Source organism: Callorhinchus milii, unplaced genomic scaffold (assembly GCF_018977255.1).
Source record: "Callorhinchus milii isolate IMCB2004 unplaced genomic scaffold, IMCB_Cmil_1.0 Scaffold15, whole genome shotgun sequence".
Classification (NCBI taxonomy): domain Eukaryota; kingdom Metazoa; phylum Chordata; class Chondrichthyes; order Chimaeriformes; family Callorhinchidae; genus Callorhinchus; species Callorhinchus milii.
This window is the reverse complement of record NW_024704756.1, coordinates 10,330,466-10,435,521: the sequence shown is the minus strand read 5'-3', so window position 1 is coordinate 10,435,521 and position 105,056 is coordinate 10,330,466. Positions and strand designations below refer to the sequence as shown.

At 37.2% G+C, this 105,056-nt stretch overlaps 1 protein-coding gene across 1 annotated transcript; it reads left to right on the top strand.

Moving 5' to 3' along the window:
* The first annotated feature begins 3,720 nt into the window (after window positions 1-3,720).
* Window positions 3,721-91,999, top strand: LOC103178026 (glypican-3). Its single transcript, XM_007892506.2, has 8 exons — window positions 3,721-3,944; window positions 15,050-15,211; window positions 46,734-47,425; window positions 54,297-54,430; window positions 57,643-57,768; window positions 65,642-65,762; window positions 79,165-79,336; window positions 91,738-91,999. The coding sequence occupies exons 1-8, from the start codon at window positions 3,785-3,787 to the stop codon at window positions 91,917-91,919; spliced, it is 1,749 nt and encodes a 582-aa protein (XP_007890697.1). The 5' UTR covers window positions 3,721-3,784; the 3' UTR covers window positions 91,920-91,999.
* The last annotated feature ends 13,057 nt before the right edge of the window (window positions 92,000-105,056 follow it).

Below are 105,056 nucleotides of genomic sequence, written 5' to 3'. Positions count from 1 at the left end.
TCCCTTTGCTTATGTTAGATTTTGCTAGATTGTGTACTGAAAAACAGTAAATAATAATAATACTTGCATTTGATATAGCGCCTTAAAGACGTCTCGAAGCCCTTGACATAATAGAGTAAATAAAGTAAAGGTGGTGTGAGTCATACAACACGCTGAAAACCAAGTGACCAATATTTATACACTGAGATCTGGAAAACAACAACTTAACAGCTCATAAGATTTTCAGATGGCAGTAGATCAATAATAGAAAGGATGTTTTAAAACATTCATGAAATCAAAACTGCATTCATAATAGGCTAATAAGCATTTTCGTCATTAAGGGTAGGGCCCAGGTCATGGGTTAACAGTACAAAACTGATCATGTTTCTGCACAAATTAGTATTCTCCATTGGAGGTGGGGAGGGGGGAGGTACCACAAGGTCAGTATATTGCCCTTTTTAACCTCCTGGACCTGAATCGAATCCAACTTCGACTAATGAGGTGAATGTTTTCCCCACTGTATTTGGCTGGTCTCAATTAATACTCCTGTTTCCTCTATGTGGGGTCTGGATAGTCCCTATCAGCTTGTGGAATAGGAAGAGAGTAGTCAGTCCTTGCACCTGAAAGATGAAACTTGGATCAGTAATAATGTTTTGCATAGAGGTGTCGCTTCCTATAAACAAATGAGGTGATACGAGGTTCGTTTGAGCGTTATGTGTTTGACTGGGGAAAGGGTGGGTTTACTGCTGCACAATCGGATTTTTAAAAAAAAATCAAGTCGCCTGCAGCTATCAGGACAAACTCAAAAGAAACTTAACCCAAGTCGAAAAGAAACCCACAGAGAGCGCTGTGTTGCTGTTCGGAGGTGTGGTAAATTTGTGCATGTGATCTGGAATCTGTTGCGTACGAGTTCGAGATGCACGAAGTTGCAGTAAAAACTGCTTCGCCTTTGAAATGTTTCGCATCAGTGTATTAACCCACATTCTCCTTTACACAAGATGGCGCAACCTCCTCCCTCTTAGCAGCAGAGATCTGTCCCTTGCACCCACAGCCTGAATTTATTACCTTGACATGCTTCCAATTGCCCTAAATTATAGCAAATCCTGACATTTTACGTTCACAATGCAGGTCGTCAAACGTTGTTCATTGCATTTGAAGCACTTGACCTGTTTTAATTTTGTTCAGGGTTTCCTAAGTTTTGGGATATTATTTATTTAGTTAAACAAAAATCCAATCTCTCTCTCTCTCTATATATATATATTTTAACACAATTTACAATACATTAGACCGAACAATGCCATAATTTCCATAAAATTGCTTTTCTGGAATAAAGTTTATTGTCATTACTTTGAGAAGTATTTCGAATGTAACAAGGTGACTATTTACTGCGGGTAAATAGCTTTGCTGCTTAGTTGGAGTCTAGTGCTCAAAGAGTGACTTTAAATATTCACGAAGGGGAGTAATTTCGCTTCAGGTGCCAAGTGTTCAGCAGTCACTGGTGGTGACAATATTAAATTATTTCACTATTGGAAACACAAGGGAAGTAGTTATCAAGGGACATACAGTGTTTCTATAAAACTTCTTTTTAAAAAAAATCTAACCCTGACAATGTTGGCCATTTAACACACACACACAAAAAAAAGAAAAATGCTAAATACAAATGACTCCTGCCATCTCCCGAGGAACATACAAGTTGTGGTGTGCACCTGATGGCATGATATTCCTGAAATGATTTGTAAAATCATGGCTTGGGTAGTGAGTGCCACACTCGGTGACAATTTACCGCTGGGTTTGAACGTGATGTGGTATTAATAAGGAATGCACTGACATCTGCCATCCAAGCTGAGAGCTGCTATCAGCACAGAACCTCAATGAAACCAGTCCTATGGGATTTCAATGTTGTAATCTCATCTCACGGTTCAGATATCGTGGAGAAGTCTCCGGAGCATCGCCAGTCTTCTTTAAGAAATCATCTGAACCCTGTGAGCATTCCCAGGTATTTACTGTTCTCAAATGTAATCATACGAGCACTGCTTTTGTCAGGCACAGGTAGAGGCTCAATAGACTTAGCATAGCCATGGATCAGAGACAGATGGATGACTGGACGTGCCTTCCCCCCCCCCCCCCCCAATGAATACTCTCATTCGAGGCAAAACGACAAATGTGTTGTTGCTCGGAGTGTACACATTAAACAATCTGTGCGTAGTTGTGCAACTTAACATTATTTTCACAGTGTATTATCCCCCAACCGGGTGGGTTTAACTGCAGGGGAATATATTAACCAAACTGGGAGGGGGAGCTTGGTTCAGATCAAAGCCCCACTACCAGTTTATTCTGTACTCAGACACCCCAGAAAATGATGGCACTTCACAGCGGGACAGAACATCTAACAGACAAAGCAATGTTTCACAAGAGCCACATCTGAGAGGCAGTATTAACCTACTTTGTTTTCTTCAGATGCTGGTGGGGTCGATGCGCATTCCCAGCGTTTTCTGTTTCTTTTCCATTTGCGATTTTCCTTTTTACATTTAGAAAAAAAACCTCAGTTTATTCTGTTAGAATTGTCACTAACTGGTATGAAACTCACCACTCACTCACTCACTCACTCACTCACGTGCGTTTAATTTATTGGCCGCATGAAGTTTTGCACTCAATTTGCAATGTTTACACTGGAAGAGGTTGCTTTTCACGATAAATATGATTCTTTCCCAAACCCCGTTTCCCCCCTCCCCCCAAAAAAAATTGCAACCATACAAAAGCTTAGAAGCATCATCAACTGAACCCCTGTTTCTGGGCAAGAAACAGCAATACAGTGAACTGAACTCTCACTTTGGGAAATAGGTCAGGTTACAGGTATTGCGGATTGCAGAGACAGAGTGACAGATAAGCAGATGACAGATCGCGCGTTTTTTCTCCCCAAACCCTTCGTGGGTGCAATTACCCCCCAAAAAAAAAATCTTAAAATGTACAAACAATCACAATAACCTTTTTTTTCCCCTTCCCACGCATGACCTGCAAATCAGAGCAAATGACTTTTTGGGGGATAGCCAGCCAGAAAAAAACACACAAGAAAAAAAAAAGCTGTTAAGAAGTTAACGTTCTGTCTTAAACTCGAGAAACAGATGTATTCTTTTTGAAAGAGTGCAGTGCGGAAGACATTAATTTAAAGTGTTGTCCACAGATTGCTGGAATGAATGAATGAATGAATGAATCCCCTCGTGGGTATATATGTATATATATGCAGAGCGAATTGGATTACCCGCGGTCGGGGGTCGTAAGGAATGTTAATCGCCCCCCAAAAGTGGGGCTAAGACAATCTCCCAGGCACAGCCCTGCAAACACACAGAGTGACACGAGAGTGACAGCAGCGCTTAATCTCCAATCTTAACTCCAGCGCTTAACATTGCAAAGGTTCGCAGAGGGGAGAGAAAGCAGTGGATTCACCCCCAGTCTCCCCCACCGCCCCCTCTCTCCCCCCCTCTCCCCCCCCCCCATCCGCGGAGACGAGAGCGATCACACTGAACACAAAGTCCCCCCCCCCCTCCCCTCCCCAATTACACGTAGCGTCGAATCAGAGAGAGAGAGAGAGAAGATGCACATCGCTTCCCACTGTCACTGAAGGACAGTTCGGGGTAACTGCGCGCAGTCTCCGGCAACAACAGCAGCAGCAGCAATAACAAGGGTTGGTGGGGGTGAGGGGGTGGTGGTGGTGGTGGGCGGGGGGTTGGGTTGGGGGGGGGGGGGGGGCGTTGAGGGGAAAATCAGCAGAGAGTGGAGAAGACAGTCCAGTCGACAGGTACCAGTCATGGCCTTGACCAGGGCAGGTGGCAGAGTTTGCTGTGTGCTCCTGGCGCTGCTGCTGGCGGCCGAGTGGAGTTGCCAAGTGCCCGGTTGTCACAAAGTGCGATCTGCTTTCCAGTTACTGCACTCCAGCGCAAAGTGGACGCCAGAGGAGCCGGTGTCGGGTGCGTTACATGAGATGGGCAGTCAGTCCCTGTGCGTCTCTCTGTGTGTGTGTGTGTGTGTTAGAGTATGGCCAGAGGAGCACCTGTGTGTGTGTGTGTGTGAGAGAGAGAGGGGATATAGGGTCCATATACCCGTGTGTGTGTCTGTGTATATATATGAAAGAGGGGTTGATATCGAGTGTGTGTGTGTGTGCATTTGTCTGTTAGAGAGTACCTGTGTGTGTGTGTGTGTGTGTGTGAAAGGGGGTGATACAGAGTCAATACCTGTGTTGTGTGTTGGGCGGATTTATGTGAAGGCGGGTTGTCTGTCTGTCTGTCTGTGATCATGGCAGATGGATCTAGTATCAAGAGGGGTGTCCGAAAAGGGCAGAGGGAGGTCATTCCAGGTGGGGTAGAGATGTGATGGAGCAGGGATGGAGGGGGGGGGGGGGGGGGGGAGACCTGATAAGGGTCAGTCGTTAGGAATGCGTTAAAATGTCAATCATTCTTTTACTAATGCGATGGTGAGCTCCTCTCAAGTGGAGGAATGAGCCGTCGTAAGATTGACATTCGTCAAAAATAGTTCACCAATTTAAACCCAAACCAGTCAGTCAGTCAGTGCAGTGCAGTGCAGTGTTGCTTGTGGTCGATGATCCCAAATGCGTGATATTGGGCAGTTTTCCACAGTGCCTCTGCTTTATGGCTGTTGCTGCTGATTTTAGAAGATGTTTGTTAGCTCTTAAAGTTATTAAAGAACAAGGGAGTGAGTCCAGGTCTTTGAAAGCAATAACAAACATCTTGTTTTTTTTTTAAAAAAGTTTAAAATCCAAATATGGAGTCGGATTGAGATTGTCCTGGTGACTTAACCTGCGTATTGATTTCTCTTTAATTTTCTTACATGATGGTTCAATTTTACCTCGTTCCCCCTTCTTCTCTTTCCTTCTGAACTTCCTCCTCCCATTTTGACGTTACCATCTTTTTTTTCTCTTCTTTTTGTGTTTGTGTTCCAGTCTCTCTCTCTCTCTCTCTCTCGATGGTATATTTCTGCCCATCTTCTTTGACCTACTGTGAAGGTGAAATGTTAATAAAGTAACTAATTCAGGCAGCAGTACATAATTGATCTATCTATTCAACCCATTCCATTTCCATAAGATGGTTCCATTTTAAATCTATGATCACAGAATCTTTATTTGTTCACAAAAACTTGTAGCCTATTGTTCCACTTCATGAGCTGGTAATATTCCTCACTTGCTAAAATATCCCCCAAACTCCTGCATTTCCTATTCTCTTTTGTTACCCTATTTTAAAGAATGTCATCCTTTGTTCTTGAATTTTGAACGTGGCGCAAATGTGTACCTGAATTTATCGGTTTCAAATAAAACGATTGAGCCTTTTGTTGGGAGGATATAACCCTCTCATTTTGTAATAATTTATACCCTCTCCCCTAGGACATACATGAACTGTAGTTGAGTGGACAGATGACCTCGTATTGGGTTTCTGCTGAATAAAAATGGCTTGTTAAGGACTCTCCCTCCAGTTACTTTTCCCTCTTTTTGTGTGTAAAAATGTGTGCTCATTTGTTCTCCACAATGACAGCTGGAAACTCAGTGAGGAGAGTACTGCAGACAAGAGCATTGTCCAAACCATGTAGATTAACATACAATTGAAGTAGTAGATTAAATTGAGGATTACACACACACACACACACAGCAGCAAAAACACAATTGTTGCACTTAATTTGAAAATAGCTTAAGAAACTTTAAAGTATTACAATGGATTCACATTCCTTTGTTGCTAATAGTCAAATAAGCACCTTCTTCTGCTCTATTAATATATCATGCAACTTGAGATTCTAATGTTTATTAAATGCTTTTTTCACCACACACAGGAGAATCAACATTCAGACAATGTAAGGACATTAACATTACTGCCGAGTTACGCTCCACAGTTTCTGTATCACAAATCTAAAAGTGTCTTACAGCGCTCATTTAAGTGGCAATGCTTCAGTGTTTGACTGTTCCCAAAACCATGTCCTGAAGGAATCAATTTGACGTAGAAGGCTGCAGTATATCTCTGCTCCTCCTGCATCCAATGCAGAAGGAATTTTTGAATGATTTATTTTTGAGAAAGGACCACTGTTAAGGGTACTACTATTTTTAGAAAGCCAATCTCAATCAAAGCTCTGTAATTTCTTTTTAAAAAATGGTCCACATTTGTCACCTTGTAGCTCTATGTCTGCACGTAGTTGCACATTCACAATACTCTGTTTTTCTTGAGTTCAGCCTTGGAGGGATAGTAACTGGTTTGTTGCTCAGAATTGCTGTACCCTGGAAGAGTTGTCATATCTAGGGCCCAAGGTACAATTCGAATTTTATTGTACATTGTTAGCAAGACTGTTGGGAAAAGTATTTTTATTGTAAAGCAGAAAAAACTACAGATCTGACTCCCATGTCACACTTAATGTATTGAACAAATTATGAAAAAGAGAAAAGTTTCTAAACTTCTTACATTTTCTAGAAATATAGCCTGTGAGTATTTAGTTTTTGTCCAGGAAAACTTACGGTTGACAATGGGCATTCATCATTACCAGTAGGTGGACACCCTGAAGAAATGTCAATTTTAATTCAACTAATGATTAAATGTGTCAAGGTTTTGTTATAGAGATTCCATGCAATACTTCAGGGTGATATTGACTAACTATGCTTCTGACTCATGTTTTAAAATTTGTTTTATCCCTTTCACTGCATTACCATCAGTATTGATTTCAGCACTGAAGTCATTGCTTTGCATTTTATTATCTAGGGATGTTAGTGGTCTATAAAAATAAAATCTTCAGCAGTGAATGTCAGGCTAATTAGCATTTGTTCTTTGGGTTTCTGTTGTACTTTAGCCTTGCTTAAAGGTATTCATATTGAAGAAGCAAAGGAGATCAGAAGAATAAATGAAAACTGCTCAGTACTAGGACATTTTTTTCTATCAAAGCTGTATATTTGCTTTGATTTTTAAATGTTAATTGTGATAGTGATGGTTTCTATCCAGAGTCTATGGAACTGTAATTTGATAACTTGCATATACTTAGATGTTCATTTTATAGAGCTGCTTCATCTGGGATTGTGTGATCAAATGTATATATAAAGAGAGAAAAGTAAATTAACTGGAAGGGTTCAAGGTTTGTGCATAAAATGTTGAAAGGAATACAATTTTCTTTTCACCTTTTATTTTGAAATGTTAGTGGAAAATGTTTGAGCAGTACATCAATTAAATCTAAGATGCATTCACGAACAGTGAACTGAAAAATAAACAAGGAGCCCAAACAGCGATTAAATGTTGTCCTCTTCACATAGTAGCTTGGCTTTGGTCAACTATCAAGCCCAACTCGTTCGTACCTTTTATTTTGGATGTAACACTTTATAAATTGTTTTACTTACCAAAAGTAGACTAACTCTTTTGAATTATCCTCTGGGGCTCGAAAGAAAACAAATGCTCCTCCTTACATATCATTTCCTGGCCCTTGCTTCCAGAAAGTAAAAAGAATCATCCTGGGAGCAAGAACAAAAATAGCACAAGTCTGATTATTTCTTTTTCCTATATGTCTTTCTCCTTCAAAATTGGGCAGTTACTATCTAGACGGAGAAATAAGTGGGGTATCAGTTCCAGACTCATCTCATAATCCAGTCAGCGGTTTGCACCATTTGGTGAGTAAATCCTGCATAGAGTTTGTCAGGATTTATCTTCTCGGTGACTGAAACATTTTTGGGGCTTGGCTGTGTTCTGTACATGAAGCACGTTGTGGGAATCCAAGTAAAAAATAAATTAATAGGCTAGTTGCCCTGAATATCTTTAGGATCCCCATAATCCTCACCCACTTCTATGAATAATTTTTTTTCTAGATTAATAATGTTGCAGAACAGTTATTTATCAAATGGGCCCTATTTATCCTCCTAGGTCTTGGCTACTGCAATACAATTTGCATTGTTTGTTATCAAGTGTTTTGCCTGCAGATTTCCTAAGGAGAATTCATCACTCAATTTGTATAAAGTTTTCATGAATCTTATTGCTTTATCATTTGGCGAATCCCCTTCAGAATGTGTTTAATCAGTGCTGAAAGTTTTTTTTAAAAACAATTTCCCTTTGGAGCCACAATTATGCTTTCTTTAATTTTATTCCTTGTTTTCAGGGCTAGAGCAATCATCAGTGTCCCATTCATGAAATTTTAATATTCTTTTGCCATTCAGCACATTACTTTCAGTAGAACAAACTGGAGATTAAATTTATATGGTCAAATTGAACAAAGTGAAGAAGGGACTCAAAAAATATGAAAGGCAGGAGATTTGTGTAGCACTGAAAGACATTATCGGCCATCACTGATGAGCTTTCTCCTGGAAGGAAGCACATATGATTGTGTCAGCCTAGATAATGACTTCAAGTTCTGATTGGGGTGGACGGTTGGTGGTGGGGAAGAGATTCAAACCTTCCACATTCTGACCCAAGGCAAGGATGCTACCAACTGAGCTAAACTGACACAAATGAATGTCTCTTATTCAATGATCAAGGTTTAGGGATTCAGGGTCATTACTGTGAATTTTGATCTTAAAAGTTTCTCCTGGAGTTATTACTGGAGTTAATTGAGATGCATTGGCACTCCAATTTCTTTGAAGAGAATAAAATTAGGGCTAAACTAGATAGAAAGTATGTACGAGGCCTCACTATAATGTATTCCCTTGTGTAACAAACCCTGCTTATTCTTTCCCATAGTAGAGCATACCATGGAAGGTCAGGTATAAATGTTTCAGTAAATAGAGCTACAGTGTTTGGATAATACCAAAAGTAGTCCATGCGTTCAAGTCACACGGGTGAGGTTTTTTTTTATCTGCGAGGCAGTTTTGTGATTTCATAATTAATTACATTTTATAAGAAACATTCCAACCCTGCTGTGATAACTGTATGGCTATTCGGGGTGAGCGATTTGACCTCTGTTCAGTTCGACTGCCCCTCGAGTCCACCTATAAATCACAGTCAAGCCCGCATTGGTAAGATCATTAAAGAAACAAATGCTTTTGGAAACATGGTCAAGCTACACAATTCTTGTTAGATCATCTGAGGCTTGTGTCCTTCTCGATCAACAGGTAGCAATTTGGTTTTCAAAGAGCCTGAACCTTGCCCTCTGCATATTATAGTTTGGGGTTTGAAGATGATTACTGGCAGGCCCCTATTGCTCAAGGGGTAAGAAAAATCCAATTAATCTTCCACTCAATTCTTCCATAAAGCACAGAAAACTTATACCGAGATTTTCACCCCATGCACCAACTTTACGGAAATCTTTTCTCTATAAAATGTGATTGCTACTGTGTGCCTCTTCTCAGAAATTAGCGCCTTATGCCCCCTCCAAGCCATCATCAGTGGCCAAGCCTTCAGCAACTATCCACCTATCCTGTGGAACTCTCTCGCTCTATCTCTTTATCTTATTACCTCTCTATCTGTCTTTAAACAGTGGTTAGAGCACTCGCTTTGCAAGCGAGAGACCTGAATTCAATTCCAGGCAGGGCGAAACCTTGGGCAAGTTTCCTTACTCCACACAGAGCCTAATAATAATCCCTCCAAAACCAAAAAGAATAATAAATTGGTCATTTTCAATCTACGACTGTAGATTGGCTGCCGCGTTCGCCCACAAATATACAGTCAATTCACTTTACAGTGTGTTCTGTGAAGCGCTTTGGGACGTCCTCCCGACGTGAAAAGCGCTATATCAAATGCAAGGATTATTATTATTATTATCCCACCTAAAATCTAGTTTTTGACTGTGCCTAAGATCACCTTCCTCCTTTACCCTCTTCTCCCTCCTCCCTTGCTCCAAGATGTTATCCTTCGTGAAGGGTTCTATATAAATCCAAATTGTTGTCTAAATGTTTTTGGATTAATTGTTTCTGTTTTTTTAAAAACTGAAATAGTGTTAGATTTCAGATGTATTCTTAACAAAACTCTGGATTTATATCCAAATCTGGTTTGTTACCGGCTCGAGAATTTACATAGACTAATGTGATTTACGAACCTTCCAATCTCTTTGATATCACTTGCACTCAATTATATTAATTTGCAGTTTCTCAGGATTGTTTCTTTGCTAGCTATATGAAAATGTTTGCTCATGGCAAATAAGCACGGTCTAATAACTTGCTTCTGTCTGAAGCAACTACATGTATTAATTATAATAATATGGTTATTTTTTCACACTCCATTATATGCTGCAAAATGACAATTTTACAAATGGTGAAACATATCAAGTACTTGCAATGTTTAAACTAATGCTTCTTTTATAGTTATATGGATCTCTTAACTGTCTGTGATAGCATGGGCCAAAGCAAATCTGGAAGTATGCTTTGGACTGCATGGTTGCAGTTAGCATGGTGTAGATATGCTCCTTCTATTAATTGTAAAAAATACTGACAATTTCTTCCAAATGTAACTGCATGTATTATTTGGTAGACATTCTGTTATTCTCCCTGGAGAAAACTGTTCACAAAGGCTGTTTTTCTTGGTTTTGACTGTAACCTGCAACCTACTTCATAATTAATTTGATTATTTATTTCATTATTTCATTGTGCTATTAATACAAATCTTTTGCTTCAGCTTCAAATGGATCTAATTTATGTTCTTACTAAGCCCTAACCAGTGATTTGTTTTCCCGGTGCTTTTATTTCTCTAAACTTCTTGATGCAGCAGCAAGATTAAATATGCCAGCTCCTGGTTGATTGCGCAATGCTGGCACAGGAAAACTTCATGCAATAAACAAGACAATTTGCAACTCAGTGCCAAACAAAATACAATAAATACATTAAAATACAAATGCTAGAACAGCACATGAGCGGGATCATCATTTGAAAAGAATAAACTGGTTAATGATTGATTCAGATGTTTTTACCATCGCTTTTAGGTGCTGATCAGTGTGCTGTGCATCTTCAAAACCTTTTTAAAAAATGCCAAAATGCTAGATAAAATGTTTACCTTTACGTAGGTGGTGGATTACGTGCCTAGAATCTTATTTATATACACACACATACACACACACACATGTATATAATGTATTAATCCACATTCATGAGAAACATACAGATAAATGACCACATAAATTCATTTATATAGCTTGTAGCAAATGACCGAATGTTTTGATTCAGTTGAGTTGGTTATGCAAACATGTGTGGAGCATTGTCCTTAATATTAAGGCTCCCTGTATATATTGTCGGTTTGGCTCAGTTGGCAGTATTGATGAGTATTTGTTAGTCAGAATGTTGAAACTCACGTCTAGGTAGATTTTGCAGTGCTGTACAGGGCTGTACTGTGGGAGTGCTGCATCTTTTGGATGAGATGTTAAACTGAAGTCCCTTGTGCTTGTTCAAGTGAACATTAAAGATCCATGGGATTACTCGAAAATGGAATGTAGTTTCTCTTGGTCCACTACCCATCAATCCTCGAGATTAATTGGTTATCCTGTTTATGGAATGCTGGTAGCTGATGTGGTTACTGTGTTTGCTTACACAAATAGTCGCCACACTTAATGACCATTGCTGCACAGAATGATGAGACATATCAACATGATAAAGTTTCTATAGAAAATTATCTACTTTCTTTTTATTATTATCATTTCTATTTTCATTTATTTATTTATTTATTTTAGTATTGGAACTCTGATTTCAAACAGTGCAAATTCTTGAGCTGTAATGGAAAGGTGGGGAATATAAATTCAGATTAATCGGTTTCTAAAGGATCAAAAACTGAATTAGATAGATATTTTAGAGGAAACACTGGCCTGAGACTCAAACTGTCAAAATTGCCACTCATAATTTTAGAATTTAGTGAAAAAAATACCCACAGGCCTTGACCTCAGCAGTAGATATGTTCTAAATGTTCTTTGATGACATTTGAAAGCTTTTTATAATTTATGCATCTGTGATGCACTCAGTCTTTACACTTTCTGTTCTGTGAAAATCTATTTCTAATTCTGGTAGTGGTGACATGAAAGCGTGCTTCCAAATAAGTCAGATAAAAGCATTAATATTAATTTGGAATCCCACTGGTAAATACAATTATTTTACATCTCTGCACTGCTTCAAATACTGTTTCGTGTCACTGCTCTTATGGCAACAAACTGCAAAAATAAACTTTACTCTTGTGTCAACGAAATGAATTGGGTCACGTGCATATAAGCAGTCTTGCAAAATGTGAGACTGATGATTTGCCTGACTTCCTGTATCTGTTTGCTACAGAATAGTCTTTAGAAACATGAATTTCACAATTGAAATGTTTTTTTAAAACAAGTTTTGAATTTATTTGATTGCTCAGTATCTTTTGAGAAAGATGGAGCCAATCGCCAGCTCAGTCTGTATGCAAACATAGCGTGGAGTCCTGTGGCTCAGTGGTTAGAGCACTCGCTTTGCAAGCGAGAGACCTGGGTTCAATTCCAGGCAGAGGGCGAAATCTTGGGCAAGTTTCCTTACTCCACAAACCTAATAATAATCCCTCCAAAAAACAAAAACAATAATAAATTGGTCATTTTCAATCCAAATTAATGTGGGACACAGCTGCGTTTTGCCCACAAATATACGGTCAATTCACTTTACAGCATATTCTGTGAAGCGCTTTGAGACGTCTAGAAGACGTAAAAAGCGCTATATCAAATGCAAGGATTATTATTATATCCACAGTAAATATTAATAAAGAGTTCACAATGGTGATGGGGAAATATATTCCAATAACTGTATTTTCAGGCGATTTTCATATAGCTGACTCATACATATATTCTCCCCACGAGCATCCTGTATTTTATAAATGTTATTTGTTATTTATCAGTCACTTTGCTGTACCCTGCAGGGCATGTGTCCTGGGTTTTCTTCTACACTCTTGCAAACTCGCAGTCGGGAACCACTGTACTAAGATCTTATTTTAGCACAGAATTCCCTTTTTTTGACCGTGACTAATATAATGCAAGTTTTATGCTTTAGCGTTAGCATTTGTGTTCTTAACTTTGTGCTAGTCCGGCGATGTTGGTGATAATAATGCTGCAATCTGTACTACCATATCAGCCTTGGTTAGAAATAGTGAGGAAAATTCACTGGGGAAATGCAAGGGCCAATCCACAAAAGTTGTGGATTTATTTCTGGACTTTGTTCCCATGAGGAGTGCCGGGGAGAGATGCTAGGAACATTATAGAAAGGGAGGGAAAGAAGGCAGGACAAAGACAGCATTTGGAAATGAAAACACATTGGAAAAGAATAGCTGATCCTTCAGACCAGACTGTAATATCATTCTTTGCATTCTTCTTTCCCTTATTGAGCACTGGCTCATGTCCTGATTGGCATTCCTATTGTGTGTGAACTGCAGTTCATGAGCTGTCAGGACCTGTATCATTCTAAAACTTCATGTCCTGCAATGTTGCATCAACTGTACTGATGCTTGATGTCACATTTGCTGCTGAATTTTCTTTAAGTGACTGTCAAAGTATGATCCTGAGCTGAGTGTTTTAAACGGTATTGCTTTCACTGTTTCTCACTGGATCTCTCTAATTGACGACTCATAACCTATCTTGTGTTCCTGGACCCCTAACTGATAGCTTACACTTCTTCATGTGCTGTGTCATACTAACTGACAACTTGTGTCACTACAGTCTTTTATTTTCAGGTTTTGCTCACTAATTTCGTATGTTAGTACTGAATGGTCGCACTCTCACCTCTGAGTCAGAAGGTTGTGGGTTCAAGCCGTATATTGGGACATGGAGTCACATAGTCTAAGATTTGTTTTCGAAAAGAGAAGGGAGTTTCTCCTGGTGTCCTGGCCAACAAATTGCCCAAATAAAATTAGTCACTCACTCCACGGCTGTTTGTGCAACATTGCTGTGCACAAACTGGCTGCCGTGTTTCACCCACAAAACACAAAATCAATCCACTTTACAGTATAATATGTGAAGCACTTTGGGACGTCTTGATGATGTGATAAGGCACTGTATCAAATGCTAGAATTATCATGATAATTTCTCAGTGACCTCTAATGTGTTCAGGTGTGCATTCAAATAAAAGTGGTCATTCACTTCATGATTGTTTGGGGAATATTGTTATTCGCAAATTGTCCATGTTTGCCAAGAAATACTGTCACCACATTTTACAGTAAAAATCCTGTGAAGTGCTTGTAGACATTTTGACAATGTGGTAAACACAATATCAAATGCAAGGATTATTATTTATACCAAAAATTCTCCCTTCACTGTTCACTATTTTTATTATCCATACCCAGCTACACTTCTTAGCCAAGCTGCTTTGTCGAGACGTAGTTTCAGATATATCAACAACAAAATGACATTTGCATAGTGCCTTTCACATTGGGATGAGTCCCAAGACACCAGTCAGTGTTTCAGACCCGAATTGGGGGTCTGGATTGGGGAGGGTGGAAGGTAGGGGTGGGAAGGAGGTTGATCGAAAGCAAGGTTGAAGAGGAGGATCTTGAGATGGTTCTTGAAGGAGAGGCAAGGGAGGGGGTGAGGTGGAGGGACTGCGGGATGGAGTTCCAGAGGGTGGGAGTAGAGTGGCTGAAGGCCTGCCCGACAATGATGGGGCAGGCGAGGCTGGGGACGTGAAGCAGGCCGGAAGGGAGTTTCTTCCGCTGAGCGGAAGGAGCGAGCAGATTGGTAGAGGGTTAGGAGGTCGCAGAGGTAGGGAGGAATAAACCAGTATAGCTGCTGATCTTTTGATTCATGCACCGTATAATGAGGAAACATAATCATTATGTATATTCAAATGTAGAATTTTATAATATATCTTTGTTCAGGTATTTTCTAGTTTCACTTTCTTGAACTTGAGTCCTCATTACACATGTTCAACACAAATGCAAAGGTGTTGGAAGATAAGCCAACTGAGTAAGATTTATCTTAGAGGATTGATGACGGGGTCTTAAGACCAATGAAAATGTCTTTGAGTAAGAAATAATCCATCATTTCTCAGTGCGAGTGGAATAAACATGCACTTTGAAGGCTTAAAATTGGAGCAATAAATTGGAGTCAATGTTTACAAAGAATTTTTTTTTAGTATTCAAATTCTTTCCAGTTCTGCATTGCATCTAAAGGATTTGCATTTCTGTATTTTCAGGTTCCGACTTGCAGGTCTGTGTCCCTAATGGTCCAACATGTTGCACAAGAAAAATGGAGGAGAGATACCAACTTGCTGCTCGTCAAAACATGGGGCACGTTCTCCGGGCTTCCAGCACTGATTTAAAGTTTCTGATCTTTCAAAATGCCGCGCTTTTCCAAGGTAAGTGCAACATTTTGCTTTGATGTATCCGCTATTACAATGCTTTTGATGGAACGCTTCATTGCAGTTAGGTTTCAAAAAGGCGTGATAATGGGAATCACCATTTTCATGCTTGACAGATTCACTTTTCACGTAGAAAGGGAAAATAATGCTCGAAAAGAATGCAATACGCTTTTGATACAGGACAGATCAGTGTGCTTAGGAGGGCAGTTATTTTAACTCTAAAATGGTATTTTATCTTAAAGTTGCAGACTATGATAACACAATCCCCCTTTCAATTTGGACCCACTCCCAAATATGTTTTTAAGTATCATATATAGAAAATAATGAAGCACGTCTCTTTTAAAGTCATTTCGTAGATTTTTTCTCAGACAGAAGGTCACTCTTCCATTACGCATAGAAAATACAATGCTTCATATTCCTTTGTGTAAAGAAATTACCCAACCTGGTCATTATTTCAATGAAAATCATTTTAATTAAGATTTCCTGACAAATTCCAAAGAATATCCTTTGACATTGCTGTTTCCTCAAGAAAGAAGAAAGTCACATCCGAATATAATAGTTCCAGGTTTTTATGATTGCTGATGAAACTACTTTTTTGCTTATAAAGTTCAAAACAAAGAGAAGAACAAAACATTCATTTGAAAGTTTAGTATCTTCGATGACACTTTGCATCTTTTATAAATCTAAGATTTACATGAGTTACTGATGTGTGTGTGATCACAGCTGAGGTGGATGGATTGTAATTGGGAGTGAGACTTTTGATTTTATTGCCTCCCCACTGTCTTTAGCCCAAGGTGTTGATATGCCTGAAGAGCTGCTTCTAGGTTTGATTAGTTATCTTGCTGCAGATCAGGGATTGAACCTGAGGCCTTAAGGGGTTTGTATGGCTTTCTTTTACTTGAGCAATGGCTTAACTAATGGAGCCACCAGGAAGCTGTGATGAAACCTGTGATTCAAATGCCTGTGAGTCTAAAACATCTGACTTCAAAATTAAAAGCTATTTTTCCTCAAATGATTAATTTTTCTTTGTGATCATTTGTTCCTGCTTCCAATTTGCACTCTGAGGTTAGGTTTAGTGTCAGACATGAGTGACAACTTCTGCCACTGAACAAATGAAATTCTAGATATCTCCTTCTCGAGTATGTGTGTGCTTGGGGCTAAGAATTGCCAATCTGGATTATAGCTCAGCCATCCTTGTAGACTCCACGGATCCGCTGTACACTTGACAGATGATCTGGAGTAGAAGTATTTGTTGACGCTATGTTCTTCTTTAGCAAATTAAAAGGTAAGCAATTCATGTCCATGATCCTGATTTTGCAACTTAAAATAATCACTAAGGTTGAGATAACCATTAAAGTTGAAATGATTTTTTTTCTTTCAAGTTATTATCTTTAAAAACATTTTGTGCCTTTGAAGGTCCACTTTAAAGTGAGATTAGTTTTCTTTAGTTCATTTTGTTCATTTTCTAGTAATTCTGTTCCAATCTTGTGATGCCCAGAATATTGATTCAGAGACAACTTTTCCGAAGATTTTGACTAAAAAGAGAGTAAAGGGTATGTGTCGTAACATAAATATTGAAGGTTTAGAAAATCTAGTTTTCCATATGATTCAATAGGTAATTAAACAATATTGGCTAAGAAATAACTAATTTCAAATTTCTGAATCTCAACGTGCTCAACAAGATTCACTGTAAAGTGTAGTAACTGTATTTTTGTAGGTAAATTGAATGATGTCATTCTGTTGAAGTGGAGTGGTTCACTCTAGTTTCATTATTTTGCATGTTCACGCCCCCCACCCCCACATTCACATTCAAACGTCAAGTTGTGTGTTGTGAGTGTCACTGCCGTGACAAAATTATTCCAACTGAGACAATTTATCTTGAGTGATAGGTAATCTTGACACTTTACTTGAGGTACAACTGGTGAATTAATCCACTGCTTCTAGTCCTGAGCTAAATTTTCTTGTTCCTATGGTTGTTTTTATATTCATCAGAACTACAAAATACTACAGGACATTTCTTGCATGTTCTGGAGACGTGTTTAAATGTATTGGTATTGGAACCCATTACATTATCATAAAGTGGAGTGTTACTTGATTGGAATTAAACATTTAGGGATTAATTTTGTTGTTGCTGGTGGTAATGTGAAATGATTTTACAAAGTAGGTTCCCTGTTTCCTAGAATATGCAATGAGTTCACAGCATATTCTGGGAAATGGAAATCAGGTTTGCAAAATTGCTCAGTGTTAGCAAGCAAATTAAATTACAAAATATTTTCTTGAAGCACAGAATGATTGCTAAGTGCACATATAGACAAGGCTCTTATTGCCATATAAGCGTATCCTCATTTTAAAACATTTCTTGAGTACATTCTTAAAATAAAATGTGTTATTCTATATTTTTCTTTGCTTGGAAGGGAGAAGTATCATGCATCATTTTGTCACAATGTTGTAAAGCGATGATATTACATTTCAATGCAATTTGCAAAAGTATTTTTTGAAAAAGTTTGCACCTCCAGTGACTTATGGACCCCCAGTTTATATTATACTGTAATTTCTGCCATACTGCCTGCGCCTTAGGACGTCCCCCCAACCTAAAAGGCGCTATATAAATGTAATTTTGTATTGTACTGTATTTCTATTTTTTCCCATGCACAAACACATGGTATGTTACTGCGATTCCCATGTGACGTGAAATGTAAAACAAAGCATGCAAGGTGTTAATTTCAAGATGGAAATATTTGGAGCATTTCCAAAGCGACATTTCATAAATTACCGAGAATCAATTGACTGCAAACTGTCTACGATGACATGTCTTAACCATACAGAAATCTTAATATCAGTTGAAAACTTCTAAAGGTAGTCAGCTGAAAAACAGCACGTGCTTGTTCATAAAACAATGGCAAAGTCAAGAGTGACCCTCATTTATAGGCCAGTTGAATTTCTGCCTGCATTCAAAGTTTGATTGGAAGTTTATTAAGCCCACACAGGCTGTTCACCTGTACATTCTGTTTAAAGGTATGTAAGATTGCTATGGAAATTATTTCAACATTTTTATACAAATTAACAAGTTTCATCCGTAATAATAAAATTCCATCTTCACTGTTCATTTTTGCTTCAATGCATATATTACATGACCAGAAATTCCAACCGTACTATAATTTCCAGGTAGGGTGCTTTCTGAACTCTCCATTTTATTCTGTAACAACTATAACAATCAGGCGCAAAGAGCTCTGCCTTTAAACCCATAGCCAATTACTGCATAATTAATCAACATCAATCTCCTGAAATTGCATTAATTACAGGAACTGTTTTCAGTTCAATAAATCGCCTCACTGCCCTTGAACTAAGTTCCCTTGCCTTGCTTCCTATTCACCTCATGGCTGTTTTTAGATCTTGATGGTGCAAATACTGCAGTTGCGATATGTAATTGCAATAACAGTCACCAACCTTGGCAGCAATTGCTTGTGAAACATTTTGACATAATAAAACACAATAAAAATTATTTTATTTATAAATTGTTTGCTCAGTGTTTGCGAAATTGTTTGCTACCATGCTTGCTAACTTTTAAAAACGGAATTGAAATGAACTCCACTGGAGTTTGAAGGCTTATTTATATTTCACTGAAGCTTTGATGTCCTCTCAGAATTGATTCACTCCCTAATTGTGAATTTCATAAAAGACTCGTTGTTCTTGAGTATTTCATTTAAGTACATTTTCTTAGCTTGGGTTTCGGTTTTGCTGAAACTTGTATTACATTCATTTGAACCAGCAGCAATATATTACATAATGTTTCTCACATGGAAAGCAGCTTTCAGCCAATAAGTCAGACTGGCCTGAAGTGAGCTCCAAGCTTTTAATGATTTTATATTGAGCCAAATCATGAAGGATAAAGTTTCTATTCCTCTCAATCTTAATTTCCAATCATTCTTTAAACCCCATGCAGACCTCATCTTATTCTCATTGCATTAGCTTTCTATAGATGCACAAATGCATTTTTTTTACTGAATATACAGAATTTTCAGAGTCTCCTGTTTGTAACTTAGAAATAACATAAGTTAAGTTGCTCCATCCTCAAACAACCATTTGCTTACGTAATGGATTTCTTTACCTATTCCTTAGCTGGTAAATCCTGTCTGCCAGGCACTAAAGTCGAAATCTACCAGAGGAATAGCTTTCTCATATGTAACAGCTGCAGCATTTCCCTCAAAGGAAATCTGCAGGGCCGTTATATGATCCTCCCTACATTTTAAGCACTGCTGCCTTAATCTCGTAGGTCAGGTCACATTGTGGAAAATGGTCCTGGAATTGAGCACTGCTGCCTGTAAATAATTCCCTGGTGCAGCTTTTCTTCATTCACTCTTCCAAGCTTGTATTTCCCCATGTTATTTTCAGCAGTTTTTTTCTTTTTTTAAGTAGTTTTATCAACCAAGGATTTCTAGATACCTACAGTGCCCAGAAAACATCTGCTCAGTGTCTGGGCATGGAAACACATCCTGAAGGAGATTGACCCACCAGTTACAGTAGTTACTCCTATTTTATTTGGAATATGGTTCGTTCATCTGACCATCAATCTCATCTTTTCTTCTTTTGGCTCTTTTAACTACTTGGTTATCAATTTTCTACTTCAGCAATTCTTTTCAATGCTCCTATGAACGGAGTGTATATGAGAAGGTTTTGCCACGCATGAAGAAGTTCTCATGAATTTTGTATTTTTTGTTCAAAAGTCCTATAAATTAGTGGGAAACGCAAATCAAAACTGTACGCACATGAACAGACAATGTAAATACACAGTGGGTTGACTAGTATCTCAAAATGAGTTACTACCCTTTTTAGGAGTTTCCAGCATGTTTGTTTTCATTTCAAATTTCCAGCGTTCACAATTTATTTTCTAATTTTTTGTGGTATGACTTCTTCCAGCGAAATGGGAATTATAGCTAGTTACCAGAGGCATCTTTGGGCCAATCTGTCATGCTCACACTTCGCTATAGTATATTGGAGTACAACTACATACAGTATGCTGAGAACTATAGCTCTCCGAATTATGCTGTGAAAACAATGTACGATTGCTTGATTGATATTATTTAGCAGAAGAATGGCTTGAAGGTTTAGGAAAACATCTTGGTTTCTGCAGTACTGAGGCATTTCACTGAGACCAGAACTTGAATTAAAGGCTTCACTAACATTTACACTTGATCTTTGCCTGAGGATTTTCTTCCTGCAGGTTTCCTGGGAGAGGAAGAAACTGCTTGCTGGGAAGGGATCCTCTGGAGAGCTGCATTAGGGTGTTTCTGGCAGTTATTCAAAGAGCAATGTATGAATTGTTATTGTAGGTGTCTGAAGCCTGGATAGTTTTTCAGTTTGACCAAGGACCATTTTGATCCAGAGCTCCAAATGGCCCAAACACACACACACACATCGAGGATCCGGATCAGCCTGTACAGCCTGTTCCTGAGAAGGGAAAGAAATGAAAAAGTAGCAGAGAAATTGCCTTCAATCCCATCCCATAGTAAAGGGAGAATATTTTATTTATAATACCCTTATATCTGCCCTGAAGAAAACCTTCTGATCTCTTCTAGTATAAAATTCACTTACTTTGTGATTGACAGTTTCTCATTCCTTCAGATGAGCTGATAAAATGAGATCCTTCTGTTTGTTCCAGTGCTTCATGTGCAGTTTAAAGATTCCTGATTCTGTACATTTTGAAGAAGATTATTAATAATACTTCAACTGTGCTTCCCTAGCAAATGCCAACATTTGGAGCACAACACCAAATTTGTATTTATATAGTGCCTTTCAGATTGAGAGGACTTCCCAAGGCGCTGAACTGTTTTGTGCTATAACTCTACAATTATAAAGAATTGGATTGAGACGAATTTCACATAGAATTGAAAAGATAGTTTACTCACCCCCTCCATCACCAAGTCACCTAGTGATAATTCCTTTTAGTTATTTAATTTTAAAAGAGGGACTGATGGGGAGAGTTTTTAGCAGAGATTATTTCTAATTTTAAAAAAAGTCATTATTGGTAATGGATTTATTGCCAGGTATTCAGGAACATTTATGCTACAAAGGAGTCTCTTTCACTCTCTTGTTCTACAATCAAAACAGCAATGGTTTGTGAACTGTTTTAAAATGAAGATCGATGCAGGCTAAGAATTCCTACCAAATACAATACCTTCTTATCCCAATTCCACATCAGCAGAAACCCCCAAGTGGCCTGTGGGACAACAGAGCCTGTTGTAAAGTTAAGTAGACTTCTTTCAAAGGAGATGTATCAAGTAGATTCCGGGAGCTCTAATTATATCAGACGGTTGGCATATTGCAGAAAATCATCAATTCTAAAATGTATACTTTATGCAGCTGTTGTCCTAAAAGACATCAGTAGTTGTGGAGGAAATTGTTTCAGATGTTAGGTTACAGACTGACTGTTTCAGTTGGATGATTTATTTGGAGCACAGTCTTGTGTTTTTGATGTTTCTTGTAATTCTTGATGAAGAACTGTAGTGATGACAGTTGTCTCTGATAATTACCGGAAGCAAGCCAACTTTGCCTTTATATGTTCATGAACATTATGTGTTCATTCTTCAAATCCTTTGACCTTTTACTCAAGATATTGCCTGTCTCAAAATGCAAAATCACAACTGAATTGACTGAGTGTCCCCTCATTACCTCATCAGTCCTTACTTATTTATCTTTCACTATTGCTCCTGGAAAGCAATATTCAGTACAGCCTTATTTACGTTATCTGTGAAAATGCATTAATGAGCATCTTCATCACAGAGAGATACAGTAGAGTTAGGTATCTCCCTGTTGATAGATTTTCTGTTGTTGCAACCAGCTCTTGTTCCTCCAGCAGCTCTTCAAGTATTTACTTTCTCTCACCTGCATCTTCTAGGTGCACGTTAACTGCTGACATCTGGGGTGTATTAACTTGGAGACATCTCTAATTTATCCTCCTCTCTTCTGCACACATTTGCATTCCTTGTGCTGTAGTTTCTTGTTCTCAAAATTCTTATTTTCTCCACATCTTCCCTATTCTAACAGAGTGGGGTTGCGCGGAGAATGATAAGCACAAACCTGTTTTCTCACCACTTGCGATGAAGCATTATTGAAACTGTAGCACGCTGCTCTTTCAAAACACCGTCAACTGCAATCTCTATGTTTCAATTGAGGATATCAACGATAACCACTGAAATAGTTGCTGAACACAAACGCTATAGTGTGTGTGCACATTTAACTTTTAAACATCATGCTATCAAAGTAAGAAATGTCACTTTTTAAAACTATCTTGGTAGTTCTACAATGTTATTCCAATAATGGGGCCCTACTGGCAGTAGAATTTCTATTGCCCTGCGGAAACTTGGCTTTGAAGTCCCGTTTGTGCAACTTGAATACCTTATCCAGAAATCTCATTAAGAAATACTATACTTTAGGCTCTATTGTGAATGTTCCTCAATGTTCCATCACAACGCAGCACTGTGTTTTATCATTTCACACTCTGCTGTGTTCAACTACTAATGGTACTTGTTAATTCCTGTATATCTGCTATTACTTGGCAATTGTGCAGAAAGAACTTTTAAATCAATGCAATTTCAATTACCTTCTTTTCTCTGTGAGATGCTACCTTTAAAAACGGACTCTTCCAGAGATCATGCAGTATTAATAAGTTTGTAGCACATTGATTTCATTTCCACTTATACAGTCTGACAGTTTTGACATTTCTTGAAGTGTAAGATTTCAATTTGCTTTTTTGCTGAAAAATTAATTAGCCTAGCACTTTTCCCTTGGTGTTACCTTTTGTGAAAGGATAATGTTAAATAAAATTAAATGTGAGGTTTCTATATATTTAAAAAAAATGTCAATACTATGGAGACCAATATGGGTGGAATTTTTTTTCTCTCTCTCTCTGCTTTGCACAGTTATATCATCAAGCACTCTAGGTTAGTTATTGGACAAGCTCACCTAAGTTGAAAAGCTGCTCCTTTCACACAGTATGTTTTATATTGTAATGCCTTCAACCATGAGAGACGCTTGTTTTGGTGCATAAATGTACGCAACTGTAATATAAGTTGAGTGAGTGACACATCATTTTAAAGCTGAAAGAGAAGACAATGGACCTGTTCCAAGTTTCAACCAGTGTTTTTCATGAATCTGTTAGTGGTGTGGAGTGTCTCGCTCTCTCACTCTCCACTTGCATCTTCTGTGATGATACAGGTGAGATCAGGAAATTGCTACACAGCAAACTGTAAGTGTGATTTAATAGAATCTAAACCAATGGTTGTGTCAAGTCTTTACACAGGGGCAGGAGTGTTGGGCAGGAGTGTGTGTCAATCAATTAGCCCAAAGGATGTTTTAGTGGCTTGGGACATCCTCCCAATGTCAAAAAAAACTTTACAAATGTAATTTTGTTGTTGTTTCAGAGAGAATTATTTCATTTAATTTGTCCTGCTGTATGTATAATTGTGTGTGTGTCCAAAGCATCTGCAAGAGAAGATGCAAATTTAATTCTGTGCTTCATGACCCTTGGAAAAGTGTATTTATTTTCAATTAAAAAATAATTGTTTTCATAGGGCAAGAATTACATGTATAATTCAGCATCTTTAATCAACTTTGTGTTTGTATTGATATGTTTTAAGGCTCACGCTCCTGGCAGGCCTGCGGAGACTCAATTCTTTCTGAGTGGCTATTGCTGCATATTTTCAGCTCATTTAACCTTTTTCTTCTGCTTTTTTCCTTTCTTTAAAATTGATTGCATGCCTTTCTGCTTCTTTCTTCCTTTACAACCTATAAGACTAGCAATACGTTTTGCCCCTTATCCACGTGTAGTTTATTTAAAAACAGAGCACAGTTTTGTTTCCATTTAATCAAACAACAGATTTGATTTGATTTGATTAAACAAAAATGAAACTGTAGTTGATTTTGCAGCTAGTTGACTTGAGCTTTAATGTCAGTTAAGATTTTGGATGTGCTGTACAAATGTCTGTGAACTGTATGTGCCCTACATCTGAGAACTTGTGTAAACAGGGAATGCGGCAGCTGTACAGCTCACAGAGGTGCCAAAAAGTCATAAAACATTAATGGGAGACAGACATTATCCAGGCACTTAACAATTATGGGTTCACTTTCACTGAGGCCACATGATAAAGTACTAATAAAGAAAATTCACTCTTATTTTGGAATTTGTCAAACTCATTGCAGGAGACCGTTTTAATAATCTTTTTTAAAAAAAAGACAAATGTCAATATCGGGTGATTTTGTTCAGGTTTTGATTGATCAAAGAACGACTGTCTTTGGAAAATTGGCAATTTGCGGGTATGGGTTGATAATTTAGTTATGGCACGATCCTGCTCGTAAGATAGTTTGGACTAAAATAGTTTAAGTAGACTTGCATTTATATAGCATTCTTCTCATATGACAATGTCTTGGAGTGATGTAAAGTGATCGTTGAATCCTGAGCAGAGGAGAAGGTGGAGGTGACCTTTGGGTGATTGAAGAGGTGGGATTTAAAGTAGATGGAAAGTGGATAAGATGGAGGGTTTGAGGCAGAATGTTCTAGAGATCAGAGGTTTAATGGCTGAAGCCTCAGACAATGATGTTGGGTCGGGGACACACAACAGGTTTGTGTTAGCTGAACAAAGGGTTGGTCAGAGGAGAGGGTTACAAGCAGGTCAGAGAGATTTGTACGTGAGGGTGAGGATCTTGATGTTGATCAATTTGGAGATAGAGAGCCGGTGGAGTCTGGTGAGGATGGGTGTGCAGAATTTGATGCAGATCAGAGGTGAGGATATGGGTGGCAGAGTAATCAGTGTAATATGGGTTTGGCCAGTGTCCCACAAGCACTTTATTTCTCCAAAAAATAAAATGGGGACAGAAAATATCGCGTTCCAGGATTTTCAATATGTCGATTTGCTCTGAACACAGGTGGAAAGGTCATGGTACAACAGAGGAAGCTTTGGGCACTGGTTAAGAATTAAGTTAAGCGTTTGTGGAGTTCTTTGCTCCAGAGATATTTTACGTCACCTTGGCTATAAAATAATGGTCACGATTCATGGGGTATCATATTTTCCCCTGTACATCATGTGCATCTTCCTGGGCTAAGGACAGTCAAGCATTACCATTTTATCTTTCTATTCCAAGCTTTTTAGCAAGTTAGGATTCTCCAGAACGTAATTTTCTGCATTCATGTATGAAATATTTACGAAAACAAAAATTGCTCTGTTTACATTTTTTTTGAAGAACTGTTATTAAGTCCCACAGAAAATATGAGAATCAATGTTAACTGTTTAATTATGAAATATAACCTTGTCTTGACCCAGTCATTTTGAAGTCAGCTTGTTAAAGCTTATATAAGTACTTTATGGAGGAATAAATAATTTAAAACATAATAAATTATTTAGGAACAAATTGTGTAGAAGCAGGATAATTCTTTAAATGTCTCTGAATGTGGGTTTTAGTCTTCAGCAGTTCACAAATGTAAGGGACTGATGGAAGTACTTTCTTGAGAAAGGTGATATTTGAGCTGCTTTATTTGGGAAAGAAGCTAAGAAACCATTTTGAGGATAAAGTGGTGGAAGTATAGATTCGCCTTGGGTATTTTGTGGTTGTACTACAGAACAAGCTGTTTAGTTTTAATGCTAGCAACTAAGTGTATGTGTCAAAAGTGTATGTAGCTAACTGTGGTGTGGTGTGAATCCATGGGGGTTGGTGGGGGGGAGGTGGAGGGAGAGAGAGAATTTCCTAGCAAGTGACAATGAATTGATGCAGCAACGTCTGCGATTTGCAGTAAGAAATGTTGCCGCTTATTCCTTCAATATTTATAATCCTTGCATTTGCATTTTGATAGTGACAATATTTCCACAAAGCACATTTCTGAATCTTGGGATTTCAGGTTTTGAAGGAACACGACATGGACCTCCAATAGATCAGAGATCTCTGCAATGCATCTGAATGTACTGGATGTACAGTAAACTCCTGATAACTCATCACTCCAAGGGAAAAGGACTCAGTGACGAGTTATCCAGAATGGCGAGTTAGGCATATGTATAAATATATGAATAAGTGTGGCCGGGATATTGACAGCATGATGACTTCAGTGGTAGTGACAAGTTAAACCGGGGTCGAGTTATCAGGAGTTTACTGTAATTGTTTTAATGGAGAAACTCTTTTTAGCTAGTTATTTGACTATTTTGGTGTTATAGCTGCTATCTTAAACACCCAGGTATGGCACTGTCCAAATCTATCACACCATATTTTTTACATAAACACTGCAGAACATTGCTGGGAGTTTGTATGCTATTTTATCCTTCCAGTAACTGGCAGTGGTACAAATAAAACCTACACTAAGTAGGTGGTAATCTGTTACAACATTTGCTATGAGAAAACACAGGCCCTAATCTTTTGCTAAGTGTAATTGTGAGTATGATTTATTAGAACAAATGCTGTTTGTCTTGATTGTGTACTGAAGCACAAAGTAAAACTGATTGGAAAATAAACCAGAAATCTTTTTCCATGTGTTAGTTGAACGTGGAATGTAGAGAGAGAAAGAGCTTTCAATTCTGGTTGAAAGCTTGAACTTAAGGGTGCTATATAAATGTAAGTTTTTGTAGAGATATACACCACCTGAATAGGATGTTAACATTCTTCCAACAAATTAATGAAAGTTTTTATCACTGTGTGATCTCAATGTTAATACTATCCCCAAAGCATTGCCAAGAGCTCACAGTACTTAAAACGTATTTTTTATTAAGCGATAAAAAATGGAGTTTAGAGGCAGAAAATGAATAGTTAGTTAATGAAAATTAATTACTCTTGTACCTTGGCACTGGCAGTCAGAATAGTACCAAAGCTCTAGAAGACATTTTACAAGAATCTTGAAGACTTTTGCATAATTTCCCTCTCTTTCCCTTCCTCTCTGTTACCAGACTGTTGACGAAAATGAGTTCACCATTGTGAACAGCTCGGAACCCCGCTCTGCTTATACGAGTGGCATCTAAGTACTCTGAAATACTCTCAATGTAATCTGACATTGTACCACTAATCCCACAGGAAAAACTGTTGCAGTGGAAATGCAAGGTCAAGGCTAATATGTCCTGCACAAAATAATTTTTTCTTGTGCCAATTTCCCTCCACCACTTTTGTTTCACTTAGTTTTCCTTCCACTGGGTATATGGTTCTGCAACTATTAGTTGCCCTTCAAGAACAACAACTTGCATTTATATAGCGCCCTTTACGCAGGGTAGCTTCAGTAGCAAGTGGCTGTTATTCACATGCGAGACTATGATGTTGAGCATTGAACGAGCTGCGTTACCCCACAAAATATATACAATCAATTCACTTTACAGTATATCCTGTGAAGCGCTTTGAGATGTCTCGATGACATGATAAGGTGCTATATCAAATCCAGGGATTATTATTATTATTATTTGACAGGATTTGGTTTGAAACTTCTGTCCAGAAGTGTCCAGTGACTGGTTGCTGCTGTAATACACAATTGTTGCTCAACTTGAAAGGAGCAGCAGACTTCAGACAGAATTTGATAAAAGTTGAAACACTAATAATCCAGTTCTATTGCAAATAAGTTTCCAAGTTTAAACCCCCCATTGTTTCCTTGAAAAAATCATTAAAAATGAAAGAGTAGTCCTGAAAGGGAGGATAGATTAATAAAGAATGAGTGAGACAGATAACGAATGACCCAAGAGCGAATGATAAGGAACAAGATTGTTTTGAGGTATAAGGCTAAATATTATTGTAGCGTAGCTGATAAAGGAAGATGGCACTACAATCGAAGGTGTGGGTATAAATAAAACATGCTTTGAGATGTGACAATGGAACTCAACTTTATAATATGCTTTTCTGACCCTGACACTTCAAGGCAGCTATAGGCATTAATAAACCTTTACTTAGAAATGCTGAGGTTGCTGATGTGTTCAGTGGAGTTTTTTTTGTTCTGAGCCTGAGATGGAACCATTGAATAAAAACTTGGGTTCACAATTAACATCCTGTAAATTGCATTTCATCGAGAGGGCTAAAGACACTCTGGCAAAGTACATCCTGAGCCATTATTCATCTCACAGATGAGAAAATTCACCATGAGTGGCATTTTGTTGAATAACAGATAATGTTTTAAAGCAAATAGATTATATTACTAGTGGATGAGCAGGCACTGTTTTTCAGTGCTGGATACAAAATTATTGTTTTTTTAAGGCTGCAAAAGCAATCAGAAATATTAAAGCTTGTGAATTTTTTTTCACATACTTTACACATGATTTTGTCAAATTGCTTTCTGAAAAATCCTCCCATTTCATCTGTTCCCCGCTTGTCAAGTGTAATCCCTGATCTGCACATTTTTTCCTAATCATTGTCAAAAACATATTTTTTAATGTTGAGTTAATGTGTTTTGAGCAGCAAAAAAGATTGAAAGGATGAGCATCGTCTTACATCTGCTTTCTGGAATTTTACTCGGTACATTTGCACAACAGGAGATCGTTTGCCTGAAAAATTTTCATTGTAATATTTTCCTTTCTGATTCATTCCAATGATTCCTATTGCTTCTGTCTTTATGGTCCATGTTTATTTACGAATGCTAAAATGTGCTATTATGCTCCAGCTCTGATATGACTATTGGGATTAAAAGACAACTATTTTATCCAGATTATGGATTTTTCTAAAGTCGTGGTTTGAGAATATGGAACTGAACAAGCACTTGAAAAGAACTGCAACACACCTCAAAAATTCTAAGCGTTACCCCTTGTGGTCATAATACCAGTTAGCCCATACCACTTGTGCATAGAAGACTACTCTTCATCCCAGAATAAGCAAACCCCCTACAAATTACATTCCTCATTAGTGCATACTAGGAATGGAGCTCTGAAATTCCTATTCCCCACTGAACCAACCACTCAGTCCCAGGAAACGGAGACAGTTTGCTACATGGTCCATGAAATATTGTCCTGAACCCCAGTTCAAATCTGTACCAAATGAAAGGACGTGAATTGGCCTTTCCTTTCTAAATGTAGAAATATTTTGTTATTGGCTCCAGTTCTTGTCTTCTTCCTTGCTTGATCTTGCTAAGATTTGTGAAATAGCTTACTCCTGGACTATCCAAAATCCTTTAGCTAAATATATAGGTTGAATGTAGGCCTTAGAATGTTAAGCACTTGTGGGTTTGTGGCCAGGGTGGAAGGAGTGGCGGTGGAAAGGTAAGAGAAAAGATTGTTCCAGCAACAATGGACTCATGTGGCAAGAGGAGATGTTTGTTAAAGCATTCAATTAATATCCTGTAGCCTCAGAATTGTGATGCATACAAAATAACTATTCAAGCAGTGCATATTACTATATTACTACATCAAGAGTTAATTTACTTCTCATTATATAAACTTGCATCATTAAGGCACTTAATTCCTCTTGAGAAAATGCACTTGCAGAGGAAAGGTGACAAAGTTGCAGAAAATTGTGCTTTATTTGCTCCACGTATTAAGTGCTAAGCCATTTTCAGCATGGATTGGTACTTGAAGGTCAATAGATTTGTGCTGAGTATCTTTAATTGTAATAAACACAACGTTCACCATTCATTTAATTCAAATCGTGTTTTATTCATCACACTTCTAATGCTGCATTAGAACCCATGCAATATCTTCCCAGCACTGAGATCAATGCAAGTTTACAGACATGATTCTATCAAACAAGTTGAAATTGCTTTAGAGGATCTGATTGCACAGCCCCGAATTAGCAGATCTTGAGGTTGATAAATGATGACTGATACAGGTTTCCAGGAAGGGCGGTTGAGACAAAGGATGCTGGACTTCTTTTAAAAAGAAGCTTGATATTGTGATGGAAGAATAGTGGATGATTTTCTGGAAGGATGAGATCAAATTGGCTAAAGGAACTTATTCATACAAACCTCTCTTGTGAAAAAGTAGAGAATATAAAAAGAGAGTATAAAAGTATATAAAAGGTAAAGCAAGATCGCTTTTCTTTTGAATTCACCTTCTCAAGGTGATATTACTAGCTGTCCAGAAGCATAGATCAATTTGCAAGCGTGCACCTGCATCCACATTTATATTGCATTCCCAGCTTAGAATCAATGGCATTTCTTTTACTGTTTAGTTAAAAATTGAGACTAGTAAGTGAAACAAAATGTTGTCATATTTGTAAGTGAAAGAATGTGTTGTCATCTATAGTAATTCATTGGTTTTGCAGAAAACATAATAAAATGACCCACTGTGCTTTAGTGGCGATGGTTCTAAAACTTTCCATCACTGGCCTATGAGCTCAATGTAATGTCCTAAGAATGATAAAAGAGAATGATCAAATACATAGATTTAGGAAAACTATTTGAGAATCACATTCTGATTCCGAGAGTTAACTCTTAATTATTTGGTGCAAGAAATGTGTAATTGAATGGGATATAGGCTACATTTGACTGTCCAGCTCTGAGTTATATTGTTGTTATCAAGAGCTTTGTGTCATTAAGAAAATTAATATTGATTTTCAACTATAACATTGCATTGTGCTGCAGCTTTTTGCCTTTCTGGCGGAATATAAATCGATGGAAAGCCGTTGTTTTTGATGCTGCACAGATGCTGTGGTGGCATTTATAGATTGCAAGTCGAATGATAGTTGATCAAATGAGCGCTCTTACAGGTCTAAACTTATGTGATTAAATTGTAAATAAAATGATCCTAACATAAGGGGAGAATGACTGCCACTGAAAAGATTAAGGTATTTAATTTAGAAACTGGATATCCACATGATTAGTATAACAAATAAATAGTTTTATGTGCTTATTTTACAACATAAATAAATAAGGTCCCATTGAGATGTGTTTGAAATTTGTTGATGTGGATGAAAACATTCATTCTTAGAAGTTTGTAAAATAAACATACATTATGTCTAACAAGCTTTGAGATTAATTTTTTTTAGCAATTAAATAAATCTACTGCTAATGGAGATTTTTTTAATGGAAAACACAAATGAGCTCGGCAAAGGTTTTGTGCATTGATGTTAGAAGCTGTATTTGACCTGATGATTCCTTGTGTCAAGAATTCTTGGTGTTACTATGTTGCCCGGAAAGGTATTGGATAGAAGCTCCTTGGGAGGGAGGGAAGAGCAGAGTGTAAGGCACACATAGTCCTATTTAGGTTAGTTATACTCCAAGTTCTGTGCCAGTTCAATATGAAAATCTTAACCAATTAATGTAAAAGCATCAGTGTAAACTGCATTTACACCAATTGTCTAATTTAAGGTCACAAAGTGTCAGCTTTGCATGAGCTACGTAACTGCAGCCAAAGTAAAACAAACATTTTAAACTTTAAATGGAATTAAACAGCACTCAAATGAGTAAACTCCACCTGTAGAACATGGCCAGTTAAATAATTTCCTGACTGACTGTACAGAATGTAAAGCTGCTCTTAATATAGTGGTGCCGTAATGTTGATGGAAATACCTGTTTATCTCAGCCTGTTTCGATTTGTGAGAAAACAAAACAGGGTTTGATAATGTTACTATCTTCCATTGAGTACTTTCTGTAGACTCTCTCTCCCCCCTCATCCAGTGCTACATATATGGAGTTCTGTAGCTCAGTGTTTAGAGCGCTCGCCTCCCAACCCGGAGATCCCCGGTAGGGCGAAACTTTGTGCAAGTTTCCTTTCTCCACACGCCTCTGTTTACCTAGCACTAAGTAGGAACCCACTTGTTAGTTGATTGGTGGATTGCTTTTCCAGGGGTAATAATTCCTTCAAAAAATAAATAATAATAGATTGATCACTTAATCCACGACTGTTTGTGGGACACTGCTGTGTGCAATTGGCTGCCGCATAAAATATACACTTAAAGTATATTCTGTGAAGTGCTTTGAGATGTCTCGAAGATGTGTTAAGGGCGCTATATCAAATGAAAGGATTATTATTATTATATGGTATGGACTAGAGGCAGATTGTTTAAATAGCCAAAAACATTTACTTCCCTGATTTTTGAAGATACCCCAAATTATTTGTGATGCCATTATGATTGATTGAAATTTGCTCTCCAAAGGATAGAAAGTGAAACCTAAAGTGGTTTATCTTCTCCAGGGTGAGTGGTTGCAGATACAAGTTCTGTGGTGCTTTCATTTACATTCCTTTGATGGAGCAGAGAATTGTACTGAAAACATTGGTGGTGTGATGTGACAAAACAAATCTCGATAAATAACCCAAAGATTTGCACGTTTTGAGGTGTCCTCCCAAAGTGAAAGATGCTATATAAATGTAAATTGTATTGTATTTTTTGGACAGTGAAGTTAGAGAATGATTTAGAGCTAAATGGGAAGAGTTGTTGATGTTGCAGATATAAGAAGAATTTTTTGTGCTTAGAGTTGCATATTTCTATTTCAAATTACAGTTTAAAAATGAGAAATTCAACATTGTTTTGATAATAGAAAAATGCTTTTGGGTTGAGGGGGCGTTTCAGGGTAGCAATAATAATTTCTTGCCCTGAGAGGGACTAAATTGCATTTTGGAAAGATTTCATCTAACATTTGTTTGATGGTTTTGAAATAAATAGTTGTAGGTCAAGGCATTCAGGACTCAGTTGCATTAGGTATTTCTTAAAAGCAAATGCCATTCAAAGTCTGACCTTCTGATATGTATATATTGTTTGGGAAAGTAATTATCTTGGCTGATGCAATGGCAATTCAGTACAACTTCACTAAAATATAAAACATTATTTGGGGAGATTAACTGGTAAGATTTACCTCAGCAACCTTACACAGTATTTCTTTCTTGTCTGAGACAGATGGGAATAGTCTTTCAACCTGAGTATCTTCTTACTTAACCGTAATGATTAATCTTTGAGACAATTATTGTTTTCTTGAGATGAGCTACACGCCAGCAACAAGCCACAGATGAATATGGAGAGGGCTAAGTCAATTACCAATTACATTGTTTCTGTTTCAGTGTCAATTAATAGTGGAGTTAAATATGAAATTTGTCATGGAACCACTGAGGCTGTACATTTTCCTCGCTATCAAGATGTTAAAGTGTTTTGCTACAGTTGCCATTGTACTTCCAGACCGAGCATTCCTTTTCTACACAGCAATATGAATAATAACCCTTGCAATTGATATGAATAGAATGCTCATATCATCAAACTCCAATTTTAACATGTTTCGGCACATTTCAGTATCAGAAATACTGCACCTCAGACAAATGATTCAATCTAGCCCGGCAACCATGTGGGGGTTACACAATGGCATGAAAAGAAGCCCAAGAGTGGATTTCATGCTTATTTTCTCCATCTTGCTTTAAGGAAGTGAGAGGGAAAAGAAAATTGTGAAAGATTGTGAATGTGCATAACTGTCGAGTCTTGTATTGTCTTCACATTAGGTTATAGAATAACTACATTGCCTATTATTGATTTATGCCACACACAAGTTCACAGCTAGTGATGATTGGGATTGCTTCCTCCTCCTTCAGTGCTTTTTAATCATATATTCTCTCCTGGTTACGATTTCCTTCTGCGTTGTTTAGCAACATGTTAATTGCATAGGGCCACTGAACTCCAAACAAATGTTAGTTGAAATCAAATATCCAGGCAAGGGAGTGTACATTGTATCATAAAACAAATGTGAAATTATCATTAAATAATATTTTTATTTGAAGAGATACAAATTAATAACAAGGTGCAGTACAGATAGGGTGCACTAATTTTCATGTTATATGGTGCACTTGATACAAAAACTTCATACGAATTGAGTTGCTTGTTGGCAACTGGTTTTCTTCTTGAATTATAAGGAGAATTATAATTAGTTTGTGGGTAAGTGGAGCAAGAATTACCTGGTAGTATTAATGGCTTCTACAGAAAATAACTTCAATCCTCCTTAGTCTGCAAAATGTACATATCTACCTGAGAAATGCTTTCAATACATATCTTTCTTCTGTTCATAAAACACAATTAGGACAAAATAGGGATTTTATAGACTGAGTATCAATTTACAGTCTCTGTATTATGTTTGACGAGACTGAGATATTTCTGAGCATTCATGTTCATCTTAAGTCTGACGACTACAACTGGAATGAGTAGGAAATGAGTAGGAAATTAAAAAGCATCAAGCAAGACAAGAGATTAGAAGAATTTATAGTGCTTTTTCTTATCTTCATAAATATAGGATACTATAAGCCTATTGCTTTGAACAATTACGGTGGTAGGTGGAGGCTCACAAGTGTCCTGGAATTCTTTAATTAAGTCCCAGATCAGTAGATAATGGTTACTAATCAGTATAATTGCCTTGAATTCTCATTTTGTATTCAATAAAGTTTAACATGGGAACTTATTTTTAAAATAAAACGTTAAGCCCCGCTAGAATTGGTGACAGATCAACATTGAAAACAAAAATACTCTCCTTTTCCAGCTAACGGATACTCTATGTTTGCAGGGATTGATGTTACTGTTTTCCGCTTGTGTTGAAGACAGAAATATTAACATTTTTGAGCAGTGTGGATTTAAAGGCTGCACCTAATTGGGCAACACAAGCAAAAAAGATAATAATAATAATCCTTGAATTTGATATAGTCATTGAGATGTCTCAAAGTTGAGAATTATTGCTGTAAAAGATTGCAATTGAAGCCACTGACTGCTTGTAGTTCACATTATTAACAGCTTCGAAATTTGATCAGATTATTAAGACTCAGCTACTAATGGTAAGACTTTGTTGGATTTATTGCACCATTTATATATGACTCAATTGAGAAGAATAAATAAAATGATTAGTTTCTGGGCTTAAAAATGTTGTAATCAGATAAGGGGAACAGAGGTGAAACTATTTTACAATAATTTGTTTGGTCAGTTTGTTTGACCTCGAGGAATAAAATACTTTTGTGGAACGAAAATTCATTTAAAAATAGAATTGGATGGTTTTATGAATCTGAGTTAACTAAGTCAGGAAATAGGGAAGTGAAGTTATTTTATGAATCTTTAATTCAAGGAGATGGAAAGGGAGAAGTAAAACATGAATTTATTGTTAATTTATCATCAGGTAAATTTAGAAAGTAAAAGTGAATTTATTGATTATGAGTAAAGTGAATCATCAGTGTTTAAAGTTACCTCATTTTACATCTACTGCAAGGAGCCTATGTCTTAAACCTTGTAGAGGTATCAAGTTCCATTAGTGTTCAAGGTTGTTAAATTTTAGTATTTATAAGGTTGTTAAACTTCCTCCTCTGTTCCTGTAGATCTAATTTAAACACCATTTGTGAGAGATGGCTTTGTAAAAATCTAGTTTAGTTATTTGATTAAGTATTCTTATAAGACATTGAATATACTCCTGAGTCATAAATTGTATTCATTGTTATTAATGAAATCATTTTATTCGATTTCACTAGAGTTTAAAGTAATCTGTGTTCAAGTAATGCTAAACAAAACATTTTTTGAAAACAATATCTATCCAAAATGATGAAATGGGTCTTTTTTATTGTATGCTGAGTATGATCGCGTAGCTCCAACTATCATAATAGCAAACATTAGTCTGAAAATATGAGAAATTGGGAAACCAGTAGAAAATACTCACTTGGAACTGATATTGTTTGAACTGTTTGTTGCTGTGCGAGATGTGCCTAATATTTTCATCCAATATAAAAGAAGAGTATCATCTTCCAGCCTTTCAGTTCTAATAGAACAAACATACCAAGAACAAAGGAAATCTTGCCACAAGCAGTAAAAACACTCCATTCTGCCCAGCAGCTCTTTTCATATTAAAGCTGCCTGTTTTTTTAAAAAAAATCAAAATTGCATTATTTCTTATCTGTACGTTACTGAGGTTGTTGCTTCTTGATTTGTGCATCACTTACTTCAAAGTCACTGTGAGAGAATTGTTAAAAATCTTTTTGGAGGATTTCAAATGTTCATGATAATCACTGGGATCATCAGCGCCTTGGGACGTCCTCCCGACGTGAAAGGCGCTCTACAAATGTAATCTTGTTGTTGTTGTGGGATTAAAACATCTGCCTCAGACACAGTGAGGGGGGAAACAGCCGTTTCAGCGAATGTTTAGCACAAGATTTTTAAAAAAATATTATTTAACAAGTGTATTATTGGAAATTATTGCTTGCAGGAAAGAAAATTATAGTGATAATATATAGTAATTATCTCTGCAAACTGAATGCTGGGTCCACCTGCAAATATAGTCACTACACTTTACAGTAAATCCTGGGAAGGGCTTTGAGATGTTTGACAACATAAGGTTCTATGGCAAATGAGAGAATTATTATTATTATTATAAATATCTGTCTTTCTTTTTGCCTTTAAATCTCAAGCATGTATCCTGGCGTAATCTATTGTTTTCCCCAAAAAGTCATTGAAAAGCAATAATGACACAGTTATGTATTTGTCCGTAGAACATGACAACTTGATATGAATGGTGAACACGAATGTAAATAAGAAAGGAAAAAGTTTAAAAAATCATCAACCCATGATGAAGCAAAAATAACTCCTTCATATTGGATTTAGGTGCTATCCCTTTTAAAAAGAAAATGCATATTTCTAGGAATTAATTTTATGATTTTAGTATTATCCAAGATTTGTTTGATAAAAGCCTCAGCAATATCTGGAAATTCAGCATTTCCATTGCTCTTTGGTTAACAAGTCTCTTTCCTATCTCTAATACCAGCTAAGGGATCTGCACAGATCCTCTCGAAGACACTGGGTGTTATTTTCTGAGTTTGCAGCGAGATCTTGTGTTAATTCCATTACCTCTACAGACCATGCACAATGTGTTGTCTCATGGATTCTTCCTCCTACTAAATCTTCTGAGGAAGACAATCGGCCAGAGGTAAGATTCTGAGAAATTTCTCCTGAATGCACTTCAGTATGTATACCACAGTATCTACCCAATGGGCAATGGCTCAAATGCCAGCTTAATATCCTGAGTCGGGCAAATATAGAGATATAGCTTGGAAGCTTAAGGCTTAGGCTTCTGACCCAGAGATATTTTACACAAACCTTGACCCAAAGAATGTAATTCCTTAGAGGGCATTGAATTCCACTGGATACCGATGATGATACCAGGCATCTAATGAGTGTTGGTATAGCTTGCAGCATGCTTAATGCTGTGGTTGGATCTTTCCATCTATTCTGTTTTATTGAGCTCCCTGATGTGAATAGTTTGTTTCCTGAACACAAACTGAACCTCTCAACATGTCATTGAACTTCATCCAGCTGTGAGCAATACTTCTGAGGAATTATCCTCTACAGCTTAGCTTCCAGCATCATTTACACACTGTTTAAAACCCAGGAAATCAATACTATTTTAAGATCTTATTAAAATATAGTCGTAATAATATGCTTAGCTGATGAGTAATGTTTTGTCCCTCGAAGCATTATTTCAGAGTGCTGATAGAAGGTTAAAACTTCCATCCAAGTTGTAAAAAAACAATGTTATGTTTGCTGCAAAAATTGGTCAAAGGTGTCGATGTGATTACTTTACCAGTGCATTGCAGAAGATAAGCATTTGGTCTTCAGTTACCAGGATACAATTCTGCCAAGAGCAAAAACGTTTTATTCCAAGATGTTCTCACTTTTACAAGTCTCCGAGAAGAGAACATTGTCGTTTTGAAATATTGCATCTTCAGGGAAAATACAGGACAAGAAAAAATATGGGTGTTCATGTCCTCAAACAGCAAGAGTCATTTATCTAGTTGGCAAGCATTTTTAGCATGTAAAATTATCTTTCATCATAAAGCAGCAACAAGCCTTGTGTGCTAAACCTTAAATTTTGAATCTGGACTGCAATTCTTTTGAAGTAATTGCTTTTCTTTAGAGTGGTTTTGTCGATGACATTTTGTTGATTTTTCAGCTGAATTTAATGATCATTGCAAAACAGATTTCTTGTTTGCCTTCCACACACAACTAGAAATGGATGTAAAAAAANTTCTAAATACAGATCTGAATGGGTTCTTCTTCTGGACTTTGTTTTTTTCATTTAACATGTTTATCTCCTCCCTGTCTACACATTTATGCTGACCTCAGTTTAAAACCTGGAATGATTCACCTACCATACCTCAAGCCATTATTTTAGTTATCTGATACATGCCCAATACCATACTTAAGATTATTTAAACTTGACTGAGTTCCACATATGTATGCCACCTACCCATATAAATGTCCCTCTGTCTGGAATGGAACGTACACTCTGTCCTTGGAGTTTGAGGCTAAGGCTTAGGGACCCCAGATGGATGACGCTAGGTACGAATTCCAGAGTGTGGTAAGGCAGGGATTTACTGTAATTTTCCATTCAGAGCATTATCTGGCAAACATCCCCCTGCTTATCCAGCTAGAACATCCTACCCATTAGAGATTTGGCTTCCAAGGTAAATAGGAGCCTAATGCAAAGAATCCCAACCACCTATGGCCAGTCTGCCCCTCCAACTCCTGCCAACCAGCCAGGCTGGCTGCTCTTTCATTAGCAGTGCCTTGGAGTATTGCCATGGATTGCATCATTACAAATCCTTATTGAACCTGCTTGTTGTTAATCAACATGGAAAATTCCCAAAATCCAAAGTTAATTTTCTGCTCCAGCTTCAGTCAATCCAGTTAAGATTGAATTTTGTTGCCTTGGACACATGAGTGTGGTGCAGGCAGGTTGGGGGGAGAGAGTGAGAGAAAAAAATACTGTGAATCAGAGAGGATCCAGTGCATGTTTTGTTCTTATGTCGGTTTCTTTGCTTTCAGTTGCAGAAATCTTTGCTCAGCATGATTGCATTGTTCCTGTAAACATTAAAGGGAAGGTCTCCAGGGGGGTACCAAGTGGGATAAAAAAAATACTTTTATCGATTTTCAGTGTTTCCCTGCTATCTTTTTCCTTTGTCTTTGCTTTCATATATTTATGCTATATTACATCTGACTTCTTTATCTCCATCCTTTTCATATTGCATTTGTTTGCAGAATGTGCATCATTTTTTCCCTTTATTTCCCTTTTTTGATTTCACCCATTTCGGCTCTTCTACGTGCAATGAGTTGAACAGGTTAAAATGTAATGAGAGACAGTTTGGCATAGAGAAGCGAACGATAATTTGAAAGAGCCTATAATTAGATTTCTACTAATGCAACAAAATAATTGCTTTCTGACTATGGGAAATAATATTGATTCCAACACATTCCATAAGTCATCATAGGAACAGGAGTAGGCCATTCAGACCCTCGAGCCTGATCTGCCATTCTATTAGATCATAGCTGATCTGTACCTCGATTCCAATCACCGCCATTGCACTGTATCTCTTGATACACTTACTGTAGAGTGAATTGACTGAATATTTTGTGGGCAAATCGCGGCTGACAATTGTGCGCAGCAGTATCCCACAAACAGTTGCGGATTGAGTGACCATATTGTTTTTGAGGGATTATTACCCCCGGAAAAGCTATCCACCAATTGACTTACAACTGGATACCTTCTTACATCTAGGTAAACAGAGATGTGTGGAGAAAGGAAACCTGCCTAAGATTTTATCCTACCCGGGAATCAAACCCAGGTTTTCTCGCTTGCGAGGCGAATGCTCTAACCACTAAGCTACATGATTGTGGTTTATTTGCAAATCTAACTGATAAATATGAATGAATTAAAGAATTTATAATATTTTCTAAAACCTTAATGGAAGCATTTTGTTGAAGGAATAGTTAACTACATCCACTTAAACAACAGAAAAACATTCTGGACTTTGTACTGTAGCAAGAACAATTCATCAAATTGGAAATTGGTGAAAAGGCACAGCGAGGGGAATGCATCAAGAACTAGAATTACAGTGACCCCATGCTAGGCTAAGAAGATGTAAAGGGTAATAGAATAAATAGTCACCACTTCAGTATTGGCATTGTAATTTATTTTTCCCTGTTGTATTTCATACAATCAGCATCATCAGTACAGTTAGTCACCATGTTCCCACACAGTGTAAATTATATGAATGCCTATAAAATAAATTGAGACGGAAAAATAATTTCACCACTTCATCGTCATTGCCTGGAACTGTTAATGCATTACATGAACATTTTGAGACAAACAATTAGGTATGAGTTGAGGAAAAAAATGTGCATTAAAAAAAAACTTGAATGCTGAAAGGATAATAAAATAGAAATGGGATCTTTTAAAAACAATCTCATTAGTGTGTTGTATGTTATTGTATTTCTATTTTTATGGTATTTTCATTCATTTTATATTGCACTCATCGCTACCAATAGACTTTATAATTGGAAATCCCATTACAAAGAAGTAGTGAAAAGATTACTCTTTAAGCGTTATGGGATGCCACCTGGTGTGAGGCTGCTATATAAATACAAGTTGTTGTTGTTGAGATGTGCTGTAACCTTTTGCCTCAATTTTTGTCTTACTATTAAAATGTACTTTCCAGCTTTTACTTTGTGTCCTCTACTGCTTTTCATGTTTTTTCCTTGTTTACCATGTTTTCTTCAAGAAATGCTGTACGATGTTTATTTTTAGTTTCTTTCCTTGCTTAGTTACTTTACAAATTACTTTTGCAAGTACATGGAAGAAATTGACTTAAGCTCTCTCTCTCCTCCTTGTAAGCGGAGGAGTTGTCAGTCGTTCCTTCAACTTCTTCATTCAATCTCTTCAAAAAAAAATATTATTTTGTCACTCAATTCATGACGGTTTGTGGGAACCTGCTGTGCACAATTGGGGTATCGCCCACAAAATATGCAATCAATGCACTTTACAGTATATTCTATGAATGCTTTGAGACGTCTCAAAAACGTGATAATTCGGGTCAAATGCAAGGATTATTATTATTAACCAGGCATTGTTATTAATACAAATTTTGAACAAAGATAAATTCTGAATGACAATCTCAAGGAAGTCATTTGTTTTAACTAACTGATTTGCAAACTGTTATATCTCATGCAGGCTTTGCTGAATGCTATTTAACAGACTGTAGGAAATGCAGTTTGAATAGGTTAATCTGATGTAATTGTAGTTTTATTTATTGCAATCTTATATTTGCAATATTTCATCAAAGTGTAATTTGGCATTGAATTGTAGGTGATTTCTATGGAGTGGGTAAGTTGTAAGATTCTTATTTTTTCCCCGGTTTTCTGTTCTACAGACAGAAACTCATACTGTGGTACGGTTCCTTGAATACTGTCAGTCTTCTGTTACCTAACTCATGTAGCCATTCTTTATGTATGAGCCTATATAGTGAGTTTCAACAAGCTATTTGCCCAAAGGAGATTGTACACAGATTCCAGCAGAGATTTCTGGATAAAAATTAGAACTCTGCTTGTATTTTTCTTCCTCCCCTCTTTAGATGAGGAGGAGTGAACTAATTGTAGAACCCCACATCCACTCCATAATTGGTAGGTGCATTTATTCACTGAGTTATCAAATCAGTTATTGTGCCTCATTTTAAATGAATGTTTTTATTGCCTTGTTTTTAATAATCAGATGAAATTAAAAGGGTGTATGTAGAACATACTTCATCAAAGGAATGGGATAGTGATTAAAGCAAGCAGGATGGAGTGAATCAATGTAGTGAGAATGAAGTGGTGAGCACATCAAACATTAAGTGCTAGGGTGTAAGTATTCTTTGATATAATGGTAGAGATTTGTCACTACTTTGCAGACATTAGTGGTGTATTGCTGCACCTATTTTAGTGCCTGTTTGTGAACTGACAAAGTGTTAATGGCTTCTGCAGTTTCTTTCTTCTTTGGGAATCTTGAATAGTGACAGGCATCAGGTGGAAATGAGACAGGCATCAGGTGGAAAATTCAGTAAAGTGAGAATTACAGTGAATCTAATATTCTTTTTTTATTTTAATCACAGCAAGTATTGAACAAAAAGATGAGAGCGTGGCAATGCTTTTCTGCTAGGTAAAACTTAGTAGGAAATCTGTAAGTATTTGTTACTGTACTCCTGAATTCTGACCAACATACAGTATTTGTTGAGGTCAGATTGAAGTTTCTTGCAAGATTTATGAAAGTAAGATGCCAATAGTAAAGCAGAAATTGTAGACAGCACCGAGAAGGATACAGAGATATATTTTAGCCAATATCTATCGACCTGTATTCTATATCTGTCTCTCAAAGACCCAGGATTTCAGGTTGGTCTTTCCACCTCAAGCATTTAGATGATGTAATTTATGGGAACATCCATATAACTCTTCAGCAGCTCTATGGTCTTTAATAAGTGTTCAGCTGGGAACTGATCTGGGCTGAGATATTTATTACCAGCTGGATACAATGTGTTTTCAATGGAGTGGTTGAAAGGGGAAGGACAACCAAAATAACACTAGAAATTAATTGTTTTCTATTGCATAATTCCAGATGTATATACAAAGTTACAATACAAAATTATATTGGTATAGCGCCTTTCACATCGGGAGAACCTCCCAAGGAGTGGTAATTCTTACACTGAGAGCTAGATTGATGCTGTTGAAACTCATACATTTGTAACCATCAGAAGTGATATGTTCATCGTGTCTGGACTTGACTCAATTCTAGGACCCAAGGGAAAAAAATGATGTTCATTTGATTAGACCATTCAACCTGATTGCTATGCTTTTTTAAAACTGAGAGACTGAAGAAAAGTATATGTGAAACATACTGGATGAGAAGCAGTAAAAATAAAACAGCAGAGGCAATGACTATAGAACTTAGCTATGGATAGAGATGATTGAATTGGTAGAGTGGATTGGAATTGGAAGAGTTAATGGGTAAAAAGCACTTCTGTGAATGCTAATATTTTAAGATACGATAGACAAAGAAAACATGAATGAAAAACAGTAAAACAAAGGAAAATGTGAGAGAAAGGTAAACCATCAAATGAAGAAGTGCAGATAGTTTACCTTTTGTGTAATGAGGCATTCTCGCTGCTTTAATGTTCAGGGGTAAAATCAATTTAACTTCAATTAACTTCTTATTTTCTCTGACCATTTATATCAATATGTGGAGTGAACATTCTTCCTATTAAGGCATGTGGAGTCCTGTAGCTCAGTGGTTAGAGCACTCGCTTTGCAAGCGAGAGACCTGAGTTCAATCCCAGGCAGGTCAGGGCGAAACCTTGGGCAAGTTTCCTTACTGCACACAGAGCCTAATAATAATCCCTCCAAAACCAAAAACAATAATAAATTGGTCATTTTCTATCTACGACTGTTTGTGGGACATTGCTGTGCGCAATTGGCTGCCGCGTTCGCCCACAAATATACAGTCAATTCACTTTGCAGTGTGTTCTGTGAAGCGCTTTGGGATGTCCTCCCGACGTGAAAAGCGCTATATCAAATGCAAGGATTAAATACTGGTTCTGAGACTCAAATCACAGCAACTTTCTTGTGCATCTGTCAGTAATGCATTATTCAACTCCAGGACCACTGCTGTCCTGACAGACTGTCTGTCGGACATCGAGTCTTGGATGAGGGCAAATTTCCTACAGCTGAATGTGAACAAGACTGAGGCCCTCCTGATTGGCTCGCGCCAGCGCCTCAACACCTCAGGCTTTGGCAGCATCAACCTCCATGGTTGCACACTACAACTCACCAGCCAGTCAGGAGCCTGGGTGTCTTGTTCGACCCTCAACTGTCTTTTCTCCCCCACATTCAAGCCATGACCCGCTCTGCCTTCCCTCACCTCCGTAACATCGCCCAACTCCACCACTACTTCACCCTTCAGGCCGCTGAACCTCTTGTTCACGCCTTCAGCACCTCCAGCTCGACTATGCAAACTCCCTGCTTGTCGGCCTTCCCAACTCCTCCCTCCACAGACTGCAGATAATCCAGAACTCTGCAGCCCGTGTCCTCTCCCGCACCAAACTCCATGACCCCATCTCCCCCACTCTTACCCGACTCCACGGGCTCCCTATCCTTCAGAGGATCCAGTTCAAAATCCTGGTCCTCACATACAAAGCCCTCCATCTCAAGACCCTCCTCTTTGACCATGCCATCGGCCACCCCCCTTCCCCTTCCCTCTCTTACCCCCCCAACCCCAGCTCGGGTCTGAAATGCTGTACGCTGTCCAGCGCCTTGGGACGTCCTCCCGATGTGAAAGGCACTATGCAAATGTAATTTTGTTTTTGTTCTTGCTATTCATGTACCGCTGGATTATATATTGCAATCCCCCCAAAATGACTACACTTAATATCAAATATGTGTGTTACTATATTACATAGAGTTGTCAAAAATTGTGATGTGATCCTAATCTTTACTGAAAGTTAAAGTTACCTAATTTATTTGCAATTGATGCATTTGGGCCTTCTTGATGCAATCAGTTAATCTTCAGTACCGCAGGAAGTGATTTATGCAGTCAAATGGCTGTCTTCAAACTAGAGATAAAAAGAAAAAACTGAATGTTGGAAACTTGAACTCCCGGAAAAACAGAAAAATTCTGGAAATACACAGCAAATTTAATCAACAAAGAAATATAAGTTAATATTTTGTGTGCAGTCCGAAGAGACAGCATGTTTGCAAATATTTTTTTTAGGCGTATAACTGGTACATTTCAATTTGGAACAAGACAACTGAATAGTAATGTCTTTTTCTAGTCTTGAACTTTCCGGTATCCCTGTGGGTCACATCTGAAGCATTAACCTAGCAATAAAATAGAACTGCTGAAAGCATTTAGAATGACAAAAATTCAATTGAGCGTCTGCAATGTCCTGCCAGCCCTAGACTGCTACTTCCTGGGAATATATTATTTCACTAATTGCATTGGTCCAATGTCGGTTTAAATGAGGGGCAATTATTTAAATGAGAATGTATAACAGCTAGAAGTACTGCAATACATTTTCACACTCAAATGTGTTTAGTTTTGGTTGCAACTAATTGTACCTTTGATTCCTCAGTCAGTGTATGTTGGCAAATTGTATGGACCTAATCTGATATCTGCTGTCCTCCAACACAGGCTGTGGTGCAAACCCTGAAAACCTATGTACCTGAAGTTCAATTTCGTATTTACATATGCAATGAAAACCCATTGAGTCAGGTGCATAAATTTAGTTTTGTTGCCAAGTAAAAACAAAACTGTTTGAATGGAAACAGACATTCTATTTCACGTCAAACCTTCCGCAATGAGTACTTAAGATGAGTCTCCAACGTTTGGTTCAGATGGCTACAAAGGGTGATGGAAAAGAGGAAGCATTTCACCAATCTGTCCACGTACAAATAGTTATACTGCATGAAAAGTATAGGTACATGAAGCAGGAAGCCCGATTTTATACTTCCTCCTGCACAATTGAAGCTGAGCTGCAAAAAGCAAACATCCGATTTCATCATTCCATGCATGAACACTGAATACTATTAGATGCTATTAAAGTGTAAGGTCTCGCTCAATCAGGTTCTTAAGATCATTAAAAAAAAGGTCAGCTGGAAAGATTGAGTGCTCTGAACCGATGACAGGGGAGTGAGCCCAATGGACACGAGCCTGACTGCTCCTCAAACCACCTCCAACATGTGCTGACAGAGACTTCAGTGTGATTTGCCGGGGCCCTGCTTCATGTTGCACGTTTAGTAACAAATCAGTGCAATTTTGGAAGCAATTCACTTCCAAACATGTCGAAATGCAACATGAATTGCAAATGGAAACAAAAAGGTCTTGCTTTTATTTTCCAGAAGATTATATTTAGGACAGAATGAATGTTTTTCTTTGTAGCTTGCATCTTAGTAGCTTATCTTTGTTTTATTTTGTGAGGGCTCCACAATAATAATAATAATCCTTGCATTTGATTTAGCGCCTTATCACGCCTTCTAGACGTCTCAAAGCGCTTCACAGTAATACATTGTAAAGTGTAGTGACTGTGTATCTTGGGGGCGAAATTATATGTTTGTTTTTTTAAAAGGAAACATAGGGGTAGGAAGAAGCATTGCTACTGAATAGGTCTGCGTCATACTTGTTACATTTCTCAAGATCTCTGGTCTCATGTCATCACAGTCTTTTCAAAAGATTTCATTAAGAGAAAATATATGTATATTTGTATCTGTACCTGTGCCTGTGAAACCAGAAAAGAACTCATGGGAAACTGAATACCAATGTAATCAAAGGCAGCTCGCTACTTCATTAATGGACACAAATCGGCAGCTATTGAGTGGAATTCGATCCTTGTCACGATACCATTTCATTTCCTTTTTATGTTTTGCGTGAATTTGAGGGGATATTGGAAATAAAAAAAAGATGTAGATAGTCTTTCTCAGGAGATATTTCAGAATTCTACATCTGCCGTATTCTTAACAAAGGTATCTTTACTGTTATGAATGAAATTTTGAATAAATTGATTTGGATCTTCAGTTGTGTTTTCTCACTTTTATATTTTGAAAGCGAGTGGGCTAACGCTAATTAACTTATTATCAATTGTTTTAATTCCGATCCATTCAGGAGCTGACTCTCTCAGACTTGGCTAACTTTATAGTTTTTAAAATATTTTTATACAGTATGTTCAAAGCACCAATCAAGTTGCATGTGATAAGACTTGTATATCATTGATAAATTTGGGGACTTAACCACAATTTGCATATTTTAAGAAAATTATACTTGGCTTTGATCAGAAAATATTTCTTTTTACAGAGACTTTTGAAATTGTTGTTCATCATGCAAAAAACTGCACAAACCGAATGTTCAAGAATGTCTACAGGAATATGCCGACTGAGACTGCTAACCTTGTTGGAGAACTTTTTGCTGATGCGTCCCTATATGTGCTTGGCTCTGAAATAAACATTGATGACATTGTGAATGAGTTTTTTGACAGCTTATTCCCTGTAGTCTACAGTCACTTAATATACCCTGGTTTTCCACAATTGTCCGAAGAATCCAGAGAATGCCTAAGGATAGCGAGAAATGATATGAAAGCATTTGGTAATTTCCCTAAAATTATTATGACTTCTATGTCAAAATCACTGCTGGCTGTTCGAGTATTTCTCCAAGCCTTGAACCTGGGAATTGAAGTAATTAACACAACGGACCATTCGAAATTCGGTAAGGATTGTGGACGGGCACTGCTGAAGATGTGGTACTGTTCTCACTGTCAAGGCCTGTTGAAGGTTAAGCCCTGTCTGGGATATTGTCTGAACGTGATGCATGGCTGCATGGCAAACATGGTCGAGATTCACCATCACTGGAGGGAATATATCAGATCCTTGGAGGAATTGGCCAACGGAATGTATGGAGCCTATGACATGGAGAATGTTCTACTTCGTCTTCACCTCTTGATAAAGAATGCAGTGTCTGTTGCCCAAAAGAACCGAGCAAGATTGTTTTCCGTAAGTACATGAAAATACTAATTTCCTCTGTCCTTCTTTACATATATATTTGCCAGCACAAAGCCAGTGCTTAATGTAGATATGATTTCACATTATTATGTAACACTCTTTCCTGTTGCATTTTATTTTCAGGGTAAGTAGAAGTGTTAATGGTAGCTGAGATCAAGTGGGAATTGGTATGACAATTTTTGGTTACTGAGGAATTTAAATATGTTGTCAATTTGTGGACTGAAAGTGAGCTTCTTCCTGCAGTGAAATGGAAGTTGGGTTGTGATTACAGTTTTACATATTTAAGAAGGTTTTCACGTTTACTGTAATTCCGTAGATTTGCACTGTCTTCTGCTGCCTGTTTTTCTTTTAATTACCAACTCGATTTCATAAAATATTTAAAACCTACAATTATAGCCTAAGTTTGCATTCCGCAGATGAATATGAATGAGAAACAGTGCTGTGATTTATATTCTGCTGAGAATACAAATATAAGTATAATAATAATATTAATTAACAGTATCATGGAGCTATACCAAATGCAAGGATTATTATTAATAATTATTACTATAATTTCAGACATCTTCAAGCACTTCACAGGATGTACTGTACTGTATAGCGACTGTGTATTTTGTCATCTCCTGCCGCTCTCCTTTTTCTGTCTGATGAAAAGGTGAGATTGGTATGGCAGCCACAACAAGACATCACTTGTTGAGAGGTTCATAGTTTTATTTTTGATGTGGTGAATCATTCCCAATACTTACTTACTTAGGTGGACTCCTGGATTACCTAGCACCTATGTGTATATAGCAAGCAGCCATAATTTGTTACTTTAATGCAGCATGTAATAAGGTAGTTTATCTCCCTACAATCTGTCAAAATCTGTTATATGACCTCTTCATTTGTCCAGCTTTTTGTGTAACACTACACATTTATTATTCTGATTACTGATTCATCTTACCTTACCCTGTCATTAATGCTGATCAATTTTCATAACTTGAGACAAAGCAAAATGTGCTCAATTCATCTATACCAAATACCGTGTTCCAAGATCCAAATAAATTCCTATTTGTAATGGCAAACCTCCAGTTTGATCAAATTACCACTTTTAAAAAGAATTAATTAATCCTGTTGGGTTTTATCTAATGGTGGAAGCAAACTTTTTTAAAAAGGTTTGTCAGTTTGTGGAAGATGGTAAATGTGTTCTCGGAATAGCGGATGTGTAAGGGGGAGGGGGGAAAAGAGAGGGTGAAGAGGAAAAAGCAAGAGGGAGTCCAATTTCCTAAAAAAAACAATAAAATTATATTAAGAAAGAGGTCATTTCTACAACAAATAAAAAGATGCTTCAGTAAATATATGTACATTACTAAATGACGAATAATAGTAATAAAAGCAAAACTCTTTCATTATAAAAAACAGAGAAATTATAGTTGCACAAACGAGTCTCCATGTACATTACACACACACTGAGTAAATGACAGGTACAGTACTATAAGAAATGGACAAGTTTTACTGCTGGTCCATCAACCCACTCGTCCACTAGAGGGAACCAATGGGAAAGAACATCAATATTTTCCTGCTCTCCTGGAGTTTTGAGCACTGGTGTAAATGACACAGAATCACAAGGTTGAGGGATTGGTAACCTAGGATTCTCCAGTTTGTGGCAGATTATTTTCCTTTTTTTGTACTCAATATCAGTTGTCAAGCCCTCTGAGGTCAAGCCAGATGCGGAATAAACCTTTCGCTGTATTAATAATAATAATCCTTGCATGTGATATAGCGCCATATCACGTCTTTGAGATGTCTCAAAGCGCTTCACAGAATATACTGTAAAGAACTGTATATTTTGTGGGCGAAACTCCTGAAACATTCTGCCTTAACTCCTGAAAGCATTATTGCAATCTTTCTCATTTCCCACATCAGCTGTCCTTGTGCTGAGTGAAGCTGAAGGTGCAGGTGACAACAGTTGGAAGTAGAAGCATAATTAAGCAACAGGAAACGATTATGGAAAATAATGTTCCTGCATTGCATGAGTTTTGTCTGGTGTTTGCTTTCAAGAATCGAGATTGTTTTCCAGTTTTTCCACATTTTTGATGCTGAGGAACTAGACGAATGATGGTGATATTCGAAAAGAAAAGGGGAGTTTCTCCCAGTCGATATCTCCCAGTCAACGTCTCCCAGTCCAGCTCTGGTCACTTTCTAGTATATTCTGTGAAGCGCTTTGAGACGTTTCAACCATGTGATAAAGCGCTTCATCAAATGCAAGGATTATTATAATTATTATAAATATAATTATTATTATTATTAAATGGTGTGATAGCCAGCAGAATGGTTCTCATTTCTTTACTGCCACCTGCACAAGCCAGGTTTCCGTCAGCACTGTACTTGACTTACGGGTTCAGAGCCAGCTGGCATGCTGTGCTGAAATAATGCATTCTAAACAGTAAATTGATGCTAAAAGCAGCAATAATGCGTGTGACCAGGTTAAGTTGCTAAATAGGATTAGGTATAAAAAAATTCAAAATTACTAATTAGGCAGCATTTATGCTGTCAACAAAATAGCCAAAATACACCAACAAATTTCCATTTGAGATGGAAATCAATTTCTTGTGTGACCGCAGTTTACACTGAGTTAAGAATGTTTGCCTGTGTATTGAGTGTTCTGCTGCACTATACTTTGCAACATCTGTAAGGAAAACAAATGCTAATTAACTCTGTTGAAATCTGTCAGCGGGGTTTAATGACATTTGCTGAGCCTGCAGCAAAAGATTTAATCTGGTTTGTTACAGTGCTGTTTCCTATAAATATATATAACAAAACTGACAAATTTGTTTTCTTATCCGAACAGTTACCGAATCTGTTGCTGATAGGATCAGGCATCAGTCCTGCCTAAAAACAAATGTTGTGAGAATCAATTTCGGAAGTTATGCGATTTGATAAAAGAATTGATTAAACTTCGTCTTGCACTTGTGAGTCTGTATTTTAAACCCAGGAAAGTTACCACAAATTAACCCAGTTGGATGATTATTCTGTAGTTTTAGCTTGAATAAAAAGTTCTGTATTAGAATAATAATAATAATCCTTGCATTTGATATAGCGTCTTATAAATCTTCGAGATGTCTCAAAGCGTTTCACAGAATGTACTGTAAAGTGAATTGAATATATTTTGTGGGCGAAACGCAGAAGCCAACTGCGCACATCAGTGTCCCACAAACAGTCGTGGATTGAGTCACTAATTTATTATTATTATTATTTTGAAGGAATTTGAAGGAGGAATATCTATAGAGAACATTTCCTTCAGGTGTGGAGTGAGCCATGGAGCCCATATAAATTTTGTCTCGTCTGTAGAAGGAGAGGGATTGACAATCAAAGCGCCTTTTCTCTTTCAAGCTCTTCTTAAGCCTCATAACCAAGTGATTTAGTGTGTTTGGCAAATAATGACTTGATACTTGTGTCACACACCAAACTTTGCTTTGAAAGAGATTTCTATGCTTTAGAAAGGAAGAGATCATCCACTCAGTGAAGTGTTATTTTGTACCTTACTGTCATTCCGAACTGGCAGACACAAGGTAAGAATTTCATACCAGTCACAGGACCAATTCTGAGGTTGGAGTTGAATCTACATGGAAATGAGGGTCTGATTCTTTTAGGCCTGAAAATAACATAGAATCATAGATTGCAAGGAAAATATATACACAGGGCACTTTAGTCTGAAATAATTCTGCTGCAGCAGCTTTTCCTTAACTACATTTGTCTTTCCATGGGCAGTACAGTAATTCATAAAACTGTGCCTCTCGCACTTTATTAGTGCAGCAGGTAATGTTTCTCACTCAGGATTCTGGCATTAATTACTCAAGAGCTTGCCGGTTAACAGATTTTAATTAAATTGTAACTGCTGCAGCTAATAAAATACTAATTGAACTGCGCTTCATGTAGTGATTTTACTTTGGATCATAAAAAGTTCTTGGTTCAATGTTAAATCATACCAGGAGATCAACAAATCAATGTCCGGTTGCCTTTTGATGACATTCGTTGTGTTAATCAATAACACTTATCAGGAGCAGTTGTTTGATTGCTGTTGTCCAAATCCCTCTCCCACTTGGTTCAATGAAGTGCGGGAAAGGGGACTTCTCTGTTATTGCTGTACAAAGTTTGAAATTGATTTTTCTTTGCTACTTTGACAACGAGACAGCTTGAATCACTTCTGAATTTCAAACCTATATTTTTATATAAAAAGAAGTGTACCAGAAATTTTGATGCTGGAGTTGCTTTGGTTTCAATAAGATTTCCTGTTACAGCAAGGGATAACAACAACAAATTACTGTTGTATAGTGCCTTTCACGTTGAGAAGACATCCCAAGGTGCTGGTAAAATCTTGCATTGTAAGACCAGTTTTATGTCTCATGTAATTCTCATTTATCCTTTGGATTCTCTTTACATTAACTAACTTATGGAAGTTAGATGCTTTTTGCTTTTGCCAGTTGAAAACAATTTATTCAACAAACATTCAAATAAGACTTTTTTTAACAAATTGCTGATGTTGAAAATGTTCCAGTGATTTAATTAAATTGCAACACATTTTTGGACTTTACCGTTCAAAACACACCTGAATAGATGTGGCCCCGAGCAGGGAACGTTCATGTATAGTCTTAAGAGGAAGTCTTGTTTGACATTACAAGAACAAAGTGGAGGCTTCAATGTAAAATTAATAAAGGGACAAGTGTGTGACTGCCCCCTTGAATAGTCTTTGCTTTGGCAGATATTTCAAGTAGGAGATTTGCTTGATGTACTCCTGGTAACTCCCTGTTGTCTCTCTAATGTGTATATCAAAGATTGCATTTATCAGCATTTAGTTGATGTTGTATCGCTGTAAATAAGTCAATTAGCCGAGCAGCTTGAAATTTATAAATCTGTAATGAATCTTGAGAGAAATACAAATAACAAAACGCTTACTAGAAGTTCACATGTAAGAATACATTAGTACTTTACTGGGTTCTTGACTAAGCTGTAACTGGAGAGCAGTTTTATATTCTGCTGTGCATATTTAGTATTGGATTTGAACTTTTCTTGGGTCACATTCAAGCAAACTAGTAAAGAGGTGCAGATGGAATTGAAATTTTAGATTACTCTTGGAACAAACCTCCAATGAAAAAAATCAAAGGTTCATAACTGAACTGAAGTCTATTTCAAAGAATACTGAGTATACTTTAGCGCTTGGAGATGCTACCCCACGTGAAGGGTGCTATGTAAGTGCAAGTTGCTGTTATAAATATATTGTATATATGGTAAAGCAAATTAGTTTGGGTTCTGATTTCTCATGGAATAGGAGTTTCTCCATGAATGTCTTTTGTGGGGTTTTGTTTGCAGCAGGATAGCTGTACTTTTGTTGTGCTGCCACACGTTAAGTGACACAATGAAGCAATGTCACATCACCGAACTGCGTGCTTGCAAGAGAACAATAAAAAGTGGTTTACTCAAAACTTTCTCAAAAGGCAGTGATCCTTTAAATTGGTATTTTGAGGTTAATGTTGACAGCTTAGCTCCAAGCCATTACAACAGGAAATTAAAATATTTAATGTGGTAATGTAGCATGGGTTTATTTAAAGGCTCATTAGATCAAAGTACTCCGCAAAATCCAAGGGAAGTGGCAGATGAAGCAAAGAAAGTGCCGAGCTGGTAAAAAAAAATAAAGTCAGATTCAGAGAACATGGGTTTGATCTGCAAATATATTCACTTTAAAAAGGTAACAGAATAATTTTACCTTACCGAGAATGTGTGCATAGCCTTAATTTATATGCTTAAAGAGAATTTAAAATTTTAAATATTTATGGACTTTTTCTTTCTTATTTATTCATTGCTTTGTTCATTGCACATATTATCTTTTTGTTTTGTGTGGGGGGGGGGGGGGTTCCTCTGTAAAAGTGATGGTACCCATAGGCTTTGATGATGGATTACTTGATTACTCATATTTAAGAGAAAGCAAACATTTTTGGGTCATAACAATTTACATATCAGCTTTTTGGTCCAAAGAGCAATAAAGTGCTCATTATCAACCTCAGATGTTTCCCTTACATCATAGATAATAGAAATGGTTGAGGATTGTTAATTTCTTTAAAAGGAATGGGTGATGATTAAAAGTGTAATAAACTAAACAATAATTAGTTGGTGGTGATTATTCAATTACACAGAAACTGTGGAAATTGTTTTGATATCATTGACTGGGGACATCAATTCAATGAAGCATGATCAGCCTGAAACCTTTTGAAAATAAATGTGCAATGCCATATTATTACTTTGATAAGAAAATAACTAACTAGTTATTTCAGCAGTCACTGAAATGATGGCAATGTTTTGAATTTTTGGGTTATATCCTTTTGTTGAATCCTAAAAGGTATTACATAGTTGTCCTCACCCTTTGTATCATTATCCTCCCAACATTTTAGTACAATGTATGTAATCAATAAAACAAAAATAACAAACTGGTATTGCTGTATCGGGTTTTCTCCCACAAAAAACGCTGTTATCACTGAGGACGTCCACTGTGCTATGAACAGTAGTGATGAAAATAATAGCATTTCTCAAGGTAAAATGGAACTGCCTAAAGTTAAAACCTCATTAATACAACTATCCTTATACAGTATCACTGTATGTGAAATAATAATTGAATATAGCCTTGTTTCTCAGAAATCATTGTCATAACTCTCAGATTAAATACCACAAGTAATTTGGAATCCAGCTGTGGAAAATTTAGTTGCAACTTATTTGTAGTATTTTATAGCTTCTTATACTGATAGCAATATGTCAGGAATCATATGTCAATAAATTATTTTGCATGAATCATTGTGAGTTAATTTGTGTAATAATCTAAACTGCTTCCTCCTAGATTGGCAAAGTATGTGGTTATTCCCTGAAAAGATACAATCGATCTGCCTACTATCCTGAAGATCTTTACATTGACCAGAAGGGGGTGAAGGTTTCTTACACAGAGCATGAAGAGACCTTCTCCAGTAGGAGAAAGTAAGCAGCTATTTAGCTTTTTGTTACAGATGTGTTGTTTGTGTAATTATTGTAATTGCAAATACCCTGTATGGTGTAATCATCTACGTTTCCATGAAATGGTTCTGTCATGGATTCTTGATTGGTAGTTCAATACATAAATTAGAGTGTAGAAAGGTCAAGAGCAGTCTATCAATTGCTTCATTGCAGTAACAATCGGATTGGTATTTATTATATCACATACTGATGCTCAGAAAGTCTCCTGTCAGCTGCAAAGAATGAGTCTCTTCTCCTTGATGAGCAATTAAAGTATTACAAAACATGCTTGAAAACACAAACCCGGAAGCTCGAGCGCAGATGGCAGAAATCTGGCTTCACGATTCACTGCCAACTGTGGCTCGAGTACCTCCGACCTACCACCTCTCCCATTCATAGGCCAAAACTGACTTTTAGTCCAAAGTCATCCTGGAGGCAAGCAACAATCCAATGACACTGTTTTCCACAGCCCATCACCTCCTCTGTGCACCCCCTCAAGCCCCATCTATCCTCACATCAAACACCAAGTGCAAAGAGGTCCTTGCTTCTTCGCCTCAAAGATTGAAAACATCCGTTTGGCTGCATCATCCTTCCCCCGCCATGTCCTCTTCCACCCCACCTAGACCATCCACACCGCCTTCTCGTGAAACCCTTGTGCATGTGTTTGTCACCTCCTGCATGGATTACTCAAACACACTCCTTGCTGGTCTCCCCAGTTCCACTATTCAAAAGATCCAGCTCATTCAGAACTCTGCTGTCGACACACTGACCCGGACCAACTCCGTACACATATCTCACCAATTCTGGCCCAGGATCCACTGGCTCCCCATCACCGATTGGATAGACTTCAAGATCCTTACACTCGTGTTCAAATCCCTTCACTCACTGGCCCCTCCCTACCTCTCCGGCTTCTCACCCCAATCCACCACCCGGCACCTCCGCTTGACTGGCACTGGCTCCTGCTCGTCCCTCGCACCCTCCCCCACCCCACCATGGGAGGTTGTGCTTTCAGCAACTATGCCCTGAAACTCTAAAACACTCTCCCTCAATCCCTCTGCCTTGCCCCTCTCTCCCCTTTCTCAAGTCCCACCTTAAAACCTTCTCTTTGACTGTGGTTACGACCACCTTGCCACCACCCCACCCGGCTCGGAGTCAGGCTCCACCACTGTTAAGCGCTCCGAGACGGTACCCTGTGTTGTTACATAAGTAAAAGTTGTTGTTGTTGTTATCAGTTGCACAGATTTTTTTTATTGTATAAGTAATTTGATAACTGGTCCACAGTTAGTCCACAGTATAGTCATAACTTTGATTTCTGATTCACTACAAAGGTTAAGTGGTATCTTCACTGAACACTTAATAAATTTTAGGTGAAACAACAACAAAATTACATTTATGGAGCGCCTTTCACATCGGGAGGTCGTCCCAAGGCGCTGGACAGTCAAGGGTCAGGACCTGAGCATGGGGGAGGGGTGGGGTAGGGGTGAGGGAAGGCAGAGAGGAGCGAGGGCGACTGAAGGCACGATCGAAGAGGAGGGTCTTGAGACCAGCTGTGAAGGAGGCAAGGGAGGAAGCGAGGCAAAGGGATTGTGGGATGGAGTTCCAGAGTGTGGGGGCAGAGAGGCTGAAAGCCTGGCCACCAATGGTAGGGTGGGAGACATGGAGCAGGCCAGAGCCCATTGAATGGAGGGAGCGGGTAGGTTGGTAGGGAGTCAGTAGGTCAGAGAGGTAGGAGGGGGCAAGGCCATGGATAACCTTGAAAGTGAGGACAAGGATCTTGAATTCGATCCTCTGAGGGATGGGCGAGGGTGGGAGTGATGGGGTCATGGAGCCTGGTACGTGAGAGTACACGAGCTGCAGAGTTTTGGATACAACTGAGGATCAATAAAGTGAAGCAACATTCTGGCTAAATGCTGAGATCAGACGTTTAAAAGAAAATTCTTTACATTTCTTAAAACGTGAGGTTGCTAGTTACATAATTACAGGCACCTGTTATTTCCTCTATAAATATGCATTCACACCTGCTTTACATAGCTAACATAACTTCTAGTACTCACCTCGCAAGCGGGAGACCTGGGTTCGATTCCCAAGTTTCCTTGCTCCACACACCTGATAATACTCCCTCAAGAAAAAAACGACAATAATAAAATTGAGGGACTGCTGTGCGCAATTGGCTGCTGCGTTTCGCCCACAAATATTCAGTCAATTCACTTTACAGTATATTCTGTGAAGCACTTTGAGACATTTAGAAGACGTGAAAAGCGCTATATCAAACGCAAGGATTATTATTAGTATATTATAACATTGCCAACTTTACAGTGGGAAAAAAATGTGCAAAAGAGGCAAACTAGGCACCAAATGTAATGGGCCATCTGAAAATGCGTGCAAACAGTTCAAACTATGCACTCAATTAAGCATTGCAAACATAAAAGTAAATGATCTATGATGGCTGTTAAATAATTCAGTATGATAATGATTTCACAGTCTTAGTTCTTGTAGGATTTTTTTTGTTAATTTGCATTTTCAAAGACAAGACAGGAATATTGCAATTTGCCACTGTGGCAATCCTGACTTCCCATTTTCTGTTCAATATGCCACTTGATCTCCTTTTACGATTCAATACACTGTTTGATCTGCTTGTAATATAATGGTAATGAGTGATTATCAACTAAGTACTTAATTTATGCACATATCTTGTATCTGGATTTGCAGAATGCGTTAAAGTGAGCTACAAGTTCATTACATAGATTACAACAAAATTTATATTTTCACCTAGGGAGAATAGCATGAAGAGCTTCACAGCTGACTTGTAGAGTAGGTCATGGAGGAGGATGTTTTCAAAATATTCTGTGTAATTTATTACAACAAAACAACCTCATCACTCTTCACACGGGATTGTGTCTTGGAGCTCTTATTCTACACCATTTGTTATCAAAACAGAGTTGTTGTTTGAGTTATTTAAATTATATCCTTCCTGAAAGTTTTTTTGATTTGAGTTTTAATCATCAATAATCGTTACATCTGAGTATAATTCAATGTAGAACCTATTGTGCAGGTAGAAAGTTGTACAAATAGAAAATGCTACTAATGGACAAAAACCACTGTGTGGTAAGCATATAGCTTGACCAGCATCTAATGACCAACTTTGCTTGTGTTTTTAATTTTTCTATCTTAAACATATATTTCTGTTTCACTTACAGGGAGTTCATCATCAATTTGCGCATGTACAGTAATTTCTACATCGGTCTCCCTGATCAAATATGCAGATCTGATTTAACTCATCATAATAACTCAGAGTGCTGGAACGGACAAGAAATTGTACCAAGGTGAGATTTTGAATATGACATTTCTGTCTATTATGTCTATCTGTAAGAGCTGCATAGAGTTATTCTGATCAAACTGAAGAACGTTATTCTATACTGTACATCTGTGCCAGCCTTGTTGGTTGCACTCTTCCCTCTGAGTCAGACGTTTTGTGGTTTACGCCATCGACTGGGACTTTGAACGCATACGGCCTTGGCCAGCTCTCCAATGTAATGCTTGCAGTGTCACACTGTTGGTGATGCCGTCCTTTGAATGAGACGTTAAACCGAGGTCCCATCTGCCTGTTCAGGATGCTAAAGATCCCATGGGACTGTTCAAATGGAGCAGGGAATTTCTTCCAGTGTCCCAGCCAAGAATCCCCCAAATAAAGTTGGTCGTTCATGTTGTTTTTAATTCAGTGAAAGTATGCTGAGCCATGCACAGGAAATGACGTCTGCAATGACTTGGCAATCTGGAATTCAAATGTTTTTCACACTTTGATATAATGTGGCCTCTAAGATATGAGAGCCAGACAACTGCATTTATAATGGGGTTACTCTGTAGTATTTGAAATTGGTTGTGAATAAGTTGAGATGCTCAGGATTTATTATGAACTGAACTGTTCTGGCAGTGGTTTTATTAATGTAGTAATTTTTGAGTGGGCTGTTTAGGCGTTCTTACTATGAACCAATGTTAGGGAATTTTTGTTCGACTTTGCTGGAGGGCTCTTAAAGGTACTCAAAGCTCAACTGCTCCCCAGTGGATTGAGATCTATCTTGTAAGGTGAAAGGAGGAGAATGGCATCATTTTACATGAAGCATCAAGAGTAATATTAAGCAAATCATTATCAAAGTCATACTGAGGTGAAAATGTACGGAGGCGTTGGTAGCTACAGATATATTTTTATTATAACCTTTCACGGGTTGCTACCTGAATTAGTAACTCTGGTGCCATCTTTAGGATAGAAGCAACTGAAGGATCTAAAACATTCACGGTATATTTTTAAAAAATAATAAAACAGAACAAAAGGGCTATAGACTTATCACCTATTTCTTGAGATACAGTCCTAAACATAAAATGCTGATGCTTAAAAAAACTAGTGATTAATCATGCCATGAGTTTGCTGGAGGATTGCAGGTTTATTGAGCGTTCAAAGTTAGCACCTCTGCTGCAGCCATTTTGTTCTTCCACTACTGAATCCATAATTGCTGTACCCAATTGCCTATCGCATTTTGTCCACAAAATACACAGTCGATCCACTTTACAATATATTCTGTGAAGTGGTTTGAGGCGTCTCAACAATGTGATAAGGCGCTATATCAAATGCAAGGATTATTATAATTCATATAATAAATTGCTTGCACTGGAGGCATACAAGTGTAATTATACCTGAAATTGTGCAAACCATTAATGAACAGGAAACCTGAGGTAACTCGGTCCAATTTGCAAAATATAGCAAGAAAGACAATCTGCTCCCTCCCACATATTTTTTTTGAAAACACATGACAAGTGTTCTGTGTTGCCGAAAGCCTGACAATCCACTAACTCTGATCAGTAGAAGTCATTTTGTTCTGTTTAAATGTAAATAATTTCTCTGCCGCTTTTTTAAAAAAATAAGCAATTCAAAAGTAAGCAGGAATCCTTCCAATCCATCCTAATTATCCCATTCCCACACCAAGATGTTATGCCAATATAGCCAGGGCAGACACAAGATGAAAAGATGGCAAAACCAATTACCCATTTGGGAAGTGACCTTTTTGTCCACAGGAGAATCCAGTTTATGGAGTTTCTATACATCTGTTGAAACAATTAGGCAATGCAATAGCAGCCATTACCCTGTCAGATCCTTATGGAGAACTAAAGTAAAACATCTGACTGCTTTCATACAGTAAAATAGCCAGACTTGACTCCAGTGTCATTTTAGGATTAAAGTACTTTTTGAAGCAAAAATGCGACTGACTCAGGCTGTTGTCCTTAATGTAACATTGGCAAAAAGAGAAGCTGAGATTAGCCCAACACTAGCTTGTTAAACAACAGTAGTGGCAGATGTCTTATCGACAGGCTGGGAATTCATCTAGAATATGTAATAAATAATTTGTCACTTTCTGTCTGTCAAGAGCTCTATAACTATTAATTCAAACTGACTTCACAGATATTTAAAGACCCTAGTGAAAACTGATATTACAGTGAAAGTATGTTGCATCAAAGGACTACAAAATTGCCCCTGTTATCTGCAGAGAAGCAGTATTGCAGAGAGTATTGAATGACAAGGGAACCATAATCTTACGGTCTCTTACTAAGTAGAATTCAACATATTTACCTGTCCTCCTGAGAACAAAATGAAGGACTAGAAATGATAACCACATGAAAAGAAAAAGGCAATGCAGCTCACTCTGGATTTCTGTTTCAAATTCCACATTAATTCCCCCCACGCCCCCATCCCATCTCAACAGCTTTAGTCAATCAGCTTCTTTCAACTGCTGCTATAGATTCATCACTTACTGCACTAGGTGGCAGTCTATCCCATCAATCTGATGTGTGAAGCAGCTGTTGCTCAAGGTTTCTTTATTCACAGCTTCCACATATTTGTAATCTGTTGCTCCATTCATGCATTTGCATATCCAAATTCTCCATTCCCTCCAATGTTATATAAACTGGAATTGTATCCTTCTTAATTGTTTTCTCGTTATGAATATACCTGCTTACTTTGTCTCTCTTTATAGCTCAATGATCTAAAACCTGGAATTAAACCTTTAGTGTTATTGCCTTTCAATCCATTTTACTGTCTTTATGTGTCTTCTTAAGTATAATGACCATTTGTTCATACCTGTACTTTGGAAATCTGAGTAATAAATACTCCTTGAATATGTTCTTTATGAATTTGCTTATCATAAATAACAATATTATGTTTGCCATTAGAATCAACACACCTACACTTTTGACAGTATTTTTACTGCTTGCTTAACTATTATACTGAGATTGTTATGAAAATCCTGGGGATTTTTAAATAGAAAGTTTAGCATAAACATGGCATTCATGATTGGTTGTGAAGTTAAATAAGTTTGTTTACATACATATTCTGTCATAAGTTATGTGTTTTTTTACAAAAAGACATGAAGGAAAATTAATCCACTTTAGCAAATATAAAGTACAAACTCCTGCAATTTGAATAGGTGAGGAAGATAACAAGTAGATAATGTAAAATAGTTTTGTGATTTACACTATTTCAGTTTAAATAACCATTCAGAGAGGCTTTATGTCAACAAATTTTGAATTTCCAAGTAGATGGCTGCTTTGGAAACAAACAATAATGCTAGTAATAATGATTGCATTTGATATAATTAGCATGTTAAAATGCCTCAAATTACACAAAATTTTCTCTGAAGTGTAGTGACTGTGTATTTGTATGCACAAAATACACAGATGGCAGGCTATTACAAAGTTAATTCAATCTTCACAGAAATATCAAATCTTAAATATTTAAACCTCTTCAGAAGTAATATTACCCAAAGATCCACAGGTTTGAAAAATCCTGTAATAACATATTACAATAACTGTTCAAACTTGAAGACAACATTGCCTTTTCATAACAAAATAGATATACAGCATACAAAATAAAATACAACATTATACGAGAAGTGTAAACCGTATTCGATAACTGTGATAACACAATTTAAATTGCCAGAATATATTAGGAGTAGCTCTGTAAAAGACTGACAACTATATATAGTAAAGAATCAATTTGGTTTGCATTTTTTCAGAACATTGGTTCTCATCGCAGTGCGATGTTTAGTACAGGCAAAGTTTCCACAGTTTCCAATATCTTAAACTGCTAGTTCAGGTCAGAACCAGCAGAAGGCACTGCATCATAGTACAAATACAATCACAGTTGTAGGTGAGTAAATACACACTTTTGCTTGAGGCAATATTCCCAAAATTGCATGCTATGAGTCCATCGATATTGGCATGGAAAGGTAGTTTCTCATGGTGTCCTAGCTATCAATCCCTCCTGATAAATTGATAATTTTGTGCAAAAACGGGCTTTGTGTCCCATTGATGTATACGACATACTCTGCTGTTTGTAGTTAAGGAGATGCCTTTCTTCCCTCAAGAGTACAAGAGCCAATGCATAGATATTTTAAGTTTTGACAGCGATTATAATTTATGCTAAAATCAGATGAATAGCCTAGAAAATGGAAATTTTGCACATAAAAATATCTTAACAAAATAGCAATTTTGAAGGGTAAAGTAGTTATTTTTGGGGTGCAATGGACTGTTGCATCATATCCACAATCAGTTTTTTTAAAATTTGAAACATGTAGCAAAATTTGGCATATGGTTAATCAAATATTTAAAGATAATGTAGACCACAAATCATAATAATAATCCTTTCATTTGAAATGGAGTATTTCACTTTGGGAAGACTTACTGTGAAGTGTAGTGACTATGCATTTTGTAGGTGAATGTGGCAGCTAATTTGTACACATCAGTATCTCTAAACAGCCATGAAGTGAAGGAACAATTTCATCTTGGGGATTGTTGGCCAGGACACCAGGAAAAACTCTCTTCTCTTTTTAAGTAGTGCATTGGATGCTTAGGATCCACCTGAACAGTAGACAAGACCTTGGTTGATCCAAAGGATGGCAACTCCAACATCGCAGTGCACCCCACCACTTTTGGAGTTTCATTCATGTGAATATCAAACAAATTCAGCAAATAATCCCTGTATTTGTGCAGGCAACATTTCACACCTGCTTTGTTTCCCATCGTGATACAATAAAAAGCGTCATATGACAGCCTACTATTTCGTATCAGATGCAACCACCAAAATATGTATTATAATAATTTCATTTCAGAATATAATAATAATACCCCCATAACTCAATCGCTGCTAACTTTTGGAGTCCTGTAGCTCAGTGGTTAGAGCACTCGCTTTGCAAGTGAGAGACCTGAGTTCAATTCCAGGCAGAGGGCGAAACCTTGGGCAAGTTTCCTTACTCCACACAGCGCCTAATAATAATCCCTCCAAAAAAAACAAAATCAATAATAAATTGGTCATTTTCAATCTACGACTGTTTGTGGGACATTGCTGTGCGCAATTGGCTGCCGCGTTCGCCCACAAATATACAGTCAATTCACTTTACAGTGTGTTCTGTGAAGCGCTTTGGGACGTCCTCCCGACGTGAAAAGCGCTATATCAAATGCAAGGATTATTATTATTATTATTATTATTATAATACTGTGTGACAGAAATGTTGCAGTCACTTAAAGCATCTAATCCTCGACTGAGTTTTTGAATAGGATTATTTGGGCACATTTATAACAGCTGTCCAGTTATATTCTGTGGTTCTTAGCACAGGATTATGATTAATCATGTGTCTGGCTTCTATGAATAAGACTGTCCATTTAGCGATGATTTGTCTTGAATTGGGACAGTTGTGAGCTGTGATACTGCCCAATAATTTCATGTGGGACTATTGCAGCTGGAAGAAAATCTGGGTTGGATTTGAAACCAATTCCCAGAGGAAAGTGTATAAAGCCAAAGCCCTAAGTTCTCCAAATCATTCCTCGCATCCTTTTACTTCCCACATTATCCTGTGGGAAATGGTCCAAGCAAGTCTGAGGGAAAATGGAGCACTTGGAGACTGCTTCCTCAATTACTTGTGAGCATAAAATTAAACTTTTTGAAGGAAGATCCTGTTCTCAAAAACTATGCTTTTGAGCTGCACAGCAGCAAACCAAACTGATAGCAGGCAGTCAGAATGCAGCTGAATGGGAGAAAGAGAGGGAAGGAGGTGAGAGACAAAGGAAGTAGCCAATTATAGCAAAGAACTATTGCAGAACTATTGAGCTCAGAAACTACAGGTACTCGATTAAAAAAAATAAAACCATATTTGCAGTTGTTTGGCAAAATAATATCCTTTAATTCAGGGTACTCCAGGAAGAGCTGAATTGCATGGTCTCAGATCATCAGTGGAAGAAGAGTATTTCTGATATTTCTAACAAGAGGTTACATTCCATAAGGAAACTGATCATTCCTCTTCCTTCCTTCCTTCCTTCCTTCCTTCCTTCCTTATGTAAACGTGAGTCTGCACATGCAGATAAAAGTGGGGAAGTGATAGATGGCATTGACATTCAGCTGCAGTCACCTATATGACCATTTTAAATGTCAACCTGGTTCATTTACTCGTGATCGATCATGTACTGGTCACACTTAGAAAATCTATCAGAAATGTATGTCAGCAGGTGAAATGCGGGAAACCTTTATGGAATGTCCACAATCTGCTTCTGTCGACAACAGGATCGAGCACACTATGAAAAACATTGGAACTTTAAATCTAGGTGGAGAGACATACAGAACATATGACAATGATTGGTAGCATACCATTGTATTGAAGCTCCTTGTTACTTAAAGAAAATACGTTCTACAATGTTTTTTTTCAACTGGATAAGATTCCTATCCCCTGGGTGATAGAAGCACAAATGGATTTGTCTATTCCAATGTCAGTTTTGCAACAAAAGATTCAGTTTGAAAAGACATTCATGTCCTTGGCTTTTGTTAGGTGGCTGATATTTATTTTACAGTAACACAGGTTGCAACCAGGCTGCGTAGTCAATGTGTGACTATGCAGCTTGTGGAGAGGTAAACAGGGACCCCTTGGTGCTGAGCTAGTTCCAAGGTGATGTGCTTTGGCAATTAAATGATGGATCCTCTGTGGAGGTCTTGTTAGTCCAGTTCCTGAGCCAGGTGGGTCTGCAGTACTCAGGGCACCATTGATGATCGACCAGTCAGGCTGGCTAATCATCCAGATTTGAAGGGGCAGAACATTCACTGGGGTCAGAAATTCTTCACACTCAGCTCCTGCTAACCTCACAAACCCCAAACCCTGATGGATAGAACGGCTCTACCTGGACAAGCACCAGGAAACGCTGGAAAGTGTTTGCAATGTCAAGCTATGCTTTTTCCACTGGTTAAATTCCAGCAGAATCCTGAAGCACTTTCTGGTGTCCTCAAGCCTTGGCTTTCGTTAATTTGCCCCTAATACTCTCCAGAATTAAATAAGCAGGTTGCATCCCTCCAGGGAGAGAGTCCATATTGTATTCCAGACATGGGAAACGTTTCATATGTATGTGATTATAGAACTCTCCGTCTAATTTGGATACTCATAAGCATGATGATAGGTTTCACATATGAAACAGCCTGCTAACCAAAAATAGTAAATTCTCGTAATTATGCAACTACTCAATGAATGTAGGAATTATGACATAATCTCAACACAACGCTACATTTATATGATGTGATCTAACAAGGTCAACTCAAACATTCAAGGTGTACGTGCATTATGTCAGGTCTGGTTGTCATGAGGTATAGATTTAATGTCACTCCACGACCTGTGTTGTGTGCAATTGCACAACGTAATGACTTAGCAATGTCATTGCCTTTTAATCTTCATATTTAATTTATGTAGTATGTTGTATGGCACACTGTGTGACAATGTTTTGTCCATTATATCACTCCATTCCATTTGCCTGATCGTCTTTTAGCTCCAGAGATGGGTACAAATGTGAAATGTATCACAAACAAAGAACAACTTTTTTTTGTAACCATGATAAAAATTGCATCAGCAGGCAGGACCTATGCTGAGCACAGTGTTAACATTTCTAGCTGTTCTTTTCCTTTTTTTATCGTGGGATTGGTAGATTTGTTCAAAATGAGGTGTTCTATGTAAATGCAAATAGACTCTTTTCCAAAGGTAAACATTTGTGTATCCTTAAATCAAAAGAGGTAATTCTTTCATTGATTCATCAATGTGGCACAATCTAAGTGTAAATAATTGCCTCAGTATGAGAGAATTGAACTAAACAGTTGACATTTTCTTTTCACCCTTAATTCAGATACAGTCATCAGGTTGTAGGATATGGTGTAAAAGCTCAAGCCAACAATCCTGAAGTCAAAGTAAAAGGATCAGAACCTGTAATCAGCCAAATAATTGACAAACTGAAGCACATAAATCAGGTATGAAGTTTGCTTATTCACTAATTCGTGTCTTCTATCTCTTACTATTTTCGCCTACAAAATGCAGTCACGACATGAAGTAGGGTAAATCCTGTAAGATTCTCATATAAAATGTGGCAGAATCATCAACACTGAAGACATGGTGACCTGTTACAAATATACTGAACACTTTGTTGTAGACTATGAGATTGACTTTAAGAAATACGAGTATTGATTGAAATAAGACAACTTCTTATTTCATAAAATTATCTTTTCTTTCTGTACTGAATTGGTGGCGGGGTGACGGTCAACTCCAGTTGTAGCTACCTGCGCATGTGTTTTGCATTCACCTCCTGGGTCTGTTTGTCTGTCTGCAACCTGCTCTCACGTCCTATAGTTAGAGATCCCCTTCCTTCAGGGAATACTTACATGGAAATAGAGAGAAATACTTGGTTGCTGGCTTTTAAATTGCCTGAAGCAGGACACAGAGTTAATTTGGGGTCAGGAGGTTGGTAACCAGAGATCTTTCCTGGAAGGTCAGGAGATAATATATATGTATTTCTCCCACACAGAGCTGATAATTCTCAGTTACTATTGCATACTTTTTGGACAGTCCCTGTCACCTGAGTACTGACACTTATTTTAAATTGAGATCAGAAGATATTGAGGATTAAGATTTAATCGTTCTCTTTTGATCAAATGGAATAATTTTATACTCGGGAGATGATATGTGTGGGTCACTCGGACTGCTCGAGGGAGACTGGTAATTTACGCTGCTGGACAGAATTGTCATGGCTATCACTTGCATATGACAAGGGGCAGAATTCTCATTTTTTATTTTTTTTATTGCATCAAGAAAGATACCGACAGGCTGGCAAGCAGCCAAGGTAGCAGTGGAAGCCAGACCGAGCAACGGGTCTTGAGAATTAGGTCACAGACAGCAATGCAACCTCGGGTTGGGAACTTAGAAAGAGACATTCCACCCCACCCTCCCTTAGACAGATAGCACTTAATAATATTATTACATAATAATAAATACTTTCTGTGTAATCTAATCTCAGGATTCAGGTGGCAAACCACTTAAACTTCACTGTCATGGTTTATAAAGCCTCTAAACACATTGATTGGATTACATTCTTGTGAATCGGTTATCTTCTATGTTATTCAGGCCCTGTGTAAATAAACAAAAATCCAGTGCCTATTTACATGATGTAAACTGTGAAGTTTATTAAATAATCTGACTCTAGAATTCATTATTCGATTTACACGAAGGAACTGTACATTTGTAATGCACAAAAGCTGTCCATTTATCAGAATTGTATATTGATTTAACTGGTCTTCAGGTCCGCTAATTTGAAGGGATCAATGCAATGACTGTGTTAACTCTTCAACTGCTGGCATGGAAATTCTATGGAAACTGTTTCCATGGTGTCAAACAGTTCTGTATATTAGCTGACCCACTAAAGCTGAACCTACCCATCCCCCCATATCACATATGTATAGCTGCTCAAACATTTGCAGATGGCATTCAATTTAAGGCAATATGGCTGTTCTGATTTTTAATATTGATTTCTCAATCTCTACCTACGCCACAATAGAGCTGCAAACAAATTCTGCAGTGCATTGTGGAGGAGAATACTGAAATCTGTCAGTGTTGCATGCAGTTCATTAATATCAGCACACAGACATGTATAAACAACCACACAAACATGTATAAACAACCACACAAACATGTATAAACAACCATACAAACCCAATGGCACTTTATGTTCTATAACACAAGGATCCATATATTTTAATTTGCTGCTTATAACTCCACACATATTTTAAAAAAACTAATTATTAACCTTGTACCTTCTGTATAAGCTTTACCAAAAATGACATTATTAACATTTTATTAATGTCGGATTTATAACATTAAAATTATCTTCGAGTGGGGTAAACTGGGTTTTTGCTTTGCTATATGAAAGATACAAATGTTCATCAGAAGCTATATCTTTGGTTACTTTGGTTACTTTATTCCAAAGAAATCATGCCACGGTGCTGTGTGATAAGAAAAATTGCAGTTTAACAAATATGATGTTCTACTGAAGTACAGCACAAGGGTCAAATAATCTTAAGGCATACCTTTGGGTCAGAGATGTTTGACTTGGTATTAAAGTTTCCATAGAAACTATCTATTTAATTTTTCAGAAAATGTAATCCACTGATTTATTAGTCTCCATAATTCACAGAGTATTCGACAAAAATGTTCACGTTCCCTTCTTCGTGTTATCGTACCCAAACAGGCACCTTGGAGACATGATAAATGAATATTGCCAGAGAAAATGTTTCTCTCTTATCCAGTAACTTGATTTTTTTTTACTGATGCATGTTAGATTAATAATTTTTATTTCAGCTACAAGTTGTGAAGAGAAAGTTATCTGTAGGCACGGACATAAATGACATTACAGAACAGATATATTCTTAGAGCATTGAAAGCCTGGTAACATGAAGTACTTATTCAATTTAATTCAGTGCTGCTCAATTTGGTCCATTTATTAACATTTTTATCTGACTGACACAAGCAAAATTGCTTCAGTTAATGCTGAGAGTGAAAGCGCCCTATTTTATTTAGGCTATTAGTATTCCTGTCTGGTTGGTCCTAGGTTATGTTCAGTGTTCAGAAGTGCATACAGTTATTTTATTTCCTTGACATGCATCATTTTCTTAATGTTTAATTTGACACGTGGCATGTTAGAGTCACCGATACACAAATGAGGAATTATTGAACATGTAAAATTGGGGCCATTCTGCCGCTTTCCGTGTGCTTTGCCTGTATCAACTTCTCTATGGTCAATCTTCTTCCAACCTAGTAAACTAGGTTCCCCATTCTCCCAATAACTCTATAAAATGGAACACTATCCACAAGCTTGGTTGAGAATTGATGAAATGCATTTGAATGTGGCAAGTGTGTTCAAGTGACTTGGTTCTGACCTTTTGCAAGCCTCTTGTTACAACTACTTTTGAGCTTCCAAGTCATTTGATCAGTCATTATTTTTAATTACAGATACCGTCACCATCTGCTCACCTGTGGCATCTATTGACCCATCTGTTTTGCTTTCTTATTTAAATAAAATAATATATTTTTTCACAAATAATCAGATGACATGTATCTCGTTCTGCATATTGATTGCATTTTAGAAAGAATGAAAGGTAATTCTTAGTTTTAAAGTGCTAATTACTTGTATAGTGAGCATTTCAATCAGCAAGAGTTTAATTGGATGTTGTCTACATAACCACATGCAATGTTGCTTTAAATTCTCCACGATTGTGTCCTATTAAAATGGTTGTATTTGACCATGAATGTTTGCAGGTAGTATAAATATACAGCATAGTGTAACAAAAACATTTAAGGTTCGTGTTAAGCACTTTCAGCTAACGTTACTATTAAAGTATGAATAACTTATGCTTGGCTTGGGAATTTGTCTGGCTCAGGTCTGCATCAGTGTTAAGAAACATTTAGCAACCAAAGCAAGGTTTTGTGAATGTGTCGGGGAGTGGATAGGGGGTTGAAGATGACAGAAAGTGAAAAGATCTCCAAACAGAGAGCATGACAGCTCGCTTTGATAGATGCCTACTTCACAAACCATAATCTCCTCTGAATAAAAATGAACTGCTCAGCATTCATGACGAAAGAAATGTTTTCACACACCAGTGATCCTTGTAACTGAATTAAAAGGAACTTGGACTGACTTCAAAGTGGAGAGAAATCTAAATTTGCTGCAAGTGCTTCTTGCTGACGTTTCATGACTTTTGTCCAGAAATGTTTGTCCAAATATTTTCACCACAATTATAAATGTTAATGTAAAAGCGAATCCAGTTTAAGTTAAAATTCATTTTTTCCATAAATACATTAATCAAACAAGATAGTTTACTAAGCAAAGTGATATTATCTATTTTCTTTGCTTATTTTAATTAGTTAGGTGCTGTTTAAGGGTTAGTGCCAAGTATACCACTTCTATCAAAGAAGAACAGGTCAAAAAAGTCATAATTCATTTTGAGAGCTTCCTTTTTTGGAAGATCTAAGGGATATACATTTGTTTCCTCCTACAATTGATACATTCAGAATGTAAATAAAACCTAGAATAAACCATGTGTGTCCATTGGACGAATTGGGTAGCTTTCCATGAGTTGCTAAGTATCAATTCTTACTCACTGTTGGGCTAGTTTATCAATTACATTTTTAAAAAATAAATGCTGAGCATGGAGTAGATTATGTTCAAAGGCTAAATGTGTTCCTAATACAGAAAGATGCCAAACGTTTTTTTAAACACTATAATTGTACAAACTTCAAAATCGTCCTGGAAAATAATTGTGCTCGAAAAAGCCTTGTACAACGTTCCTATATCAAATATTTTTTGAAAATTTTTAGAAAACCACGACACATTAATTTTTGTTTTGATATGAATAACAGAAGGCACTGGAGAACCTTTTCTGCCACTCCAGCTGAATCGGGATTTAAAATGATCTGTTTTGCTCATTTTCACATGAGGCAATTGCTTTAGCAATTGAGCCATCAGGGGAGCCCAATTTAAAAGCTTTTAAATCTAAGCTTGGCATTGCTATCTACTTCTCAATTTACCTTGTCGTTTTTTCCAGTCTTTTTAACCAGGTGGTGTCTTGTACGAAACCCATTGCGTGAGTTTCCCAAAATCAAATAAGCCTCCTTTAAATGTGAATTCAATTAAACCTGTCCAAAGCTCCCCTCCTTCAATATCTGGACAGTAGCTGTCTATCTTATTCAAATGAAATCCATCCCCAATAATTATCTTAATTGATATATTAAACGCATGTTTAAATATCACAAAGAACTTGCAGTGAAGCGCTAATTACCTTGAATGGAGTTTTAATTTCAAATATAATTTATGCAAACGAGGAAATTAGTAGTAATCAAACAACCCAAGATAAAGAGTTTAGGGATTATATACTTTAGGAAATTTCCCTTTTGTTGTTTGTTTTACGATTCTCACTTTTGTGGATTGAACTGAAGCGAGTTTACAAAGCTGTCGACAAACAAGTCTAAAAATGTAAATGACTTTCAGAGTTTATTCAATATTAAAAGTGTAATGTTTGTGAATGGTTTAAAAGAAACAGAATGGCCTAAATTTTCCATTGTTGACAACATATGCCTTGAGCTGGTTCTGAATTCGACCAGATTTCAGTATCCTGCTGAGTTTGTGACAATCTATCATACTGTTCTCAATACATAAAACCCACATGGGAAATTGAAGTAGGGAGGGGGAAACTGCTGGATTTTTCAAATGAAGTTTGACACCTCATAAAAACTAAACTGAAATCTTGCAATATGCTTTGTAGTCGTAAGCAACTCTGCCCAGGGATAACCTTTACTTTTAGCCATTATAATTCTAGCCACATGTGGATTCAATTTCTTTAATTGGTCTAACAAAGTTGTCCATGGTTGAGCATGTTTGAGTTGCATTTATATGGAGTGAGGTAACAATGCTACACCATTCTGCTGAAAAGATTATAATTATATATTAGTATTTAGTTATCCCTTGTCATTTGTGTTCCGGTTGCTGGGAATGTTAAGATTAATACCTTGAAACAAGGTCATCAGCATATTTTGAAACCACATTGCAATATGGCATTTCTTTGAAAAATGTAGTGTTTGTCTAAGCACATTGCAAAACACAACATTCAATACGCAAAAAGACAAAGCAAATGAGTAAATACCTATTTATTTTATAGTTACAGAACCTGGAATGTAGAATGCAATAGAGAGGGGGAAATAACAAGATATCCAATAATCTCACAGTTAGATCTGTTGATTTACAGAATATGGTTGATCAAGTAAGTTCTAACTAATTTGAATGGGAAAGAAATGTGAACTAATGTTTGCTTAGTAATCTGTGAGCAAGCGATGGAAATTAAGAGAAGAATGGTCGTGCTTCATTGACGATGAGAAAGGGTTTACAGAGTGAAGCAGGAAACATTAATATGTGCCTGGCAAAAGGTGGAAATTGATGGGAATAAACGTGGGAATAAACGTGGAACTTATTAAGTATCTTGACTGGGAACAAAAGCAGCAGTAAGAGTTGATCCAAGTAAATAATGGACGTGGATATATTTATGGGAAAGGTTGCTGGTATTTCTCAGTGCTGCAGGCTTTTATGCTGTAAAACTTCAGGGCAGAGGCTGTTCCCCGTGAGTATTTCATGTCAAAAGTTTCCTTGCAATGATATCATGAATGAGTTATGTAGAGCTCTGTTGCTCATTCATGATATCACTGCAGGGGGATGTAAAACCCCAAATAACTCACAAGTAACATCTGAGAAGTAGTTTTACTGCATAAACCGTAGGAACAAGGGAACCCTGGCGAACACTGACATTGAACTATCTCTCTTTATAATACATTCAGAATTATGTTCGGAAACTGATTCATTGTTCTCATAGGGACTTGATCAGAACTGTTAAATTGAGGCAGCTTTGACTGTCTAATCAGCGTGGTGAGTGCAGTGTAGAGGGTGGCCTAAACTTCTGCATAGCACATTAACTCAGGTTACACCTGTTGGTAAGATAGGGCCCATGTTTCTCTTGTTTCATAAAAATGACCTTGTGGGCCCTAGCTTCTTTGTTGATTAGATGCAGTTTCTAAAATATTTGATTGCAATGTAACTGTGTTTTGTCACCATTTCTTCACCTCTGGATCACCATATTAAATGCGAACCATTGTACTTCCACAGGGAATTAGGCTGCCTTGACAATAGCATTAGGCAGAGGTTGATTTTGCATTCCAACTTAGCGAGTTGCGACAGAACACAATTTGTATTCTGCAAAATTTTTAAACAATGAAATTGCAAGGAGCAGACTGATGATTACTTTTACAGAAAATAGAAAAATTCCCTAAAGGATTAAAACAGAAAATTTGTTCTTGAGAATCTTTGTAATTTTTGATAGCGCATAAATAAAAAAAAAGCCTCAAAAGGCGAAATAATGCAGATGCTGAAAATCTAAAATCTAAAAGAAAAGCCTTTTCACTTTGACTGATAATTTTGCAGGTCACCACATTAAAATATTTCAACTTTTAAACTCACAGCAGGTTTACAGAAACTCCTATCCCTGTAATATTCAGATCACATACTATGATGATAAAGACTACTGAAAACATAGTACTCAAACATTAGTGTTTCTTTATTATCAGTAAATTAACACACGCTATTAAAATTTATGTAAACACAGAATTGTAATTGAAATGAAAGCTTTTCAAAAAATCAGCTGTTTGTCCTATCATGCTTTTTTTTCCTTCTGTTTTTTTTCTTTCTCCTGTCTTTAATTAAAATTTATTTTACCTTTTTTTAAACAGCCAGTGAATGGATTAATATCGATAACTGACAAAGCCGCAACATATATTGACCCTGTCGATTTCCCGCGCAATTTTTATGCCTGAAGGAGGAAATTTTAAACTGGTTTAAAAAAAATTAACACATTGTCTGCTCACAGAGCGAACATGCCTGGGATGTAAATATGTTTTCAGCAGTGTATGGGTTAAACTATCCTTTACAATGTACGATGCAGTGAACTATGAAATTGTTAATCTACAAAAAGGACCTGTGAAGCAGTTGCTTAGCTTCTATCAAAAGTGACTTGGAATGGAGGGCTATCAAATTAATATCCTTCATAAATTTTCTCTAAACTCATTTAAATTATATTTGCAGGAACTAAAACTCTTCCAGTTTGTAGTGAGTGTCGTAAATCAATTTGATTATATTACAGCATATCAGCTGTGTAAGAAAGTTAATGGCAAATGGTAGCTTTGAAGTCTGTTACACACTATACTGTTCAAACATTTCATTAGAGCCCCTGCTCTTTGAACAAAGATATTGATAGTGAGGCAGAGAACGGCTTTCTCATCAATTTTGATTTGTGAAACTATATTAATATGAAGGTGTAGACTGACTATAAATAACATGTTTAATAGATTTGGTGTTTAAATTCAATTACAGCTGGAGCTTGAATGCTTAATAAATAAAACCTTTAAATTAAGTGTTAAAGTCAATTGTTTAATTGACTGCCTGCAGGGACTATCGTTTATGAATATTTGTACAAATAACATCCACACACTCTCACTGTTAGTAAATCTGTGTCAGGTCCAGCACAGGAGAATATGCGTCTATTGTTAATAGATTATTTGTATGAAATCAGTAGTAAGTACTTCAGCCCTTTCATTTGCAGCCGGTCTGTTTGTTTCGCCTTCATATTTCACTTTCTGAACAAGGTGTTTGAAATTAGACTCTGTTGTACAGTATCAAAAAATGGTGGTTTATCAGTGTTTATGCTTGTCATGCATATCACGGCCAAAATCTGTTTGGGATTTTATATACCTTTGTCGTGAGCCTAACATTTAGAATGGAGAAAACTTGAAAGCATTATGATGCCGTCAGTGCACATTTGAACAACAACAACAACAACTTGCATTTATATAGCGCCCTCCACGCTGGGCGGTGTCTCGGAGCGGTTAACAATGGTGGAGCTCGAGGCCGAGCCAGGAGGAGGGGGAAGGTGACCGTAGCCACAGTCGAAGAGGAAGGTCTTCAGGCGCGACCTGAAAATGGGGAAAGAGGTGGGCGAGGTGAAGGGGTTGAGGGAGGGAGTTCCAAAGCTTCTGGACGTAGTGGCTGAAGGCACGGCCACTGATGGTGGAGCAGAAGATTTGGGGGACTCTAAGGAGGTCGGACCCAGTAGAGCAGAGGCAGCGGGTACTGCTGTGGGGAAAGGTCGGAGAGATAGGCGTTTATCTGAATCTGAATTTACACTGAATAACTCTATTTTTTGATGAGGCAGAACTTTTTCGATGTATGAATTTTATTTGAGCAATTGCAACATTTGTATCCCCCCCTTCCACCCACCCACCCACCCACCCACACACACACACACATATTTTACAAAGTGATGAAAATGTTTCAAATGCCCAGATTTTATTATTATTTTTATTTATTATTTATTATTATTGTCTATTAAAAATTATTAAAAAGCCTGATAATAATCCCTAAATAAATAATAATAAATTGGTCATTTCAATCCACGACTGTTTGTGGGACGCTGCTGTGCGCAATTGGCTGACGCGTTTCGCCCACAAATATACAGTCAATTCACTTTACAGTCTATTCTGTGAAGCGCTTTGAGACATCTGGAAGACGTGAAAAGCGCTATACCAAATGCAAGGATTATTATATAATTATTATTAAAGGGGGGTGCCAATTAATGGAGGTATTTAAACACTAGAGTGAGGATCTTGACGTCGATCCGCTCTGTGACAGGGAGCCAGGGGAGTGGAACAAATGCTAAAAAGAATAGTCAAAGTGTATCTTGATGCGATAAGTCATGTCTGATAAAATGACTAAACTAGTGGTAACAAGTGGAATATACTGTAATTTATTTGGATTTTGTTGAAGTTGCACATGTGTTTTTAATAAGGTTAAAGCTCATAGAAGTGATGGCATGTTAACTAGTTGAATTAAAATTAACTGAACATGTAGGAAGCAGAACATGATTTTAGGCTTCACCATTGTCAAGGAAGTCACACTCTTGTGACTTAGAGATATTTATCTAAAACAAGTTTCAGTCATGGCCAGCTCCTACTCCGCTGACACTAAATCTTGTATTTTTGTCAGATGGAGGAATTACAGGAGAGTACTGAATGTGAAACGGTGTATTTGTTGTTTGGAAATATCAGTATTTTTGCTTGTAAGCTTGTACCAAACAAAACCTTCTCGAGAGTTTGACTTTTTCTCATTTGTGATTCCACAGTTGACGAAACAAAGATGTTCGTATGGAACCTGCATTGTTCTAAAAATGATTTATGTTACAATGTTCCTTGGGGGTTTTAGCCTGTATCTGAACCTGAAGGATTGTGTTGCCTATCATCCATTCTGGAACGCAGCTTATTCAATAGTGGATACAATGGGTTGAGGTGGAAGGTCACTCGGCATACCATTAACCTCAGTGTGGCAGGTATGGAGGTAGTGTTGAATTACCGGTGATATGAGAAAATCCTGATCTGATACTAAACTCAGTGACCAGCTGCTGGGCCCGAATGTAGAATAGGTTTCCTGTCTCGGGGATTTCTTTTTTCTCACATGTGACTGCAAGTTACACGTGTGCCATGGTGGAGAAAGGGTTGACATGCTCGGAGACGGTTCTGTGAGCTGCCGATCTTCATTCAGACTTCAGACTCCTAGTGCTGATGATACAATAATGTGGGTGAACATATAGCAACATCTTGACTTGAGGTGCCACTGACATCCTTCTCAATTCTCCCTGAAATTATTTGGGAATTGTAGTAATGGACTAGCGTAGGCCTGCAGTTGTCAGCTGCTCATTCTAGTAAGTTATTTTGGTTGTTGGAGATTTTAGGGTCTGGACGCAAGCAAGTGTTTATTTTTGGTCCAGGATCTAAGGTGCAAGAGAAGAATGAGTTTAATGTGATCCTTCTTATTGTTGTGGAATCGTGCACCTCACCTTTGGCATTTTAAGTCTTTTGTCCTGAGGCTGTGTGTGGAATTTCAGAGGAAGTTGGCTTGGCAGCATTTGCTTTTCACTGCTGCACAATGAAATCAAAAGTCCCTCCCCTGAACCTTAATGGTTCCTGCTCATTGAAGGTTATGAAAAGTGGGAGAAATCTGAAACCTGCCAGTAGCTATAGTTTTGTTGCTATTGTCAGATTAAAACTCACAAACATACAGGCAGGAAAATGCAGCCTGGAGCTTTCTTAGCAAAGGGCAATCATGGAGATTTTTCTGGCTACAAAGCGAATGTAGCAATAAATTTGTAGTTCAAATTTGTTGCATTTTTAGTTAATAATATTTTCCATTTAGGTTTACAGCAACACAACAGACTTTTCTGACCACTTTTCGGTGCCTAAGGAACAAATCAGGGAATTAAAATTGCCAAGCACAATCAGTAACTCAGGTCATTCAGGTTCTTGTCAATATTAGTTTCTTCTGAAATATATTTGGGTGACAGAAACCAAATAAATGTATTAGCTGTAGATTTCTCAGCTGTTTGACAATGGTCAATTTGTTTATAGCACTTGCTTGTTGCTACTTGAGTGACTCCACTTGTTCTCTATAATAAATATGGAAAACTGATAATATTCTCCAAATAAACTAAAATGGTAAAAAAAACAAAGTTTTTTTTAAAAAAAGTGAAGGCAAAATACATGCAAAAGTATTAGCAAGGTTATTTTCCAAAGTTTTTCAAAGGTAATTTTCTCATGAAATCAATACTGTATTTGGTTTATTAAGTATTTTTTTTACAACCACAGTTAAGATGGATGACCAAACCTCTACAATTTAAAGAATGTAATTACTTGCAGTTAGTATTATTCAATAAAAGTGCTCAGGGATGTCAGAGCACTGACACCTTTCTGGAATCTCTCAATCATCCAAGGACAGGTTGTCCAACTTACTTTCTGAAGAATGCTCTCTGCCCCTTTCATGCATATATAAAATCTAATGAAAATCACTTATGGTGTAAATGTGTAATGATTATTGATTGTGGTAACAAGATAAATGCCACATATGTTTATTATTCAATTAATCATTTACCGTTATTGCAGTGTTTCTCACCCTATTCTCATTTTCCTTCCTTTGTTTCCATTCTCTCCATTGAAACACGTCTCCTATCAAATACTGTAATTGAGCTTTTGAAGTCCATCTGCAATAATTTACCAAATCATGTGGGGTTTCTTGAGTTAATTCTTTGACAAATGCTGACTTTTGCATTTACATCTCCAAGACATTATAGTAAGTACACTATTATGCAGTGTCACAGTGTCGCCTTGCAAGCGAGATACCTGGGTTCAATTCCAGGCAGGGTGAAACCTTAGGCAAGTTTCCTTACTCCACACGCCTAATAATAATCCCTCAAACAAAACAAAAAAATCCCTCAAACAAAACAAAATAAAACAAAACAAATAAATTGGTTATTTTCAATCCACGACTGTTTGTGGGACACTGCTGTGCACAATTGGCTGCCGCGTTTCGCCCACAAATATACAGTCAATTCACTTTACAGCATATTCTGTGAAGCGCTTTGAGACGTCTAGAAGACGTAAAAAGCGCTATATCAAATGCAAGGATTATTATTATGATGATGTAAGGTTCTCCTTCCCCATACACTTCAGGTTGGTTGCCATGTTTGGGTAAGTCCTATACAGAGGTAAGACTCTTTCCTTGAGCGAGGGAAAGAAAATGGAAGATTGATTCCCCCCGTACTTTCACCTAAAGTAATTATAATTGTAAGCAAAAGAAACCTCAAGTTGTGCAGAATTTAAGAAGCAATCAACTCACTTACATTTTTAGTTGTGTTAACTAGACTGCTAGTAGGTATAGTGAATGCAGATTCAGTTTTAGAATCTCTTGAAATAAATGTTACTTAGTGGTCTAAATTCCTTGCCTTTTTCAATAAATCAAGCTTAAGTTAATAAGACTGGCAATAAACAACAAAGTGGCAGAATAAAAAAAAAGTGTTTTTCTGCTTTCACTCTTAGGTCTTTACCAGTTATTTATTAACTGTTAGTAGAAAAACTTAACTATACGGATTGAATTGCATTCAAAATTCTCTAAAAAAGAATCTTTCAAAGTAATGGAAAATGGACATTCGAGTGCTATGCAACCTGCATCATTTTCTCAAGCTGTAATTGCTAAAGCATTTGTGTGAATAACAGTGCAAATAGCAAATTATTTTAATCACCTGGTGCCATTTAATTCACACATATACAACTAGATGTGTTGTCTGACTTCTATTACTTGATTTGATTAATAACCAAATTAAACACTTATCAGCTACAATGCATAAGGCATCTACAACATATAATTGTGGAGAGATTCCACCTGGGTGTACATTTGCTCCCAACATGAAAGGCGCTATACAAATGTAATCTGTTGTTGTTGTTGTTGTTGCTCCATTTACACAGCATTTAGTGTGTCCAGAATTCGAAAATTCTTGAGCACGGCAATAACTTTGAAGATACTTGTGTAAATTCTTTTAAGAACTGTTGAAAACCAGCTTAAAAATTAAGACTGATTGTAGCTAAATGAGGGTAATGTCTTCTTTGTGTCAAACACTTTAAGATGTCCTTACAGCGTGAAAGATATAAAGCGCTATATAAATGTAAATTGCATTGTATCTTTACGTTTAGCTGTATGCTTTATTATTCCCAAGGTCCGGTATTTTGTGCTGAATATATTCAATTGGAGGTGTGCTGTAATCTAACTCTTTACAATATTTGAATGAGGATTGTCTTCAATATTGACTTTTGGATATAAATTTAGTTCACAAATCTATCAGAAAGTTATTTTCTTATTATTGTACTTTGCTAATCTTGATGTCCAATGCCTGTTTTTTTCATTCTGTTTAGTTGTTGCAGAGCAAATCAAAAGAGAGATATCGTTATGGAGATAAAATGGAGCACATTTTGAATGATATAAATGAGGACATGTGGCAAAGCGGTGACTGTGATGATGAAGATGAGTGTGGAGGTTCAGGACAAGAAGCATTTGAAGTAAAGAAAGGGTTTCGATGCTATACAGGTGAGAAGTAAATATTGAGCACTATTCTACATTCCAGACATGAGCCCAAAGGCAAGCTTAATGGTACATGTTGGGTAAGACAGTGAAGGCATGTGAAGACCTTTTATCACACAGAGTACCTCGATTTCTGCATGGAGGGATGAGGAAAGTCCTACCAAGTAAGGTGTTAGTAGCAGAGTCAATTATGGGTTTCAAGAGGAAAGTAAGAAGGTATACCAGAGATAAAGGCTGTTGAGGTTCTGTCTGTTGAGGTTTTGATGCATTAAGAAAAAAAGTAGCAGCACTGGGTGTAGCTGTGGGTTCTGTATCTGGTGGAAAAGGAGGAATGCAGACTTGGTAAACAAAGCACAATGAGCTTTTTAGCTGAGGTTTCTCACCTATTGTTTGTAGTGAGTTTGTTCGGACCTGATGATTGTATTTTTTTGTTCCTTTAACTATTTATCTCTAACCTGCTTGAAGCAGTTGTTATTTCAACTAAAACACAGACCAGTTTATGTCTGTAAATATTGTGCCATATTTTAAATGGCCTCCTGTAGCCTGTAAACGGTGTCGTCTGTTTTACCATTGGATAAGTTATTTCATGGCAGATTGGGATGGGCCTTATTTAATAGGAAACCCCTGCTTTCAATGACTCAAGAACGCAAAACCATCTGAGCAGTAACAAAGACTTCTTATTTTATAAGATGGGTCATCCAACAACTGATAAGTTTATTTGTCAGCTGTAAATGAGTCCTTACTTCTTGCACAAAGTGACCATCAAGAATACCACAGGATGGAGGGGTCGTCACAGCCTTGTCTTTGTTATTAATAACTCTGGAGCTAACATTGAGTGCACATTTGATTATTAAAGCCCATAGTTTTTTTAATATACATTTGACTTAAATGAAAAAAGATATGTGGCAGAGTTTCCTGATTGATTTTTGTGTCACTGCTTACATCTGTAGCATTCCATTAATCAATCAATCAATCAATCAATCAATCAATCGATCAATCGATCAATCGATCAATCGATCAATCGATTAATCGATTAATCGATTAATCGATTAATCGATTAATCAATTAATTAATTCGTTCATTCATTCATGCCTCTGGTATGTTTGGGTCAGGCATTTAATTTTATAGAAAAATGTGCTGGATTTGAGATGATGCATTTATGGTTGTGGTTGATCCTAGTGTCTTAGTATCTACACTTTGCCCAAGGTTCTATTCCAGTCCTTTTCTGAAGTCATTCCCTGATAACAATTAACAATCCCTCTCTTAATGTTAGATGATGTGGTAGATGTTTAAAACTCGGATGCTTTCAGCCTAGATGATATCTGAAATAATTGAATGTGTTTCTCATTCCAAATCTACAAGCTACGTGTTGCTGTTGATGGGCAAAGCAACAGTTTAGTATTCCATGATTAACAAACGTGGCAGTTTTATCTTGTCATGATAATCTCAGATGTATCTTTGAACACAAATTGACACAATAGCAAAGACAGTGCAACTGATTGAAACGCTGTGACTTACCCTTGCCTAGAGCAGCAAGACTGGAAATGAGCTGTGATGAGATTGATTAAAAAATAATGAATTCCACTGCATGCCACTAAGTAACCAACAATACAAAAGTATCCAACAACATGTCATTGAATCCCTTTCAGCCTAAACAATCTCCCAGCTATTGATACAGCATGTAGTAATTCTATCACTCAAAAGCATCACTTGATTTCTGCTCTGTTATGACAGTGTGGTCAAATGTTTCTTTAGAACACAAACATTTAAACCGCAATAAATATTTAACCTGACGGTTTGACAAAGGATCGTTGTATGGTTTCAATTGTAATACTTCAAAGTCATCAGTTATGGTCTTTCCTGGTGAATGACAAAGCTAACTTGTAGTATGTGCTATAAATCAACTCTCAACACAACAAGATCAATTGATATGGGCTATGTGTTGTCCTTCTGTTTTGAGAACAAAACCAGATGGAAAGGAATTGTATTTTTATTTTTGAAATGATAAAGGGGATTTTCAAACACAGATAGACCAGGTGGTGTTTGCTAATGGATGGACAAGATAACTTGACACAGATTTATGTCTGCTTTACGTCCTTTTATCATGATCATAAAGTGAAGGCTGTGCCTGAGAATGATAACAGTAACATATGCAGAATGATTGTGTGTATGGAAAGAGGCACCACGTTTCAAAGTATTGGTCTGTTGTAATGTGCAACTATCTGTAATCCTTTGGAGGATCGAGGAAAACTATGAAAAAACAACACCCAGGCTTATTTTTTTCAGGGGAAAGAATCCCTGAAACTTGTAGCCTAAAAACAATTGTTTGCTATTTATTCCATGAATACCCAACTCTTGGTGCAAATTTTAATGAATCTTTAATACCTTTATTCCTTCAAATGGATTTCACATTCACATGCAATCTATTTTGGAAAGCAACTCTTCTTCACTGCTAATTAAGTCCACACCCAACATTTGCTTTTCACTGATGCATTTCATGAGGTCTGCTTAAAAATAGCATGCATGACTTTGATGACATGGTATCACAAAGGAGCTGAATATTTACTGAATAAAACTTCTGATTCTGAAATCAGAAACTATTTTCTTGAATGGAAGGTGAAAAATTGGACACTTGGAAACTTAGTGGATCTTCGGATGTGTTTGTTTAAAAAAAACTTCAGTGTAAACACACTCCTGTTTTGTCCTCATTTATTCTTGTGAAATGAAGGGAAACCAGGTGAGATATTCAGCTCCTTTAAGCAAAGAAGGTGCACATTAACGTTGCTTATTAACACCAGTGGCTATGATTGAGTAGAATACACATAATATGGATAATGTTGTAGCAAAAAAGAATAGACCAATACCCATATTGTGTTCAGTGGTCAATCAATATGACTTTGATAATTAGTCAATAATTTAATGGACTTCTCCTTTCAGAAATTCCATTTTTAATGCTGAATATTTGTTTTAAATGAACTAACAACAAAATCTCCTTAAATATTTATATTTCTGTTATATTACACTGTCTTGACATTTGTGGAAAGGTTTGACAATACAAATAGATTTTGATAGTTTCATTGCCAATTTAAAATTTCTGCCAAAACTAAGTATATTACAATGCAAGTGCCTTACTGCAACAATACTGGTATTGTTACACATGTAAAGTAAAACAATAGCCACATGCCCATTTATCTAATTTGACTCAAAATTGTTTTGAATAGAGAGGTGATAGAAGAAATAGCCAGAGGACACTCATTCATAAATTAAAACCTAATCAAACTAATGTTGAAGTTAATAAGGCATGTCATCTTGGGTGAGGAATGGAGATAGTTGGCTTTTGTTGTGTTTCAATTTTGGTTTAATTCTTGCCATGAATTAAAAGGTGTCGACTATCCCAAGACAAAGAAGCTTTTGAAATTTATATTTGGAAAGGTTGTTAGGTGGTTGCCCTTAAACCCATTGAACACACATGGGGATCTGTGGAAAGTTAGGTACATGAAATTGCGTCAAAATAAACAGATAAATAGGAAATTGAAAGATACTTCTCTAAATGTTATTTTTCACAGCTACAGGAGTTGCTGCTTTGGAGTAGATTTTGATTTGTTTTGAAGCATTCAAGAATAGGGCTCTGAATATGGAAAATGTTAAAGATTTTAGACACATCTCTGTTCATCTTAAGCTCTGGCTTAGTATAAATGAGTGATGAGTGTTTGAAGCTCTGAATTCAATAGAAATATAAGTGGAATAATGGCTTACTTGACTAGGATTCTTGGCATGACAGGAGCAGTGGGCTTGAGGCTCTGTGAATAGTGGGCTCTTTCATCCCTTTTAATGAGTCCAGAACATGCATTCAAGCATTTTTTAAGGATCTTTTTATTCTGAATCTGAAATTCAGCATGCTTTGCATTTCAAACTTTGTTTATCTATGAATTCAATGGCTGCCAAAGTTATTTCTGCTTTAAAAAAACAGAAGCTAGAAAGTGCTAATCTCTTTTCAGTCTGAGTTCTTTGCATTATTCTACTGAGCGGAGTTTGTGATGAGGGCAACACACAATGTTCAAACACTTTATGGGAAGGAATTTGTGAGAGCATTAAGCAAAGTGTGCAGTGGGGGTGGGGTGTTTAAAAGACCAGCAGACTTTAACTTGATTTATAAATGGTGCGTTACCATATTTTGGATTCTGTGTACATAATCCATGTGGATAGGAAAAACATCCCCTTAATCATTAAAACTCATGGTGAGTATTAACTACACATTATCTATTCGGTTATGAACTTGAGTGCTTCAGGACATGTGTCTTAATGGCTCGAGGAGATGCTTTTTCTCTAGCATTGCATGTATGTTTTGGGGGGAATAATGTGCATTGTATTAATGCTCAATAGTAACTTGGACACTCTAGAATAATTAAAACAGGATACATTCAAACTAGAAGATAAGTTTTGTAGAAAGGGTTTCATATTTCTGCTTTGGTAATAAAAATAATAATAGTAAAGCATTGACTATGCTCATTGTAACAAAATGGATTTTGTGAAGAAAAAGTTTAAATGTTATAAAATATTCTGATGTATACGCAGTGAAAATGTATTTTTCTGTTGCTATTTTAACATTATTAGTATAGGAGTTTTTTTAATGATCTATTTTACGGCAACAAAAAAAAGGAGGGAAAAATATATGCTGTTCGCTGGCTCTTGTCAACTGTCTCTGGCCTCATTTCTTGGAGGGATATGATATAAAAATGGTTATTAATTTTGTGAATATTTTTCACCAGCTGCTTTAAAACGTGATAATACCAAATCTCTGTTAAGAGCATGTTACTTCGCTGATAATGAAATGGTCTGTTTGAGATAAACTAGGTTTTAATTAGTAAACAATAACCCAGTTTAAAACAGTAAATTCAAAGCGTATTGTATCAAGTGTTTTTTTAAATCCTTGATATTCTGTAAAGTTCAATCTTTATGAGAGTTACACTTTTTCTTCAAGAAATCCATTTTGTGAGGACCTGGAGCAACTGTGCACCTGCTTTGAATCTCTATTGCACTTTTATTCCTCTGAAATGCTGTTTGGTCATCATCTGCCAATGAATACTTGGCAGGTTTGATTGGTGAGTGGAAGGAAACTCATGGACTCAGCTGCAGACCACATGTAATAGGACAGTAAACAGCTGGTTTGGCATGTCATCCCCCGAATAGCTGCTTATAGTACAAACGCAAATAAATAACCAACCTTGCTTAAGACTTCAAACAAGTTTTGTGACAGGTTTTTTCATCTAAAGTACAGGAATACACACAGTCAAAACCACAAAAGTCTCTATTTTTAGCTCAGAGACACAGGGGCCCCTCTTTCTGATCAAAAGGTATTGTATCTTACTGTATGCACATTAGATTAATGCAGACACTACTGTTTAGAGTAATTTATATTATCTTCAACAGTGATTCTCCAAATATTCAGATCACATAATAATAATAATAATGATCCCTATATTTGATATAGAGCCTTATCACGTCATTGAGACGTCTCGAAATATTTCACAGGATATCCTATACTATAAAATTATTTGACTGCATATCTTGTGGACGAAACGTGGCAGCCAATTGCGCTCAGCAATGTCCCACAAACAGCCATGGTGTGAGTGAGCAATTTTATTTGGGGGATTTGTTGGCCAGGACACCGGGAGAAACTCCGTTTTCATTTCAAATAGTGCCGTGAGATCTTTAACATTCACCTGTTCAGGTGGACATGACCTCAGCTTAACATCTCATCTGAAGGACAGTACCGCCAACAATGCAGCACATCTCCAGCATCGCACTGGAGTGCTTAGACTATACGATTCCAAGTCCCGACCTGGGTCTTGAACCCACAACTTTCTGACTCAGAAGGAAGAGTGCTACCACTGAACCAAGCTGATAGCATAGCCAGGACAATTACATATTCATTTTGGATAACATACTGTATTAGAATTGGCCAACATAGAAATGTTTGTAAGTTTATATATTTACCTTTTTTTAAACGTTTCTTTAATGTATAGCTATATTTTGGATATAGCTTTTCGAAGTTAAAAGCAAGGTTAAAAGAATATTCTGGATGCCGGGGCTCTGGAAATTAGCTTCAGTGCCTAATAATAGGGAGAGAAAACTGTGTGAGTCAAGGTGTGAATCATAAATTATTCCTGGACGCCACTGCTGCATGCTTCACTGCCATTCTTTTGCTACAGAGCTGGTCAACAGACGAAATACAGAAACTGGTACAAAACTGTCTTGTACAAAACTTCCTATCTTTGGGGAGGGGGAACACACAATTGTGTCAGCTAAGTGGAATTTGTACCTTTTCACCTAGGGAAAATCTGACCCATGGCAATTTTAGAGATGTCTTGCCTTCAGCAGCTCTGGTTATGATTAACAGCTCATTAAATTAGTGAAGTATTTATAGCTTCGTCATGTGACAAGCTACTTCTCCAGAGGCCACAGTGTAATTCGATGCAACTCGATCAAACCGAAGAAACAAGGAAACCAACAAAATAAAATGAACAACATTCTTTGGCACATTTGCATTGAAAACTTATTGCAGGGGCATTTCAAGAGTGATTACATGTTCTAGATCATTGGGCTACGAATACAGGCAACTGAATGTAAACCTATTTTCATAAGAACAAAGATTAAGGAGGATACTATCCAAGTAGTAGGATACTTTTCAAAGTAATGAAGCAACTGGAAAAGTAGATGAAGAATTTATTTGTGCAATTAGTGTAAACAAACCAGAGAACATTATTATAACCTAAAGAACCCATAAGGTAAACGTTGCTCAAAGTCACTAATTTACAGAGTTGACTACCACCTGGTAAGATACTAAGTTGAAGTATACAAGAGAGATTTAAACCAATTCCTGACTCAGCAGAGATGAGAGCCAAATGATTTGAGGTAGATGATTTGGGTAATAATAATAATAATAAGGAGAAGGATGAAATGTAAACTGAACCTGGACAACACAGCCACTGGATTATCTAAATGGCATTTTCTCTGCTCCCCCTTCAAAGCCAACCACGGTCTTGGGAGTACATCTATATATAAGCTATAACTCATGCTTTGTTTTGAAGAAGGAAAAAGTGGTAAAGATTTTTTTTCAACTTCCACTTCCTGGTATTCCTACTTAGGTATGAGAACAAAATAAAAACTGTTAAATAATAATTTGTAATTTAGAATTTTTAGGTCAATTTATCCCATTACAAGTTAGTGCAAAGTTTTTAGTTTTTCCGTTTTTAACTGCCAATTTACTCCAATTTAAAGCAATTAATATTATATGAAACACAGTTGTAACTAACAGAATCTGCAGGAGGTAGAACTGAAACCTCATTAACTACGATTTATTTTCTGCCTGCATAGGAATAGAAAAGTAGAGATTGCCCTTACTTTTCTGTTAGTAAAAAACATTATGAATATAAATTGATTGATACAAAGGGGAAATGCTAACCCTTTGGTGTAAAAGTGGTTGGAGTTTGATGGCTACTGCTTAAAGTGTTGGTAAATTATAAATGACCACTTCTATTGATGAATATAGCATGAAAAGCACAGAATATTCAAAACAGGTGACTGAGCAATAAGAGCCCTTTCACCTATGGGAAATATGACCTTGAATTCAGTCCAGGCTGATGAAGTGAATGAATGTTTGTCTCTGGGGGTTGGAAGAGTTCAAGTAAAATGAGTTTGGACATTATCAATCAAATTCTCGTTAAATGTTTTTCTACAAAATCGGCCTGTAATTTGGCATCAACTGATACTAAAATGATACACAATCAGAGCATTTGATAGGTGGTGGTGTGAAACAAATGGAAGTGCCTATTTAAATGGATTTTAAAGAGAACAGAGTTTCTTCTGATTTCCTGTTCAACAATCCCTCAAAGAACAAAATTTGGACATTCACTTCATGGCTATTTGTGGGACATTGCTGTGTGCAAACTGGCCATGTTTCATCCACAGAATACCCAGTCACTACACTTCACCCAAAACCCTTTGAAGTGTTTTGAGATATCATCCTGATGTGAAAAGCACTAGCTGCGGGGATTAATATTCTTATAAAGAATATTATTAGTGCAATGCAGAGTGCAGACTGCTTGTCTGAGGTTATACTGAAGCCATATCATTGGGCAGAATTACAAGAGTTTTTGCTGTATTTGTGTTGTGCTCCATCTAACCTGAGGATGTTTGATGCTGATTCTCAGAGTGCCAAAAAGTGAAAAATGATCCATTCACAGCATTGAGTGCAATAAATTTAGATTAGGCAGCCAATTAATCGGGCAAATGTTTCGTTTTTTTATTGTTTAAAATTTAAGAGTCTGGAAGACCAACATGAATTGAATTAACATTGAACACTTCGGCTAATAGATGTGGAGCTGTATTATGCTCATTAATAAAACGTTGTTTTATCATTCTGATGAGAAATTGTCTCTTGTTATGAAGACTGTAGAAAATATAAATATTAGAACTTTGAAGTCAGAATCCTGAATTGGTTTTTAAAGAGATACTTTTTGGGTGTTATGATTTTTAGATGCGAAGGAAGAATTCATTGTTCTTCCTTACTGATTATAAAATCAAATAAATCACCCACAATAGTAAATAAAAATTAAATAAGATGCACTGCTGAATCATTGAATTCTTCAGTCTTGGGCCATACATCCTGAAGCAATGTCTACTGCAATGATCAACCCTTTTCTATCATTAAAATGTAGCTGGTGATACAGAACAGCGCTTATCCTTGAGTTTAACATGAGAGTTCTACAAAAAAACAATCCATACTGGCATGAGATCACCTTCTTTCAACTTTCAAGCTTGATGAAAAGGCTTCTTCCCATAGTTACTGGTAGACGCAGTTCAGTTGCTCCACTGAAAATGGAACAAAATCATTCACTCAGACAGGGAACACCAACAATAAAATAGCAGGGAACTCAGCTTGAAGCACATGCAGGCCATTCCCAGTGGCACGTGCGACAGATGTTGTTTACCACTTTTAAAACCTATTTAGTTACTGGCACAAGACGACCTTTAAGGTTATCATAATGTAAATCTGATGACAGCTGACTGATGAGTAAAAATCATATGCCTCCAATTTCACCATTGCTGTCATCTTTGGTTTGTAACACTGTGTTTTGGGCCCATGTGCATATGGGAACTGAGGTAAGACTAGCCTGACATGTTTCACTTGAGACTCTTTAGCAGATGTGTCAAAAAGATATCCGATAGTTGTAAGGGTAGTGTGTGCCTCATTACTCTTTATTTCCCTTCATTTTAAATACCAATACAGAACCAGAAAAGTGCAACAACATTAGTTTAATATCAATTGTAATGTTGCTTGTAGCTCCAGACGGTGTGGAGACTATCCCCAAGAAAATACAGAACTAGTTTTAATTGGGAACTTTTTTTTGTGTGTTATCCATTTTCTATGGATATTTTCTTATCAAAATTCATATATTTCCGTTATGTTTATGAAGTATAAAATGTAGGTGGAAATGTTTATTAGTTCCATGTGCATTTAGGCGTTTGAAGCCTTAGTGGTACATGGTATGTACATATTGTGTATCTGTGGCATCTTGTGGTTTTTGCATGTGGAAATACATGGGTCACAAATCAAAAGTGCCTCTTTTACAATAGAGTGCAATACTTGAACAACATCATCTCACAAAGGCATCCTTGATAAGTTTCAACAAATACGAAAACCATGTATTGACCTTTTTTTGCCAAAATACTGTTGACATTTTTTCACAAGCCCATGCATGTAGGCGCAAAGCTTACTGAGCTTTAACAATTCACTATTATTCCAGAGGCCCTAGGCTATGTTCTTGTGGGAAGAACAAGAACATCATTGCTAGCAGTTAAGAATATTCTTCCTGTATTATTTCATTTGTTTCACAAACTGATTACAGTTTGGTTATGAAAATTCAGTCCTTGTTTACTTTTACTTAGAATTGACACAGTCAATGAAGGCATTCTCTGTGCCAAAATTGGCTTTCTGTTTACGTGTGTCAACAGTATGTTTTAGTTTTGAGTTCTACAGTAGAGTTAATTCTGATTGATGAATGCTCAGAGATGGATGGAGTATTGCCATAAATTAATCTGCACATGAGTAATTTTTATCTTAGCCGAATTATGGGAAAAATCATTTCTGGCAATCTGTTAAAAGCTGTTTACTTGCAGATTCTTCATGAATAAATCAAGATTATAGACTAAATCTCCGGTATTTTAACACTGAACATAAGTTGAAACCTGTCTGGCTCCATTGTCTTGATCTCTGTAATACAATTATCACAGTTTCTCAAGTAAAACGGTTACCAGTTCTACACTGAAAGATTAAAGTTGTGATAAATATTTGAAGTATGCCTTCTAAATATTTCTGTTAATTTTCAGATCCTGTTATAGCATTCAATATGGTCTTAAAAAAAATGAATAACATTGGTTTCAGTATCTGTCCAGTAATCCTAATGGTTTACATCCTCATTGATGCATTGCAATCTATAATTAAAATCTGAACGATTCCATATGAAAATCCAATTTAGCGCAATGATGAGGGATCCTTCAATGGCTCAATGGGTGAATGTGCCTTGTAGTGTTTTACTGAGTCATTATAAAGAGGGAGGTTCCAAGTTTGATCTTTGGCCTTTGCAAAGTTTAAGTGGTCTCAGCTGGGGCAGCATTGCTGCACTACAATGAACTGAGGGGCAGTGGGAAGAGAGTATCAGCCAGGGTTTCCACTCCTGATAACAATCTAATGATAGAAAAGTGCACATGAGTGGATATTAGGTGAGGATAGGCTTAGCTGTGATGCCCAACAGTTCAATAGTTACCAACATTCACAGCCAAGCTTCCTGCCTGACAAATCCCCACTTGGATGAAGTCCTGGAGGACACAGCAATAACCATTGTTTTCAGGAGAGGATGAAATCAATGTGAGGGAATGAAGGAAATTGCAATGAGGAATAAGGTGTAAAAAAAAGTAATTCGATAACATCTCAAAAATAGCAATAACTGATTAATCTTATCATGACTAAGAAACTCATGGTACACCAGTTCGGAGTTTCCATTTACATCTTAATTATCATTCATTGTGCCTCTTACTCCTTGAAATAACTGTTGCAACCCACTGCAACTCATTTCTAATCACTTAAGTTTGACATCTGGTTTGATTTCTTAATGCTAATATCATTTTGATATCTAGGAGGACAATATTCTCTATTTAGTTGAGTAAGTAGCCAATTGGCACTCATTATCCTGGCCTCTTGTGGTTAAGTACAAAATAGATGCCTGGGCCTGTGAATGATGCCATAGTAAGAGTAAGCATCTTCAGAAGAGGAGACAGGCACATAACTAATGATTGGGTTTCACTTGAAGTGACCCTAAGGAAGGGTTATTTAGAAATGTATTATTTAGGCTTAGGGATAATCTTTGCCATGGTAACTCCCTTCTTGATTGAGTAGGTTATGATTCTTTTTAAAAGATTGCAAATAAAATCAGCTTCTCAGTGTGCACCTTTTCTTTCAGAATCTCAAGCTGATAACTGACATGGCTGAATTAAATTGGGAGATAGACTTAGGTAGATCAAGTAACGAAGAAATCTGCAACAATTTTTCTTGGTAAATCCATATATGATTTAAACCTGGAGCCAATTAAAGGAGATTCCATTTGAATTATTGGTTTTATTTTAGTGCTTTCGTTCTTAACAGATTCTTCTCCAACATTTGACAGAGTGTATCAGATGTGACATAGAGTTGGGAATGTTTATACAGGTGCCTTGACCATGCCCTAAGGTAGTCACCATCTGGTCTGCCGTTCAGTCAGTTATTCAGCACAAATAAACGTAGTAGAAGAACTTCTTGGGATTTCCTTTCAACCCCACATTGGAGATAAATGCAACCAGATTTGTTAATTTAATACTTCATTACTGTCAACTGCAGATTTTAATAACTGGCTCTGCAAATTGGATGTGCATTAGTTAAACACTACGTTTGTGGAAAACACCGGGTGATATATTAATTTACGCATATAGATGAACCTCAGCAATATTTGGGTGTATGGAGAGGTGCAGATAGCGGAGATTTGTGGGAATATTTTCCTGACCCCATTCTGCATTGGTGTTCCAAAGTGCTCATGAATTTCATCAGAATTAATTTGTCTTGAAATTATTTGCTGCTTTTTTCTCTTAACTTAAAAAAATGGCCTCCCCATTAACCCACCACAATAACTTGCAATTATATAAGCGTCCTTAACGCGGGTAGCATCTCAGGTAGCTTAAACATGCTGAAGCATCCATAAAATGAAGCCGTTTGTGTATTTAAAGTTTTCGAATCTTAAAAGGCGTTGTCTTAAATGGAGCACGCGCTATTAGAACAGACAGCTTTATTGAGGTCTATGTGGTTTGTTATGCAGGATGCGGGGATGGAACAGTCGAGGATGATGTGACTCTACACAAGCAACTCCTGAATCCAAGAAGCAAGGACAGAGTTTCAGCAATGTCAGAGTCTAAAAATGCCACAGGAAGTTCCACACCAAGATGTCTTATTACTACCATCTCAGTTTCTATGGCAGCCATTGTTTTCATTTTTCAGTAAAGTGGCAACTGCCCTTGTGAACTTTCGCACTTGATTAACCTACTTCTGTTGATGCTTTTGGTAAATTATGCTTTGTGAGTTAAAATATAACTCAGATAAAAAGAAAATCACCCTCTGTAAAGTGATATGCTGCATTCTACTGTTTTCCCCCTACAACTTTATGACTATAAAAAGGTAATGTTGCTCATTAAAGTTATTTTTCTATATATTTAATCTATGTTCATGTTGAGATTCAGTTCAATTTATTCTTGGTATATTTGTATGTAGAAATTTCTTAAATATAATTGTGAATGCACATACTTTTTTTACTTTTTGTAAAAGTGCTGTATATTTAGTTTACTCCTAACCAATTAATCCGTTTGTCCAAATTTAAATATTATGGTCGGAGAAAGTCAGTTTGATACAAGTTAAAATAATCTTCCACCTGAAATCTAACATGTTTTTCAAAACCATTTAAAAATGACTGCTTTGACTTTCCTATGTAACTTGTCTTGTAGATTTCTTGGTAAACATTCTATCTGAATATTCCTTAGCCATCAGTATTTAATGTTGAAGCTTTTATGCATTAGCATTTCTTTCTCCTTATCAAAGAATGCTGGTCCATCAGTTACTTTTAAATTGTAATGTGCCAAGTTACGTTTATTTTGTGAATATATTGGACAATGATATTCTAATTAAGCTCAAACAATTCCCAGAAAATTGTGTGCATGTTCCTGAAATAGACGAGGTAACTATGCTATTAAACAGAACTGTTCTGGTAGCACTTGTGAACCTTCTGTTTAACTGAGTTCTTGGTAATATTTATGCACCATCACATTTGATTGATGACTCGAGAGTTACATTTCTTTAAATGTCATCTATTTTTGTTATTTCATATCAGTTACATGTTCATGTAACTCAGAACGATTACACGTTTGTTACCCTACGAAAAGTGGATTTAATGTTGTTCATAATAGAATATCGTACATGTATTCAATTAAGTAACAAAATACTTTGTGGCGTTCTTAATGCAGTGCACCTCTGCAAAGAGGATAACACAGAAACCAGCAGCAACAGTACAATTTATTCAGAAGTCATTTTGAGTTTTAAAAGGGAAAACTTTTTATTGAAGTGTTTCATCCCTTTGTTTCACACTCCTTTGTGGAGTCCTGCAGCTCAGTGGTTAGAGCGCTCGCCTCGCAAGCGAGAGACCTGGGTTCGATTTCCAGCAGGGCGAAACCTTGGGCAAGTTTCCTTACTCCACATGCCTGATAATAATCCCTCAAGGAAATAAATAAAATAACAATTTGGTCACTCAATCCATGACTGTTTGTGGGACACTGCTGTGTGCAATTGGCTGCCGTCTTTTACCCACAAATATACAGTCAATTCACTTTACAGTATATTCTGTGAAGTGCTTTGAAACATCTAGAAGACGTGAAAAGCACTTTATCAAATGCAAGGATTATTATTATTACTCTCTTTGAAGAGGTAAATATTTCACTGCAGACTAACACAAAGCAGCAAATGTATTTATCTAAAAGTATAGCAATTAGCTTGTTTGGCTTTTTATAATATGTTGCAATATGAAATCAAAAGTACTAAACCAATTTAAAAAGCTTGCTCCTTTATAGTCTTGTTAAAAATAACAGCTGCAGATCTAAACTGCTTTTTAACACATCGAAGGTGTTTTGCATTTTCTCCTCCTTTTTGTTCTCAGAGATTAAGTATCCTCCGCATACTTGCACTCGCTGATTAACCTTGGAGGATGAGCTAATGCTTTTCTAACAAAAAGCACATAGAAAACCGCTCCTTTTAAAATGACCTCTTTATAGTCAAATGAGATACGAATAACACTTAAAGGTTTTGCTTTGAAGTCAGGATCTTACTTTGAATTTTAACGAGATTTTCAAGCTTTGGTTTTTGACTGCGGACATTATTTGTTTGAACAATAATGTGTTAATTTATGTAGATTCCATAGTTTCTCAGTTAATTAGCAAGTCAGCCTTAATTCCAATTACTTTCCCGACAGGATACATTAAGCCATGTAACAGAAGGTTACAGATTGCAGTCCCAGTTTGTGTTGAGTTTGCTGATCTCACCTGGGGCAGAAATTCCGTACTCTACAATTGGCCATAGCTAGATTGGGGAAACATAGGAGAAGGGTCCTACTCCTGATTACTATCTAATGATGGCTACATGGGTCTCAAAGTTGGACGAGAACATTATTTGGCTCATGTGCGATGCACTCCTAGATTGTATAGCCAAATAACACTGACTGTCAAGATTCACAAATGACCAATAGTAACAAGGACAAGACTGACCTCAGTTTAAATCTGTTTAACTCAGAAAATCTATTCAATGCTAAATAAACATTTATGTTATAATAAGCTTGGCATTTGAGACAGTGCCTTTAGCTGTCAGCCTGACTCAGTTGGTATCACTGTCACTTCTGAGTCAGAAGGCTGTGGATTCTCCAAATTTCATTGTCTCATGAACAAACCATAATAGCTTGTCCTAAGTGACAAATTTGCTCGCTCAGAGATTAAAAGAGTGAGCTCTATCCAGTCATGCTGTGACATAACTGACACATACACTGTACTAGTAGCTACTTTTACCAGCAGGGTATGCAAATCTTTACTTTTTTTTCTCTCTAACAATTTCTAATTCGAGATCATCTGATTTGGAAATATAGCCTATTAAATCCACTTTCACCAAGTTATAGTAACCGGATAATAACAATGAAATGACAATGACATTGTAGCATCACCGCTAGGTTTCATAAAATCACAGACAGCTAAAAAACAACTAGTTAAAAAAGCAATTTTGCCAGTCATATCAATATATATGTACTCCCCTTTATTGCATCAATTGTTTGCAGATGTAGGATACCATTATTCTCTAAGAGTTTCAGTTACACCCATTCTACAGGGTTTGGTGTTCATTGTTCATAAATTCTAAACCTCCAGAGTACTGAAAAATACGCTTTGCAGTGAAGCGTGTCTAACTTTCCATAAAATACACTGTAATGTGGGCTAATTCATTTCACACATTTTGTACTAAGTACTAAACTGTCAGGAGAGACTCCCAACACTGCATGACTCAAACATTGAGAATGTTTGAGAAATGTTGGCACTGATCTCAGATGACGCAGTTTGCTTATTAATGTGTTGTGTAACTCTGCTTTGTTGTATTGAACTTGGCAAAGCTTGCATGTTGTCTTTGGATATAGAACAAATGCAATGCATGTTGTATTGTACGTGCAGGTGTTTACATCGAGTAACTTAAGAAGATTGAGATCAGCGATTCTTTGGATACTGGGAGGAGTTGGGGTTAGGTGCCTTGTTGGGTCAGGCATGTCCCTCAGTTGTTGAACCTGGGCCCACTGTGGCTGTGCAGTTTTGGGGATTATGGTATAAAGCAATTGGGTTGAGTGAGTCTGCAGGATTCTGATGGATACATTTTGTAAACACATTTCTACTCTTAAGCACGAGTTACAGCAGAAAGATGGAAAGGGTCTGGGAACAAAGCTTAGCTTTCTAGACAACAAAGTAAGAAATGACAAAAGATATTTGAACAGATTTTTGCAACCATCACTTGCAGCAAAATGCATGAGGAGTCATTTAAATGACACACTGAGTGCTTCCCATCCCACACATATGTGGAAAAATCCATCCTGATTTGAAGGATGATTCCAGTATGATCTATGGCAATGTGTCTAGTCATGTTTCTGGATCCAGATGTTTTGGGACATCAGTCCTGAAAGTCTCAAAGCTTTGTGATTGTCATAGACATCAAAGGGGATCTGCCCTAATGACATCCCCCTACCCAGTGGAGAGCAAATCATTCCCCCTTTCCCCTCAACAAAAATAATAGTGCAAAGACATTTGACAAATCTACATGGGTTTCCATTGCAGTATCCAAAGCAACATTTCTTTGCAGAAATCTATTCTATTTGAATCTGACAGAGGAATATTCTCTTGGTGCCAGCTTTCGCTGTGTGTGTCTGTGCCGTTAAAACAGTTTTAACCGAGTCTGACTACTGTTTTGAAAAAAATTGTACAGAGCACAAAACATACGTTGTTTAGTATCTCAAATTTGAATACGTTAGTTGTGGAAGTTTCGCAGACTAACTGCATTGCTGATTAATGTATTGTTCTCTTTAAATACATGCTCTTACAAATAAAAAAAATGCTGGAGACCTGGAGTTGGATAATCAGCATCTGAAAGAGAAAAAACAGATTAGTGTTATAATAATAATCATAATAATCATGCATTTGATTATAGCGCCTAATCACGTTGTTGAGATGTCTCAAAGCGCTTCACAGGATATATTGTGAAGTAAATTGACTGTGTATTTTTGTGGCAGAAACGCTTAAAAGTTTTGGGCTAAACCTTTTATCGGCATTTGTGGTTTGTATTTATGCTGGTACAAATCCTGTTCAACTCTTGGGCTTCTAGATAAAATAATAATAATAATCCTTGAATTTGATATAGCGCTTTTCACGTCTTCTAGGCGTCTCACAGCGCTTCACAGAATAGACTGTAAAGTGAATTGACTGTATTTTTGTGGGTGAAATGCGGCAGCCAATTGAGCACAGCAATGTCCCACAAACAGTCATGGATTCAAATGACCAAATAATTATTATTTTTTTTCTTGAGGGGTTATTATCAGACGTGTGGAGTAAGGAAACTTGCCCAAGGTTTCGCCCTGCCAGGAATTGAACCCAAGTCTCTCGCTTGTGAGGCGAATGCTCTAACCACTGAGCTACAGGACTCCAAAATAAAGGGTATCAGGCATACACAGTACAAAAGTCTATCATATGTTACGCTATGGTTCCATCTGGAATGATGTGATACAAAAGGGAAAAAGCACACCCACTATCGTGCTGTAGTTTTAATGAAAGATTTTTTCATTCTCTTTCTGTTCCAGACTCTAAAAACATCTGTTTCAAATTTCCTTTTTGACAAAATGCAATCTTCTGTGTATCGTTTGTATATATTTCCACAGTCAGAGTGTAAAATGAGAGGAAAGCTTGTATCCCAGTGGACTGGCCCATCCCAGTGAAAGAAGACCACAATTAAGCTATTCAGCGGTGAGACAATTATAATTAAAGAGCAAGATGAGTTTAAGTCATGGGTAAGATGAACACAGAAACTATGAATATTTTTATCACTGTTGACTGCACAGAAGATAGCAATGAATAATGCATAGAGGAGCTCTTCCTATAGTAAATAACAGCCAGTCAAAGATCCAGTTATGTTCGCAAATCAACCGTTATGTTTACAATGGAGATGCCGATTGTTTGTAATGAATTCTCCCTTAGCTTTCCTGAGCAGTTTGCTAAAAAAATTTTTAAAAGCCAATCCTTGGAACAGATTTCCACGAAGTGTGGTGCAGGCCTAAACACTGAACTCACTTAACAAGCAGCTTGATGCTTTGATGAAAGGAGGATAGGTTGTGTATTCTGGAGGGATGAATCAACAACAACAACAACAACAAATTACATTTGAACTGTCCACCAACCCAGCCATGGACACTTAAGGAAGTACTTGGAAGGAGAGACAGGAAATAATGTTAACAGTGAGAAACATATTGCCACATGTAACGTTTTTAAGAAATACACGAATAATTGTTGAATTATACAGCTTCTTACAGCTCTTTCTCGGGTGGGTATTTTCCATGGGTATACATTCTAGAGGGCCAAAGATTGGGGCCAATCACAAAATACAGTGGAGAGCTCCAATTTAAACCTAAGTGTGAAGCGCTGACCAATCTGTTGCCCTTTGTCCTATTGCTGGCTCTAAATACATCTAAGCCTGACCCTGCTTATTACTAGTCTCTGCAACCCTCAATTTTAACCAGTTTAGTTCTGCTGATTGACTGCTTGACAGCATGCAGAGAGTAAAGAGCCAACGTCACAGCTTGTATCTGTTGTGATATTTGCTGCCCCACGAACAGAGACAGGATGCTCATGTAGGAGACTGCAGCTGCCGGGATTCTAAACCAGTCCTGTGCATGCCGTAGCTCAGTGTTGTCAAGTGGCGTTAATCGTTTTAGTTTTGTAGCAACGTAAATAACTGTCAAAAGGAGCACACCGCAAAAATACTGAAGATGCTATTCATGAATGTGGTTAACGCCAGAAAAAGTAGACAGCAGCTTTTGGTTGTCTGAATTATTTATATGGCACAAGTTTCGCAGAGGTCTGTCTGTGAGTGAGTAGGGTCAATGTCAGAAGATATGGTAGTTATAAATGGATACATTCAGTTGTAATTATATCAATTGGGCTTGTCAGTATTTTTGGAAAAGGATTTCCAGGCTACTTTCAATTCCTTACATTTGAAACTATGTTTTGTTGCAGCATATGATTTGCTTTTTGATCAGGCACTGGCTGATACATGCAGAAACCCATCTTAAGAATTGCTTATGAATATCCAAACCAGACTGAGCGTTTTATATGAGCACGGCACCTACACATTGGCAATTTCCCCGTGTCTGGAATGGAATGTGTACTCTGTCAGTGTCCTGGGACGTCCTCCCGACGTGAAAGGCGCTATACAAATGTTATCTCTCTCTCTCTCTGGAAGGACACTCCCTGCTTACGTAGTTCCTGAGAGTATTGGGTGATAGCCAAGGCATGGGGTCCACAGAGTGTGCGTTCGGGTACTGTTACAAGTTCAACCAGTTGAAACCACATAGCTTGTCACTAAGAGTTCTGTCTGACAAGCTTCCCACTGCTTCTCCAGGAAGGACCACCCAACCCATTAGAGCTTTGGTTTGCAAGATCAACAGGAGCCAAGTGGGAAGAATGCTTGCTCCATTTATCAGTCTGCTCTCCAAGTCCTGCTAACAAGCCAGGTTGGGTTGTGTGTCACCAGCAGTGCCTTGGAGAACTGTGGACCTACTTGGATCAGAATCCAAGACCATGATAGTTTGTGCTATAACCTGGGGAAGTGAGAATGGTAACCCAGCCTCACACTGCCTATGCACTTCAAACCCAGATGTAAAATCTGAAGACTGTGCATGTCCTCATCCTCTTTGTTCTGCTTGCTGATTACAGCACATGTTGAAAGCAGCTGTTTTGCCACGGCAGTGTTGTAATGTAGAGTCTTAGGTTATTGTTCAGAAGTTTTCACACCTGCAAGTTACCGCATTCTGTCCATGTTCATAATCGTTACAGTGTATTACCTTGTTTTCTGCAGACATCACTATTGATTTATAGCAATTACCTACCTCTACCTATATACAATCCTTTTAATGTAATAACTGGTTATTTTCTCTTCCTCGATTCAAAACCAGGGTGTAGTGTGAGTGCGTGAAATAATCTCCTTGGGAGTAGATATAGTAGCCAGTAGCGAATCACACTCTTTGGTGATACTTTTGGAGAACACTTAAATTGTGTGTTTCTAAAGATCGTTAAAGGATTCAGATTGGACATGTCTCTGCTATTTTATGGTGGATAACTTCCTGCCACCAGTTCCCCTGATTAAATGGCCATTCACCACATGGCCCTTGTGAAATATTAGTGGATGGAAAGATTGCTCTGATGACACAAAGAACAGTCACTACACTTGACAGTAATTGTGTGTGAATGATTATGAGAAGTTTCCATGTAAAGAGGTACTATGAAATGTAGATGCTTTCTTTCTCCAGTCCTTTTCATAGAAAATGAGGAAGATAGACTATCAGTTAAATATTTGGTATATATTATCTGCATCAATGAATGAAATTGGACATTGAGTGATTCGCTAATACGTTAACAAGCACAATTGTTTGATCAGCTAGGTTACAGTGTAGTAAACATTTACATATAAATGCAAGTTGTTATTTGCAGGGATAAGAAAAGCACAAAGCTGTCTCCAATTATGAACATCACAATGCTTCCATTCCAAGCTGCATTTTTTGTTGAGTGGCAATGTATTTACTCTAATGTATTAAAATGCAATACAATTAGATTCTTCTACTACACCTCCGAGTGTATTTGTGTCACCATTCAGCATTTTGAAATAATCAAAAATGTATTTATTTCTCTTGTAAAATATTTTCCCCCAGTGGTGAAGATTGTACAAACAGAACAAAAACAGTACTGATTGCAATATGTTATGTTCTCCTCGCCAAGAGTGAAATGAATACAAAGCAACAGTTGCTTTGAAGCCAGTTCCTCTATTATCCTGAAGTGTTGCTCTCACCTGGCAAAGGAAAGGGTGTGTATGTGTGCACTGCTTTTTTTGGTGCCTCCAACCAATATTCCATTTAGGATCAGTGATCAACGACTTCCACAGCATCTTTTTTGGGCAGGGCTTTTTCTTGTTTAATTCCCAAAAGGAACCAGATTAATTGTCTTTAATTCCATCAATGAGATACGTCAAACTGAAATAGTTGGGTCTCAAAGGGCAAGTGCATTAGTTAGCTTAACACTGAAATGTGGGAGAGAGGGAGGGAGTTCCTTTAAAGTGCCATGGGATTGATCACTGATCCAAGCCCATGTAGAATTATTGTAAATCGGTTCAAGCCTAACACTCAAGCCAAGGTCCAAGCGAAATTATGTTATGATTACTCTAATTTAAAGAAACATTTTTTTATTCTTGAGTTGCTCCTCTCGACACTTAGAAATGTTGAGCCTGTATGGAAACGTTGAATTTATTGTTTGGAGTTTGTGATGGTTTATGCAAGAATTTTGAATGGGTTCCAAGAAAATAGCAGTCATTACCGAGAATTAGAGACTGATGGTCAGCCAATCCCAATGATAGATTCTGCTCAACCATATGCTATTAATTCTTAGATCTTTTGAGTCAGCAATTTGGCTAACAGAAATTAACATTTTAGCCAAATTTGTAGAATAACAGACGGTTTGCTGGATAGAATACCTCCTTGTTGTTTGTTAGTCATGAACAATGAGAAGAAAAATGTGGAGCAGATTTTATGCTGAAGCAAAAAAAAGGTCTGTCTTTCTTCCCAAATAAAGGATTGTGAAAAAAAACTTTTAGCAATAACGACAATTTCTATTTATATTGCATTTTTCGAATTAGAAGGACTTAAAACATGGGTGGAATGGCTACTGGCTCGTCCAAGCAGAGGACATGACATAGGCCAGTGTTTGCTATACAAGGGGCCTTTAAAGTCACTGCACACCCATCTCTCCGCAATGAAAGCAGGTAGCTGGATGAGTTCACACTACAGACAAGCTGTAAGGAATCATAAATATTCACTTTTATTTATTCCTGTGGCTATTGTGAGTGCATTTGGTTCCCATTTAACATCTGGTTGGTTCACTGAAAGTTACAATGTAATACAACGTATGTGCTGAGAATAAATATTGAATGTGGTTACTTATGTCGAACAATGTTATAACTGCTGTTACTGAGGACGTGGGGGATTTATTCTATTTTTAGTTACTCACAGTTAATTTAAGGGAGATAACTGAAACCAGTAACATCTTTTCTGTTCTCAATTCTGATCCCAAAACTTTTTTTGACAAAATATTTTCAACGTGCAATAATTGAAACTCATAAATAGAGCAAAATATAAGACATTTGTGAAGTAAAGCCATTCATTTATTATTATACGCTGTATATGAAATTTACAAATCCACTTCCTTATTGTTTCAACGAATTATTTGACTTAACTTGCACCATGTATGATGGCATCGATATAAACTGGATTTCTGCAAAAAGATTTAAATATCTGGTTTAAATATCTCCATTAATTTCCTGTATCCACAGCAGTTAGTTTTATGTAATCCTGAACCAATGATTAGAAGATGAGAAACTCATGAATGAAAACTGGCCATTCTGTCCTGCTCCTTCTACAGACTGTATAATTGAACTTCCCATGGGCTCTATCCCACTCATTTTTTCTCTGGAGGAACATTTCTCTATTTATATTCTTTGACTCCCAAAAATAACTCAAGCAAAACTCCACAATACTTAAACTCCATGTATGAACAGCACAGGAGTCATTTTGTGCTGTAGGTATATAATGACCTTAGTCTATACATAATCCAAAACCTTGAATTGTGTTCCCAACCGGATAAAGGAGCTAATCAATTGGATTTCCTGGGAATCTGTTCCTTACATCCACTGATCTGAGGAAAACAATCTTTCACTGATTGTCTCGCTCAATGTTTATGTTAAATAATCTCAACGCCACCCCACCCCACTCCCTCCAGATATATATTCACAAACCATATGAAGTAATTGTATGTCTTCATCATTTATGAAGATGACTTTCACTCATGTTTTAACAATCACAATTTGCATTTACAATATGTCTTCATGTAAGGAGATTGTCTCAAAGTGCTTTACAGAGATGGAGAGGGAACCCAAGCTGGAAGGGAGATAAGATTTTTTTCTCTCTGCGCTAACTACACTGCTATGTGGTGTCAGTTCACCGTAGAAATGCATAAGACCCTGAAACACACCAATAATAACTTTTCTATTGACTTGGTGGGAAACTGATGTGTGGTGTGCTACTCAGGCATACAGACCACAAAGATCCTGTATTGAATCTCAGCTAAATTCACCAGTGGTAACACTAATGGCACTGCAATTGATCTCAGGGCTTCTGGCTAGGAAAGGAAATATCAGCCACAGATCCTGCTCCTGATCTCTATCTGCTTGGACATATATCTGTGTGTAATTTGGGAGAGAATTTGGGTTTGGCTTTATTGATGAACCAATTCAAATCACCTTCAGATGGTTATTGTTTAGGCTCCCACATGAAGGATAATCCCTTGTTCTATACCCTATGATGGAGAAGCCTTAGTTATTAAAGTTTTTACGGTTTTCAAATGAATTAAAACTGAAGGCATAATGCCCCTCCACTCCACCTGGGCCCCTAACCTTCACCCACTTTAGATTTGGACTTGCCAAAATGTGTCAACCCTTGCTTCTATCAACCCCCTTTTTATCACTGTTACTGACAGGGAGGGATATTTTTATCCACCACCCAGGAACCACAACATACTGAACAGAAATAAATCAGTGTCGAATGCTGGTTATGAACTAAAAAGAGTTTGTAGACACAGAGACACAGATAAAAATGTTACGCCTGGAAAACTTGATGACATCAACAAATATACAGGATGTATTAGAAATAAAAAAAGGCGTAATTTGGGGCCCGTAATCTGATCTCACCTTTCAGTGTGCGGATATAAAGATTTGAGTTTTTCTCTTAGGTTTTATAGGCTACAGCCTCAAGTTTACTCTCTGACATCCATTGTTCTTTCATATTATATAAAATTAGTTAATAAAAAAAATCAGTCCCAGGTTTTGTTGATATTTTGTGTTTCATAATATTCTCAGAACCCTTTAGATGAATTACATAGTAAATAAATAAAAGATAATTGAAATATGCTACATGAGGGATAAACAAACAGCCTGAGGTTTATCACAATGTCGCAATAAAACAAGAGTCTTGAATGGCTGACCGAAAACATCAAGAATAGAACAAATAGTTTATCATGCAATTTCTACGCTGAAATGTGTTATTTTCTTGAAAAACACTTCCAGAGTATATTATTCTTTATCAATAATACCAATGTAACAAATGTTTAGGAGGTTACCGTTTTTGTTTATTTTTAGGCATGCTTGTCAATGCTGACAATGATAAATGGCCAGCCTTTACAGTTAAATCAGACAATGTGAATTGATGAGGCATTGTAATGAGATTTGAGCAGCAGTAATTACATTGAGATCTATTTCAATGCAAGTTAGATAGAAAGAAGGAAAGATCTTGCATTTTTATAGGGTCGATGAAGTTGAAATGCCTCAATGCACTTCACAGTAATTATAATGCTTGGTGACTGATTTTATAGTTAATGGGGAGTATTCTACAACTGTATTGTATAGAAGCTATAATGTATCCTGCATCAGCAAGTAAAATAAATGTCAATGCCAGTGCATTGTGAGATTATAAGTTTCAGCCATGGGAGCTTGTTGTTTATTGTTAACCGCAATGTCACCTTCACTAGCAAAATATGAAAAAGCATGTTGAGAATTTCTCTATATTGTATGTTTAAAATGACATTGCTTGGAACTTGATCCGAATGCAGCAAAACATCTCATATTAAACAATGGTTCATGCTTTCATCTTTCAATGTACGATATTCTGTCAGCAGCTCAATGTGCCACTACCTTGAAGGGCAATGTAGACAATGCTTTATCCCTTATGGTTTAGGCACTTTGTAGTGTTATTAACTTGCAACAATATGTTTCAGTGGTTCATTTACTCACCTGTAAGAAGGCTGGGTGGTGCTGTGCATGTTATTCTTTCATGTCTAGGATATGGATTTGAATCCCAGATATGACAGAAGTTCAGGCCTACGTGGTGATGGCTGTTTGGATCTGAGGTGAACTGACTTGGGGGTAGTCTCGACCCATCTTATCCCCCCACCCACCCCACATTTTATCCATATTGTTCTGGATCTACGCAACACTGAAATAACAACAGGGAGCAAAGTCTCAGTCAGTTCCTAGTGGGTATGGTTCAAACTGCCAACAATTCCCCAAACTTTGGCACTCTTGCCACATTTAATTTGCTGGACACTTTCACGCGATACTCTTACCAAAAATAATATACTTCGTTATTACCGTTATTACCGCTTATACACACAGCATACAATTCCCAAGTATGGTTATTCGGCGTGTTTGTATGTAGTTTTACAACTTCCTTCTGCCCGACTCCTTCTGCTGCAGTGCCTTTTATTAATAAGGAGAAAAGCAGTATGTGTGGAAGTGTTTGGGGGGGGGGGGGGGGGAGTGGGGTGGTCAGAAATTTGTGTGGGATGTTTCCCACTGTTTTGTGCACACACACACACACACAGCTTCTGGATGTTGCCACACATTGCCACAGATGCTCCATTGATGGTGATCTCCAGATTCCCATTTGCACAGCGTTTAACCTTCGCAGTTAACGACTTAACTATAACCTCACACGGAGCTGAAGACCATCAATAAGAGCCCCCAAATAAGTGGGTGCGTTTTAATAAAGACGATTAATAACAGTTGTTTTTTTTTGGGGGGGGGGAGTGGAGTGGATTGAGGGGTTGAGTGGGGAGACAGTACTTTTAAATTGTTTTGGATTTGGAGACCGGTTGTGGAAACTCTTTTTAATGAATGGCTTTTTTTTGGGGGGGAAGAAAGAAATCCGCCCGTGAC

Bases quoted from the DNA above. Each gene is read 5' to 3' on its own strand.
- LOC103178026 (XM_007892506.2), top strand. From the start codon at position 3,785: ATGGCCTTGACCAGGGCAGGTGGCAGAGTTTGCTGTGTGCTCCTGGCG. The intron at 3,945-15,049 runs GTGCGTTACATG...CTGTATTTTCAG, and splicing joins GCCAGAGGAGCCGGTGTCGG to GTTCCGACTTGCAGGTCTGT. The intron at 47,426-54,296 runs GTAAGTACATGA...GCTTCCTCCTAG, and splicing joins ACCGAGCAAGATTGTTTTCC to ATTGGCAAAGTATGTGGTTA.